At 43.4% G+C, this 132,152-nt stretch overlaps 1 protein-coding gene across 3 annotated transcripts; it reads left to right on the forward strand.

Annotated features, from left to right (window-relative positions):
• The first annotated feature begins 1,513 nt into the window (after positions 1 to 1,513).
• On the forward strand, positions 1,514 to 111,110 carry CHCHD6 (coiled-coil-helix-coiled-coil-helix domain containing 6). Of its 3 annotated transcripts, XM_039379393.1 has the most exons (10): positions 1,520 to 1,679; positions 3,287 to 3,416; positions 4,362 to 4,416; positions 5,285 to 5,411; positions 32,517 to 32,537; positions 37,899 to 37,982; positions 58,180 to 58,250; positions 73,517 to 73,652; positions 106,351 to 106,413; positions 110,563 to 111,110. In XM_039379393.1, the coding sequence occupies exons 1-9, from the start codon at positions 1,590 to 1,592 to the stop codon at positions 106,393 to 106,395; spliced, it is 759 nt and encodes a 252-aa protein (XP_039235327.1). In that variant the 5' UTR covers positions 1,520 to 1,589; the 3' UTR covers positions 106,396 to 106,413; positions 110,563 to 111,110. The 3 variants fall into 3 exon arrangements, with proteins under 3 accessions (XP_039235328.1, XP_039235327.1, XP_039235329.1); XM_039379394.1 differs by lacking the exon at positions 106,351 to 106,413 and having other exon boundaries at positions 1,514 to 1,679; XM_039379395.1 differs by lacking the exon at positions 32,517 to 32,537.
• Positions 111,111 to 132,152: the final 21,042 nt, after the last annotated feature.

The raw sequence follows: 132,152 nt of genomic DNA on the forward strand, positions 1-132,152 counted from the left end.
TGGAGGAGTAATTACTGGTTAAAAACTCACCAGCCTGGAAGAGCAGTGGTGCAGGTCTGTGAAACCCTGAGAGGACAGAGGAGGTGAATAAGGAATGACTGCTTTTCCGGTACAAAAGCTGAGTGCCATCAAGTGGAGTGAGCAGGTGGCAGACAAGAAATGAACAGGAGGCAGGTGAGTGTGTTCTGGGAGGGAGCTTTAGCCAGACCTTTGCTCTTCACTGGCTGTGTGTGGTGCTTCTGTTGTGCAAACAGCTGACACAGTGCCCTTGAATCAAGAACTCGAGCAATGGGCCGAGTCCTCAGCACACAAGGTACTGCACAAATAACACAAACATCCCCTGCTTCCAGGAACGTGCTCTAGAAGAGGCCTGGATATCTTGGGGGGGTAGAGTCCCAACTACTCCCTTAATGCTGGCCAGAGTCCTGTGCTGAGGCAAAGCTGTGGTTGCTACATCAACTGCAGTGAAGAATAACCATTAAACAGTTAAAACTGCTGCCATGCACTACTAGGGAGTAGATAAGTAGTGTGCTGAGTAGATAAGTAGTGTGTTGATACCAAGGCTGCTTTGACTGGTCTGTATTTCTGGGAATGCAGAAAGCTTGTCTGAAAAAGGTGCTCCAAAGCTGTTATTTCTTGTTCCAGCTGCTTGTGTTTTACATTATCTCCTCGTTCTTTTGGTTTAGGCTGGGGATTGGCCATGCCTGGCCACAGGGACTATTGGCAATGGCCTGACCTTTGCAGGACCCACACATGAGCCTGTCACAGCAGGTAGCAGCACAGTCGGTAGGTCTTGCTGGAACAGGGTGGCTGAAAGGAGCGGAGGTGAATTCTGCCCCCAGAGCAGCCTCTGTAAAACTGATGAGAGGTTCTAGACTGTAATTCTGGTTTTTCACCAGAGAAACCTGAGGTAAGATGTGGTGGTGAGCTCCCTTAAGGGCTTTGGAGAGAAACAGCATGTGTGGAGGTGAATGAGGGATTCCTGGTGTGGTGAGGGGGGATACCCTCCCCTGGCTGTGTTGGGGGATGCTTTGTTCCAGTGCCGCCGAGGGGGAATTGCCTTGAACACCTACGGGGGCTCATCAGCCCGTGACCCCTCCCCGATGGGTGACATCTGCGTGGGTCCTCAGTCATGGAGCTAGGAGATAACCCAGGAAGGGATGAAGCTTATCTTCCATGTGGCTACACGTGGTCTGGTTCCCATCCTCCCATAATTTGGACCCAGTAAAGAAACCCCGCGTGTTGGCCGTGTGGTAGTAGAAGTTTTACGGGACGGTTTGATGCCGTGTTCACTCCAAGGGCGGTGCACAGGGCGGGCACAGCGGGATGGGAACTGGAATTCCCCGCGATCCCGGGAGCGCGCGGCTTCCCTGCGCTTCCCCCTGCGCCGGGCGGGCCGCCCGTCCCCGGCACGGACTACGGCTCCCAGCGTGCACCGCGCGTGGCCGCCAGCACCGCGGCGCGCCATTGGCCGCCCCGCGGCCGCCGCCAATGGGGCGCCGGGATGTTGGCAGGCGGCGCCGGGGCAGAAGCGCTCCTGGCAGCCGGTGCGAGCAGGGGTGCGACGGGGAGAAGAGACCCCGGGCGGGATGGGCGGCAGCGAGAGCAGCCACGGCGGCAGGAGGGTCACCTTCGGTCTGGACGAGCGGGACCAAGTCCGGGTGCTGCAGGGCATCAGGGTGAGGCGACCCGGGCCGGGTGATGGAGGGCAGGGAGGTGGGATGGGGAGGGTCTGTCCGCGGGGTCAGGGGAGCAGGTGCAGGGCTGGGAGGGACGAGTGGGGGAAACCAGCAAGGAGGAGGCGAGGAAAACCTTGGAAGGCTGGATGAGTAGAGAGTTGGAGAGGTGATGGGCCGACTGGAGAGTGGTGGGGTAGAGGGCTGGGGGCCTGGGCATGGCTGTTGTTGACCGGGGACACTCTCGCCCTTCACCTCCCCTTCCCAACTCTGCTCTCAGCCCTCTTTCCCTTCTCACAGTTCAGTGACCCCGTTTTACCCCTGCCTTGTGCTTTGCAAGCAGTTTGATGCTAAAGATGCTGCCCGGCTCTGAGGGCATCCGAGAGGACACAGCTCTACCCTTGTAATGGTACCAAGAGCCTTGGCAGAGCAGCGCTGGCTGAACAGGCAGGAAGATGGGAGACTGTGGGAATAGGGAGGTGTTTCTAGGAGGGACAGCGGGAAGCTGCTTCTTGAACTTTGATCGGAAATTGACGTGTGTGTTGTAGAAACAAACCCGGGAGAGCGGTGGTGATGTCATTGAGGAATGTTTTCTTTCCCCATTAAGACTTTGGTTGCTTGGGTTTGTTTTTTTTTTTAATACTACCATGATTTTCATTGCTGTTGTTCTTGATGCTTTTATGTGTTTTTCCCCTAAGGTCTGCCTGAAATGAGCTTGCAGAATGTGTTTTGCTGTGGCTACTTATTTTTTTTCTCTCATTTTGACAAATCACTTGACTAAAGTTAGCTAAGAGTGTGCTTACCTCCTTGTTAAAGTGTTTGATGGAGGTAAAGTTGTCTTTACCTGATTTTTCTTTATAGGATATAGGCAGGGATTTGTGCCTTTAAAATCAGGCATTGGGCATGATAACAATGTAGAATGAAGATATTAAAAATGCTGTTAAGGTGGATAGCAGTAGCATAGCTGAAAATATGTCTTCTACTGTGACCAGCCTAGTGAGGGAGGCAGCCCCATTTCATTGTGTTCTGGAGCCAGAACCTTTGCACTTGGGAGGAGGAAGGGGTCAATCACAACAGTGCTGTGAGAAGCCCTTTGGATTGACATAAAACGTCCAAGTCAACTTTTCTTTCTTTTTCATGCGTTTGAACCCAAGTCAGTGAATGAGAATGAAGTTGAGATTGCAAAAATGTTTGCAGCCTTATGTGAGTGGGAGGGCTGTGCAGCTCTTCTCTACCATATGGTTTGCACTTCTTCTGCCATGCTTAGCTGGGTTAGCAAGCATGAGGGAGGAGGAAGAAAGATGGATGGACTTAGAACCTATTTAGTTCTTTTCCTTCCATTTCTGGGAAATTTGTCCCCGTGCACAGGGTTGACTTGTTTAGTGGTTCTTTCCACCTTTGATAGTATTTGTGGAAGATTGTCATTGTCTAGTCAAGTCTTTAGGGTCAGGCAGTAGATTGGAGGTTTTATCACTTACTGATAGGGTATATTCTTTAAAAATGCAATACTTTTGTAGTAGCCTGGAAACTAACAAAGAGGAAGTGTTCACAGTAAAATGTACACCAACAGCTGACCCGGTTAACATCTTACCCACCTACATATGTTTCAGCTCACTGAAGATGTAGTGAACCGAATGAAAGAATCTTCTCAAAGTAAAAGGGACAGCCAGAGATCTCCCCGTGCATCCAATGGCACAGCTCCATCTTCACTGGCTGCAGAAGGGAAACCCAAATCTGCAGGTACTGTTGGGTCAGTTGGCTGTTTGGACACACCTCTCAGTAGTGCTGCCACTGTGTACAGAGTATGCCTGTGTTTTTCAGTACTATCTCATTATGAGAGGAGCTTTTTGATTGGCCTGTATCACGCTGTAAACTCTTCTAGGATTTCAGATGAACATGCAATAAGCAAGGCAGAAGTTTATCTTTCATTCCTGGTAAGCTGCCTTGTCTTCTTTGGATGTGCTGCATGCACCAGGAGTGTATTGTGGATGGGTGGGGGAAATGCTGCTTTTTATTCTTTGGAGAGAAACTGATAGGGAAGGGTAGTCTGTCATAAGTATAGCTGGCTAAGTGGATGATGAGAACTTGGTTTCTGAATTTGTCTTTCTTTACAGGTCAGAAAACTATTTGATTTCTATTGGTTCTCAAATATGCTTTGTTGATATATATTAGCAGGGTGGATTTGTTTAAGGCATCCAGAGTAACATGCAGTTAGAGAACCTGGCCTTTGCTGTTAGGGATTTGTTTGCTGTAAGCCTACATCTTTCCTGAATGTAGATTAGCCTTATGGATGGCCTGAACTCCATCAGATAATTTCATCTCCACTTGTGGGATCCCTTGTAATTACATGGAAAGCAGGAGGTCAAGGGGAAGACTTAATGGAACTAGAGGAAGGAAATGGAAAGTAGGACTAAAACCATGCTTGTGTTTCAGTATATATCAGGGTTTGAGGAGTTAACATCCTTACCTAAAAGTTTCTGTAGTGCATCTTGTTCAGTGGGCCTGGTTGAAGATGATGCTGTTGGTGTCTCTGTTTCATAAATTCAAACTCTTATCCATCAAACTTAATTTTTCTTGACTTTTTTTCTATTGATGGACAACATTAAATTCTCTTAAAATAATTTATGATGTGATGAAAGATTGTTTTGTACTGTAGTAGTCACAGATTTCTGGTCTTCTTTATAGGAATCCATCCACCAATGTCAAGTGACTCTGCTGCAGAGCAGGAACTGTACAGGAGGTGAGGTGAAGTTTTGAAAAAGACAATAGTTTAGCTCCTTTTGGAATATCTATGTGTATACATATGTGGTTTATTCAGTCTGAGCACGATGAGTGTATGTTTGACAGCAGCTGAACATGAGCCAGTGGGTGCCCAGGTGGCCAAGAAGGCCAATGGCATCCTGGCTTGTACCAGAAATAGTGTGACCAGCAGGACCAGGGCAGTGATTGTCCCCTGCACTCAGCACTGGTGAGGCCACACCTTAAATTGTGGATTCAGTTTTGGGCCCTACATGACAAGACACACATTGAGGTGCTGGAGTATGTCCAGAGAAGGGCAACAGAGCTGGAGAAGGGGCTGGAGCACAAGTCTGATGAGGATGAGCTGTGGGGGCTCAGCCTGGAGAAAAGGAGGGTTGGGGAGACCTTATTGCTCTCTACACCTTCCTGAAAGGAGATTGTAGCCAGGTGGGGTTCATTCTCTCCTCCCAGGTAACAAGTGACAGGATGAGAGGAAATGTCCATTGTTGTATGTCCCTTGATCTTTTCCAATGCAGCATGTATTTGTCTAGCCAGCTACTTCCTATTCTCGCTGTTTTCAGGTCATGATAAAGTACTTAATAGATCTAAATGTAACTGAAGTATAAGTTCACATGGTGCTATGTCTGCTGTTGGTGCCAAAGTTTAACGTCACTGGAGTTGCAGGTCATGTTTAAAGTTTGTTAGGCTTTTGAATTCCTGCTGATAATAGAGGGATTGTGAGCAGACTTTGTGCCAAATAGATTATGGATTTGTGTTTTGGCTCTGGGCAGGGGCAGTCCATGTTAAGCCATGACCTTGTTGCCAGAAGTCCTTTGATCACCTTCTCTCTGCCTTTGGTGCTCACACAGGTATGAGCAAGAACAGGCTCTGGTCCAAGAGGAGTTGCTCCGTCTGGCCAAAAGGGAAAGGGAAGCAGCCAGTGAGGCCAGGGAAAGGAACAGCGTTAATGAGGAGAAGCAGAGAACAGCCCAGCTGGTGAGTAACAAAGCCCCCGCTATGTTTCCGTGCAGGACAGGCTAAAATACCTCTGCTTGGGGGGATTCATTTAATATCACTTGTGTGATGAGCTTAGAAACTTTGATTTAGGCTGAAACACTCCTCACCCCCACTCATCACTTAATGTTTGGCTCACAGTGTAGCTGCAGGCTCCATTTGCAGTGTGTCATGCAGTGCTGCTAAGGCCAGACTTGCAGGGGAAGGCACAAGCAATGGCTGTGCTGGGGACAGCTTGACCTGTGGCAGGGAGTGTGGTGTGTGGATATGGCCTCTAGCTAGTGAGAACTCTTGAACTCTCAAGTATGAAGTTAATGTTTCGATATATACAGCATCACATTCTGCTGACCTGATGTATCCTGAGACTTTGGTCTGTTTTTTCTAGAATATGATTGAGCATATACACAAATTAATAAAAAGTAATAATGTCTTCTTTTGTCCGAGTCTTTTATGGGGCTGGTAACAGAAGAACTGTTATAAAACTGTCAAGTATTGTAACATTTTGAAGAAGGTCTAAGATTGATTTTTAGAGACCAGGAAGCATAAACCCTTTTTGTGCTCACCACTTACTCTCAAACAATTTGTTCTTGCCCAGCAGGCAGACTTACTTTTGGAGACTTCTTGCTGCAGCCTTTACTACTAGTTAGGCACCTTGATGTTGCTGAGATGACCCATTGGCTTGTTGTCATAGCAGTGCTGGAGGCAGAAGTACAGTGAAGTACATTTGGATTGTCATTGGTGCTTAATATTGACATCATACTATTTCATATTGTTTTCCTCTAAATGCTAGCATTACTATGGCAATGGTGTACTGCCTGTAAAGTCTCAGTGGAACTGCACAGAGTCTTAGTGGAACTGCCCCTTTTTCCTACCCTGCAGTGGTATGAGGAGTTGAGTGTGAGGTCAAACTGCCTGTTCATTTAGAATGTGATGTTGAGAACTAGACTAAGAGTAATTCACCTTGCCTGGTACATACTGAAAGGATGGTTTAGGAGAGGACAGAGTGGAGTGCTGATGGTCTTTGTTGTTCTTCCGTGCTACTGATCTGTAGCTTTATCAGTCCGTGCTTGATTTAAATGAAGAATGCTTCTATGAGCATGTTTTTTCTATATGTTGAATGCTAATAGGCATGGCTTACCCAGGCATGTGGCTTGGCTGTGAAGCATTTTGAAGCTATAATATAAGGGTAGTTTGAGGACTGAATAAATAAAATTTATATAAAAATGGTCACAGTAGTTCAAAGAAAAGATCTTTCTAGCTATAGCCCATCTCTGATAGTGATCCCTAGAAGCTGCATTTGGAGAGCATGAGAATAGAGCAAGTGTGTAGCTGTATTGCTGTAGGAATAAAACTTGTGAATAGCTGTGTCATAGGAAATTTCCTCTTGTATCCTGACCTTGTATCCAGATTGTATCCTCACCATGGGATGTTGCATCATTGCTGAGCTTTGGAGGAGTGATGTCTGAGGCAGGTGACTGCAGACCATTAGAAGGAGAATATTCTCTTTATGAATGTAATTAACTGGCTTCTGTAAGAGCAAGGGGAAGAAGCTGGTGGATTTATTGTCCAATCTGAAGATGTGGCCAGGCTCAAAGTAGAGCCCTGCCTTCCACCAGTGAGAGGTAGAGTAATCCTGGAGAAATGTGACTAACAGAGTCAAGTGATATTTGTGAAGTGTAAAGATGGCACCTCTAAAGTGAGTTGGGACCTAACTGCTTACATACAAAAGCTGTTGTATTATCTGAATTAGCTTTTAATTCTGCAGTGTTGCATACCCAGATATTGCATACTTGATGCTCTGCAAAAATCTGATCACTCTCCCCTTGTGATAAACAGTTACCATGGTGTGTGTTAGCCCAGAACATGGTGCAAGAATGAGAAACTGTTAAATTTCATTGCTCTTTAACTATCTCTTGATCAGTCATAAATTTAAGATCCTTAAAAAAGGGAGTTGTCTGGTCTATCCTTGCAAAGATGAGGTCAAAGCTATTGTCTGTCAGCTTCTAAGTGGGAACTGTTTTGGCCAGACCTTTAAATTATTGAGATACCTATCAGACTTGCTTTATCTCATCTATGGTTTCCTTTTGGGCATGGTTACCTTATTGTATTGACTCAGTTGTACTCAAATCATATCTGTCCTTTGTCTTCCAGTATTGTTACCTTCCTTTATTAGGAACAGGGCTTGAGTGTTTCTTGTTCTTCTTTTTTTTAGCCCCAGCAAATGGGGCAAATACTGGCTGTGAGCTGCTTGTCATCTCTTCTGTGTCAGTCTTCTCTTTCAGGTAGAAGATAGTGTTGGTACTAAAAATACCTGATGGTAGTCCAGGTGCAGATGGCACTGGAAATTACCTGCTTACCTTTATAAGGGAAAAACTTCCAGGGTTGTTTTTATTGTTGTTGTGGCCTACTATGGAAGCCAGAGAAAAATGAGGCAATTCCCATGAAAGAAATAAGGAATAATTTGCTTCTAGCAGCACTTAATTTAGTAAAAATTGAGAATCATGCTGTGTATAATTAAAAAATTTTGTTTTATTATTTTTTTTTAATATTTTCAGTAAGATCTTGAGCTGCCCTGTGCCTTTAACATATCAATAGTTTGGTGATTAGCAGCTCTCTCTTGTACTGTTGTCTCCAGCAGTACTGGAACATTTTCTTTTAATGTTACCACTTGTAGACCATAAATCCAAGTATGATAGCTGTATTTTGAAATGATTTCATTTTGGTTGTGCTGAACGTTGCTTGTCATTTAATCTGTTCTTTATGATTTTCACTCACTGACTTTTATTATTAGCAATATTGCTATGAAGCACTTCAGTCTTTTTATATATTGCACATTGCTAAAGAGAGCGTCGATTAGAATTAACCTTTGATGGGGAACTGGCTGACAGCTTCTGGGGCCAGTTAGTTACTCTGTTGTTTATGGGGCAGGGTACAGATTAAAACTCATTGTTATTTTACTGTAGTTTGTGTGTTTTTGGTCATTTTTTCTCCTTGAAGTGGTGCACTGGTTTCAAGAGGGATTTAGGGTTAAGTACCTGGGTCCTGTTCTACATTTTTGTCTTGATCTTTCTGTTTCTTTTAATGACTTTGAACAAGGTACTTACCTTCTAGATGCCTTAGGTTTTGAGTAAAACTCCTTAAAGCTTTATTTTAAGAGGCAAACCAGCTCTTTAAGTAATAGTGCAGCATTTACTTTCCTCTTTGATTGAATATGGCTTTTTGATTAACCCTGGAGGCTGGCTCAAATGGAAATAATCTTCTAAGCTGCTGCAGAAGAACTCTTCCCCAATTTGTATTAGAGATAAAATGTTTTGTTTGTTTGTACAGCACTGCAGGATCATGGTGCTGACTGGACTCTGAATAATTTAATGCTGTGGGTACTTACTACACAACAAGGATTATATGTACGGTACTTCAGAGCAAGGCCCAGGGTGTTCAACTAATGCTGGTGGCGTGCCTTAAGTCTCATGTGAAATACCCAAGAATTAATACAGCTATCTTTAAATCCTTTTCTATTTCTAGCATGAGGAACTTGCAAAGTTGTCAGAGTCAAGTTATTTAACTGCTTCACTATATTGTGAATAATTTCACCGTTCCCCTATACCAGAAGTCTTTCCTTTTTCCATTCCAATTAATCAAAATGTCTTCTCTTAACTTCACAGTTCTTTTGCGTTTCTATTTTTTTTTATTCCTTCTTACTGACAAAGGAAACTTTGCAAGCAAAGCTGCTCTTTTTCCTCCTCTCTGCTTTTGTAATCTCCGAAGGCTGTGCAGCATATGCATCAGGAGCCTCTTGGAGCCAGTGACTCCCTGCCTGATGGTTTTCACTGAAACCTTTGAGACAAATCAATGTGGAATGGGACTGGATAAAAGCAGAAGCTGGGGGGGGGAAATAAACGCGATTAAGCGAAGACATCTCATTACTACTCTAGAAAGGGAGGATTATAAGTTATAAAATAGGAGTATCTCATTTAGGGGCCATGTGCACTTGTGTTATCAGGACAGAGGGAGAGCAAATAGAATAAATGAAATTAATACTTTGAAAAGAAGCATTACCCGGATTTGAGAATTGAACTAATATGATTTGTGCAAAGCCCTGAAGTTCTTATCTCCCCATTTAATACCCCTAGGATAATGGCTTTGTCAGAGTTATTGACCAAAAGTCGTCATCTTCCTTCTCACTTTGAAAGAATGAATTCAGAAATGGGGTGACAGTAGGACAAACTTTGCGCCATGAGACCAGACTGACGGGCACTGGTTGCTGCATGGCTGGGCACAGAATTCCTAAATTGCTGGGAAAGTTTCTCCAACTGTCCATGATGGACATCTTACTATTCCCAATGTTTCTGATCATGCCCTGCTCACTGGCTTGCTGGATGGCAACCTTTGCTTTCTTGTGGTTCCAGCATTGCACTGTTGTGACTGTGCTGGCTCAGAATATAGGCATGGAGGAAATACAAGGATTTGGGTTTGTTTCTGGTTGCTCCAGTAGCTGATTGTAATTGGTCATTTTGGTAATTTTGGTATTAGTTGGGGAGTGATCAGGTGTGTTTTCTTTTTCATTCTGTAGGGGTGGAAGAATAATCCAATTGGCCCATTTGTGGAAAATTTCCTTTATATTTCCTTTAAGCCAGTCTTGAGGGTTTTTTTTCTGTGAATTTGCTACTTTTGATCAGTATCAGCTGCAGATGCAGCTGAGCTGGTACTGAAGATGGTTTTAGAAATGGTGCTGAACGCGATTTAGTTTGTTAAGGCTTTCATTTACTTTGTGATAAGCTGGGGATCAGCTTCATCCTGGCTGATTAGCCATAGGTAAGCATCTCTAGATTACCTGGGGTTTTGTTGTGTGTAATCTCCTATCATTGTGACAAGCTGGAGTGGTCGGATGAGGTCCAGCAGTAGCACAGTGTTTGTTGGAACTGTGATAGTGTGAGGCCGTCAGTGAAGTGACACTGCTGCTTTTGAGGTCAGGCCACTGTTGTCAAAACTTGCCATTTTTAGCTCCCTGTTTATTTGAGTTGATGTAGTGAAAGGTATTGTCTCTGTGAGCTTTGCATTATGGTTTGCAAACTGCTCACATCAGGGACAGTTTATTTGGTCCCATGGGCTCTGCAGCTGAAATGCAGCACACGTTGAGCTGAACCCTTCTCTTTGTGAAGTTACAGAATCACAGAATTTGTAAAGCTATGTATAGGAAATAGGTTGGTTCTGGGAGGAGACGTTGCTAACACAAATCTCGGGGTTTACTGTTTGCTGACTCTTTAATTTCTGTAAATATTTCTTGATTAAAGTTTTTTATGGGTGAGACAGAAAACACTGATTTAAATTGAAAAGTATTGGAGGCCTGTTTTAAATAATAGTGCAAAATGAGGTAAAAGCCCATTAAGTTATCCTTCTCCCAAGTTCAATTTTCATTGATATTACAGTGATTAGCAACAAGTATCTACATCTGTTTGCCAAAGAAAATGTACCTTTTTTTTTTTTTTCAGATTAATTTTTGTTTTCTTAGAAAATGAGCGGAGCGTTTAGTTATTAGAGCCTTCATTCCTGCCTGCAGTTTTGGGGGCAGGACCTCTGGTTCCCTGCAGTTTGGCTCTTTGCAGAGCATTGGTGTGCTGTGTGTCCAACACCCAGACCTGCCCTCAGTGCTTGCAGAACCAGGTGGGGTCCTGACTGGGTTAGCAGGAGGTGCAGGATCTTTGCCTGGAAGTTGTCTTTGATTGCTCTCTCTGACTGAGTAAGGCTGCCTTTTAAATATGTTGATACAAATGGAAACATGTATTTTTAGGTTTGATCCATAATGAAATGTTGCAAGCTATTGACAAGGGGATTTAAATAGCTTCAGTCTTTGTTCTTTGTATCCCTCTCATTCTTGCCTTGAGAGCTTGAGATATTTTTCTAGACTTTCTCCTGAAACAAGTGTGTTGTGTGGAGACTTGTTAGTGGTCTGTTATTATCTAGTTTGGACCAGAACATCCCCCTTTTCCCCACAATTGGGTTCATCTTTGTCTACTGCCCTCTACTATAAAAGGGAGTATATTTTTGCAGTGAAAGAATTACGTTTTTTTTTTTCAATTAAACCATTAAACATTTAAGGGATCCCCATGGAAAATAATCTTTGAGTATTAAATAGTGGACTTTGGAAAGGTTTGCATTAAATTTAAGCTTGGTGTAGTGAGGATCTACATGTCTCCTACCTCCAGCAAGCTAATAACTTCTGATCTCTGGAGCATCAGTGAGGTCTAAATTTAACTAAAGCAATTTTGGAGAATGTGCACTACAATAAAGGCAGAAAGTGAAAACACAGCCAACCCAAAAGAAAACCTCCTCTTCTCTTGAGGGAAGGCGAAGGTGTTATCTGACTGCGGGTAAGATGCTGTGTATGTACTGCATATTTTCCTGCTGCTGCTGCTATGATTTGTCAGACATTTATAGCATTTTTTTAACAACTTCCAATTTCTACAGCTAGTCTTTTATCTCCTGACTGAAGGTTAATTTGTGTTTGGAGAGTTTTTGCAGATTTCAGCAGCTGATGGTCGTCTGAGCTTCTCGTTTTTGTAGTCTCTTGGGCTAAGGGACCTTATCACAAGCTTGGCCTCTTTTTAAATCCCACAGCTGCAACAAATTGAAGTTGTCTGTGGTGCTACCTACTTCCCCTGTCTTGTCTTCGACTCTCCTGTGCCTGTATTTCACACTTTTTTTTTTTTGTCTACCGAGTTCATATACCCCACAGAAACTTGTTCAAGATTCCTTTGTTCTGACTTAGGGTTACTATAAAGCTATTTTATTGTTTAAGAAGTAAAAGATAAGGTTACCTTTCCTTTTCCTCTGTCTATAACTACAAAATATTCAATTAATAAAGAAATAAGAAATAATATGTTGATATTTTTCCGTGAATGGTTCAGTAAAGCTCGTACTGCATCTTTTTGTTTCACTGCCAAACTATTGTGGAGTAGTAGAATTCTGCTCTAATTTGTAGCTAATTTGTGGGGTATAAGCAACAGAGATTTGGTAATGCACCAGGATGTTTCAGTAGGCTTTCCTTTCCTATGAGACAGTACTAGTCAAATGGGATATGGTTTGTGGTATGAGATTGTCATAGGTATAAAGATTTGAGAGTTTTGGAAGAACATAGTTCCTACCAGCTTGGTTAAATTGGATTTTTGGATTATGAATGTGCTTGTCTGTGTTTTGAGTATTTGGAATAATATATATATTTAATTTAGTATTTTTTGCTAGCTTTACAGTAGTCATTGTATTCTATCTAAAAAATGACATTGTTTGAATCTTGAGTCAGTGATCACTGAAAATTCCCTTGATGTTTCTGACTAGAAAGAGTTGTTTGTTTTTTTTTTGTTGTTTTTTTTTTTTTTTTGAAAGAGAGCAAGATTGTGAATTTAAAAGGCCAGTATAATAGCTAGGAAATAAGTTTGCCCTCAGTGAAACACTTCGATTGCTCTTGCACTGTCAGCTGATGGGGATGTGAGGTAGGTGACCTGCCACTGGTTATCATTTCTGTCATATTCCCTAAATACCATGAAAACTGGCTTTGGTGCTTCTGCCACATTTTCTTGGAACTCGAACATGTGTCTTGATGTGATCCTTGCTTATGGCCAAAGGGTGGTAAAGAAGCTACATGAGATGGACAGAGGCATCTGCACTCGTGGCAGTGTGACAGAGAAACAGTGCAGGGCGCTTCTTGGGTCTCAACAAGAAAGGCTGTCAGGTGGATTAATAAAATAGCTGTTTTAACACATGGGCTTCTGAATGCTCGAGAACCAGGCCCAACAGAGTGGGTGTGTCCTAATCAAAATCATGTTTCCTCAAATACAGTGTCTTCCAAAGTCCCAAGCTTTGTTGGATTGTACTAGTAGATGAAACAGAGTCATCAAAATAAGCACTGATGTTATTTCCTTATTTCTCACCTTAAAGAGCAGTTAAAGCAAGTTGATGCTAAGATTAAATTTCTCTGAGGCTTTTTCCAATTTGTTTATACCTTCTGTTACAGTTGGGCATCCTCAAACCTGCTTCTATTTGCTGATGATGTTTATTCTAATTCTTGCTTGCTTCCCTCTTTCTCTCTCCATCTTTTCACTTTCCCAAAGCTGCAGGACGGTTTGCTCCTGCCTCCTCTCCTCGTTGGTGGTGTTATCAGGCACGTGTGCAGCGGGTGAGATTGCAAACGCTGCTGTTCTCCGGGATTCTAAGCATCAGACAATGTTTTACACGGCGTCCCATTCTCTAGCTGGCTGGTTGGACATGATGTTGGTACCTTATCTTCACGCTGACACACACTGGACATTAATAGAAATACATTGCTGAGGCACATGTGTGGAATTTCAAGCAGCCTTTCTAGCTGTGCTTTAGATAGTCTATTGTGTGCTTAACCTCTTGGAAGAGGTTTTGATGAGAAGTGCATGTTAACTCTTGGGGAGCTGGATGGACTCTTAGTTTCTTATTATAGTCAGCACAATATCCTCCTAATTGCATGCTGCTTATATGTTTTGGAGTTTCAGCAGTTTTAAATCTATCTTGCTATGACCAGTATTCCTCCTTCCCAATGCAAATTTTTAGCAAAGAAATAGCTGTACATTGCACATGGGGAGGATGTAGGAAATGTGTTGCTGCAGAGGGAACTGAGCTGCCAGCACCCTTGTTTAGCTTTGTCTACAGTCTGTCCCTGTATTATTTCTGGCTCTGTGATTGCCTTACATTGACTAAAAAAATGACCTGGATGCAGCTGCTTCTATTTGCCAGGAATTCCTTCTGCTTTTATAGCACACCAGAATTTTTATTGTTTCCTTTGTGCTATATCTGTATACTTTCTCTGCTTGTTTGTTATGACCATCTCCAATTATCTATATTATTTATGAGTGCTGAGTAAAGCATGATGGAAAGTAGCTTCTTAAAAGGGACTGTGCTAAGGGAAAGGAAATGAGCTGATGACTTTGATTTTTAGTTATGAAAATAGAACACCTGCAAGCTTATGAGGGAGGGAAGGAATTAGAGTTAGTTGGATTTCTTTTTCCTGTCTACGTGTTACATTGGGGGTTTAGAGCCTTATTAGCCTGGAAGACTTTGTGATAATGGGCAAACTTGAAGGATGATGCAGTAGGAGTCAAGACTAAAAATTGATCAAACAGACAGATAGAGCAGGGCTATGTATAATTACAGTCCAAAAGAAAAAAGCTCCATAGTTTAATACTTTCTCGAATAGAACATTAGACTAAAGATACATTTGTTAAATAACCAGTGCTCTTCCAATTAGGACTGAGAGCTTGCTCTGTACATTCTCTGCATCTTCAGCCTAATACTTTTGCTATGGAAAAAGTGGTTCCCTGTCTAGCAGATGATTTCAAGCCCCTTTCTTTTCCCAAATACATGGGTTCATGTCTCTTCTTTTCCCTTCTCTCCATCCTCTGAGCAGAATGGATTTGTTCCTTGGTTCATCTTGCTGCAGCTGTAATTGGCACTGTCAGGCTGAAACTCTTGACTCCCCCCCAGCTTCCGAACTTCCAATACACAAAAGGTTCCTTACAAAAGGTGTTCTCTTTCCAGCTGAGGACCTGAGCAGTCATTTTTATATTTTCATATGATATGCTCTCCTAGTTTAGCAGCTAAATGTGGAAAAAGGGGGTTTGGGAATAAAGGTATGTTAAAAAAAAACCTGAACCAAAACAACCAAACCCTCAAAATCAATAAACCACACAAAATAGAGTAGCACCCTGAAAAAAACCCAAACAAACAAAAAACCCTCCCCCAAAGCAACAACAATAACAACAATAGCTTATGTCAACTCAAAATAAGCTTCCATGTCTCTTAAACCCTTTTCCCTAATTTTTCAGGGTAAAAGAATTTTGTTCCAAGTACAAAACTTGAAAAAGTATGAGAGCTTTAAACTGCAGAGCCAACTACAATTTTAAAGATAATGAATGTCGGTCCAGCCTATGGTTTTCTGTCATTTTAAAAGTTGTCCCCCCAGCTGCTGTGCTGTTTCCTGTTCAAGACTCAGCATTTTGCAGTGTAATTTTTCTAAGCTTTGTGCTACTGAAGGTTATCATAGAGTTCTGTTAAAAGCCTGCTTGCCTGTGATTTCCTGTTAAACAGCAATCTGCAAAAAGAGATGATTCTCTGGTCAAATAAGAATTTGACACTGTTCTTTTGCTGGGAACAGCAGTGGGATACATCAATGCCCTTTCCCATCTGATGGTTGTTCAGAAGCCACTCCTTGGGTCACTCTGCCCTTGTTCCAGTAGTACTGAACATCTAAATGCAATCTTGAAGCTGTTGCCAACCACTTGCATTTTCTTTTCTTTAGAATAGTTTAGAAGTAGTTGATTAAATTTCATGTATCTGGGGTAAAAATAAGAGTTTTCATTATATTTAATCTGGATGGAGTATCAGTTTATGCCCAAATTAAGTGGGGACCATTAGCTGTGCTCCTACTCCAATAATGTCATCCTGCCATAGCAGGCTTATTTTCTGAGGTTAATGGGGAATGTGGTGAGGCACCTGGAGGGAAAGGAACTCTAATGGTCTTAGCTGCCATTCTCCTCTGTGTAGATGGGACTAATGTGATTGATAAATACTTTACTGCCTCAGGCCTTGCAAATGCAAGGCTGTTCCCTTAGGAAAGGAAGTAGCTCAAGGAGTACCATGGGTGTTCTTCAGATGGGATTGAAACAGTTAGACAGAAGAAATTTGCTCCAGCATATAAGGAATTTTAATCCCCCTTAATTTCAGTGTTTTACTGTGAAGTATCTTGGTGAGCAGGTAATGGTAGATGACAGATTTTTCTGACAATGTTTGTGTGCAAGCGCAGGCAAAATTTTGCCTTGTTTGCACACGTGTTTAGAAGTTACATCTGCTTTCTGCACAAGAAATATGTCTTACTGGGCATTCTGAAACTGCAGTAAAAAAATCACATCTTTGTAAGAAGGAGTAATAAGCTATCATATAATCGAACTAATTTCCTATAGCTGCTCATTGCCCAGCAGATGTTGCTGTTGAGCTTGGTTAGGCTTCACTGTGCAGTTCAGCGAGTCATCTGCCTATTTTAAGAACTATGATGCAGACTGATTTGGAGCTAAGTTTCCTCCTTGATAATTCATGTCATCCCCTGGTAAGTCAATATACTGTCCAGAGGTTTAAGGTACATCTTGTGCGGGCGTGTGTGTAAATAAATAAATTATATTAGAATGTCTTTTTTGACCCATGCAATATGTTTTTCACTTAATTACTGACTCTGAATTCTTATGAAACTTTCCTCTTTCATTAGCAAAGCAGTTTTCATAGCCTATTTTTTTTTTAATAATTTTTGAGGGAAGGAGTTTGCTGGCATTTCAAGTGAGCCTTTAAAAGGCGATGGTGCGAATGGAGTCTGATAAACAATCCATAAACAGTATATCCTCATTAATATCCCTTTGAATTTAGGATCTGGGAAAAATCTATCACCTGCCTTATGCAGAATCCGGGAGATGAATTATGTATCTTATTTGGGGTCAAAACCACTGCTCATTGCAGCAGCTGCTCTGTGTGTTGATCTTGCAGACTCTGTGTTCTACTCCACGGTTCTTTGGGACATGATTCTCATTGTCATACTTTTATTTTGGAGCTAAAGGTTTTTTCTGTGCATCTCAGTTGCATGCCAGTGATGATGCCTTCTCTGACTTCATGCTTTTTTCCTGCAGTATCGAGAGCTCTTGAAAAGCATCCGTGTTTCCTGAAGGTGGCACTGACGGGACACCCGTGAAGGCTCCTTTCCAGGGGTGGACCGGGAAGTGCTGAGCCCTCAAATTGCTTGCATACCAATGAAATGTCTCGAAGTTTTTGTTTATTTGTTTTCATTCTGACTCCGGGTTCTCCAGGAGTTACCATAATATTTTCCAGGATTAGTTTATCCTAAGTTTTTGAAGTTCTTTGATTTCTATAGAAATTGTAGAATCACAGAATGGTTTGGGTTGGAAGGGACCTTAAAGATCATCTAGTTCCAACCCCTCTGCCACAGGCAGGAATGCCATTCAGGAGATCTGGTTGCTCAGGGCTCCAGCCAACCTGAATTTGAACACTTTCAGGGATGGGGCAGCCACAGCTTCTCTGGGCAACTTGAGCCAGTGTGTCACCACCCTCTGAGTAACGAATTTCCTCCTGATATCTTATCTGAACTTACCATCTTTCAGTTTAAAACCATTGCCCTTGTCCTGTCATCGTTTGGAGTTGTGAGACCGCTATGTGTTGACATAGTTTACAAACTGGAGGTGTAAGTTGGATCATTTTCTGTCTTTCATTTCTGACCATGCTTCTGAGGGCATTTTCATGCTTAATACAGGGGTCTGGCAAGTTGTGATGTTGCTGCATGTTCAGGCTGCAGAGGGGGGGACAAGGTTGTGAAGACAGTGCAGGTTTCTCCACAAATGATGTATTGTGTTCTCAGCCACCTCAAATTTCTCTTTGGTCTTCAACTCTGTAGTTGGTTTCTAGTAGTGCTTCTGGGAGGGTTAGATAACTGCAGCTGAGAGCAAGTTTGGTTTTGGAAATGGTGGGAGAGGATGGCATATGCTGACCTGGTGACATCTCGTGCTTGCTATCAAAACAGAGGCCACTACCTTCATTCCTCAGATCCTCTTTAGGATTCACTGATTTGACTTACACCTCAGCCTTCCAATTAGACTGCCTATGAAACCTGCTCTGTAAAAATTGACTATAATATCTGTGTTACTTTGACTGTCTGCAATCAGACTACGTAGACTAAGAAGGCCTGTACTGAAAAAAAAAAGAGTTTCTCTCAGCAGAAGTTTGAAATTTATCTGCAGTGCTTTTGTAAAGGCAGTATTTCAGGTCAGTCTTTGCTGATATTTTAAGTTTCTGGCTGATTTGAGTAATTTGGAGTTTAAAACATAAAGATGATCTAGCTGGCCTTGGATGAAATGAATCATTACTTTGAGGGCAGAATCTTCTCTTGAGAGCGAAGTTGGTGGTTGACTGGAATTCCTGCAGATTTTTAGGCAGGAGATTTGTATCTTTTCATCTGTTTTCAAGAAGGAGAAACAAGAGTTATAAAAACCACTTAAAGGTTCAGTTAAGATTTATTCTGGCTGCATAACTGCCTCCCATAATAACTTTAATATGCATCATCCTGAAACTCCTAATTGGCCCTGGTGTTGGCAGGGCTTTCAGACCCAGCAGAATCTCCACTGTTCAGCATCTTTTAGGAAGGAATGTAGCCAGAGAAGCACAAAAGATGAAATGGCTGCCTTATAAATTCTGACTGACCTTGAGAGTCCTTGTTTTAACAAGCAGGATGATGCTGTTGAAGCCATGTAGACGAGAGCAGTGGTGGGAGTGTGTGTAGGTGAGCAATTGGTGAGGCAAGAGGAGAGGATAGGGAAAGACCTCGTTGGCTTGGTGGGAGGAGGTGGTTTCATTGTGCACCATGTACCTACTTATCCTGTTGTTTCTCTTGGTGGCTGGAGTGTTGTCTGTGCTGACACAGGTTAATTTTTTTTCTGGTGGCTGCTTGTGGGGATGGGCTATGGAAGACCTGTGGGTTGAACTAATCCATTTTGTCAGAGCTGGTATCTTTATGTAGGAAATTATCTCAGCCAGTTGTTCCTCTCTGCGTAGTGACTGCCTGGTCCCTGTGTGGGTGCTGATCAGATGGATCAGAGCCTGACTGACCAGAGGGGCTGGAGTTTTGGTTAGCTTCTCCTTTGCTTCCCTTTTCCAGGGTGGAGATGAAAGCCTGCCAGGCTGCTGTGGGGTAATGTGGCTTTCATGAATGATGAGGACTGTCGTTCTCGCTCCCCTGGGCTGTCAGTTGGACACCTTTTGCAGACCCTAAATTTGCTTTAAAACAAAGCATTTGGCTTAGTTTATTTCATTCCATTAAGTAATTTCACTGCTAATGCATAATTATCTACAGCAGTGACACTTGTCTATGCTTTAATTATCGCAAAGCTGCACAACTCCCCCTCCCCCCTGCCTGGAAGTTGTCACTTGTGCAGTGTGGTTTTGCAGAGATAAGTGTGTAATACACGGCAGTGCTTTGGGTCTCACAATACTCAGACAGTTGCTGATTGCTGAATGCAGGCAATAGAAGAGGCAAGGATTTTGGTCTCTGTCTTCTATTAGTGGCTTTTATCCGTATGGAGTGAGAGACGTTGGGAAGGAAAAAGCTTATCAAAACTTCATAGTATGGGCTTGAAGATAAAGATGTGAGCAAGTGCTGATTGGAGGCATTAAGCATAGAGATGCTAGGAAAATCTGAAAGCACAAGTATTTCTTTTTCTTTTGAAGAAATGCAAGAAATGAAGCATCAGTGATCGTGGGCAAGAGCCCAGGAGCCCTTTTTGTGTATGAGGAAGATTCTTTGTATTTATCTTTTCCTCCCCCTCCCTGCTTTGTTACTGACTTTTTGGTAAACACCCTCTGGGGTTGCAGAAGAGCCCAGTAAAAATTATTGATCCAGCCAGTCATTATGAGGAAATACCCTGAATCTCTGTTATATTTACTCCTGCACTGGGAGAAGATGCATACTTGACTGAAATACCTGCTATTTTTTAACACCACACACTCATTTGTTAAGGAGTGATTTTGTTAAAGGAGAGGACAAGGTCAACCCTGTCAGAATAGGGGACATGTGGGCAACATGATACCTGTGTCATTGAAAGGTAAAGGTCTGTTTGTGAATAGAATGCTTTATCAAATATTTCTAAAACCTTCCAAAATGAAGGCAGAAAAAGCTTGAGGGGGCTTTGCGCTTCTCTAGTTTCACAAAACTGAGAGAAGTAGGTTACAGACACCTCATTTAACTTGCAATGATGCGCTGAAGTTTGTGGATGAAGAACACCTGGAGCATGTGTCAAAAAGAGAGCAAATCTTAAGAGGGACCTCGCAGAAATGAGGATGGGGTGAGGAAGCAAAATCTGTGTATTATCTTATAACTAGTGGAAATGAGGCCATTTATTCATGTTGTCTGCTGGAAGAGAGGTTCTGTCAACTACCTTTGTTTGGAACTCTGACCAAGACATGCAATATGTAATTGTGCTCCAGCTTCTATCCTGGCTGAATTCTTAGGATTGAAATGGCGCTTTTTTCGCATAGAAAAGCATTGAATTCTTTTCCTGTATTGTTATGATGAAGGCAATTTTTGCTTGCTGACTAGCAGGACTGAGGAAGGGAGTACTATAAAGCTTGTGTTACAACATGTATCCTCAGTCCCTACTGCGCTTGGCTGGCAGCAGTGGCACCTGTTTGAGCAAGATTCCTTTGGCCTAGAAGTACCTTGTATATTTTCTTTGGCCCAAGGACATAGTCTTAAGTATGTCACTTGAAGACCTCACGGCTTGCTAAGCTCTAAGTCTTCCCATCAATCTCATACTTGTTTTCTATGGTATTTATCACCACAGTGGTTTATGTACTTCCCAGATAAGTAGACTGGCATAAGATGGTGGTAAGTTTGATGGCTTTCTTTCTCTCAGAAAGAACTGTTACCTCTTACAAGGGGTTATATATTCACCCTACAGTAATTTAATTCTTTCTGGGGACCTGAACACCATTGACAAATTTCCAAATTTTCTCTAAATGCTATTGGTTGAAATACCTTTCATATCTAGCAAAGGGTGCTCACATAGAAAGAATTTACAGTGGCAGAACAGATATCCAGAGAAGTTACTTGGAGTTTTGGTTTCCTTTGCAATATGTCTGAAAACTTTCCCATAGGAGCACAGAAGTAAACACTGACTTAGTGGTTTTTCGACTCATCTTATAAAACCCACTTGCCAAGTTTGATGTTTCCATCATCTACCTATGTTAGCTGATTCTCTGGAGCTGTACTCTCACCTTTGTAATTCACTTTCCATGTAAGAATGGGATGAAATGTCACTCTTAAAAAAAATAAATTAGTTCATGCAAAGTTAAAAAGAAAAATGGGAGATGAGAAGAGCTTCATGATGGAGGTGATGGAGCTCCATTGCCTCAGTTCTCTTGGCTGACACGAGTGAGATGCATGGAGAGAGCATTCCTTATCCACGTGGCAAGGAAGACTGGGCATTGTGGGGGAGCTGCTGCAGGAAAGGGTGGGTCAATCATCCCGATGGGCCACGTGTGGGAGAAAAAACAATACCAAACCCTGTAGCATATACTATAAAGTCTGGGACTGGGCGTCAGAGGGAGAACATCACTTCCTGGCTCTGTGTGTATGGGATGCTTTTGCCTCCTGTGAGTTTGTTGGCAGGTGTGGAGAGGAAGGATCCCACCCTGGCAAGTCAGCCGCCAGTGTGGCTGATGATTAATTGCCCTTTCTAAATTGCAATTATGTCAGTCACAGAGCCTGTGAATATTAATTCTGGATTTGCTGCTTGAAAGTGGGTGCTGATGAGACAGGTCCATTTTTCTGATGTCTCAGAAGTGGGATAAGTGCTGCAACCAGTAGTTACTACTGGAAGAAAGGGTTGCTGTGACTCTTTGCTTTGTGTCTTTCTTGCCTCTTCTTTTCCAGTGTTTCTGTTCCCTTCTTCAGAATCCTCTCAGTGCTTATAGTGGATTTTCCAGTCTGACAGTAGTAGGTGGCAGGCTGACACTTGGGGTGAGTTAATCACTGCAAGCAATATAAGTTACCTGGATTTGGTGGATGGCTTTCCACCATTCACTGCTGCTTCCTGAGTCCCTTAGAGACTTCAGAATGAAATAGGGATTGCTTTTTTTGCTGCTCCAGCTCTTTCTCTTCATCTCAAATGTGTGTAACCATTCATTCCATTATACTTAGATCTTTCGAGATAATTTTTTGATTGTGCCCTCTTGGAAGGATATTAACAGGCAAGCATCAGTACACTGTGACTGTTTTCCTTTCAGTAATCTGCTCAAATACATGGATGATGAAAATCTTGGTTTCTTCTGTGGTTTGGGTCTCTCTTATCAGCCCTGATCCTGTCTAGTATTTTCTGCATGAATCAGGACAAATTATTGCATCTTGCTTGTGCTTCAGTTTTCTTGGAATAGTAGTTATCTCAAAAAGTGTTGTCATGATGTGTTGATATTCACTGGGATTGTTGAAGGTGAATAGTGTGGTGCATTTTTAGCAAACAAAAATAAAATCCCTCAGAACCCTCTGGTAGTTTAGTTCTTTATCCTTTTTTCCATTTTTAAATATTTGTTTTTCTTTTAAAGCTTTTCTCAGTTTTCAGTTATAAGTGACTTTAAATAGCTATGTATTTCATTGCTTGTGGGGTTGGTATATGCGAAGCTATCAAACTGACGTATGATTTGTAAGAAACAGAATTAGATGGTGGAAGTTGCACAGAAATTGTCTGCCCTGTTTGCTCTTTTAGTTCTATGCTTTGTGTGGTTTGTACAAGTTGATTGTTTCCTGAAAATTTTTCAGAATGGAGGCATTAAAGAGCTGAAATTGTTGGGCATGTGAGTGCAAACTAATTACTTTGATTACTGTAGTTACTGTCCTACTGAATTAAAGGTGCTATGTGATAACCCCTATAAAAGCAAGGGATGTGACTTGAAGGCAACGGGAAGCCACTTGTAGTTCTGTGTCAGACTGCCAGGGAAAGGCTCGAAGAAAATTAGATGCAGCAGAGAACAGGAAAAAAAATGTTTTCAGTTTTTGCTTAGTGTGGTCTTTTCCTGGAAGAAAGGCATCTAGTCGGCACTTGGGTATGTTTTGGTAAAGGCATTTTACCAGTCTGGAGAGGCAGCGAGAGCAATCCCGGGACAGCAAGTTCACTGCTTCATTCCGGCTTTTCTATTTTCCCTATTTTCCAGCTTTTATAATTGAATGGTAAATTGCTTGTTTTCATCTGACTCTTTCATTTTGGAAAGCTCCAAGCAGTCTTGTATTGCTACTGTTGCCCTTTGAGGTGAAAATGAAGCATTTCGTTTTATAAAACAAGGGTGTTGAATAGACAGCGCTCCAACAATCAAGTTAGCTTTTTGTTGCTCATTCCTGTGGGTGTTATTTTTATCTTCCTCCTCCTGTTTCCCTGGTGCACTTTGTCTTAACTTTGGTGTAGGAACTACTTTGTCCAGTTAATGGCATTTAAGCTCTGAAGAGGTACTGGAGCTGCCTGCACCCCTGGCTTCCCAAAACACCATTTATTGATTTGGAGAATCTGCACTTAGAAACCTGCCTGTAAAATGCAAAGTTTTCAGTAGTGTCTGGCTGATACATAAGTTTGCATTGCATGGTAGGACTAGAGAAATCAAAAGCTTCAACCTCCATTTCTGTTTGGGTAGTATCTGTTTTCCTCAAAAATGCTTTGAAAACTTTGTTTTGTCATCAGCAATTGAGTTTTAGTTTCATGTCACTTTTCCTTAGGATAATATTCTCCAGCTGAATGGGTACTCCAAACATTAATTTTAATTAATTGAAGCAGTTTTGAAATATATATTTTTGTACTTAAACTGTTTCAGTAGGATTTGTTTCTGTAGGACTCTGTAGCAGCACACATTGCAAACCCTTCCTACAGGATACTGCTGAGACACTCCCTGGTTTAGGTAGCACCCGACAGACAAGTCTGGAGCCTGCTGTACAGTGGGGTAAGGTGTGTACTCTCCTGTTGGCACAAGGTGCAAATATCAACTCTTATTCAAGAAATGCCGAGGGACAGTCATGTTTAAAGACTGTGCAGGCTCAGAGATGATTTCTGTCTTTAACAACACATCTAATTATCCAGCAAGGGGGAATGGTATGATACTCCAGTGATTTATCTTGGAAAGGAGTTTAAGGATATCAGGCCAGCAAGTGGAGGTTTGCATTCTGAAAGTTAAGGTGTTTTGGAACAAAATATGCTGATCATCACCATCATGTCAGTAATTCTGATTTTTGGAGACTGAGAATGGAAACTAAAGCTTGCAATGGCTCTTTGCCTTGTTGTAAGAAGGAATTTATGGTAACTTGTAATGTGAGTTGAGAGAACAACCAGTGTTGTGGAAAGCTTGGGAGGAGAAGGGAGTCTGCTTTGGTGTGTTAGTGTCCTATTTGTTGTGTGTTTCTTCCCCAACATCGTGTTAGTAGACCTGGTCCTTTTTACTTGGCAATTCCAGTGCTTGTGAGTTCAGGGTAGGCTTTGCTTCCCTGGGGGTTGTGGTCTGAAAAGGATCCTGTGCTTACTGCTCGGGCACTGTGACCGGCGTGAGGAGGAAGGTGGGGACGGAGAACATGATCTCAGCAGCCGCCTGTCTCATTTCTGTCAATGTAAAGAGCTTTACAGAGACAAGTAATATTTTGCAATTGAGTTTCTCTTTTAAAGACACTCTGATGCTAATGTTGATTTAATAAGGTTCTCTCATTCTCTCTCCTTGCTTAATTTGAAACGTCTAATTTTGTGCTTCACAGTTCTGAACACAGAATTAGTGAGGGAAGAAGAGCCGGAGGCAGGGGGAGCAGAGTGCCACACCAGAAGTTGCCAGGGGAGATTGATTCAATAGAGTGAAAAGGTGCAAAAGGTTATATGACCACAGATCAGAACAACGTGATGGTGGTACTAATGAGAAGGAGAGCTTCATCCTTTAAAATGTTTTAAGATCTCTGTGCATGTATAACCAACCTTAAATGGAAAAGGGAGCATTGGAGTGTCGGTTTCTTTGAGTGGATTTTTCTTTTGATTTTTATATGGATGCAATATATAATATATGACAGGCAGCAAGGATAATGTTATGAGATAAATAAGCATTTAAAGGTGTTTATTTTAAAGGTTGTTTTGCTAAGTGCGGCATTTATTTTCAGAAATGTTGAGAGGTTGTGAGAGATTGTGAGTTTGATCTGGCTAATTTATTTTGTCTGAGCCTGAACTTGTGTTTTTCCTGCTGTAATTTTATTCTTGTGGAAGATGCTATTGACATCCACGGACATTTAATTCTTTTGTTTTGGGGATAAACGTAAATTTTCCAAAACCACAGTGCCAAAAGATTATCTAAAATATTGTACAAATGATAATAGTAATACAAGCTTTTCCTTTGCCTCCTGATTTGTTAGTGCACCTGTCCTCTACCTCTTAGGAAACCACACCTATGCAACAGAGTTGAAGCCTAATTTGCCACTTGCTTGAATTGGATGACAGTTCTTCACACAACTAAATGGACAGTGTAAAAGGAGTACAAGTTATGTTCAGCTTAGTTTTATGATAAGCTGCCAACATGTTTCATTGGAAGCCTCATTAAATTGCAATTAAATCCACAGGAAAAAAAAATAGGCCATCTCAGTGAATACTTGATAGATGAGTTTATGGTTTTCAGTGCTGGCCAGGGGCATAATCTGCTTCTTGCGGTTGGAGCTTGGTGAAAGCTTTGGTGAAGTCTCACCACAGGAGCACCAGAAAACAGCCCCAAGCACTGGAAGCTGCCTGTGGATGATGACCCTCCTCATGCATTTCTTCCATCTCATGCCCTTGATCAGATGGAAGTATTTGCTTCCTGACTCAAACCACGTATAACACCCTGCACTCTCCCTTTCTTGCCACATTGTTTCTGGTAATAGGAGCTGAACTTTAGCCAATTGCTTCTATTGAATTTGATAGCTAACACTGGATTCTACAGAGTTATCTCAAACACTTGGTTGGGGAGTGCGCTTGACCAAGCCAGTCTGCAGAAGGAATGAAACTTTAGGACCAACTGTTAATATAGATTCTAAAAAAAGCCTGGACCTGCCTTCAGGGGTTTCTTTTCTGCTGACTTGCAGTGCCTATAGTAACTAGTCTCCAGGAATATTTATCAGATCACTTGCCTGTCTGGTTATTTCCAGTCTATTGCACTGGTAAACTTATTTGATCAATAAATCAATCAACAGGTTCTTAAAATTACTTTGATTGACTTTGGAGGTGTGGCACACCAAAGGAGTTTACAGAAATTAAATGATTGTATATGCCCCAACTATAATTACAGAGCAAACAGAGTGGAGATGTGTTTGTAAATAGTATCTACTACTATAAATATAGCAATCTGTCTTTGGGGTTCTGTGATACTCTGTGCTGGATTGACTCTTTCAATTTGCAGACTCATGACGCATGAGTCTTAGCAGTCAGATGACCTGAGAGAGCTATATTTAGAGCATACACTATTTTAAAGCTAAATTTCAAGCTTCTTGCTTGTGATTAAAAAGTCCAGCAGTAAATACTTCTCTGGTTCCTTAGCATGTAGCATCATTTTTTTGAGCTTCAGAAGCTTCACTGAGAGCAAAATGTTGTTTTCTTTTCCTAAGGAAAGTTCCTCAAACTGCTTGACTCTTCCTGTTGCACCCAGTCTATGCCTTCCTCTTCTTGACAGCAGCAAGACCTGGTTTGTGGTCCTTGTTGATAAGACTACCAGGTACTGCTCCGTCATAGAAAGAGAGAATGATCTCCACCCACCCCTGATTTTTTTCCATGCCATCTGCCTTGAGTGAGAGTGTGTTGCATTGCCCAGTAAATGGTCATTGAGTCAACTTTGAGTTCTTGTAGTTCTTACAAGCGTTAAGCATTTCCACAATATAAAAACTGCTCTTTGCAAATTGTCCTATCAAATGGAAATCAACATTTTGCTGGCAGTGACATAGATTTGCAAGTTGCTCTTGATACGATCATTCCCCGGAGATTGCAATGTAAAAATGAAGAATGCAGTTTTACAATAGCCTGAAATCCTTGTTGTTGCTGCATCTACACTCCTCCTTTTGCAGATGATTTCATTATGATATACTCGAACTTCATTAAAAGATGCAACCTTGCAGCGTTTCCTCTGATCATAGCCTTGAAAGGAGCTGAGGCTTGCATGTATTTGAGAGCCAGTATGTTCTCTCCCTAAAACACACAGTGGTTTGCAAGTGCTTTGGAAGCAAGAATCAGAGTCTCTAGTGGACATTTTGTCTGTAGCTCAAAACCACAACTTAATTGGCAGCCTTTTCATAACCTAGGACATGCTGCAGGCAAAGACTGAGGTACATTTTCAGGATTGGTTGTAGGGAAATTTGGTGTTGACTGCCTGTGTGTCTTAAGTGATCACAGAAATGAGGGAGGTAGTAGTCAAGTTCCTCATTTCTATGTTTTTTAATTCCTTGGGAAGTCTCTGATTATTCTTTCCATGTGTTTTCACTCCATAGGTAACACCTTACTGCAAGCATGATTGTGTATGTGTACTAGCACAGACCATGTATTTTACCTTGAGTCCCCTGTGCTTTTTGTGGTCCTTTCAGTATGGCTTTGGAATCCATGTGATTTATACTAAATGTTGATTCCTGTATGTCTTTCCCACATACATCTTGGCCAACTGGTAGCTTGGATTCTGCCCTCGGAACGATACCAACCCTGTAAGGCTGTGTGAAGTGTGTTTTGTGTATGTCTAGGATGAAAGAACAGGGAGAACAGGAAAATTTACAAGGTTATCAAAGGGAGTAAAAACATAAAATATGATATTTGAAAGTGCACCTGACTCTCCACCTGCAGAGGTATTCATAGAGACAGACAGAGGATGCATGACCATGGCTGAAGGCTTTCAAGAATTTTCTTACTCAAGTAAGAAAAGTCTTTACCTGTATTAAAAAGCAGACCCAAAGTCAGCTGCATTTCTCTTAAACTATATAGTATTTGAGGTATTTTTTTAAATAAAAAAGAATAGATTTCTAATCTCGTGGCAGGAAATTTGTATTCGCTGTACTATACTAACCTGTGTCCATTGGCTGGTGCCTATAAATATCTCTTTTGGTCAGAGGCAGGTAAAAATTGCATGTAATGTCTGGGAGCAAATGTGGAAAGGGAATTCCTTCCCGACTCACAGGATTCATCGTTTTTACTGCTTGAAGGCATGTGGGTTGATTATGCATGTCATCTTGACTTTTTTCAAAACAGTGGTTGTGTTTGAAATACTATGTTTGACTCGGAAGCTAATATATTTGGTATTTAAGAATCTGGCAAGAGAAAGCTCTGTCCCCATATGCATGCACAGCAATGGGATTGGGATGTAGGCATGCATAACTGTTATTTTCCCCCGTCTGTCCTATCCCTAGAAAGCCATATGCCACCCTTAGGCTAACGTAATGGGAGTCTGTATTAATGATTATGAGCTAGAAATAATCCAAGAAGAGTTGAGTGGCCTTTGTTTCTAGCTTTCTGAGAAATACCTCCTTGACTCAGTAGGGTCTGAAATATGTTCTGGGATAGGAAGTCATAATTAATACAGAATTTCATGATGCCCTCTCTTGAGGGTTGGTTGTTTTGGGGGGTTTTTTGTGCTAAATTGGTCAGGGACTTGGAGATTCTTAAGTCTAACAGGCAGAGTAGGAATTTAAGCAAGGAGGTAAAAATTTAGAGGGAGTCGTTGACTCACCTGCTATCAGAAATAAGCATCTTGAGCATACATCTCTAGAGAGGCTGTGCTCTACAAGATTTCTATAGACATTGAATGCCTTGTCTGTTGGCAGCGTACAAAATGAAAACTGTATGTATGCATGTATAGAAGTGGTGATGGGAAAAGGAGAATGTGGAAATGGGCTGAAGTATTAAAGCAAGCAATGAAAGCAGATGGTTTACTTTGGATTTTATAAAATAGCTTTCTCTTTATTTTGTTTTAAATGAAAACCATTAACTGTCGGCATTGCAAACCTATTTGTAGCAGTACCATAAGTATTAGGAGTGCAGTTGTCCCTGAATCATAAAAGGGCAAAGGGTTTTTCGGCTGCTTCCCGTCTTCATGTTTATAGAATTGTGTATGCTCTGTACACATTAGAGTTGAGCAATTTCATCACAGCCTTTCCTCAAAATTGATTGCTGTTCAGTGTCTCTTCCTGCTTTTCTCCCTTGTCAGTTGGTTACATCTCAGACTCTCATTACATTTAATATTGATACTGCTTCACTTTTTCACTAAACTAGAAGAGTTTAAGGGTCTGGCGTGGATACTGAAGGTCCAGATATTCTTTAAATGCTTTAATTCCTATAATTGTGGACAAGTTTAGTAGTGGATTATTGCTTTAAGAAGAAATGACTCTTTGCTCATTCAGTGATGAAGTCTGGTCATCAAGATGCTAGAATATGTGCTGCAGAGCTCTTCGATACTGACATGAGTGCTAAAGTTGTCGCCAGCAGCTGTCTTGGGTTTTGGGCACCTGCTGCCTTTCATTTCTTGCATCTCCCACTCTATCTTCCACTCCCAAAGTTGGCAGTGCCCCTAAAAATACTCTGTTTTGAGTTCTTAAGTAGAAGATCTCCACCAAGCTGGTAGTCTGGATTCCCGAGTCATCGGTCCTGCTGCAATGAAATGAGTTATATGACAGAGTTACTGACTTTGGCAAGGCAATGGACATAAGGGGGAAGCTGGTTCCAGTCAGGTTACAAAGGCATTGCCCTTGCTAAGGCTTCTATTTTATCCTACTGATCCCTCCCTCCATCCCCACCAATCCCAGAACTGTTTTGATTTCTCACTGCCATTCTTACATTTGCCCAGACTATGACAGACCTGAGTGCTGTACCTGATGTGTAGGGGTGATGTTGTGTATAGGTTTGGGAAAAGATGCTGGGAATTGTCCATACGAGTGAAATACTAATTTAGCGCTGTATTCTTGATTCCACTGGAGGTTGGACTGTTGATATCTATATGGGAAAACATCCCCTGCCTGAGTAATTAATGCTCAAATGTGAAATTTTTGGAAGCACAGATGCATTACTTGCGTAGTTCCCATATTCAGTCAGAGTCTTCTCTGGGTGGACTCTGTCATCTTTCCCCCCTGTATGAATACTTAGGGCATGGGGTTGCTGGTTTGGCCTGAGATCCTCTTTCAGTAACCTTTTGCCTCTGATACAGTTAAGAGGAATATCTTGATCCGATTTTGACCTCAAGTGATTAAGTCCTGTATTTATTCATCTTCCTGTGCTACCCAGTGAGTTACCTGGAAGACTTCTCTTTTTCAGGAGAAGAGTTCGAAAGTATTGACCGAGGGTGCTGAAAGATGACTTGTGTCCCTTGTAAAACTCACAAGCTGCCATCTGTGAACTAGAAGTGAAGCTCACTTGGTCAGGAAGCAAGGAAACCAGATATTGCTCATTTCTTAAACAGATTGCTTAAACTTCAAAAATATTAGTGGGCAAACTGTGTCTTTTGTTGTCAGTCAAAGCTGGTAATTCAGGTCTGCAAAGAGATCTTGGCACATGCTTAGAAGGTAGCAAAACTTAAACCAGGAGCCCTCTAGAGTTTTCATTTTTGTATTATTTTATTACTGTATTTTATTTAGTCTGTGCTTCTCTCCAAATGTAGTTATTTTTTTCCCAATGCAGCAATGTGTCCTACTGCATGTACACATTTTAATTTTCTTATTTTCATTCAGTGGAGTGTATCTGTCTATTCTTGGAGTAATAATTTTCCCCCTCCTGAAAGCTGACAAAATTAAAACCATTGGCAGTACCTGCAGAAGAGATGCCCTGTGGTTATTAACACTGTTGTATTCCTCTAAAACCCCAAATCTGCAGCTGTGCATTGTATCTCATGGGGCACCTGATTCCTTCTCCTTGCTCTCTTCTCAGCAAGTATCCAGTATCACTTAGTACCTTGGGTTCATTTTGTCATGCAAGTGTTTGTCCACCAGGAATGTCAGTTTGTGGCTTGGGCACCCAGGGATGACAGATGTACATCCAGTAAAGAGTTAATGGTGTGCATGACCTACCTGCTGAAATAATAACAGGCACCATAAAGAGTACTGTGTTCCTCCTGTCCATCTGCTGAGGATGGACAGGCTTGCAATTGCTAAAATGTAAAAACAAAGCTAAGTACATCTGTCCTGACTGTAAAAATCATCAGGAAGAAAAATATTATTCAAATCAGGCTTTTGTCAAGATTGTTCAGTGATTACCAGTGAACACCTGTTGTGTACTGGTTTGTTTGGCCATAGACTTGATGCTGCTATATCAAACCTGTCTGCAGAAAGGGGGGAATTGGCTTCCCCCAGCTGAACTGTAGATGGTGAGTTCCAGCCCTCTGAACTGTTGCAAAGGTTGAGGATGGATGACACCCATAGCTGATGACACATCACCCCTCAGTTTCCTGAAGTAGTTGCTCTGTGCCATTAAAATGATGGCAGATTCCATAAACATATTACCCTCCACCGTCTGCTCCCTCTGGCACTGAACTATGACCAAGAGGAAAGTTCCTCGTGCCCTGTCAACTCCCCTCAAATAAATAATCATAATAAAGAAGACCAGTATTTCTGAAGTTCCTGCTTAGCAAATGGGCTCTGATTGAATGCAATCCTGAGAGGCAGAGAAGGCTTGCAGCCCTTGACAGCAAATGAGAGCTGTACCTGCCTCATAAATGCCTTGGCTTCAAAAGGAGGTGGTTATGGGCATGAAATGTTTATCATCTTGTACTTGCTTTGCTGCTGCTGGGTTACTGTGCAAGTAAAAAGTAGTAGTAAGTAAAGAAGAGGCAATACTGCAACCTGCTTTTTCTGCTTGTTTCTACACTTAAGTAGACTTGTGGACAAAGTAGGAGCAGGTGGAGGTAGCTCGGATTTGACAGAGGTTTGGACTGTGCACTAAAGATGTGTTCAGTTACCTATGAAGGGGGATTTGACTGGAAATCTGATCAGCAGCTGGCTTTCTGTTAGGAAGCAGTCTTTGAAATTGTCCATGGAAGAAGATGACTTGCTATGTAGGTCAGCTTGTGCATTTAAAAATGCACTTGCGAAAGGATACTTGTTTTTTTGCACATAATTGGAAGCAGCACAGTTGGTGACAACCTCCTTTTGAGTCTGCTGAGCACTGCCATGTTACATGTTGTGTATATCGACATCTCTGTCGTTGTGCAGCACCTTGTATGGCTCCTTGGAACTGGCTATTTTCCAACTGCCTTTGCTTAGCTCCCACCCTACATGGGGATCCTGCGGTAGGGTGTGGGGACTTTGCTTTGGTTTTGGGGGCACATGTGCTTTTGTTTTGTTTTAACAGCACGGTTCCCAACAGGGGACAGCACTGCATTGCCTAAGATGCTTGTCATTTTTAAGGAACTTTTCTAAACTTGTCATCCTAAAAGCTATATTGCACAGCAGCAGGCGGCCTCCATAAATCACTGATTTCTCTTTTTCTTCTCTTTCCCTTCCTTTCTCTGTTGCGCCCTCTTTATTCCAAGCCTGCGGATTTGGACGCCTGGGTAAGCTCTCTTTTTTTTGTCTGGATCTTGCTTATTCCAAGTGTCATGTTGTTACTGCGCGCGTACAGATTGTTATTGCTGAGCACAGATGCAGGATTTTATTTTCTGTCATTACATTTTAAAAGGTGTTCAGCTAGAAAATTGCATATTATTTCCTCCATAAAGATTTTCACTGGCTCCTTTTGTGTAGCTTACAGCTGCTGAAACCGAACTTGATCTGGTGATGTGTGTTGTTGGCTAAGGGAGCAGCAGAAACAGGAGGAAATGAGGGTTACACCACTACTGCTTTTTAAGGCACTGGGTTGCATCTGCATTCTAAAACAAAACCCAGTCACCTGCCTTCAAGAGAATGAGAGGTAGGACAAAAAGCCAGTGATTTTGTAGGCCTCGTGTGTCTGGAGTAACAATTGCAGACAGCTCCACAGTAGTGGTGATATTTCTGCTGGTGCCAGTGGAGGTTGAGTCAACCCTCCTCTATGGTTACTTGCCCGCTACAAGCCTCACTGTAAAGTTCTGCTTTAGTCTCAGGCACGAAGTGCACAAACTGCCTCTTACTATTTCAGTGTTGCCCTTTCAACTCTGTCATTCCCTTTAGACTTGGTCAGGAACATGCCAGCTAGCTAATTTTGGAGTTAGCTCTGTTCTTCAGTGAATTGCTGTAAATTTCATTCTTCTCATCTTGAGATCTTTAATAGCATTTGTTTTTTTCCCCTGCCACCTGGGCTGTTACCAGGACTGGAAGAGACTTGGGAAAGCATGACGTATTAGAAGCTGCAGTTGTGAAGTGGGGCAAGGTGAGGTGCCCAGCCGAAACATCTCTGCTGTGCTGCTGCAGGGATGCTACTGGGTACCTTTGGGGGAAGCTGATAACTCCTCTCAGCAAAAAGAGGATGATGTAGAAGCTAGGCATTTGATAGATTTAAGGACCTTTCCTTTATCCTTGTAGCTTATTTCTCTGCTTCTGACTGATTATCTAGGCATCCTCTCACTAGCTTGTCTGTGAGTGGTGGAAGCATTTTGCCAGGAAGATAAATATTTTTGCAGTAATCTTGTCAAATTCTGTGACTTGCCTTTGAGGAAGTTCTTTATAGGTTGAGGTTTGGATCTTTCCTTCTAACTTGAGTTGCCCTTTGCAGAGAGGGTTGGGTTGTTTTGGTTTTTTTTGTCCTCCAGTAGAGTCTTCTCCATGCCCTCTCCTGAAATCCCAGAATCCCAAGTGTTGTGGAGAGAGACAACCTGATGGTAGCAGTCAGCTGTGGGCTGTGCTATTGCTGCACTTTATTTCTGGGTGCCACATTCCCTACTGTCATCTGACCCTGCCAAGAAGCCCTTTTTTTCCAACAGATTTCCTTCCTAGTTTTCATGTTTAACAGGATGATGAGGTGGGATGGTGATTAAAAATAATAAAAATCTGGTGATACTTTGTGGAGGGCAAAGCCAAAGCTAATTTAGGAATGGCTGTAGCTAGAGTGAAGCCCAGGTCTAGAAGATTGGTTGCACAGTCTCATTTGTGGCATGTTGGTGTCAGTTCAGGACAAGGCTAAGAGTGTCTGGCTTTGTTCATAGAGAGTGAACCAATATTCTTTCATTACCTCAATTAGGAGGCTTGTAAATATTTCTTTTGACCTGTTTGTCAGCGAACAGGCCAGTGCTTGAATTCTTCGGTTGAGTCAGTATTTAATGCATAGCTTTAGAATATGCTTGCACAGGGAAAGAAGGAGGCAGAGAATTGCGTGTGACTCTGCCCTGGCTCTTTGTCTCTGTTCAAAGCAGCACTGAGATAACCTGCATAACTTTGGACTGTGGAAAAAGTGTAAAGATAAAGCAGAGGAAGAATCTGAAAGAGCCCCCAACCAGTCCATGGATCCATGCCCATGGAAGCTCTAGTAGCGTGTCAGTAGTATGCCTTCACTGTCCTTTTGTAAGAATGCTTTGTAAGAGTGCTTGTAACTTCTGACACCATCACAGGGGATTTTTGAGCATTTCTTGAATATATCTTGTACCTTGCTTTTGTACAGAGAACAGTGGCCAATTGCAAATATGTCCCAGGGTACATTTTTAAGTTTTGGCTGCGTTTCTGTGTTTTATAGCTGAGTACATTCTTCTTTCCCTCTCTCTCCTTTGTTTCTGTGTTCATACTTCTTGGACATCACACTCTGCTGTTCACATTCTACACAGCTTAGATGTTGTTTCTGGGCTTTGGTCAGCTCTTGCATAATATGTTCAAGCTCTGATGGTGTTTCTGCAGTGTGGAAGTTGAAATGCAGCTTTCTGATATCTGATTTTCAAACCAGTGTGTTATCATGCATATCTTCCCTTCTCCTTCCTTCTTTAGTTCTAAAGGCCTCTTTGTGAAAAGTGTATCTAATGCTTTGTTAGGCACCTGCAATCTCAATCCCCTGTGGAATTGTAATCATCTCCATAGCAGCCAATTCTGGCTGGGACATCACAGGCTTCTGACTTCAGGTAGGGAATAAGCAGCAGGACTAGGGGAACTCTTAATAAATATCCTATATTCATTCAAAATGTCCCTGGTTGCCTAACCCAGTTTGGAACAGTGAATATTTCAAATGACACATGCTCTGACTGTACCGTTCATACTTCAAACGCCATCGTAAAGTGTACTAAAGTTTCTAGTAATAACAGCTGGGGCTAGAGGGAAACAAAAAGCAACTTTGAAGCAGATCTGTCACAAATGGAATATTGCTCAGTGTACTTCAATGCACTGAAACAGCAGCTCTTGAAAACAAGCAAGGCATTGAAAATATGTTTGTGTTGCAAGTACAAGTTTTCTCTGCAACCTCTGGTTCATCACACATTATGGGCGACAAGTGGAACATAATGGAGGATAATATGGGAGATATTACTTAGGGGGAAGAATGGGCAGAATTCTAACATTGTAGTCTGCAGTTGGGAGATCCGGATTTGGTTCTTTGACATCAATTTTGCGAGACCCAAGGGAAGTGGCACACAGAATGTCTGTCTGCTGCAGGGTGCATTGGTGTGGAGAAATTATTCACTGTGGGCATGCCAGCTCCAGTGAGGTTTGCTTGAGAGTCCATGGGTCGTCATCATGTAGTTCAGCACCTTACTCGAGAGATTAGGTATTTGACTGGTGTTCCCTTCCAGAGTTGTCATATGGATAAATATCCTGAATTTCTTGGTGAACAAGGTCAGGCAAGCTCACGAGTTGAAAACATGAGTGAGCGTGTGGGTACAGAGTGAAGCCTCTTGCCCACCTGTATTGTTACAACATCAGTTTTGAGCTTCCAGAATAGTCTGCTATCCCAAGGTGACTAGCACTACCACATAATGAAGTTATTTAGATTAAAAGGAAGCTTTCTTGAGTTTTTAGGAATTCATCATTTGACTCTTTTTTTTTTTTTTCTTTCTTCCTTTCTTCCTTCACATGAAAAGCACCTTCCATCTGAATCATGCAGAGGGGTCGGTACTGTCTTATTCTTTTTTCTTTTCCTTATTTATTTTATCCTTAAGGAAATAGAAGTCACTGGTTTAGTAATCTGATTTTATGGGTGTTATGCAGAAAATCCACTGGAGAATCGGGGTCCTTTGGTCACCCACCAGACCGCCCCACCTTCTTACATCTGTTTCATTTTATTTTAAGTTACTTAGTCCTTTTCTGTGGAGAAGATGGATATTGGTTGAGAGGGACAGTTATGGTTCTCTTACTGGAAAATGGTCATAATTTTGGCACTTACAAACTACCCATCACTGCCCCTATTGTTGCTGTGATATCTCTTTTTCAGGCTACATGTATGGGGCACCTCATTCTCATCCCTCTCCCCATCCTGTTCCAGCTGGTTTGCAGGTTAGAAGTTGTGTAGCAGCTCTGGTTAAAGCAAAGCTAGAGATTTTGCTTTTAATCAAATGTCTTCGAGAGCAAGAGGAAATAGATATGAATCTGTACTGCTTGTGTGTTACCCTTGTCTGGGGTGGCAAACATGGAACCCAAAATATTTATTTTTTTAAAAACAAACAGAAACACACACCACACCACTACAACCCTCCTATTTCATGTGCTCCTTTTCTTGCTTACTTATCAACCACCCTCATTGCCTAAATTAAAATCTCTTCTAAACCCTATTATAGCACTGTATTTCCATCAGCAGGGAAGCAGACAGAAGGACATGCACAGTAACTTGCTTTCAGATGTAATTTTTCTCGTTAGCAATGGCTTTTGGCCATAAAATGACAGGTCTGAGCCCACAGGGATGTTTTTGTCCCAGCTGCTTAATCATATTGGACCAGCATTTTCTGTGGTTGTACCATCATCATTAGAAGTTAAGAGCAATGCTGCTGGGGTGTTATGGATTGGCAGGGTTTGTGTCCATGTTAAACAGGCTATTCATTCTGTTTTTGAAAGGTCTTCTGCCTGCTGATGACTTATGTGGCCCCAGAGATTTTGGGGTGTGATGGGCAGTGAAGAACAAGTGCTATTTGTCTTGCTATTGCTGCTTGTTATTTTTAAACTTTAAAAGTTTGATTCAGTTCCATCAATGCCATGTTTCCTTAATGCTAGTGCAGTTTTGTGTTGGGAATGCAATGAAGTGGTGCTGGGTGTAAAGAACCAGAGGGCTACAGTTCATTGCTGTACCCACACAGATTTTTTTAATTGAGCACTGTTTAGTTGGTGACCAGGTTATTCTGAAGCAAGAGCTTATATGCCAGCTTTGTTGGTATATAAAGTCACCTTTGTACTTTGAAGATGGAGGAGAAGTTGTCTGACACCTCTCTCCCCTCTGAGTCTGCAGCACCCAGCCAGAGGAACTCTGAGGGTGCTGATGGGGAATGCACAGAGGGTGTGTGAAGGGAGTCCTTAATTACCAGGGTAGTCCTATGTATGTCTGCTGTGGGGAAGTATTAAATCTACAGAAGCTTTCTGACACTCCAAGGGACAAGAGTTTATAAAGTGGAGGATTTGAGTGTATTTTTTTAAGGTAAGGTAAGGTGAAGAACATTGGAGTAATGACTGTCATGACTCAGAAAAACAAAGACATGGGTAAGATGGAGTTCTGAAAAAGGCAATAGGAAGGTGTCACCTTGTTACAATCATATGTTTCCAATTAATAAGAAGTAGTAAAATCAAGGTTATGAGTTTGAGTATGATACTAATAAGAGCATTTCAAACTTCTGGGGATAACCCAAAATGAGCTGCAAATACTCAAGGTTTGTAGTTCCACCATGAGGGATCCCTTGCACCAGTCCTGAGCAGTGATTTTTTTTTTTTTTTTTTCCGTTTTTAAAGTTCTTTCCAGTCTGTGTGCCATGTGCTTTCCTTGCACTCATATTGTTTATTTTTAATTTCTTCTTCTGCTGATGCTTTTTTGTTGTTCTTCCCAGGCTGTGGAGCTGAGAGGCAGGGAGGCAGAGTTGAAGCGACAAGAGGCCTTCTATAAGGAGCAGCTGGCCCGCATTGAGAGGAAGGTAGGGTTAAATTGTCTTTATTTGTGCCCTCTGCACACTGCTGGGGTCGGACATGGAACTGTGTGGATCCAAAGAGCAGAGAACCAAGAAGGGTTGTGCTGAAACCTGGAAATCTCAACTCCCACTGTCTTGTCTGCCCCCCACCCCTTATGTATGTGCTAGAAAAGCTGTATGAATCTTTTGAGCAACTTGCATTTGAAAGATAAAGGTTTTTTTTAACTGGATGATTTTTTTTAAAAAGATTTCTGGTAGTTCAAACTCTATTTTCTTTTTCACCATGGGGTTTAGGTGAAAGCTAAATTGAAGCAAAACAAGTGCCCTGTTTTTTATTCCTTTTGTTAAAAATCCTTTCCTAAATTAAAAAAAAAAAAAACCAAAACCAAAAAAAAACATAACACCACAATATAAATCTTGCTATAAATGCAAATTAAAGTTGTAATATTAATTTTTCTCTGGGGAGCCCCACAGTTCAAAGAATGGTGCTGCAGTGCACTGCCTGCTTCTTGCTGGATAAGCCTTCGAAATGAACGTGATTTAAAGAGACACTGTCAAGCATCTTTTAAGCCTGAAATGACCTTTGAAAATCCATTTAGGGATTTGAATCTCTCCCCTAAACGTGGGATTTGCTTCTCTGTTTAATTGTTTACCATGATGAGTTTTTAAAAATTGATGCCATAAAAATAGGAGCAGCCATGCTGTTCCTTATGAACTAATGTGTTCTTCACTTCCTGGCAAAATGAAATAATGTTATAAGTAGTCTTTATTTTTTAATAAATGTGGAGAATAATCTTCTCCAATTTGAAGCAATTAGACCTCCTGACAGGGAGTTGCATACATTCGACTTGTAGTTGTGTTGTGTGACTAAAAAGAAATGCAAACAATTCTGAAAAAGGGAGGTTGTAAAAAGACAGAGAAATCAATCAGCTTTACTACCAACATGTAGCATGATGGTGAGTATGGAACATGGGAAAATTGCAGATTATAGAGACGGTAGGAAACTGTTGGCATATCTATTCCTGTTCTCATTCCCTGCTAGTCCATGATTGTCCATGCAGCACTTTTCTTAAACCATCGATGGTAAAACATGCCCACGAGCAATTTCACATGATACAGTTTAGCAACACTTTTAATCCACGCAGTTCATTAAAAATAAACTATTAAAACTACCACTCAGTGTTGCATTCGGATTTTAAATTCTATTTCTAGATAATGGGGATTGTTCAGTGAAATTGCAAACAATCTAGCAGCTATCGTTCTAATTATCACAGTTGTCCATATGTTCATACGCAAAGGGGATTTTTGCAATTTCTTGGTCCCATGCTGTGTGCTCCTATTATGTTCTTCTCTCCGGATCTGGTTTCACGAAGCGGAAATTGCAGGGAAAACCTGTGTGTGCGTCTGTCCTTTATGGACAGTGGAGTGGGGAGAAGTTTGTGTCTGGGCTTCATTGTCCCCTTTTTGAAATCTTTTGTTGTGGTTTATGTTTTCAAGTCCATGCCCCTTGCTACAGGGACACCCTTTTAAACAATGAGAGGGATATTCTAGTGCAGGATCTTCTCGGGGGGAGTAAGGTGGCTTGCCTGCAGTCCTATTCAAACTGCAGAGCTGCAGAGGAGCTATCTTCTAGTTGTTAGGTGTACAAAAGCAAGTAGATAAAAAGAACAGGTTTTTTTCTTTCCTCTCTTGAAACATTAGATAGTTTCTGACCCTTAAACACTAGTGTTTTGCTGGTAATGAAACAGAAGAATGCCTCCAACCGTTAGTCTGGATTGGAGTGGGAGGTGGTGGGGGCTAGAAGGGAGAGGAGAGAAATGTACTTGAAACAGTGTAATAAAGCTTAATTGTATTAGTTTTGAAAAAGGTTTTTGATCTTCTCTGTGGATAATTTTATTCCTATAATGGCTGGAAAGATGGAAAATGCAGTGCAGAACAATCTTTTTTATTAGCTGTTGCTTTTATATAATTCTGCTTTTATTTGTTGAATACACGCAGACCTTGACACTTATTTATTTATTTTTCCTTCCACTGTGCTAAAGCTTTCCAACTCAGGCTTAAATATATTTTTATATATCTGTGTATATGTGTGTCTATATTAGAAAAAAGCTGTCAATAAGGGGATGAGGTGGGGAAGAGCTCTGAAATAGAAGTTTGCTTTCTCTGCTGTTTTAAGAGGGGATGGTCACTTGGAATGTGGTTGCTGGTAGTTTGAAGCTATTGGCTGTGGGTGAATAGATGTGATGGCTCAGCATGGAATTAGCATGCTGAAATTTCTGCTTCTGAGGATCAGGCTGTCAGGAATTCCCCTCTCTCATCCCCTGCTGTGTCCATGTTGGCTTTGTCCCCACTTCTGCATGATAACAAAATTCAGCAGTAAGAGACTTAGAGATTTGTTTTTGAAGAATGTTTTGAGCTATTGATGTTAAAAACCAAGTACCTTCCTGGTAGGATTCTAAGAGCAATTGTGTTACATACTCCTTACAACATAAGAGCTGCTGCAGTGAATCAAACACGAAGACTGTCCTGTTTCTTCTGACAGTGGTCAGTTTGCAAAGCCTTTGAAGGAAGAAGCAAAAAAACCCCTCACCAAAACAAAACCACAAAGAAAACTGCGAGAGTAGCTTTGAGAATAGTCTTCCTAACTGTTGTCAGTTGGAGGCTGACACATGCCCTGCTCAAGAGTTTTATTTTCATTCAGTATTTTTATTCTCTGGAACTTGGATTAGTGCCATCCATTCTTCTGTGCGACTCAGGCATTGTTCCTGAAGCCCTGTTCAGCTCTGTGCCTCCAACATCATGTGGCAGCGTGGGCCACAGGTTAACTTATATACTTCATAAATTCTCTGTTACCAGTTGCAAATACTTTTTTTTCTCATTTAATATCCTTTATTTGAAAGAGATAAAAGGAATTCTAATTACTCGCTATTTGTAGACTTCTCTTCCCTCTTTTACCTTCCCATTAAGCTGAGCAGTCCTTACCTTTTCAGCCTCTGCTGTGTGAATGATTTTTTCCAGGTTTCTCATTCTACTTGTTGTCTTTTGGCACTTTCCCCCTTGCAGCTCTGTCTTTGAGATGTATTGACCAGAACTGAACTCAGTAGTTCCCTTGAATGCAGCAGATTGTGTGAATACATTATCCTTTTATTTTGTAATCTCTGAAGGAGTACTGTAATCTACTGGACAGAGCACACAATTGGAAGGAAAAACCTGCTCATTTTCTAATAGCCATTTCTCTTTTGGGAGTTTGAAACAATTATTTAGTCCATCTATCTCAGTTATTCCATCTATATGATGGAATAGCTTATAATGGGAGGGCAAAGTGTTGTGAAACAGTAAAGCTATAAAAATGCTAAAAAGGCTTTGCCTTTAGTTTTGCATGAGATGAACTGTGGGTCTACCTTATTTCAAATAGATCTTGAGAAACTCAGTTTCTCCAGACAGTCTTATTAAAATTTTCGGAGGAAAAGGCATGTATGAAAAATAATTTCAGTGTTTCAGCTTTTGGGGTTTTCCCTACATCTTCTACTAAAGCACTGGAAGAAGTGAGACAGTGAGTGCTGTCACGCTGAAGATCCATCGAGTTCATTATGCTGGTCCTGACTGTGCCCAAATGTGAATGTCCAAGGACAACTGTAAGATCACTGGATTGCCCAGAGAGGTTGTGGAGTCTCCCTAACTGGAGATATTCCAGAGTAGTCTGGATGTAATCCTGTGCAATATGCTCTGGGATGACCCTGCTTGAGCAGGGAGGTGGGACCAGATCACCTGTTGTGGTCCTTTCCAACCTGATTCTTTCTGTGATTCTGTGATCAGAGCAAGGTTATGGGGTACTTGCCCCACATACTTTGATCATCCTGGCTGGTCATCTTTGGAACTTTTCCACACCTATTTAATCCTCTCTTGAGAGCTGTGAACCAGGACTGGGTGCACAGTGCTCGGGATGCGGGTGGTCCCTGAGCGTAATATGGCAGTTGTGTCAGAAACACTGTTTGGTTCTCTGTTTCTTTGTAGTGCCTGACACTTGATTTGCACTTCTGACTTGTGTTGAGCGAATGCCATGCACTGCTGCTACTGGCAGCGTTCAACTGTTTTGAGTGCAGACTTGAATGCATGACATAGCTGTACTGGGATGAGACCAATGCTGGGATTCGTTTTTGGGAGTGTTCTTCCCACTACACCCTTCAGTTTGTTTGGGACTGTGTGTGGGAAGGGATGGTAGGCTTTGTTCTGCCTGCAATGCAGTGCATGCTTTTTGACTTTTTTAAAAATCAAATTTTATTGAACAAATTCCTTGCAGAGGATCATTACACTGGTAATGCCCCTGGTCTTCCTCCCTTTAACTCTGATAGCTTGTTGTAGTTGTGTGTTTCAGTCCCTTGGGTCGCTTGTGTGTTTTTGTTTTGGAGTGCCTGAAATATTTTGGTAATCAGAAAAATTAGAGGGAATAGCTCCTTTGAACTGCCTGCTTATGTGACTGTGTGTAATTGCAGGGTTTGGAGCTGGTGGTACACATTCCATTCCACACCTGCGTTTCCAATGTGACTGTCTAATCTCCAATAAGTAATCCAGTAATGAGACCTGGGTAATTTGTTATAAATGGTTAATCTTCTAACTCTGGCTTCTTACAGTAATTTTACATCTCATCCATGTAATTTAAATTGTTTCACAAAATGTGGGTCTTCTCTCAACTGTTTTGAAGGAAGTTTTGTACTGTAGTGTTTCTCTGGGTAGAAAGGATGAGAGTTAGACCTGATAATCTGTAAGGAAAACCTTAGAAACACTCAATTTGAGAAGATTAAGCTGATGTTCTTTCATGCATTTATTTGTTACTGAGAAGCAGGGAGGGAGATGGAGGGAGCTTGTTGTAAATAGTTAATATATGTACTGCTCTGAGCTGGGATTTTTATTAAGGATTCTGTGTGTGCTTTGTCCTGCTTTTTCCAAGTGGTAGAAACAACCTTTGAAAAGTATGATAAGAGAGAAATGGAGTCTCTCCTGGAACCCTTCAGATGCCAGGAGATTTCACTTAGCATATTAGTTGTATACTTTCTCCCAAGTAAATATTTATTTGACTCTTTGTGCTATTTGGCTTCTTGCTGGGTTTAACCTAACAAAAGCTAAGGGCAGCGCTACAGTACAGCAAAAACACGGGCAGCTCTTTGGAGTAGTGTAAAACAGCAGAGAAAGGCTGAAGGTAATCTCAGAAGATGAAGTGAAACTCCTTGCTATAGATGATGCCTCTTCTTTGTTTGGATTTTCCTAAGCTCTGGCTCCCACGTTATCTTTTATTAGGTGGCTGTGGACTACTGTGAGCAGTGGGTGCATTAATATGCAACGTTTTTCTGCTTGTACTTTTTCAGAGCAGTAAGCAGCACAAGAGGTATTCATAAGCTGTAGAGCATTTGTGCAAGTGGGAAAGGAATGTATTGAATACATACCTTTTTTTTTTATTAATAAGGTTGACTGTACCTTTTTCTCTGCTTAGCTTCACAAATCTTGTAGTTTCGTGTGTGGTATTCACCGAGTTTGGTTTGTTTGAATTAATCTCTTTTTGCCCTTGTACTTATCGTTTAACTCATGTTTGTAAAGCATTTAGAATGTGTAAAGAATGGGAGGAAAACTTTTGTTTGTTATTCTTCTTGGCCTTGATCCTCCTTCTTGGAGCTGTCTCCCACTTCTGGTGCATCAAGGTCACCCCTACATGCAAGTCCACTGTCATTTCTGTATTTTTTTGGCTAGTAACTTGTCTCAATAAAAAATTCTGCAGAAAAAAGTGATAGAAGCCTGGAGGGGAAAAAAAAAAAGACCTTCCATAGCAATATGTTCATGTTGGGTCTTCATCACCAGTTTAAAGCAGGCTCTGGGGGGTTGCATAAACCGATGTCACCTGGAAAAGGTGGCAGGGGATTTCTGTTGAAGGGGATGAGGAATGCATTCCTTGAGTTGGGATCCCAGGCTTGTCTGTACCCATGAGACCTGGGAAGCATCCACCTACCTTTGAAAAAGCAAGTTATGTTGAGGTGTTGTCTTCAATTGAACCCTCTGCCCTCTCAGTGGGAGTTAAAGATTCAGTGCCCTTTTCTAAATGAGTTGATGTGTCCTGGCAGGTGTCACTGACACCATTTACTTCCTCAATAAAATGACCTGTAATGTCTTGGGGCTGCATGTGAGCTATTGCTGTGTGTGTAAGGGCTACTTTGTTTGCCTCCAGTCACTGTCTTGCCAACCACCAGCTTATTGCTCTAGCCAGTGCTCTGTGTACTTGGAGGAACTAGTGTGAAATGAAGTTCTGGTCTAAAAAATTGTGTTTCTGTTTCAGAAGAATTTCTTGTACCCATCACCATAATTGAACCTTACAATATTCTTTAAAATTTCAATTTTTTTTCTTATCTATTTTGTTCAGTTCTCGTCTCCTGCCCCTTCTGCAAACCCTTCCTCTCACAAACCCACCAGTGCTTTCTGTGAACCTACAGCTATGATCCAAAAAATCAGTTTACCTTTCAGGCCAGTGGAGCAGTACAGCAAAGCACTCAGTTCATCAAACTGTTGATTTAATCTTGTGAACACAAGAAGAATAATTCCCAGTGTAGTTTTCTGAAATAGGCCGATAAGATCCATCCTAATCAACCAGATCACTTCCCAGTCTCTCAGGCTGTGTGGACACTGCCTTTCAGGTGGCAGTGGCTCTGTCAGTCTCTCAGGGCACAGCCTTTGATATTTAGAGAATGGAAGATCCTGTCCTGTGTGCGTGTTAAATTTGTGAACGGGAACAAAATGAGAAGGGAACAAACCTGAAATTGTCATCTGAACTGGTTCCAACCCCCCATCTTCTTCCTCTTTTCAGTTATTCTCAGACATTAAATGTCATGCTGGGGGTGGAGGAGGGAGGACAGCATCCCTGATTTCTGCTTTCCGCGGGTATCCGTTGCGGCTGAACAGTATCTAGAGGAGGCTGATGCTCCTCTGCCGTCTCACCGTCTGCAGGGAGAGGTTCATTCCTTGTTGCTGTTGGCCAACACACAAACTCACTTCCAGTACCCTGTACTCAATTCAACCATTTAATGCCTTTTTTTGCTGAAAGCGTGTGAAGTTTAGTAGTTAATACACCTCAGTACAGCAGCTTTTAGAGATCAGATAAATTGATTGTTAATTTGATGAACTCCAAGAACATCCATAATAGGGTAACTAAAATGTGTTCGATGTCGGCACTGCCTCTCTGCCTTCTCTGCAATGTGTATGTTCTCTCTTCAGTATGTGTTGACTGATGTACAGTACATTACATCAAATTACAAGCAGCCTCTATGCAAACAGCAGTTAAGTGTTTGCTGCCTCTTCAGCCTGCACGATTAGTGCAGAGATGCGTTTGCAGTCTGTGTGCTGAAGGGTGAACTGTCAGAGCCGTACGGTGATTTTGTTTCCCTGGCATTTAGAGTACCTTTGCAGAGGGAGAGAATAATGCTTATGGGCTGCTTCATCTTGGAGGAATCCATCCTCAGGCTCGACTTGTGAAATAAATGTGGCAATGTGTGGTTTGAACTTAGTGTCTTAACACTGAATTTAGCAGCTGAATTTAGATAACAATCTGGTATCTGGTCTCATCAGTGTATCACTATGAAGACTTGTTAAAGGCAGAACAAAAAGACCTAGAATGTGATCTTGTCTCTTTGTTAGAACTGAACACCGGAGTATTTGTCAAGTCTAGTCCAAAAAGAGCAAAACAAGAGGTGCTTTTGTCTCACTTCTGAGAGCTTTCCTCGTTATCTAATATCTGATACCTTCCCTTGCCATTTTTTATTCAACCCAATTTTCCCTTCATTTCATTCACTTTCTTATTGCCTAACAGTTTAAATTTCTGTTTCCTCCCTCTTTGTGCTGTTTACACGCTTGTTTATAAGCAGAATTGGTATTTATAAATGTGTGTGTATATAGATAGCACTGTCACCAGTAAAACCAGTGCTACTTTTCTGATGAAAGCAGCACTCACACACACATACACACAGAAGTACTCACGTGTGCACACACATGCACTGTCTGTCTCTCACCTGTTTTTACTATAGTGCAGTTGCACCTCAACAGCAACTACATCACCCTGTGCTGCCTGTTATTTCCGTGTAATTCACCAACCAGTGTACAATTAATTTCTGGCCCTGTTATTGCAGTATTGGCTATTTTATGAAACTGTAGAGAGTTAGCAGAGTGAATTGATTAAATATGTTCCAGACCTTAGGCTGGAGTCTGTATGTCTGCTGGGATTTGGATGATTGAAACTTGTGCTTCTCTTGGGATATTCCGGATTTAGACTTACTCTTGGAAATTGTTTCAGGTAGACCAAACTTTCCTGTGTGTGTGGAATCCACTTGTGTAAGACCCTGACTTTGGGGAATCTGAGATTTCTATTTCAGCCCACAGTGGTTCTTCCACATGTGGCAGGAAAAAGGCATTACTATTGTGACTTAAAAGTAAAGCCAGTGTTTTGAAAATGTCCTTAAAATTATGGCTTGCCCTTATAGAATATACTGTCATCATGTTAATGGAAAATATAGCTAATAATTACTCTTTAAATTGAGCAGACTCCACAGAACATCTCGAATTTGTGCTGAATTAAGTAGTCCAGAGATCAGACTTTAAAAAGGAACTACTCCATATTTACAGAGGCTGTACCTTCTGAAGTGTGTTTAGTAGTTTACTGTGGGTGTGTTAAATACATGTTTCATGACAGCCTGGGGCCACTTCTCTGAAGGTTTTTCCCCATCTGCCAGTCATTTTAAAGAAACATAAATAAAAGAGCTACTCCAATTTCTTGAACATATAATGCACATTCCCAAGAGACCAGGGTGACTCAGAAGAAGCTTGTAAATAACATGTTTAATATTTTTAAATGTGTACCATCAGGCTCGCCATGAGGTCTTCAGCCACTGCAAATGGTATTTGCTTTGCCTGCTGCAGAATCTCCTGATTCTGGGATGACGAGGGGTGGGTTTTTGGTTGGTTGGTTTTGGGTTTAGCTGGTGGTTTGCCCATACATTGAAATGATCCCAGTTGCAGTTTACCATTAAACACCTTGACTCAAATGAAGATTTCCTAGCTCATCCATTTGCATTCCAGCCCCATTGTAAAAATTTAGTATTATTTCATATTTTTTGTTTTGTTGTTAATAAAAATAGGAAAGATACATCTCATATGCACTAGAACTGTCTGGGAGCTGAACCCTGATAAATGCGGAGAGCAGGTTGCCCTGGTGGGTGTTGACCAGTGGAATGGCCATCAGATAAAAGATGCTGCCCTGCACAGAGGGCAGCAACAGTGAGGAACAGCCACAGAGGCAGGAAATGCCAGGAGAGTCCACTGAATCTGTGCAGGTCCCCAAGAGGCCATAGAGGAGCAAGAGATGGGAGAAGAAAACGTGGGAGCTGAGATAAAAGTGTAAGCCTCTGGTCTGAGAAGACTTGTAATAACTAGGTTATTTTACGAGAAGAGCTAGCTTTTCTCCTCCTTCCCAATTATTGCATTTCAAGTCTTCTAATAAGGAAAAAGGCTTAATTCCTTCTCCTTCCTTCTCCCTCCCCATTGTTCTGAACAGAAGCCAAATTTTTTCTTTTATAATTTCAAGCTGCAAGGTTGCTGTGAGCTTGCCCGCCTGGGTCAACTGAGGAGTGCCTGGGTTGTGGAATTTTTTCTTCCCTTAGAGATGTCTCATGATGTACTGGACACTCTACACAAATCATCTAATTTGCCCTGACATGCAACAAGCTTTGAGCTGACCGGACTGAGAAGACGACTTGGATGGGTGTGTAAAAATGCTGTATTGTGTGCCTGCCCAGGCAGGCATATATGCATTTTTTAACTTAGTTTTTCTTAATAGTTATGTATACCACAACATTTCCTTTGGCTCTTCAGGGAATTGAATGTAGTATATGAGACCTTTCACCTTTAGGTAATTTTTTTGAGATGCAGCTTCCGTTCGCAGCAGCAAAAAGCCATTACTGCCTGATGGCTAATCCCTCATTCATGTGGCACTGAGATAACTCTTCTTCCAGTTAGATACAAGCGTTTGTCGCAGGAAGAACAATAAAAATCCCCCATAACAGTGTCCTAGCTGTTGATTTCTGTGATAGGCACAGGATGTCCTGGTGAAGAACACAATGTTTGTCCTTGCTGGCTGAAAACAGGACAGTGCTGGGTTTTAAGTTTGTTTGTTCATTTGTTTTGTGGAGAGAGGAATTGGCTCCAGGTCTGTGGTGTTTGTAGTGCTTGGTTTTATTCTCTCCTCTGGTTCCCCAGCAAAAGCATAGTTCTGTCTCTTCTTTGTGTTCCTGTTGTCTAAGCTCAAGCTGTCCCCGGTTGAAGGGCTTGGATTTTTTGTTTGGTCTTGTCCAGTGGATATAGGTGAAATACTGATAATGTTTCCATAAGCCGGAGAAAATCCACTGTAACACTGTTTTCCAAGAATTTTCTTGTTACAGAGTTTATCAGCTATAGTAACAAACTCCAGATTAATTAGGATGCTCATGCCAAAGTGTTTCTTTAAGCCTAGTTTTATTTCTTTCTCATTTAGTGCTAAGGTCAGTGTCTCTTGTTGCTTGCATGTAATATTCCTTACTGTCAGAGACTGTGCTTAGAATTTAAATTTTGAGAGTAGATTTAGCTTGTATCTAAGAGTGTATGGTACACCATGCATGTGACATTCTTCCATTTATGTTCCTTCGCAGCAAGGCATTATGAGATTTTTCAGAGTTAATCTTAATAAGTAATTATTCCTATTATTCTTTAACGGGTTAAAAGTGAGACATGCCTTGTTCTTTTTCCTCTGCCTGGAGTCTGTAAAGAAAGTACGATACTGAGCTGGTGGTGACCAAAAGCTGTTGAAGGCCATGGGTGACAGGGTTGTGACCAAAGCAGTGGTCTTTGCCAGAGTATGGGAATGAAGCAATCGTGTGGCTACCCCTGCTCTCTTGGGGTGTTTGATTTTCATGTTAATATTTACAGCTCAAGAACTCTGCTGCAAAAATGCCTCTCCACCTGATTATTCCTCTGCGGCCTTTCTGGGCTTCTCTCTAGAGTTCACAAGCTCTTTGCCAGCTACAGAGATGTCTCTTCAATGCATTGTTCTCTTCGGAGGAGGCAAAATAGCTCCATTTAAAAACATGTGAAAAAGAAGATCACTAAAAGCAGAGAGAATGAGACTGTCAAATGATGGAAAGGAAATTGTTTGCAAATATTTTCTGATTTCTTTCTTATCCCTTTTACCATCCTTTCTCCTTTGTCCTCCTTGGTTTTTTTATCTTAGGATAAGCATTGTATTTATTTTCTGTTTACTGTGGGGAGAATTTCAATCTTTTAAATAGCAAAATAAATATAAAAAGATACGAGTGTTCCTTTCTGGGGAATAACTGATGCCTTGCAGGGAGAACTGGAGGTTATGTGATGTTGGTATTGTAAAGGCAGGCCAAAGGAATCTGTATTAATTCACTTTCTTTTTCTTGTTATCAGTGTTTCATTTTGCATTTTATTTTCCTTTTTAAGTAATAATCAATACTTCTTGGTAGAAATAGCCTAATAACTTTTTTTTTTTGCCACCTGTAAAATAAATATACCATTGCTTTATAATGTTTGTCCAAGTATTACTAATAAAGAGGAATGATATAAAGTTATCCTTTGTAATACTATTTTTCATCTGTGGAGCTAGGAACTTTTTCCAGGTATTCATTAACTAAGGTTTCTAGCTCACTGGAAGATAAGTGAACAATGTCCCCATTTTAAAAGTGAGACCTTAATGCTTAAGGTTAGTATTTTCTGTAATAGCTTTTGTTTCTTCACTTTTTGGTTGTCCGGGTATGGTGTATTTCTTCAGATGTGCTGATTACCCATAACTTGAGCTTGAAGTTTTGAATAATGAGCTCCTGAGCATCTCCAGACAGAGCCCTGAGCCAGCAGGCACTTCTGAAAGTACGGATTTGTCTGTGTCATTAACTGTGTACGGTGACCTGTGAAGTCCTAGCGGTCTTTTTGGCTGTAATCATTAAACCAGCCTCTCCTACAGGAGAAAATGAGAAGAGAGCCTGCAAGCATAGTGAGAGAACCTTGACTGAAAATACAAATATCTTCAGAAAATGCTCTGGGAGTAATAATAATAAAGAAAAAGTATAGTGGCAAAATAAATTGCTGCCGGTACAATTTTTCTTCCTCTTCCAAGTTTGCCTCTAGTATGGCAGTTTTTCTCCCTTCGATAAATAAATGCAAAGATGGGAATCGCTGCCAAAAACTGTCACATTTCTGGAACTTTCAGCCCCTGATTATTCACATTAAGCCTCCCCCCCCAGCAGTACAGTATTCTGAATATGTACACCCACCATTCTGTCAGATCTGTGCAGTCTGCGTCTGGTTCATCTTCTGTGTCTTTGATGTGCTCCATAACGTAGGCAAAGAAAGGTCTGATAGTCTCTCTAAAAACCTGACAGTTTGTGTGACAATCTGTCCACGAATCCACAGGCTCCTTGTCAACCAAATGAGCCTTTGAATATCAGAGGTTTCAGAACAGTGCTTGCAGCATTGCATATGCACCAAGGGGAGAGTACAACAGGCTTCCTTGTAACCTGAGAGATGTCTGCGTTTTCCTTAATCATTCCAGGGACATCTCATCATTGCTTGTTGGCTGGTTCTCAGCCCTGCACATGTCGGGGTTATTTCACAAAGCTTGATTTACTGGAAACTGCACATGGAGAATAATTTGTAGTAGGGGGTAGAGGAAAAACCCTGGGAGGGGGTGGAACTTCCAGGCTTTGGCTTACTTCTGTTTTTCAGCAGTTTTTTGTTTGTTTCTTACAGCGACTCTCTTCCTTGCAGTTCCTTTACCCATGCAAGTGTATGGATGTGATGCATTTTCTTCAGTGCTCTCCAGTCCTCTTACACATGCTGCTGCCTTGGCTCCTTCCTATTCTGTCTTCCTCTGGGAATCCAGTGTATTGCATTCCTTAGCTACCTGTTATGTGAAAGGATGGGATCATTAATTTAACTACTTTTTTTTTTTTTTTTAATTGAGACAGGAACTGTTAACTGGGCCAGCTGCTGCAGTTTATAAATGGGACTTAGGGATATTCTCAGCAGAGAAAGCCGGGTTTTAGCTGCAACATGCCTGTCCGAGGTGGTGGGAGTTTTGTTGGAGGCTCTGTCAAATACCAGCTTTGGCATGACGGCATCAAACCTTAGCTATAATGTTCCTCCCTTCCCAAAATAAGCTGCTGTGACAGGCCTGACAGGGGAATGTACTTAGTATCTTTTTTAATGTATGACAAGTACTTGATGGCTGCCAATTTTATTTGGTGGTTTTTTCCCCTTGGAAGTGCTGGTCATCCTTTGAGTGAAACTTTCAGCTGCATTCCTTAGCACTCATGATATTCTGGCAATTTCCTTCTTTCTCTGTTCCCCCCCTTCCCTTAGCATTGATTCTCTGCACTCCCGTTGCTCTCTCTTGGACAGTGGCCAGTTGTTAGAAGCAGTGTCCTGTGATCTCAGAGTTCGTCCTGGTTGTGTGGTGGATCCCCTGGTAGGGCCCAGGTATCACTGCAGGACTGGTTGTGCAGCTGCCCAGCATGGGCACAGGGGTTTAGCAGATGGTGCCATGCCCTTAATGCCACGGGCACCACGTAATCCGTGCAGGTCAACCAGGTCTGGGGCTTCTCTGAAGCAGATGCTGAAAACTCTTGATGTTTAATCAATGCCTAGGAAGCCTGTTTACCTGCACTTGTCAGGTATAATTGATTTGGGCATTTACTGTGAATTCCTCACCTTAGATTTCTCTCTCCTATCTTAAACTTCCAGCTAGGAGCAGAGCGGGGTGATACTCTCCTACAACAGTTTTGGCATTAATCTGGGCCTTTCACGATGCTGTTGCTGTCCTTGTCAGAAAGCCCAAATTGCCTGCTGGCATTTTATGGCCTTTCTCTTTGAAGGTGCTTTTACTTTCTAGAGTTTGTGTTTAAAGAATTACTAATGCTTTATTTGTAGTCTTTCAGAACGCTGTGCTTTAAAGCAACCTCCTATAAATGTTTTTTCTTTTTTCTCTTTCTTCCCCTTTTAAATGCCTCTGTAGAAATAATTTCTTTTTTTGCTGGCTGTTTTCTGACTTGCAGAAAAGCCTTGTGTTATCTTCATGTTTCCAGTGAGGCACACGAAGCTTTTGGGAAAAGTCCCAAATACCATCTTGCTGTGGGGTACCTGTTTTAATTGGGCTCTTCCCAGGGTACCTTCATTAAGACAGTCTGACTCTGGTGTGGGATATCAGTGTGGGTCTGTAAACCCCTTTTTCATCTAGTTGGAGCATCTTGGTGTGGGACCTGGTTCTGGGAAGTCCTGGGATGCGTAGCTTTGTTTGAGTCACTGTGTGCTTTAGAGGCTTTAGCTTAACCTTTTTGTGCCTAGTTTGTTACCTGCAGGATAAACTCAACCATGGTCCTTCTCCCTGGCTCTGCCTTCCTCAAGCTTTGTGAAGAGTGGTATTCAATGGGATTTTATCTTTGAGGAGCTTTCTAGATATGCTACAGAATTAATATTTTACTTTCAACTCAGGATAATGTTGCAGTCATGAGAAGATCTGTTTAAAGAAGAATGTACTTCTGCCCATGACTAGTTTAACTTGCCTGTGTTGTTACTGTGGACACTGTTCTCTTTATGCTTTTTCTGAATCTTAATCCAAAATTTATGATCTCACAGCTTATTGCCGAAGGAAATAATAGAATGACACAAATTCAATGCTCTCATTTCATTATTGGTCTCTGCGGGAGGAGTAGATGAACCCACACATGAACAGCAAACAACAGAGCTGTGTTTAGAAGTTGGCTTTGGCTGAAAAAAAATCTTATTTTTTTTCTGTATCAGCAAGCTGTTTGTAGTTGCTTGCATCTTTTCCTCTGTTATCTTTTGAGAAAAAAGGCATATGAAATTTCAAACAGCAGTTTAACCCTTAACTTCTATGCTCTCGTGGTATGCTTTATGTGCATGTTTCTCTTCCTTGTTAATTGGCTTCTATGTGTATGTGCACTTGATAGGAGGGAGGGAATGTGAACCATCTCTTTGAGCTAAATGCTGGCTGATACCAACAAATGGGCTGAGCAGGAACTCCAGAGGAGTGAGCTGAGGAGGTGAAGAGATTGTTTCTTGCAGTGTGTTGTGAAATTCCCAAACTCCCTGTTTTGGACCAAAGTTGATAGCAGTGATTGATTGTGTGGGTTGATTTTAACAGATCCAAAGGGTCGTCCAGTGAACAGATCGGTTCAGCTCATCTGCCTCTGTACCTGCGGGAGGGATGCAGGTGGATGGGGTAATTTTTCAAACGTGTTAGGAGCCATTTGCATGAGACTTCTGAGTGATGAGAACGAACAGCCTGATTTATAGTGTGTGCAAACCAGCGACCCAGTGAGGTGTGGGGAAACCCGGTGGACCTCTGCTTCCCTTGGGCACTGCTGGGGACAAAGGCAGTTCCCGAGGCTGTCACTGACCAATGTTTCTCTGTAGCTTCCCCCTGTTCCTCGTGGCAGCAGCTGCATCCAGGGCACGTGCACGTTCCCCGTCCCCAGGCTCATGTACGTTCCCCGTCCCCAGGCTCGTGTGGGCAGGCAACAGTTGTGCTGCTTTATCAGGATGGCATGAGGTCTTATTTCTGGCTTCAGAAGCAGCTGGAAGCAGGAATTTGAATGTCTCCTAGCTGACATTTGATACACGAGAAGTATGCTCTGCTTTTCTTACCTCTTTCCCAAACTTGTAGTGTTTCCTCCTCGTGGGGCACACCGTGGATTCTCCCACTCACAGCACTGCCTCTCGTGCTGCTTTTGGCTCCAGTGGGGCTTGCAGAGGGAGGTTTGCTGGAAGCTGGCGAGCGTGGATGTCAGAGAGGGGATCGAAGCAACACGTCTGTCAGGTGTGAGGCAGATTGTACCATCTAATCCCCCGGCTGTCGTCTGCAGCATTTGTCAAGGCCTCTGCTCCGATTCATCAGAGCTATCACTGGCATTCATCTAGGCTGGCAGCATTTCAACAGCTGTTAATCCTCTTTGTATCTTTAAACACTGTGACCACTGACAAGCTTCTATACTCTGAGGTGTCAAAATATCTCAAGATAGCTGTGGTGATGGTGGTTGAGTTTTGTTGTTTTTTAATCCAGACACCTTCTGATCTATTGACACAGACTGAACCTGATGGAGAAATCTTTGTCCCAGTATCAGGTTTTTAATGCTGCTGCTTGATGTTCACAAAGAATTTCACCTAAGACCTGATTAATTTCTAGTTCCTCATGCATGAGTTTCTTGGTTTTCTGCTTTACATGTTACTGCAAGTAGCGTGTGTTTCACTGAAGTTGTAAGGAATGTGGTTTAATGTCAATGTGAGAATGAGCTGGCAGGGTTTTTTCTTTATGCTTCAATTACTTTCCCTCCTGAAATAACCCTGAGAACTCAGTCTTCTGCTATATTGTTTTCTTAGTTTCTTTGCTATATGTTCTGGAAAGGGCCTGGGCAGTGTAGCGAGGGTGTAGTAGTGAGTGTTGAGGTTTCTCTGCCTGTTTGCAGCCAAGGAGGAATGCTGAATTAAGATTACTCCAAATTTAGTTCTGAGTTTTAAAATTGATTCCCTTTGGAAGGGGAATTTTTAGCGCATGGGTGTTTTGGGAAGAGCGGGGAGCAAGGGTATAGCAGCAAATCTGTTGTAGAAAAGCAGTAGGGTAAAGATAAATGGTTCTGTTGCACTTTAGGCTCTAGTTATGTATTTTTATAACTTCTTGGTGTTTTTATTATTTGCTACGAACCATCATTTAATAGCAGGGAAAAATCTTTCCAACTAACATTTCTTTGTTTAGTTTGTTTGTCCTCTCTGGAGAACTCTCTCCCCATATGACAAAGCTGCGATGTTCTGAAGTTGACTCCCCTAAGGCTCAGCTTTATTGAGAGAAGTGAAACATTTTAGGTGGTTCATTCATTCTTTCTGTGTCTTTTGTTATTTGAGCCCTTATGGTGTCCTTTGGTCATGTTTTTAAACTTATTTCTGCAACTAAGACTGCCAGGAGCTTTATTTAATAATAGTTGAGGTCTCATGTTCAACTTTTTCTTTGTGAGTTCCCATTTTATCTCAAGCATCAAATATTGTGAAAGTAAATTAAAAGCAGCATTGATGTCTTGTAATTTTGTGTGGAATGTTCTCTCTTTTACTGTGCCACTGAATATCGTTTTATGAAGATAAAGGACTTCACTAAGATTACGGGCAGCTCAGACTTTGTTTCAAGTGCAAATACCACACCTTGATCCTGCTGAATAGCCCTTGTATGGGGGCAGCTCTGCTGAAGTTCCGGGGAACTGCTCAGGTGATTCCTGGCTTGGTTTCTCGTTTGCAACCTTATTATAAAGGCCTAGATTGTTGTAGGCCACTGGAACCTTATCTCCTGCCATAGTGTTTTAGGTAAAATCGTGAAAATGAAGCAGATCTTGCCTCCGAAGTCGTATAGATGAGGATACTTGGAAAATTATCCTCTGTAAGTAGAAACCCCAAATCACAGAACCTGCTGTGACTGTGCCCATGCTGAAAGTCCCTTCTCTTGCCCAGTTAGCCCATTTTTTGCTCATTTAGTGTTTAGGACAAAAGGGAATTGGCTTTCCTAAGGTAGGAAAGGGCCTAAAGATCAAGGAAAACCTCTTTAATTAAAGTTTGCTTGTTGAACAAACTCAGATTTAAATGGTAAGCCCCTGTTTTTATTACTTGGGGAAGAATTTAAAGATGCTGATTCATAGCTTTGGAAATACTATTTCATTAGTTTTTAGGTTTTTGACGAGGGGGAGGGGAAAGAAGGTGGCAGAGAGGTCTAATCCAAAGGCAAGAGGCCCAGTTGAACCACATGCAAAGATGTTTCCTTTTCATTTTTTAAACGCAGCAGCTTTAGCTGCAGGTTGAAAGTTTTCTATGCCCCTCCTCAGTCTTTGCACGGTGCTATGTGCCTTGTGATTGCTTTGATGCCAAACTTTTCCTCCTTTCCCTCACTGAGGTTCTTGCCCCTCCATTCAGACTCTCACTTTCCTGCTTTTAGCAGCTTTAGGATCCAGAACTAAACCACGGGTTTCTTTCCTGGCTATTTTTGTGTGTTTGTAGTTGATGTTGTTGAAGATGAGCCTGACTGCAGTGCTGGGCAGTTGAACTCTCTCTAATAAACTAGGCAAGGTTGTGCCACAACCACTTTAATTGACAGTGCAACCAGCAAATGATTCTGTTGGCTATTTTTCCTTTCTTTAGGTGGGTTAAACACAACCTCATGCTGGGTCTCACATACAACATATTTGTTCCTGTTTCCTCTCCTGCTGCTGTTTCACTGCAGAGTGCTGCGGGCTATTAGTATCTGACGGGGCTACTTCCTATTGCTGAAAAATGTTTAATTTTGCTACCTTGCTTTCTCTTTTTCCTAGTTTCTCTCATTTTGATCTTTCAGATCCAGTCCCTTTGAGAAATCAGATAGTATGAAATATGAAAATTGCTTGGGTAGTAATTGGAGAAACGGTGAGACCTATGAAGCCCAGTGGAGATAACGCTTACATCTACTTATTCACATTATTTAATTTTTAATGGCAAATTTAATTAATGAAGCACAGGTCTTGTGGTTTCATGTGTGAATAAGTAACAGCAGGGAGCTGAAAGTCATGAGGTCTGTTTACAGGCCAGAGGAAAAGGCATCACTAAAAGCTGAACTTTTCAATATAGGAAAGAGAAAAATGAATTTAATAGCGTAGAAATTTAACCATTATGTAACAAGTAAACAAAAACATTAATGATAATTTACTGGCAAAATGCATTTTGAAGTGGTTAGTCGTCCATTATTTCTCAGTTTAAATTTGTTTCCTAGGTCAAAGTTTGGAAAAGCAAAATCTGTTCTGTGGTTTTTTTTGGTATGTGACATAAATTCAGGCTCCAGAGATAAAGAGCTTAAATATAGCACCTTGAAGCCCAAGCTCTGAAAACCTGTATAAACCTTCCAATTAGCTGAGCTTCACACAACTTCAGAGATACAGGCAGCTGTTATCCCTCACTTGCAGATGGAAAGTGGTGACTTGCCCAAGATTGCACAAGTGGCAGAACCACTAATAGAACTTGAGTTATATCTGTCCTTTCCTTTTTCCAGCCACTGAACAGTATGTGTCGTCTCATCATGCGCAGGACCACAGCTGCATTTATGGGAAAATAAATGAAGGAGGGCAAGAATAGTATTCTATATAAAATGACCAAATCTGGGGAGAGACGAGGTAGCAGCTAGAACTGGCCCTAAATGAATAGCTGTCCTCGCTTTCAATACCATTTTGTCAGGTTTTTTGATTGATTATTGCATATTTTCTGCTCTGCCTTTTCAGACCGAGAGCCTTGCAGATGAGCTTTGAGTGAGGCAATTGCCTATGGAGTCCAGAGGCTTTGCTTAAAGCAGCTTTGCCAGTCGTTTAGTGACACAAGACCTTGTAGTGCAGTCAGTGGAGGTGTGCAGCCATTCCCTCCTGCTGTTCATGCTTGGGAGGCTCCTAAGTGCAGCCAAGGGGAGGAATTCATCCTCTGACTGAGGAGTTGTGAGCTAAAACTCTTTCTGTGCAAGTTCAGGAGAATTTAATGCAAACCTCTTAAGCCCTGCAGCAAGACACTCAAGACTCTGTTTGGCAGCGCCTTAACTGATATCTGATACGCCTCCCTGTGTTGTTAAAAGGGAAACAGGCTGCATAATTTTCTTTTAAAGAATAAGTAATGTAAGTAGAAGCACTGAAATGTAAAATGGATTTTCCAGTGCTAGCAGCCAATTTTGATACTTGCATGTCAGTAACTTACAAGATCCTTCACAGCAATTAATGAAAGAAGAGAACAAAACACTACCGAGCACAGAATAACTCGGTGCTGGAAACACCTTGTTTTTGTGGTTGCGTGGAGTAACCAAAGCTGCCAGTTGTTTGTTTGCGACCTTTTCCCTCTCTTTCCTTTCACGAAGTTGAAGCTTGGAATGGATGTGTTGTGGCTGTGATGCATTTTGCTGAAAATAAAATCGACTCTTAAGCATTTTTTTTTTTTTGTGTTCTTTGAACTGAATATGCTGTTTGTTGTTGGAAATCATTATTAATTATAGAAGATACCTTTGTGATGGGATAAGATCTGAGATGCCTTTAATTTTTAGAGCTGAACGTTCTATTCTTTGTTTCAGAATGCGGAGATCTACAAGCTGACATCTGAGCAGTACCAGGAGGCAGCCGCCAAGGCAGAGGAGTGGATAAAGTGAGGAGCCATTTTTGTTCTTTTCAGCAGTTCCAGTTGCATTTCATAATGCTTTGTGTGTAGCCTCTGGATATTCCCATAAACAAAGTGTGAAGTTACCTCCTGTCATGTATTTAGAGGGCTGAGGAAGTATAAGCTACCATCTTCTCTTTCTGTGCCAAGCTCGACAGAGTTTAGTATGAAGTTATTAGATCTTGCAAGGAAGAATTAGGGGGAAGAAATGGACTTTGAAAATTAATATTAAATAGGAATATTCAATAGGGTTTTCAGAATGGCAATGGAACATGTCTAATCTGTTTAAACTTTGACCCAGGGGATTTAACCTACACGTTACAGCATTGGGCAGGTGTGTGGGAGTAGGAAGAATGGCACCATTTCTAAAGCTTTCACTGTCCAGGGAAGAAAAATGTAAACAGTCTAAATCAGCCCTGGAAGTTTCAATCAAACTAGAGTTGTAATTATCATTAGTGCTTTCTTAGAATGTGTGCAGTGATTTTTCTGGCCTTTTCTATTGGCCTTGGCACAATTAGTGGACCTTTAATGTTGTCTTTTTGCCATGAGCATATTTAGTGTTAAATTCCGTTTTTGTATTTGCCAGTACTGTCAGTGCATGTGGAACAATAAGCTATATAACAGCTGTCCAAGAAAAAATGTTTTCTATAATTCTTTAATATTAATGAGACTAAAGCAATTACACTGTGAAGAGCAGCACTCAGATCTCAGTTGGGTAAACAGTTGGCCAACATGCAGTAAACTGGAGCAGCAGCATATGTAGTCCGGTTGGGTCCAATCCAGACTTTACAATACTTAATTGCATAAATAGATAATATAGTAGTGATGAATATGTTAGTGAGATGTGCACTATATTGTGCTGTCTTTATTTAAAATTATGTTTGGCAGCCAAAGCATCACATAACCTGTTGTAATTTCACATTTTTGTTTGGACAGTCAAGCAATAAGTTGCTAAAGAAACCAAAACAAGGCAGCTAACACATTGCCTGCATTTCCATGCTGTTTTCCGTAGTAGAATTCTAAATTCTCTTTTTAAATAAAATTTAGAAAATTCATAGCACAGAAAATTCTGACAGTCTTTGATCAGTTCAATCTTTTCTTGGACTTGCTTCTGCAGATATGTGGTCAGTTGTTGGAAGTATGCGTAGCGGGGATTTATCTTTGTGACTTGGTAAAGGAAGCAACTGAGACCTAGGATTATGTTCTTTACTTACTGTTACAGACTGTAACTAACCTATTTTTTATAGTAGTCTTAAGTTGGGTTCGTGATGTTTTGGTTTCATTTGGTCTTTTCTGCTTCTTGTGGAGATGAAGATTGGTAATGTAGGAAACTCAGGAATGCAGTCATTTCTCATCAGGGTTAGTAGCTAAGACCAGCACAAATGCTAATGAATTCTTTTAAGATTCAGAGAATGTGTTTATGGTCTCTTAGGGGTTTCTTCCCCTTTTCTTTGAGCCTTTATCATTTGACAGTCCCTGGCTTCTGGCCTTACTGTACAATGCTCTTCTATTTGATGGCAATATGAACTTGATTCATCAGAAAAGGGACAGATTCCTTGGGCTTCTTCTTTGAGCAAAAAGAGACACCTGCCCTAATGTGAATTTTTTGTGAGAAGAAAATGTGGCTGGGGTGTCTTGAAGGGACAAACCGTGTGGCAGCAGTGAAAGTGAGGGTGAAGGTGAACATCATACATTCTATTTCTTTACAGCAGAAGTTGCCAGCAGTAGCCAGGATTGCGCTGAGCTGGGCATTGGAGTGCACGATCTGGGATTGATAATGCCCTTTGATAACTGTACATGCAGGAAGAATCATTGCTTTACCCCATCAGCCTGCAGCGTGTGTGTCTCTTAGAGCAGCATGCAGTGACCCTTTTCAGGATGTGTGCCTCACATGGGGGTCATGATAAGGGGCAGGGTCAGGGAAGCTTCCTTCCTACATTGCCATCCATGCTCATTTGGTAGGACTTGCAGTCTGTGTGTTGTGAGGGTCTCTTGTTTGGCACCTTACATTCAAGTCTTTCTGCAGGCTGTTTATGGTAATAAATGACAAGATCCTGTGATTTCAGTGGAAGTTTTGCTCATCCTGTTTTGTGCTTTTGTAGTAGACATACAAGCACAGTAGGTGTTAAGATAGGTTAGACTGATTTATGCAGATCTAGTAGTTTGGTTGGCGGGAATAAACTGACACTCCAGCAAAATTACATGAAGAGGAATATAGCCAAAGTATGAATGAAGTACAGGTCTGCCTGTTTCTAGTGCTGGACTATGACAGCTTCTTAAAGAAAGGAAACCAGGAGTGGCACTTTCTCCATCTGCAGAGGAGAGTCCATCTCCTTCGCTCAGTGTCTCTTCCCTGGCTTGTATTATCCCTGTTCCACTGTGAAGACCTGGCATTTGTGCCTTGTGAGACCAATCTACCCTGTATTTGTTCTCTTCTGCTGTTGTGTGTCAGCGGAGCTGATGAAGGAGGGAAATAGGGCTGGGGCTGTTTCCATAGAGTGCCCTGTTTTTCAGAGTCCATGTTGAAGCAAAGAGAAGAAACATCTGAAACAAACCCCCGGTGTTTTCTTGGCATTTAGTGACTTTTGTAATTCTTTTATCAACACTTACAACTCTGCACAAGTGGTCACGTGTTCCAAGGACCGTGTCCTCTCCTTAGTGATTGTCAAGCATTGCAGGATTTAGGAATATTGTACAAGCTTTCTACCAGTGACCCTTCCCAGCATACCTATGAGGTAGGTGAGTAAACCTTCCTATCTCCCTTTCTATAGAAACAGAAGTGAAGTACTTAGTGCTGAGCTTCATATTAAATCACTGACACAGTCATTAGCTCTTGGTTTCCACTTCAAGACTTGATGCCTGCATGGCCTGACTTGTGCAATGGACCTTGTTCCTCATCTCTTCACCTGAACCCAGGCTACTCCCATCTCCACATTTCTCCTACCGCAGTGTCTCCTTCTCCTTTGTTCTGGGCTCTGCCCAACCTGTTTTTTTCTCCCAGGAAGAAGATCCTAGCAACAAGATACCACTGAGCACAGCTTTCAGCACCTTAAGCAACTTGCCCTTGTTGCTTACATGCTGTGATGAATTGGACAGTTGCCACGGACATGTTGTCTCAATGATGTTGTTATAATTGGTGCATTATTATTTTTCTCTTTTGTTAACCAACAGAATTAAAGTCAGGGGACCTAGAACTTTTTTCTCCCTTCTTTCCCTGTTTAGCAAACTGTGCACATCAGTAACCACCCACAAAGGAAGCAGCGTGTAAATAAAAAGCCAGTGCTCCCTGCCCTTCCCTTCGTTCCACATCCTTTTCTCAGTGTTCATAGAGCCATGACTCAGACTGGGTTTAGAGAAGACAACTTGCTAATCCCCTCCCTGCTACAGAGAATAAAATGGCATTTCATTCCAAGCTCTATTAATGCGCTCGCTCCAGGGATAAAGCAGCACTCCCAAAAGGCAGTGGCCAAATTTTTTTTCTGTTGCGTTGTCTTTGTCTTCTTTTGAGTGTTACATTTAGATTAGCTTCTGAGGATTAAATGTTATTACAGTCCCTGAATCTGTTAAGGGGAAGGAAAAAAACATCAGTAAAGAGGTTATGGCTTAGTGCAGCACTCCAGATTTATCCCCAGAATGCTGTTTTCTTTTTTAAAAAAATATTTCTTTTCCTTTGTGAAGGTTGTCTTATCACTTTTTTTTTTTTATTATTTTTGTAGTTGTTAATTTTGGATGCAAGAATTGGCCTGGGTGGGGGTGTGTCTCTGAAAGGTAAAGCTGCAGGAATGGGGTGAGGGGATTAGGAAGCTGTTAAAAGATAAAATTGTTCTGAAGCTGAGTTTCCCCTCTGAGATCTCCTTATAGTTTGCAGAAGTGTTTCTGAAGCTGCTTGCTGATGACTGTGTTGCTTTGCATGTTGTGCTGAGAGGACTGCATAAAGAATGTTGGTATCTTATCCTGATGGAGATCAGCCTTGAATCCAAGGCAGCTTTCCAATGGAGAAACTACCAAAGAGATTTACTCCATATGGGACTTACTATCTAAGAGTTTCATTTGATGGTCCTAAGATCTTTAAACTTAATGGACATGAGTATTTAAGGTGATTATGTTAGAGAAACCAGTAAGTAGTAAGTATCCTCCTGGGCTGAACTGTGGAGTAGAAAACCACACAGACTCAGTGAGGGTAGGGGAAGAAAGTTCATAGATGGATCATCTGCTGGGAGCAGGGAATTTATGGCTTGCTTTCAGTACTCATGGAAATGAAGGTTTTATTGAATTGCACAAGATTTTGAGGTTGATGGCCTCTTAGAATGGCAACACTAACTGGGACCTAGAGAAACTAACTTTTTGTTTATGTAGATCTGGAAAGTTTATAAAATAATTATGTGGTGATACTTGAGTTTGTTAATCTTGAAATCTACCGTGAGGCCTTGGGTATTTCAACAAAAGACTGTGCCCAGGAGTTATATGGACAGTTGTAAAGCCCAAGGAGAAGGGTAAAGACATCATAGTTTTCAAACAAAATTGCTCTGGGATTTCTCCTACCATTAGATTAGATAAATGATTAATTTAGTATTGAAATTCAGAGCCTTTGCAATAGGGATTTAAGAGTTTTAGGAAATGAGAGACTGATTATTGCTGGAAGCTCATCCACAGCCTTATCTCAAGATAGTGCTTTTGTGCCTTGCAATGATGTTACCTTCACCAAAATTATTTGGCTCCATCCCAGTCCTGTTCTTCCCTTAGTACTTGGTTTGTCTTGTTCCTTCTTCTGTCTGCACTGAGTCTGTTCCATAATCTTTAAACAAAGAGATGAGTTATTAGTAAAAGCTTTTCTGTTTCTCACTTTTATAAAGTTGCTCTTAGTAGGAAATTGGAAAATTGCTGCAAGAGATTATAATGCATGAGTTTCCTCAAAGGTATTTCAAAAGAGGGTAAAAGTATATGGGTGAATTTAAACTTTGTCTCATTTTACATGGTGTGCGTTTTACTGGAAGGAAAAGTTTCTGATCGTTTTCAATTCTGCTTCACAAAGTTTTTCACTCGTTACCTTAGCATGTAAATATTTTCTTTGTGAATTCTCGAAGGCCTATTGTTAAGCATCTGATTACATGAGTGCATTGATTTCCTAGCAAGGTATATTCTCCTATTGGTTTAGGAATATGATATGTGGTAATAGAAGTTGAATGTGTGCAATGGATTTGGGTGAATGTTCCAGTTGGACCAGATTATTCTTTTTTGAGCCAAATTTTAAATCTTGAGAATTTATTAGATTGTATACTTTATTCAAGCTGTTAAATCTTTTTTTCTGAAGTTCAGTTACTGAGCTTCTGCTTCTAAATAAGATTTTCATTTTGCCCAGTTAGTAAAATGATGTTCTAATCTAGTGTTCACAGTATTGTCTTTCTTCTCATGCATGATGAGACATGACTAATAAATGAGTCCAATGAACTGAAATTGCAATTCTGTTAGCGCTGAAAAACTGGTGTCTCTTCAAAACTGCAGGAGCATTTTTTCAACGGTGTGTTGGTAGAACTTGGGCATTTATAGAATAAGACCTGAATAGTAAAGACTGGAATAGCAAAGGAAGAGGTGCCAAAGACTCCATGTAGTCTGTTAAGGATGTTTCTCTTGCTATCGATTTTTACATGGAAAGCACTTGTTTTCTGTAGTAATGTTGCTTTTTTAAAGCCCTTAGATCAGGGTTTGTTGGCAGGCCAAATTCAGATTGTTTTCAAAAGCATGGATATTTGTGCAGCTGTTAAAACAAACCTCAGACATACTTCGTGCATCAGAGGACATGAAATATTTCGACTCAGAGTTCTTTATCGTGGAGAATGCAGTGAAAATAAAAGCAGATCTCTGCCCTCAGATTGGGAATTGCATATTCCAATGTGTACCATGGTGGAAGCAAGGTTTCTCCAGGTTTCATGGTATTTTATTGTGTGTTTACATGTAATGGGAGACCCACACCAAAATCCAGAACTTCTTGTGCCTTTGGACTCCCTTCCACTTGGCTTTAGGTGGGCAAGGTATCATGAATATTAATTAATGACCCAACTTACCCTATTTTTGTTGTGTTTTTCTCCCTCTGTCTTCAGTGTGTGTGTTGTATAGTGTGCTGGTGGTAATGGCATGGGGTTGACTTGAAAAGAACTGAGGATAAAGTTGTCTGGGGAAGCTTTCCAAGAAGAGTGGTGAATTAAAGATGTCAGAAGCAATAATGCCTGAGAAACCACTTGTTACCAGTGAATTAATGACTTGTTTGCTAATTAGCAGCCTAAGGCAAAGTTGAGGTAACACTCTAACAATCTGGTCATTAATTCAGTAGCAACTGATTTCAAGGGCAATGTTGCTATTTTGAACAGTAATTGTATTCCTGATTCTGGATTATACACGCTGTGTCCTTACTGTTGAGTCAGAGTCTCCTCCTGAAGAGATGGAAGGATGATAGAAGACACCAAAGGCAAGTACCAGTGGGGAAAATTTGGGGAAATAGTTTGTTATGTAGGTCAGAGATTCTGAATTTCTGTCTTCTGAGAAATAAGGACTTTGGCAGAACAGCTGTGGCACCTTCCATCATGGTGATCCATCTGCACAGAGGAAGTTGGTGGTGTTTGATGTTGAGCTGATGAGAGACTGAAGTCCTTTTCTCTCTTATAAAGGGAGAGAAAAAAAACCATTTCTGCCATTGTATCAGGCTTTGATGACTTGATTTTATTATTTCTTTGGTGTGATTTTGATAGTTCATGAAGTTACTCTGATAAAATAGGTTATGGAGTACTCAACCTATTGTGAAAGAACCTTGCTGGGTTTGGTTCTTTCTGTACTTTTATTTTTTTTGTTAGTCCTGGAAGTGTCTCTTGCTTGCACATCTGGGACATACACATACCATACCAACTACAACTGTAACTAATTTGACCCAAAAACCTGGCATTTGGAAGGCAGGAGCTCCTTGTTCAGGGATGAACATTATTTCTTTGGAGAGAATGAGTCAGTGTTGTGCTGCCTGTGAGTGCCACCAACAGCACGATGAGGCAGCCTCTGAAGGCATGGGCTCACTTCACCTGAGACGTTTCATGTGCTCATCTCCAAACTTAAAACCATGTCATCTGAATTATTTTCTATAAGGATGCTGTCGATTTTCTGAGGACTTCTTGAAATTACAGTTAAAACAAACTAAAACAAACTAAAAACAAACAAACAAAAAAAATTCCAACCTCCCCCTGCAAATAAAGACTGTGTGTGTGCTCTTTGAAAGCACCATTATTGATGTTCTCTGAGGGATGAGTAGCTTCTTAATGGGGATCTTTGCTGAGTCAGTGCTCAGCAAATTGCTCAGCACGGTAAAAAGGGGCACTGTGGTTTTGAAGATTAGAGCATGTGGGTAGAAGCAAGGGGATTTTTTTTAATAAGGTGAATGCTTAGCTTCAGATCCCACCTGAACTTTAACACTGGCAGCTTTATTCTCCTCTCAAAATTTGTTTTGATGTCTTTAGCAGGATATGCCACTCTGTCAGTGCAGAATATACTAATGGACTCATATTTCTGTCCATCACTGGTAGCCCTTTGTGTAGCGTGGAGTAAACTGTGGGAACCTAATGCAGTGTTTAGTGGCATTTTGAAAAAAGTAACTGCAGTTCAAATGAGTGGTCAGGGTTTTCTTTTAAAAAGAACATTTCATTAGCAGTCTGACATCATTACGAGATCATCTCACATAGGAGAAATTTACTGAACCTGCTGTCCCTTATGTCTTGTGGTTATATGAAATCAGCATATCACATCTTCAGTTACTTTCTTTAGAATACTTTTTGGGAAGGAGTTTAATAGACCAGCAGTTCCCCAGCTAACTCCCAGACCTTATAGCCCTGCCACAACCCATATATTCCTAGGGCCTGTGCTACATACCTTCTGTAGGCTGCAGGCCTTCCCTTCCTAACCTGAGATCTTAACCAGTTTTTAGATGATGTTTTTTATCTGAAGAAAGAAAATCCCTATTCGGGTCACTTGTTGGGCTGTGTGTTGTTTTCAGATTCAGTTATTGCTTGCTATATTGCTTTTCTGCCTTGTGGGAGCTGAGCCAGCTTCCTTTCTGAATCAGAGAACTCCTTCCAGCAAGAAGATTCTGACTCATTCCTGCTTGGCTTCCAGAGACCGTTTTGCTGCTAACTTTAGGTTCTTCATCTTTGCTAGTCAACTTTTAGTAGCTTGGCATCTTCAGAAAAAAATGGTGCATGGCTTTGTGGGCAGGAGATCCAGTTCTGTTAACTTCTGTATCTCTTGGCAAGTGAAGGAAGAGGCAGTAGTTTTCCTTACATCTTCCAAACTGGCAGTTTCTCATAACTCAGTATTCTACCATCATAATCAGTAAAGAGTTTACATCCAAATGTACATTGGAATTACCCACTTGTGGGGAAAAGTCTCTCATTATTCCAAACCACTTGCCATCTGCCATGTAGAATGCTAATAGGGTTGATTAGTTATTGCATTTGCAGGTTCAGTAGGATAAGGACCATTTAATTTTATGTGGTGCATTTGGTACAGTTTTTTTGCATGTTGCTACCCTTCTGCTCCCCTGGAGACCCCACAGCCCACCACCTCACCCCCAGTGCCTGCAGTGTATGGGGTGCTAAGGAAACCAGTTAAATTTGTTTGAAACTGCACTTGGCAAAACACAAGAAGTATAAGTCAAATTCTTGTAGCATGACCCATTGGTCAAATGGGAAATGACCACTTGTGTGTGAGGAGAGGAGAGTTTGTTATGCGTTGGCGTAAGATGGAGAGCTGAAACCAGCACTGGATGGGTCACACGATCTCTTTGCATCAATTTCATCACCGAAATGGAGAAGTTGTCGTTGATTTCCAAAATTGGAGGTTGTTACAGAAAACTGCTGGATTTTAGTCATTTTTCATGACAATCTGTATGTTTTAGACTTTGGATTTTCTGGGGTTTTTTTGTTTGTGGTTAGGGCAGGCTGTTTTTGCTGAATGCAGTGACACAGCAAGTGGCTGACACTTGAGATTTGGACATTTGTGTTAACTTTTGTTCTCAGTGATGGAATCTAATTACTTACACAGAAGAAGATTTCAGAACAGCATCTGTGTATCTGTGTTTGGAAGGAAAGGAGGAAGTATCTGTCCTGGGAAGGACAAGGGTGCAGTGAGTGTGTGAACTGCAGTGGGGAATTGGGTGGCAGCTTCAAACAAGCTGTCAAAACAGGAATGGAGATTGGGAAGTACTTGAGTGACAAATTTTGTAGGATCACAGAGTCACCCTGCAACTCACAGTACTTTAAAATATGCATTCATTAGGCACTTCCATGAACAAGGGACAGAAGAAAAGATTCGGGTGACCTGTTTTTGAAATGCAGCTGTCAAGAGGGAGAAAGAGAGAGGGGAAATACTGCAGGTGTGCAGGACTGTGATGCTGACAGTGTGACAAGGCATATGGGAAGGATTTAGAAAGACAGGAATACAATGGCTTCAGTTGAAATTTGGAGGTAGTGGTCCTATTCTTGTGAAAATTGTTATGAGGTTTCACCTTTTCTTTTGGTCTGCCTCCTCTTGCTCTAGACAGTATGTTACTTCTATGAGCCTTTTATTCCACTCAGATCAGTGGCAAAGCTTGATGAGCAGTGTTATGAATACTTGAGGCTGATCAGAAATATTTTCTTTCTGATCACATTAGTTTAGCCTCATGAGACATGCAGTTTGTTTACACTGTGCTAGGTTATGTAGCTTAAACATTACTGATTTTTTTTGTAGACGTTTGAATAATCTATTAAGCTTCTTCCATCCTTATTTCTCTTGCCAAACGGTTGCAACATGACTCTTCCCTCTTCCATTCAAGCCACGTTATCAAGCTGACATGCAGGATCAGGGAATCCCGTAGGTTGTAGTGAGGCCACAGTGTTTGCTTTGTGATAGTGCAGCATCCTGCAACCTATGCTGAAAGTTAGCTTGCCTGGCTGTTTGTTCTGTACTGATGAGTTTGTTATATCTGAATGAAATGCTTCAATTGTGTTTAATTTTCTGCTGTAAATGTCAAGGATGCAATAATGAGAGAGAATAAAACCTTTCTGTGTGCTGTGTATTGTGACTGTCTGGAGTTATTTTTCTGACATGTTAGAGAAACCATCAGAGCCAACTGTTACCCAAGGGAGGATGCAGTTTTACAGGTCAGTTAACCACTTATTGGGTTTTATATATGTACAGTGCAGCATGGCAGCACACCACATTTATGTGACCAAAGCATCACTGAGCTTAGTCTGAAGTGTGTGTAATGGACCCTGGATGTATAAACGTACCCACCAACTATATGACCCGTCTCTGATTCCTTCCCAACATGCAGAAAGTGCTGCTGTGTGCCCTGGGTTTTGCTCACAGTGCTACCCATGTACCTCATTGCTGATCTCTGAGCCTGTCTGCACTGTAGTAACAGTGGTGACTAATGTGGTTTGCTCAAGTTAGCTCTGACACTGGTCTTAGTGAAATAATGCAGCAGAAAGCTAATCCAGTCTTTGGATTTGATAGCCCACAGGAAATTCCAGGTTTCTACCCCATTTAGGTTGCTGCTTGAGCTGTGTACTGGAGCCAGCTAATAAGTTGGCTTATATGAGGGACCCTGCATGTCTTTGTTTTTCAGTTTCTGAGCAGAGGTATCAAACTGTCTAGTTTTAGATACCATCAGTCTCTATCTCAGGTTTTTTCTCAGCTTAAATGGTTTCCCAGAGTAAAATGTAAAAAAGAAGATCCTGCTCTTAACTCCATCTGGAATTGCTGTTCTCCCCGTAAAGCCAAGTGACGGTGTGTTACTGTGGAGTTACTGATTTTGCACTAGTCTAAAAAGCTGCCAAGTCCTAAAGCCATTAGGGTTGTATCTCTGCTTGGCTAGTCTGATTTTTCAGCTGGGTGAAAGGACCAGCAAATATATAGACATCTTCCACCTTTCTCTTGCTTTCCAATACTGAGTCCATAATTCTTCCCAAAAGAGGACCTGTCAGCAGCAACTAACTAGTAACCATTGTGCCGTGTTTGAAACCTTCTGTCTGTGGGTCTGTATCCTGGTGATACGCCCTTAATCGCTTTTTGCAATGAGTTTGGGTGTTTGTCTTTGGAAGCTGTGTTGCTTCTTGATTAATGGATGGACATTTAGACCAGCACTTTTCCTACTAGCGCACAGTGCTTATGATGGAAATTGTCAAAGAACCTTGCTTTAACCTCCCAGATGCTTAGGACTTCTTCATGGGGTTTATATCCGTGTAGGAATGAATTTGCCAAGACAAATGAATGCAGTTATTGACTGAAGCAGCCGTTACCTGCCGCTATTGAACAGTTAGGAGAGGGTTAAGAAGAAAACCTCTTCTGAGCCACTAGATTGGCCCTGACTAAGATGAATGTCTAATTCACTCCCAGCGTCCTTACTGCTGCCAGTAATAAAAAGCTTGCTTCACATATTCACCCCACTGCAGACGTTTCTCTTAAATTAAATATCAAGAGGACATATAATAGCACGATTCCACGCCAAGCCAATATTATCAGATTGATGTCAGCAGTGATAATAGAAGAAGGATAAGTTGATGAGATTTCATTTATTAAATAAAGTAAAGGGAATACGCAGTGATAGAGAGGATTTGGTAACTCTCGGTGTCAAAATGCAGCAAGATCGTGCTCGTTCTGTCTTACCTCGAGGGATAGCGGAGAGAAGGATGCCCTTTGTTTAATTTTAAGGAAACCTCTCTCTTCTTTTCCAGACAAAGACCTGATTTAAATCCCTCCATGGGAGGGGGAGAGGAAGTTCTGAATTTCATAGATTTCATGTGTATGTAGCATTGAACAGTGGCGAGGCAAAGGTTTCTTTCTTCTCTGTGATAGGGGAGGCACTACTAATGAGTTTAATTTCTAGAGTCATCTTTTTCTTTTTCTGACCTGTCATCCTTTCCTCCTCCTTTAAACAGATGAGAGTGTGTCTTTTTGGTTTAATCTTTCATATTCTGTATGTCCTGCATTTATTTATTTCCATGGTATTGTCAGAGCTCTTCTCCCAGACTTCCCTGTCTGCAGATATTGCCCCTCCTAGCCCAGCCTTTCTCTCTTGCCTTTTTTCTAGCTGGTGTCAACGAGCCTCTTGGACCTGTTGTAGTGGCAGCAGTCAAACCTGTTTTATTCTAGACAGAAGCTAATTGTCTACCTCATTTGGTGGTGGCATATTATGCTTAAAACTGTGACCCACTTTAGATGATAGGTCAAAGCATACAAGTCTTCTGCTCTTCTTGTGTACAAACCTTATCTCTTCCTCGCTATTTTCCTTCAAAAATAATAAAACCTCTCAAACAATGACATATCAACAGCAGTGTGGTGGAATGTCCAGAAGATGAATTTAGAATTTTTAAGGATTGGTTAGTGCCAACAGCCTTGAGCTGGGCTGAGGGTGAAGGGAGATAGTTGACTAAGGTCCAAATCCAACCAATATGTTGTTGCACTCAGCAGAGATATTGCTGGTTGGACACTGCTGGTTTAATTCTTTTTTCTTTCAGGTATGTTCAAGTAAAGCCAGACAGAGACCTGTAAGGTACAGCTGGGGTGTGTGTACAGGGCTGCACTTTCCCCTGTGTGGAAATGTCGCAACCTGAAGTTAAGAGACTTGAAGTGAGCAGGAGGGTGGCATCCCCTGAGTCAGACAGGGCAGGAGTTGTGACTGTTGTGCCAGGAGGAAAGCACCTCGAGCAACTGTTTACCAGAGCAGTTCAGATACCCCTTTCCAGTCCAGACGGGTACCAGAACTAGTCTGCTGGACATGGGTAACTTGTGTACTCCCAGACTCTGCAGTAACTTGCACTGATAATTACCTTAACCAACTTCGCAATTGGTTGGTTACTTTCTCTACGCCTGTTTTGAGAAACTGGTGCAATTGATGCATAACCACAGTTTGAGGTCTTATTTTTAAGAAATAAAGGAGAATATTCTTGCTATGATTTTGGGTACGTGGTAGCAAGCAAATCCTCCCTGCATTGTGGGAAGTGACATGTATGAATGCTGATTTAGGTTCTCTCTGGGCAATGCCTGTCCATGCTGATTGATCCCTTGCCTCTGGCAGCTTTAGGCAACACTCTGTGGCTTCTTACTCACCAGTGTGGCTTGTAAATAGCCCTGTGGGCTGAGCACCAAGGAGTCTCCTAAAGAAGAGGGCCATGGACTTTGCAGTACTGTCCTAACTTCATGTTTACTCTAGGCAGTGAAGACTGATGCCATAGGAGGGACAGTGAAGGAACAGATCAAAAGCAAGGCACAATTCCTAAATCTCTCCCTGCTGACAAGGGCAACCCCAAGCATATTTCTAGATATTTCTCAGATGTTTGTACCATGTTGTTCAGTTCAAATGAATACAGGCTGGTTTGTGGTGTGCTGTACCTTTTTTGCTCCTCCAGGTCTCTGTATGAAAATTGCAAAATGCCCTTCAGTTTAACATCGCCGAGTTTAGAAAACCTAATTTTAAAAGTCTTAACTTTTTCAATGAATTGAGGGATTTGGTGGTATTTCCTGACCTGGTATTGTTTGGTATCGTTTCCACAGTCTCACTGATTTGATTAGAGTGATATTAAAGTTAGTGACAAAGCAAAATGCCAACATTATGAGTTTCTGAAGCTCTCTCTGGGTTCTTTTCTATCCTAAAATTTGAAGATTTTTTTTTTTAGAATATGGATTTCAGAGGCTTTAAAGGTGATTTGCTATATAACATAGAAATTAGAAATGCACACTAGCCTCTAGGGACCATGCATGGAATAAGTTTCTTTTAAAACTGTAAGATTGCTGAAGAGGTGGAAGTCTGTACAGTACCTTTGGTGGTTTCTGATCCAAATCTCAGTGTTGTAGAGTGTGGCTGTCATAATGTTACTGATAAATTCCTAGTCTGTCCATCTATGTTGGCAGTAAGACTGAGGACTGAAGAAGCATCAATTAGAGTATGTCTCAGCCAAACTGTTTTTAGAGGGCAACCAGGTTGCTGATACAGAAAAGACAGAGTTGTTTTTCTTCTTTTTCTCCTTCTACTTGCTTTCCTGAGCACCTTACACAGATGTGCATGATTTGGAAACTCATATCTGAACTCTCTAAAAGCTTTTAGGAGATTTTGGTTTAACATTTCCCGTTTCTTAGAAATCTGTTCCACCTGAGAGAATGTGACATGCCCAGGAACAGGTCATGTTTTCTCTCTGCCTCGCTGTGAATGAGTGCCTGTGGTTACTGTGGAAATGAATACATCATAGCATGGCATTAATGCCTGCCTGTAGCATCAAATGCTTTGGAAGGAAGAGGCGCATTTGATATTTGGGCACAGGCCTCTAAGCACATTGGGGCAGAAAATGCAAGGAGTTAAACAGATTTATGGTTTAGGAGATGACATCTGAGGATTGCTACACCTAAGCATATGTTCTCTTATTCTCTGGTAAAACATACCATGGCAATTGTGCTGCAAATTCCTGCAATTTGTGTCTGCCTGTCTGTGCAACTGATGTCACTGTTGTTTCTGTGTTTGTGCCATTGTTGCTCGTATTGTTTTACAACGACCTTCCCCTTTATTGGTGCTGTTGCTGATGATGTGCCATATGTACACATGCACATTAGAGTATAAGAACATCATCCTTAATTGTGCTTGGGTAGCTGTCAATGCCATTTACAGAGTAAATGTACTAATTGCTGCAGAAATACAAAGAAACAGATATCTGGTCTTGCTGTTATTCCTTTTTTTTTTCTTCTAGTCGCTAGGAGGATTGCTCTGCTTCCAACTATGCTGGATTTTTTGAAGTGTTTAAATAGATGAGAATTCAATAAACTGAAGCACCTTATTCAACAAGTCTGTTCAGTTCCTTGTCAGACCGTTACAGATCTGGTACAGGCCCAGCCAGGATTCCTGAGCTTTGCCAGAAATTTCCAGTGTGAGTTGGGAAAATCATTGAAACTCTTGGATTTGATTTTTTTTTCCTCCTGACTGCAGAGGAGAGATATGTTTTATCTAAGGGTAAAGTGGCCTTCTACATCAACTTAAAGATCATGTTCCTTCTTTCTGCTAAGTACCTTGGATTTTTCAGCTGGAAAACTGTTGGTCATTTGACCCACTTTGGTGATAGCTGCTCCCACTGGTTTCTCTATTAGGACTACATGACTCCAGCACAAGATTAGTATGTGTGTTACTGGTAAAGTGGTAGTAAGTGACTGAAAACTCCTCTTCACACATTTTTCTGTGCTTGTTTTCCCTGCAGGAGGAAGAACACTGATCCTGTCTGTGCAAACCTGCAGTCTGAAATTCTGAAGTGCTACCAAGAAAATAAACGTGAAGTGCTCAAATGCTCAGAGCTGGCTAAGGAATATCAGCGCTGTGTTAGCGCAGCTCAGAAGGTAACAAAAGCTGCTCTGTTGTACTGGCTGGCTTTGCTGGCTTGTTTTGCATGGTGTTTTCTTCTGGGAAGCGCTTTTGAGAGCTGTGGTATCTGTTAGTCAAATAGCAGTCTTCATAGGAGACAAATTTTCCTTGGGATCCATTTTCCCACATTCATTCCACATTTCCCAGTCACACTGTGGTATGTCCCAACTTCACTCCCATCAGTGAGTCCTGTTGTACTGAGCTGTCACCAAAACAGTAGCACTGATGCTCTCAGATTTCAAAGTCAGTCACAAGGATTTTTCAAAGTTTTGCCTTCTTGGACACTGGAAAATCCGTTTTGCCAATGTCTGGAACATTTTGAATAGGCTCTAAACATCCTCCCGTTACTGGACTTTGCAGTTGAAGGTCTTGCTTCCTTTTGTTGCTGCATGAGGAAAGGTTCTGTACTGGGCAAAGCTACTGTGTGTTAGGAAAGCTGCACAATCCTAAAAACTGTTCATCTTGTGCAGAAGGCCAGGACGCCTTATGACTCTTCCTTCTGAGATGCAGAGTCCTAGTAGGTTCTGTTGATGCCTTAGGACAGTGGCTGCTCAGTACCTTGGAAAAATTTCTGGCTATTAAAACAAGTGAAGGGGAAAAGAAAGTGAAGTATTTGGACATTGCAACTAGGGCATGGTCCTGGGAAAAGTGAAGTGTGAAGGATGCTGTTTCCCGCGTGAGAATTCAGTGGGTCAGGTGTCCCTCAAGGGCAGGCTTTTCTGTTTTGGTTTTGTTACTGAAGGGTAGAAAATTCTCCAAAAGGTGCTGAGACTATAGTAAGGTGGATTTGGGGAAAAGGATGGTAATAGAAAATTGAATAGAAAATAGAAATTCTCTCATGGGATTACTAAAGCAAAGGGTGGGAGAGAGGTGGATATTTCATGGAAGCAGTCTTTCTCTGTCGCATTAGCATTGTGAGGGGAAGCTGTATGCCTGATTTAAGTATAACATGAAACAAGCTGCCAGCCGGCTCCCAGAAGAAGCCCGACAGAAGGAGATGGGAAAATTGTCAGGATATATTAGACCAAATGTTGTTGCTAGTCCTAGTGGAATTTTTTTCCTTCCTGTTTACAAAGAAGGTCTTTGTATGTCTGCAAATCAGCAAGGTTAAAGCTGCCAGGGAAAGGGCTTTTCTCTGATATCTTTAAAGTCCCCAGCTCCCAAAACATGTGGTTTCTTTTTCTTCCTCAGCTTTAAAGTAAAGTGGTGCCTGTGCTGCCGCTGCACAATCCGTGCCCCGCTTGCTGCGAGCGGAGCCTTGGTGCATCTATTGCCAGCCTCTCTTATCCTCCTTGCCTCCTCTAAATCAGGCTTGTAGCCTTTTCAGTGGAGTATATCTTTAGCAAATGCATTTACCAATACATCTTTATTGCATGCAGTGCGGGTGGAATGTGATTACCAAAGAAGACAGATTGCATTAAACTTCAGCATATTTGCAAGCTGCGGCTCCAACTCGCCTGAGAGAGGGGCTGGGATGCTGCCAGCCCTGAGCCCCAGCCCGACATTATTAAAGAGTAAATTGGAAGCTAAATGACTGGTAACAGCAGAGGGCAGTGAAAGATCCTATTAACTTGGATCTTTTTTGGATTTGTGTGGTGGTGGAGTTTCTGGTAGGCTTGCTTTATAAACCAAAAACTGGGGGTTGTCTGGTTGTCTTCGTTCCCAGAGTCTTCAGTGAACTTCAGGAATTTTTTCCCCACTGTTATTAGAAACTACCTGGAAGGAGCAGGTAGTCCTGTGTAGGACATTAATTTGTTGTGGATGATGACAACATGGCAGAAAATCTTGCTATGTTTTAAGAAGGGGTGGGAGAGACTAACGGTAACTAAACCTTTCAGCTAGATATAGGCACCAGAGGGTCCTGCAAGTACAAATTCAAATAAAACTTGTGTAAGCCAGTATGTATTCTGTGGTTTCCTTTTGTCCCAGGACAGCTCAAGCCCTGACAATTTTCCTCGCTGCTCTTACTGACTTCTGAGATATATGTAGCAATCACAAGCTGTTGTGTTTTATCATATAGCATTAAAACTCCCTCCTCCCTTCCCCTTTTTAAGCTGTTATTTTTCCTTAAGTTTAAATTAGCATCTTCTACCAAATGGCTTTGTCTCACGCATTCCTCATTCAGGAAATTCAGGTTGGAGGAATGTGGGAAAGAAAGGCCAGAATCTCTTAATTTCTTGGGTATTTTTTTACACTTTAAAAAAAAAACCAAAACCACAATTTGTTTTCCAGTAGAGGAGGTTGTAATCAAAGCTGGATATGTGACTTCAGCTCACTTGCATGCTGGTGATTTGTTCTGCTGCTTTTTACTAAAGATTTTATAAGGCTTGGTGAATATTCTCTAATGAAGCATCTGGTGCTCTGCAAGTTGCTTTTGATGACTGGTAAAAATGTCTCCAGGGCATGGTATACATTAGACTCAGAGAAAGCAAGCTCTAGATTTCTAGACTGAAAATTACAGGTTACAGTGGATGAGAATAATTCTTTGCATCTTCCCCCTTACTGTTTTGGTTTGAGAGTGTTCCTTTGGGCACCCATTTCCCTTTGCCTGTTGCTGTGCACATCTCTGAGCGAGGAGCTGAGATCCAACCTCAGTTATTTTCTCCCCCATGAACAAATATATCAGGTAATCATTTAATGAGTTTTAAAATTTATTTTATACTCATTTCCTGTACGGCCCCTCTTCCTGGAACAGGTTACTTTATTGTAGTGTATGGTAGGGTTATAGCTAATGTTACCTGTTTTGGATTTTTTCTGGCCATTGGACCATCTTCTGTAGTCAGAGGGCAATAGGCACCTTTAGAGCATGGTGCATCTGGCTCTAAAACAGTCATCTGAAATGGGCCAGCTGAACTGCCAGCCACGGGTATTTCTCTCTGCCGCTTGGGAGGCACATCCAGAGCACGAACTATGAAGTTGGTGCCTGTACTGGGATGTTCATAGTTATGGGAGCAGGATCCTGCTCTGGTTGTCCGCCTTTGTAGCTAGTATGCTTTCAACTTGCCCTGCCTAACCTGCTCTCTGGCTTTTCCATTTGTTCCATCCTGAATGTGGAGTTTTGGTCCCGTTGCTGTAGGCTCACCGCAGCAGCATCAGCTCCCTTAGGCACTGGGTTCCTTGCTGTATCCTGTGCTTTGCTTATGTGGAAGCTCTCTGACTTCAGAGTGTGTTACTGTGATATCTCCTGTTTAATTTAGGAGTGTTTTATCTTTTCTGGTGGTCTGTTTCCATGGCTCTGCAGAACTTCAGCTACAGCATAAAAATCGCTGGCTTTAAATCTAATAAAAGCTGGGATAATGGGACAGCTGTAGGAGGGGCAGTTCCCATTGTGTCTTTTAAAATTGCCTGTAGTTTATTGACCGCAAGTTTCACCAAGAGCTACTGCTGCCGTTAGATAATGAGAATTGAAAATTGCTGCTGCAGTTTCCCCAAGGCTTTATCTTGTGCCAGTGAGAAGAGGGTGTGGAAGGAAAAGGGGAGTGGGCAGTGGAAATCTGCGTAATTTCTTAGTTTGAGTTCAGATGGAAGGGGAAAACAAGTGATTTTGTTTTAAGAAGTCTGAGTCCTATTAGTGAATTGCTTCCCTCCCCCATGCAAATATGCACTCACATGCAAGCTTTTCAGAGTATTTGTGACCCATTCTGCTTCCCTTGTGTTCTGTTCACACCAACAGGCTAATCTGAATTTACGCAGAATTTTAGTTGGTTAGTTTGTTATGTAATTGGTGCTTATACCAGAGAATCTCCAACCAGCTATCACTTGGAAAATGAGTCCTCCAGTGACCATATATTAACATGATTTGAGATTTCAAACAGAACCTGCTTCCTTCAACTGTGTGCAGAAAAAAGTCTGTTAGGGAAGAGCATGTATCCCTTTTCAGGTGTTTCCTTACTGTCTCCAGGTGCCTGTCTTTCACAGAAGGACCAAGGTGAAATTTTTCGTGCTCTAGCTCCTGGCCAAACCAAGCTATCAAGAACTGTGTACTCAGACATGTGTATTCCCTTGTCAATAGAAGCTATATACATTGAGCTAGGAGCCATTCATAATTCTGCACCCTTTCTCTCTGTTCTGTGTCCAGCTTCTCAGAAATCTGCTATTCGTAATAGACAAAGGTAAACCTACTTCTGTCAAGGCTTTAGGGCTTGTCTACATAAGGAAATTACAATGCAATAAACTAGTGAGTGAGTTTATGGTACAGCGACTTCTCTGTATGTGAACATTCTGAATTTGTAATGGAAGTGCAGGGAAAATTCACACACGTTTGCTCTGAGTCACTCTGCTAAGTGCAAACAAGCCCTTGCAAAACACTGATTGACTGGATTCCAGCAGAGGGCCACTTTTAACATAACCTTGAGTTATCTGCATTCCGCTTCGCCCTTGACTATAATAAAAAGGAATGTGGTCAATTTATTGCGCTTACATTTCCAAGTGATCCTTGTAAGAGGCCAGTTCCCTTTTGGCACACACAGCAAAGCATTGCAACTCTGCTGGAAGTTTGTCTCTAATCGGGACAGGGACCTTGATTGCTGAGAAGATGCCGTAGGTAGTCCTGCAGTGTCCCATCCTGAGCAGTTTTGCTCAAGCACTTTGGATCCTGCTGAAGTATGGCCTGCTGGGAGCTTTCATTCTGCAACCTGGATCTCTCTCTGCTTAAGAAAAACAGCTTTGGGATGTATTGGATGCCACGGGCTGCATTGCAGGTATCAGGTCATTCTGGATCATCAGGCTTTTGTTACAGTGTTGTGTCCATTCTGATGGATCACAAGGTACTTTATAGATAGGTTGTGTACTTATTGGGGTAGAGAGGAGCAGTCAGTGTGTGTGGCTGGGGAAAGAAAATTTGGACCAGGTGTGGCAAGGCCTGTATCTGTACTTGAGAAATGGCAGAATTTCTCCTCCCCTTGGGACTCTGCAGAGGTAGATCTTAGCTGTTGAGGTCTCATTGAGATCTATCACACAGTGCTACTTGAAATGCCAGTATACCTGACTTGGAAAGCTTTAGGGTTGTTTGAGCTTTCTGGATTTCAGCTTTGTAGTTTCAGATAAATCTTTGTATTCCCTATCTAGAGGATGCTGTACCCAGCCATCCTCAGCTGGGTATGAGCCTGCCCTGCCTGCCTTTTGTCAGTTGGTCCTTGCTCAAAGCAAACATATCTCTAAAAGTGGGGGTTTTTTTTGCCTTCTCTTTAAAGGCAATTCTCTCTCTTTTTTTTTTTTTTTAAATCTTTCTCTTTCAACCTTTGTTTGTGCAAATGCTGTGGTGATAGCACTGTTAGAGGGGTTTATGACTCAGTAAATGGTCCCCACAAGGGAGTCGGGGGAAGAGGCCGCAAGCTGCAGGCAGCTGCTGTTGTTTAGTCGTTAACACAGAGGAGAGCAGCAGTGGATTAACTGCACCCAGGCATACCCTGACCTGGTATTTGCGGAGGTGAAAAGGATGCATATTTTGCTTCTAATTATGAAGGATGGGAACAGTTATTGTTTTGATTTTTCAAGGCAACAGCTCTAGGTTCTGGTGGGTCTTGGGTCTGTACACAACACGTCATATCCTCAAGAGTTCGCTGGTGGATAAACTAAAAATATAGAGCTGCCTGAAAGGACATAAACCACCATCTTAGTATATGAGGCATGTTCCAGAGTAAAATGCTGGCCTACTTAAAATGGAAATGTCTGCTGCTTGTACCTGGTATTTATGAAACTGGAGGCATAAGTTCTTTATTTGCTCTGTATCTCAGCACTTCACAAAGCTCTGATGTTCCCCACAGCCTAGTGTGTTGTCAGCACTTATTAACCCACATGAACAAATTCCTCTCTCTGTCTGCTGTTTGCAGTCCACATAAAGCCCAAACCTCCTGAAGTTTGTAATTTTCAAAGAAAATGAGCAAAAATAAGTTTAAAACTGTTCTCACTTGGCTGTGCTTCAAGGCTTCTCTTTCCTTAGTCCATACTCTGCATCATGTTTTCCTCTCAAGCTCTTATATCCGTTGCCTGATCTGGAAGGAGGACTTTTGACCACATTTCTCTTCTCATAAACAGTCTGTTGTCTAATGGTTCAACGCCCAGTCCATGTGCATTTATTTTTGGTTTTCTGGTTTTTGATTGTTTGGGTTTTTTGACATTGATACACTGAGGCAGAATTGCCTTCGGGTCTAATTTCTCACTTGATGATTCTCATCTCAGATATACTTACAGGTAAATTTAATCTAAATATACATGTTTTACAGATGGTTTTGAGGACAGCGTTGTTCAAAAAGGGAAAGAAGACAGTATGCCATTACAATTTCTGAAAATGAATTATTTGGCATTTTTTTACTTCTGAAATGTGGTCTTGCTACAGTTCTTGTTTTAAGACTTAGTTTGCCTGAAAGTGTTTTAAAACAGTTTAAAAAAATCCCTGTAATAAAAATACTATGAGAGCTAGCTGGTCAGGAATGAGACATCATAGCTGACTTGATACTCTGATGTGGTGTTTGAGTGGGTGTATCTGAAAAGTCTCATCAGAAGTTGGGTATCAAAATGTCACTTTTCTCTCTTTTCAGAAATTATTTTTTCCCTTTAGACTTAATTGGACCTACATGGATCAAACAGGTTTCTCTAGTACTGTGCTCTCTGTGTGTTCAGCAGCATTTTCCTGAGAACTGGAGCCTGTATTTGGTCGGGCTTATCTAGTATGGGAAATAGTGAGAGAGTGTTGTGATACATCATGCTGTTTTAATGCCAGATTTTTTCACAAAAGATTTGTAGCACTGTGTTGGCAAGTGGGAAGTGGAAATTCTTACTCAGATTAATTCCAGGAGACTGATGACCAAGCAGTCTTAGACACAAAGAAGTTTATTTCCAATTTTTAAACTATGTGTTTTGCTGCTGAACTTAGATTGAAACAGATCCACAAAAATTGCTGTCGATAGCAACTGCTGGTTAGAAGCACAAGGTCAGTGGTCAAGTGCTTTCAGACTCTCAGGAAGTTCCAAAGTAGCCCTGACTTCCATAACTTCCGTGCTAATGTTAGATCCATCCTCTGACAACTCGGCTATAACTTGGGAAGTTATGTCAGTGATGCCAAAGTCTTCATGACAAACTGGGGAAACCAGAGATTTGTTGTGCTCCTTGTTGGTCGTAGTCTGCACAGGGTGGTTTCCTGCTACGTGCAGTTTGCAGTCTCCACGCACCATCCATCAGGTGTTTTTGTAGCAGGTCTTCGGGCTGAATAACTTGAGAACTAGTAGGATTTAAAGCCTTCACCACTCAGCAAAATGTGTCTGTGTAGGCAACCTGTGCAGAGGTTATCCTGGTGGCAGTGGTCCCAATCCAGTGGAAGAGTTGCTCCCAGGGCAAGCAAGACTGCTCTAACTAGGCCCTTCTTTGCAGTGCCAAAGAGAACTTGGGAAGTAAGTGAATAGTGGGTGAGCCCTATTAGTGGGAAGCCAATCCTTTTCTAATCAGAGCTATGGCGTGCTGGAGGAGAATGGTGGCAGAAGTTGCCCTGATGCTGCTTGCTAGTGTTTGTTCTCTGCACAGAGCCTCCCTGTCCAAGGCTGCAGAGAATTCATCTGTCACAAAATCCAAACTTTGAGGGAAGGTTTCTTTCTGCATCCTGCCTGCAGTAATTGTTTGTGATTTTCACCCCCCCCGTGACACTGTTTGCCCAACAGGCCTCCTTGTCTGAAGATATTTCCTGGTATACTTGTGATGCTTCCAAAGCAATTTAAAGCTTTCAGTCCTAGCTAGACCTTCGCAAGCCAGTGGAAGAAACCTTTCTGGACATCAGTGCTTCAAATATAGGAACAAGATATGTTGAAGACAGTGTTACAGTGACCTGAATACAGTACTAGAGTTAGCTCTGCTGCTTATACTTTGTTCTGTTGGTAAGAAATTTTCTTTTGGTTATAACGTTTTCTGGTTAGAGACCTTTGCTGGGGGCCTTTAAGAGCTGGTGAAAGGCTCTTAAAGACCTCTGCAGTCACAGAAGCCAACACTTGTTATAATTAAAGTGTTTTACCTTTGTAATGTGAGGGAAGCAGATAGTGAAGCTTTGATTTAGGATGGTGCTGCAATGTCTGGTGTGTCTTCTTGTTTCTGAAGCTGTTTCTGCTGTACTGTGTTGAGCCTGAGTGTACACGCAGAAATGCAGACAAAATTATTTTGACAATGTGTTCGCTCTTTGTCCCTGTTGAATGCCTGTTTGTCCTGTATAAATGGATTTCGGGATCAGCCAACCTTCAGCTCTGAATTAGTCTAATAAGGCATGGTAGGTAGGGTTTAAAGGTCATTTTGCAAGCAGCTGGTTCTCTGAATATATTAGGGATGGAACGATTTTTTAAATAATGATGTTGGAAAGCTGTTGATTTAACTTCTCAAATACCTGTGTGCTATAAAATTTCAGCTCTTCTGCCTCTGTCCTTCAAGTGCTCTGCTTGCCCTCTGCCTGCTCATCTTTCTGTCATTTCCAATTACCTCTGCCCATTTGCCCCTGCATTACCTCCCATTCAGTTTATCAGTCCATGTTTACTGCCCACAAGGACTGGGTTTATTTTTCTGAGGAGCTCATCTGTTGGGTTATTTCTCCAAGCTGTGGAACAGAAAGCTAAGGGTTCCTTGGTTTGGGCCGTTAGTAAAGCATTATTACACTGTTCTTTTATTGGGGAACTGGGAGCTCTGAACAATCACTGCTACATTGGCAGCATTTTTGTGTCTTTTCAGGTACCTAGTTCTCTTCTCAGGATGGATTTAACATTAGTGAAAGAAGATCATGAGATTTTTTTTTTTCTTTAGGTCCTGAACAGGTTGAAGCATGCACAGTGATTATTCCAGTTTCCTCTCTATAGAGTGTGTACTTCAATTCTGACCCGATCTAAGTGTTTAATATGAAAATGGAAAATGTTTTTCTTCATTTGCTTGTTCCCTGGTTTCTTCTTTGAGTTTGCCAGTAAGGATGATTTCAAATATTCTGGCGACTTATGTGTTGTGGACACTGAAAGGAGGTCATGGAAGCCTTTGGCGGAGGCAGTGTCCTTCTGCCAGGTTTGAGATGGTGCCTTGCCATTATAGCTACTTGCAACTGTACAGTCTCCTGATCTTCAAATCTTCTTTCTGCTTGTTTGAAGCTTCATTCACAATATATATCCTCAGGAAATCAGATAACTGGACAAAAAGCAAGCTTAAAATTTAGGGAGTTTATAACAGCTGCAACATTTGTTTTTCTTGCACTTAGACCAAGCTGCTGTGAAACTTTGACATTTTGTCTTATTTTCTGAAGGATGTTTCCTACTCATGACTTACAGTTGTTCTGAGTTTATTCTCTTCTTTAGTACTGTGCAGTGCCCTGACCAGCCACTTAAGCACTTCAGTTTCTGTCTAGGACACATTTCTTTTTTAGATGTTGTATTAACAGCATATTTTTTCTGTCGTTGAGGTTTTTCTGTGCAGTGCTCTCCTGCCTATCATGGAAATAGATAAGTGATACAGGACTGAACTGATTTGTGGGTTCTGTATGGCTGCCTGTAGGGGCTCAGAAAGCAGTGCCCAGCTATATGATGGGTCCCTGCTCAGCTGCAGTTTAAAAAACACTCTTACACAGGACTCTCTTTGCTGATAGGACTGTAAACCTTGGGATTAAGGGTTGAAACTATAGTTGACAAAATGATTATCGACATTCTTCAGGATCAGAGAGAGGTTCAGAAGAAAGATATAAATAAACACATCTTTGCAGTATAAACTTCAGGAAAACCTGTGCAATTTAGAGGACAATATTGGCATAAGATTTAAAAAAATCCAAAAGTTTCTAAATATGAAAGAATTGAGGTTTTTATCTTCTGGGTGAGGCAGCAGGGCAAGTTCGGTTATGTACTTGATAACTTTATGAAAGAAGTTCTTTGACAGAATAGGAGAGTTTCTGGTTATAGACACGATACGGAGACTGGTTGATCTCTCCAAAGGAGCTGGAAAGGAGACTGAATTACTGTTTATCCATCTCAGTACCATCTTAGTTCCATGTTTGAGCACTTCTGCTATTTTCTTCTTCATGGGTGGAAGACGGGAGAAAATGTATCCTTCTTTCGAGGCACTGGGTGCAGCTAAATAGGGTGTGGTAGGAAGTTATATGGATACTTTCAATGACCCTCCAGGCTCTCTGACACTGTCTTCTCATGGATTCAGGTGTACACCAGTTGGTGACTCTGAACACAAGAGTTTCCCTCTGGCCATATCAGCAGGAGCTGTTCAAAGCTTTTGTCTTCAGTAGTTCTGAAGGTAGCCTACATAGGATTATCATCGTTTAACAAGCTCTACAGTATTTCTGGTCCCTAGGATGTTGTCAGTACTATTGAACTTCTGTGGCACATCAAGGTTGTATTTTGTCTCTTAGTATGAAGCCTAAATGTGTTCATGAGTATTCTGACGCTCAGGAAATCTCAAATCTTGTAAAAGTAGGCAGCCACTGAAAAATGTTTTGAATGCTGTGATCCAGGTAGGATTCTTCCCAGCTGTGTGTACCTCGAGCTGACATAACAAAGGCTCTGTGATAGAGCTGGAAGACACTGGAGAAATTTTTGTGGAGAGCTTGTGGGGCACCAGTGATCACCTTAATGTTCTGCAAAAACCAACCTTAAAGCTTGTGTGCAGACTCCAGATTGACCTCTCTGGAGCAGAAGCAGGTTCATTGCTGAGGATAGACCAGGTATAATGTTCTAATGAATTCCCCTCTTTCCAGCTTTAGCAAATAGCTTGAGATACATGGGCTGCCACTTTGTTGAACCTATTAAATGTGAAAGTCGTACTTTGTTCTTGCTGGGACTGATGAGGGGGCTTATGTGCACACAAAGCTATGATGTGGACTTGAAACAACAGAATGCTCTCAAGTTCCTTGTTTAATCCAGTATCAAATGTATGCCCTCTGGGAGATGAGCAGGAGAGAGCCCAGGCTGTGTGAGACAGTTCCTGGTGCTTCCTTGTTTTGCTGAGCCTTGACATTTGCTGCAGTAGAGCCCCATAAAATGCAGGAAAGTCTCCTCAATCAGGTAGGTGTATTAGAAGGTTTCTTGCACTGATGGATTAGAGCCAGGCTGTGTTCAGTAAATGCGGATAAATAATAAAAGGTGAGATTGTGTGCAGTGATCCCAGGTCTCCTTTCTTCAGCTGCCGCCTCCTGTCTGTTTGCTGGGAACCTTTGCACAGGCAAACGGCTTTGCTTGAGAGAACAGGCTATGCACTATTTTCTGACACTGCCAAAGGTGGCTGACACAAAGCTGAAGAAGAGCTTCTCTCCCAGGAACTGAAATGTCAACAAAGATGTTGTGCTGCTTTACAGGGCCCTGACTTGCTTTGTAAAAACTGAACAGATGTTGGTAGGTTGGGAGCTTTGCCATATACAGAGCAGACCCTGGAGAGCAGGGCAGAGCCTGCCCAGGTGTCACGAGTAACACTGTTCTGGGTTCATGCCAGCACTTCCCCTGAATCAGGCTCCCTCCGATCCGTGTCTGGAGTTTTACCCTGATTAAGGAGATGGGACTCACATAACCATGTTGTGCATCCATGAGCTTGGTTTCTGTCCCACTCTCTGCTCCCTCTGAACCCGCTGGTGAGTTGCAGTGATGTTCCTCAGAAGGCACAAAGGCTCTGAAGTAATAAGTTCCTGTATACCTTGTGAAAGCAGGCAATTAGGTGGAGGGAAGGAACCCCAGCGGTGCTCGTGCAGGGGGGAATGATATTGACTCACTCTTTATTAGACGTGAGCTTGGGCACAGAGGAACTTGGAGACATGAATCTGGAGGAATCCAAGTGACTTCATTTCTGCTGCTCATGAAATGGCCTGTTTCCACATGAAGCCTCTGGCTTGCCTGAACGTTTGAGAGGCTGACTTCTGCTTACCACTGTGATCAGCTTCCTTGGAGAGATTCAACAAGGGCGGCACTGCAGCAACTGAGAAGAAGCAGCCTGGTTTTTAGGGATAGTCCTTTGGAATGTGCCTTCTCTGTCCAAGTATTGATTTCTTTCTTTGCTTTTGAGAAAGGGAAACAAACCCCTTGTTGCAAGAGAGGGCTACAGAAAGCTTTCAGAAGTTTATAGTTTGATCCTTTAATGACTGTTCTCTTATTTTAGGATGAGATAAAAGGTACACTATTAGGTGTGAGCAACCTGGAAAAAGAAAAGAGCTCATGGATTTAAGGTAGCCTGTGGTCTTGCTTCCTGTACCTCTTTTTGTGTTGTTCAGACAAATGTTTCATGCTTGGAAAACTTGAACTCTGGGGACCAGGGCAACTGCTGATCCTCGCTGCCCTCAGGACGTTCTCCTGCTCATCAGCAGGTGGTTGTCAGCTCCTTGGTAGCTTGTTTTTGCTGCTGCGTGTTGAGGCAGGACAGTATTTGAGATGGGGGAAGAGGAAACTTTGCTCCTATGTCCATGGACTCGTGTGACAGACAACTGTGTGTGAATGAAACAGCCTGAGGTCTGTCAGCTCAGTGTGGTTGCTGTCTGTGATGTGGCTGTGATGTCCAGCGGTCCTTGTTCGGACATTGGTTGTGCAGAATCAATGACTACTGACCATTTTTCTCAGTCCCCACTCGTCATCCTTGCCCATCTGTTATTGAGCCCACTTTGGTATGACTGGCAGAAACTTATTCCAAAGCCTGATGGAAGCGAGGTGTAGTGGTTGTGGAGTGTGGCCATTGAGGAACTGGTTGTGTCAGCAGGTGTGCAGGCGGGCTCTGGACAGTATAGCAGGGGTTCGTATTTGGGAAGTTTTCACAGGTCCCGTGAGTGCAATGACAGGCTTTGAAGCGTGGTTTCCTCTGAGCTCTGCTTTCCCACAAAATCTTCAGGCATGATCCATCAAGGAGTGTGAAATATATTCAAAATCCCACTGCTGTCTTTTTCTCACAGTCAGCAGGGTTGGGCTTTCTTCTCCAGTCTGGAGTTGTTTGCTGTTGAGAATAAGCAGTCTCTTTTCTTGTGATTCCTTACCTCTCTTTGGGACATGATGCCATCAAGAAAACCAGCTGTTCCAATCTGAGAGCTGCCTCTGCCTTCATGCTCTCTTGTCGATTGTGTTGAATCAATGAAGTGCTGCAATACTATAGAGAAAAGGGGGTTGTGAAGGAATATATGGAAGGAATATTTAGAAGGAATCATATCTTGCCACATGGTTCACAATGGATGTGTCTGGAACTAGATCTGTTATAGTGACAGAAATCCCTTCAGGAAAACTTGAACCCCAGGTCCAAATCCTTGCTTCACTAAGTTGTGGGATCTGTGAGTTTGCACATGGAGAAGAGAGCTAGCTAATCTGAGCATCTGGGGAGACCTGACAACAAGTCCTGGCTGCTCCTGCTGAGAAGATGGTGGCTTTGATAGGTGTTATGGAAAAAAATATTAAAAGAAGAGAAGTAAGGGAGATAATCCCTGGAGGCTAGCTGTATCAGAAGGATAAGGTTCAAAATACTCTTCTTGTAAATCCTGCAAATTGCAATTCTGACTCCCTTAATCTCTTGAACCACTGTCTCAAATCTTTGTCAATACAGACTTGTTTCCTGTGATACTCAGCTTCAATGGCATCTCTGTTCAGCCAAGAAAACTGCCAGGTTGTGCTTTGACTTTGGTTCCAGCTGTTCAGTGCAAAAAGCTTTCATTGCTGCTATGAAAAGCTTTTCTTAAGGGACAACATAAAGCAGGAGTGTTGTGGTGCTTGAAGGCTGAAGTAGGCATCTACCCTTCAGAAGAGTGTTCTAACACAGACGTCTGGTACATTGTCATGTGGATAAAAGGTTATAAGGATTGTGTGTTAATCTGTAGCTGTCTGCAGTTAATCTCCCCAGCAGGCTTGGATCCAGCTGATGTTTGGACTCACCAGCCAGGTATGCAAGGAAATTTCTTCAGTGGCTCTGAACTGCTCCACAAGCCTCTAGGTTGTAATTGTTCATCTGGGTCCTGCCTGCTCTTCCTTGTGATCCTTGGTTCTTGCTCCATCTTTGTTCTTGCTTTGCTTTCTCTGTTGGTATTTTCCTTGGCTTCATCAGTTTTGGTTTGTACTTGCTGTGGTTCCTGGTCCATCCTGACAGCAGGATGGTATGTTCACACCATACTGCGTGTTTTACCCCAGGCAAGCTTATGTTCTTCCTGATAATTGCCTCAGAATCAACAGTTGGAAGTGTTTCTTGATCTTGGCGCAGATTTCTCAAGTACCACTGAAGTTGTGATGAGCTTCTGGAATTGCGTGTTGTAGAGTTGTAAGAACCTGCCCTCCTGATTCCCGACTTGGCATTTCTTATTTGCAAGTTTATGTCTAGGTATGCACTTGATTATATCTTTTTTTTTTTTTTTTTTTAAACCTGTTTCCCTGAGGTTTACTCTCTGGAATCCTTCTCTTAAGCTTAAAAACACTAGAAATTTGCCAACTCTCTTGTGCGGGATCTAGAAATGTGAAGGTTGTGGAATCCCTATTTTGTCCCACTGGCACCAGAATTGAGTGCTGTATAGCACTGCCAAGTTTTCCCCACTGTATTTTGTTTTTTTTTGTTTTTGTTGTGGTGTGCTGAATTCCAGATCATTGCAAGTGCCATGCTAGCACTGAGGTGAGTCCCCATTAAATCAGGACAGTGAATAGCAAATATTTGAGCTGTAGGGAAGGGTAAATTGTTCGAGAACTTTTCTGTGATATTCTGTGATTAAAACTCAAGCTGTGGGTATTTCACACGTATTTTTAAACTGTGTGTGGCTCAGTGTTATCACTGTGAGTGCATGATATCCTCCTCACCACCTAGCATGAGCAGTTCTGGCCATGTGTAGGATTTTTCTTGCAGTCTGAACAAGCGAGCTAGAGATATGCTATTGCCCAGGTTTGCTACCCTCTCGTGCTCCTCCTCTTTCTCTTTTACTCACCTCTTTCTAATCTGGGCTCAGATTTTTCTTTTCCCCTCTGTCTTCATTTTTTTCACCTGCTTCCTTCCAGTGTCTCTGCAGCCTCTCCCTCCCTCCTCTCCTCTCTTCTGTCCCTTTGGTTTGCATTCCTCTCATTTTACAACCTATATTGGAGCTGACACCAGGCTGCCTATTCCCTGCAGCACTGAACTGGCGGTTTGGAAAGAGGAGGCTGCAGTTCCCTCAAGGGGCAAGGCAGAGTTCAGTGTCTGTCTTATTTTTAAATATGCATCTGAACACGGCTGATCAGAGGAGCAAAAGAAATCTTTGGGTTCTGAACACTGGAAGCTCATAAGGACATAGTGCAATCCTCTGCATCCCCTTGCACTCACTGAACATGAAAGTTGCTTAGCACAGGGTTGTTTGACTGCAGAAAAGATGGCTAAGATTCAGAGACTCCATGGAAGGAAGGTAGAAAGGTGTGGGTGCTTTGTAAGCCTCACACCTTGTTTTTCTGCTTCAGGTTCTTTTTCATCCTGTCAGATTTATGCACTTTTTTTAGCCCTGAAGGATCCAGCATACATTACTCAGCTGTATGTCAGCCTTGCAGGATCTGTTTGCCTTGGGCAAGTATAAGACTGACGACTGATCATCGAGTTGGTATGGTGAGGGGATAAGGTGGGATATCCCAGTTCCACGTTCTTACCACAACTAGTGCCATGAAAGGTACCAGAGATGGATCTGCAGGTTTCTCAGTATGAGTAGCAGCTCTGCTAAGGCAGGTTATGTACCCAGCCGGTGAATTTCCTAAATGGTTTTGCTGTGCAGCTCTGGCTGCTGGCATCTGTTCAGGCAGCACAGTGATGTAGTCACCTAAAGGGCAAAAAAAAAAAGGCAGGTGCTTACTGGTCCAACAGCTCCTGCCAGCAGATAAGAATCGGAAGTGAAGGAGAGCATATTGAATTAAAGCTGCAGTCATAATTTTAGTTTTGACAAAATGTATGTAGTTTGGCAGAATACCAGGGTCCTGACTCTTGTAAAAATGTGTCACAGGGTCCTTTGGGATCTTGGGAAGGTCAAGATCTCTATTGAAAACCTTCTGTTAACTGTGTTACTTTCTGTGGCACAGGCTGCTTTGGTTTGGTGTGGGCACAAGGTAAGAACTATTCCTTTCTGCAATATGTTGGACATCTCTGATCCTTTAAGTGGTCAAACCTGGTCTAATTAGCTAAGAGTACAAAATGGTTGCAGCAAGTAGTATGGGGGAGGCTGCAGACTCATCTTCTTCATGTTTTCTTTTAGTATCATTGACTAGTGAACAGCCTAACCCGTCACAGCATCAGGACCCAATACCAGTACATTGATGGTGTCTAGAGTAGGTTGAAGTAGGCTCTACTCTGAACAGAGAAGAAACATTAAGGTGGCTACATCTTAGTTCTTCAGGAATGCTCTAATCATCCCAGAAAACCAAATTCTTTTTGATTGGAGAAAAGTCCTCCTGTTAGGAGGATCTCAGTGTTTATGCTGTCTAATTTCTTTCTTTGACTTAAAGAAAAAAGGAGTAGTTTAGACTTTCTAGTTGCAGACTGGTGAAATATGTGCGAATGATAGAAGAATTGACTGCTGGGGTGGATGGATTTGGCCTTCTGTTCTGATTCTGCCTTTTTTTGCCAAAGGATCCATGTTTTTGGACTCTGATGAGGTATGTTCAGTTGCTGTCCTTGTAACAGTTTGTGCAGTATTTGTGTGGAAGAGGTTGTGCATTTGAAGTGGGTGAGGAATGGAAACAAGAGCTGGCACTCTACAGCTGATTTCTTCTCTGCAGTGCTGCATATTCAGTTGTCAATTTTTCTCTACTTTTTGAAAATTTTTTACTTCTTGTTTTAAAATAGCTAGTAGAGAAAGAGGATCCATTGCCTACAAGGATTGCTGGAGCCAAGTGGCAGATAAATCTTCCCTGGCTGTGCTCTTTCATCTCCTCCCTGTCCTGGAGATGACTCTGCTGGAGTTGTGGGTCCCCTGGATATGTCTGTGTACCCAGTCCTGATAAGCAGCATTGTGTGCACCATGGCTTACTCACTGCAGTCCTGACTGGCTTTATTATTCCAGTTAGACCTTTCCTGAATAATAAAGCTACTCATTACAGACTCTTTTTTTTCCTCCGGAAAATTACATATCACCACATTGTCACCAGAGCAAGGTTGTGTGTATGAGGGAGCCCTGGATAACAGAGTAGTAAAACCACCTGGACTGGCTGCTCTGATTGCACCAGTTCCTGCAGCCTTTGAGGCTGTGGTGTCAGTGCTGGGAGAATCCTTGGGAAAGCAAACAAACTGCTACAACAATTCTGGCATGATCCTATGTGACCTTGCTTTTGCTATGGTAGGGAACAGTTTGCAGAAGGGCAGTAGAAAGGATATGCCCAAAGTTGCTTTCATGTGTAACTTAGAGTATTCAGGATTTGACCCTCAGTCCCTCGAGGTAAAAGGCTGCTGTGTTAACCCCACCTCTTCATCTCTTGCCAAGTCTGAAAATCCAGGTTCTTAAGAGGAGCTGTTACTTGTATGACCTTCATGCGTGAAACAGTTTCTCTTTTAAAATGTGTTTTCCCCTTTATCAGTTATTCATTGAAGAGTCTCTTTGCATCTGTAGAATTTTGAAGGGTAGCTATTATTTTACCATTTTAATTTTCCCAGCTGTTCAAATAATTGTTTTAACCTCTCAGTGCCTGGATGTGCTTTTCACATTCTGGTTGCTCTGCACTGTATTTCTTCAGTTTCATGTTTTAAATTACAAACAGTTTTTTCCCCTATTCCAAATGGTTACTCTGTGACTTTTTTCTCTATAGCTTTAAGTCTGCATTGGTCTGAACAACACTGACAGCAAGACTGAACTTTCACTTTGTGATATTGGGTTCTCACATCCTATTTTGGGTGGTTTTTTTGTAGTTGCTGCTCTCCCCGCACCCCCAAGAGGACTTAAAGATCCCATTAAAACCAGAAGAAACTGGTTATTCTGAAAAGGTCTTGCCAGTGGCTTCTCTGGGGTTGCATTTCACTGTATATAGGGAAGGGGCTCTGACAGAGACAACAAAACCAACACAGAATACATTGTCTTCCTGTAGTTTTACAGGTATTAAAGTCAAAGCATTAAATATGATAGTGGTTCCTCTAGCCTGGAGGCAAGGCTGTGGCAGCTGAGGACAAGGCAAAGCTTGCTGCTGGTCTGGCAGAGGACATGGCTATTTGAGCTGAGGCACTCACTACCAGTGGTATTCCCAGCCTAGGGTGATGCTCAAAGGAGGAGGGATGCATCTTGTGTCCTATCTGGGGCAAAACACTTCCATGTGGGAGTACCTCCAGAGCAGTGGTGTCTCATTTTCATAGCTTCAGTTTGCTTTTATATATATATATATATATACACGTATATATTTTATTTTATCTTCAAGGAACATTGCTTTTCTTGAGTATGTCTTTAATGGTCTTGCCATAGAGACAGAAGTGGAATTTGAAAATAAGTAATTATATTGTGATATTTTGGACACATTGCTGTAGTTTCTCTTGCGTGTTCTTCTCACGTGTTCCAGAAGTTGCAAAAGGTGATTTATAATTCATCAAACTAAGCGTAAAACATCTGACTGCAAAACCTATCAATCTGATCCCATCTCTTTCCAGCCCTTTAATTAGGGAAACCCAGCTGAAAAATGTACCCATCAGCTACTGAGAAATGGTGCATTCCTGGACCCTCGGTATAGATCTTGAGTTATCCAGGTGCCAAAATGCTGTCAGAACTGACAGATCGTAGAAAATACACCCACAGGCAGAACATTATCCATTATACTAGCACTGAGCAGTGGGCAGTAAGGAAAAATCAGCAGAGAATGTGTCTTTATCAACTTTAATTGGCTTTTCCCGTTGATAAAAATCAGTATATCTGGCAAGGAAGAGAACCTATCTAGCAGTTTGATTTTTCCATCCCAGAGCTGAAGGGTGCAGTCCATCTCCACTGACATGTGATGTGGACTTGTCTCAACACAGTTCCTGGCAGTGCAGTGGAATCCACAGCCCATGGAGAAGGCTGCCAGTCTGTCCTCGGTGAGTGACCATGCTTAAACAAGCGTGAAGAATGAATTACTCTGGTTAAGTTGGATTTCATCTGTGCACTAGTTGCTCAAAATTTACTTCAGAGAGAGCCAAACTTAGTTAAACATTTCTTTGGGTTCTGGCTGGTAAGCGCTCCTGGGATACAACTGGCTGGGCTGCGAAATCAAGGATCTTGGGCAATGGATATGGTGATAGGAAAAGGAGAGAGCAGCCAAAGGAAGCAGAAACTTTGCTGGAGCTACAGGAAATAGCGCATGCAGAGGTTTGGGGAACAGAACAAGCTGCTTTTGAGTCATTTGGCACTGCAGGTTTACTTGTAGCTTTACATCAAAGGCAAAGGCGACAGCAACTGTGTGAATTTCTCTTGGGAAGGCTGTTTTGACACCTTGTTGCAGCTTCTTACATTTACTGAACTATGTAAAATGTTTCAGTGTTTCCTCGGTGCTACATGTGTCTATTGTGATTAGATTTATGACAGTTTTACTGGAGTAAATAATATAGTGAAGATGATTGCAAATCTATTATTATACTATTTTTTCCTAGTTGATTAGTGAGAATTACTGATTTCTTTATTTGTAATCAATTTGGAAACATGTATCACTTCCCTTGCTAAATTCTGCAGGGTTTCTGAGCGTGGTTTTAAGTTTCTATTCTGCCAAGTCAAGCTTCTCTATCTTATTTCTGTAAATACTGGAAAACAGAAGCACGTCCACTCAAAAAAGACAGGTTAGTAAGTGAACTTCATTACAAAAGTTTCCTTCCCACAGTCCCCGGTGGTCTTAAAAGCAGACTGCAAGACCATCACAGGATTGCGATCATAATCAGTTTAATCCTTTTGTTTAAAGCCTTTGAAAAAAGAAATGTGTAAGGGTTATTGCTACGACAAATGAAGGAGCAGTCCTTTGTCCAAACCCGACTCCATAGGGAACCTTACTGCTGTTGGCGCAGATCACTGTGATTGTTTGGAAGGTACCTTCTGAGCTGTGGCAGAACAAGTCTGCATTCTGGAAACTCTTATCACCTCATCAAGTGGGCAGCATTGAGAAGTGAGAGTGCAAGAGTGGGGCAGGGTATGTACCAGGGCTCTTTGCTGGCGAAGCTCCAGTTTGCCTCCATGCACGCTCCGACTGCAGCGTGGGCTTCCCAGTCACGAGCAGGCTCTGCCTTTGCCGGGGTTGGTGCAGTGCCCAGCACAGTAGGTTCCCTGTCAGCATAAAACTCTGGAGCCTGCGCTGTACAAGCTGTAAGAATATGATGGACCTTATGGGGAAAAAAAGTGTTGATTGTGTGATTTTAATTATTTATTTCTGCTTATCATATGGCTGGGAGAGACATAGTAACTTCTTGTGTTCAGAAGGTTTCTTTAGAAACTTGAAGCAAGTGGGAAGGGGGATAACAAAGTCTATTCTGTTCCTCTAATTCAATCTGCCTCTAATTCAATTAAGCCCAACTTGTCAAGTATGTTGTCACTGTTCTTTGCAGCAAGAGGAAGACTGAAGCTTTAAAATACTTCTGGAGAATATATAAATCCACACGAATAGCCTAAAACATAATTCATGTGGTTTCCATGGATGCTGACCATACTGCAGTCAGGAAGGTTTTGGTATGTTGCTCCAAATGCCACAGCGATTTTACCAGGAGGCAATATTCTTGCTTGCTGGCCCTAAACTCTGGTGGTGTTGCTGTCTGCTGTTAAATAGCTGTCTCATGCCTGTGTGAAAGAAGGGATTCCTGCGTGTGCGGCTTGAAGAGGTGGGAAAGAGTTGTAAGATTTATTATGTACTATAAAATAATAATTCCTGCGTAAAGAGATCAGGATTTTGACATCTTGTTTTGACACGGCAAAGTGCTTCTTTGGTGGCCTAGAGTTACTATAGGTAACTATCCTGGCTTCTCAGTTTGCCAAGTGCACAGTGTAAATGCAGACAGGCAATGCTTTGCTCTGGCTCCATGTCAATCATTCCCTAAATGCCTGATGGCACCTGAGTTGACCAGCTCCTCCTGTTTAAAAGCAAGGCTGCACGAATTTTCTATTTTTCTAAACCATTTACTCTCTTTAATTGAGCACTGGGAGCCATTGTGTGCGTAGTGCTGCAGGATCCTTGTTGTGTAAGGGCCTTGATAAATATGTATTGTGTTGTCAAGTGTTTGTAGCTACTCTGCAGGTAGTGGTGGAGGAGCGAGCTGCATACAGTTAAGAGTCCTTGTGTCTCCAGGGTCAATAAAAACAAGATGGCACAGGGGATTGTGGGAAATGGAGCCAGGATAGCTGCCTTCAGCATCACCTGCTAATAAACCAGCTATTTATAGATCAGCCGAGGCTTTGTCAACTAGATTGTTAAATTAATATTTACATACTGTCTTCATTGTCTTTCACTGAAAAATCTCATTTGCATTAGTTCTTGGACAGAAGTGGGGCTTCCTGTGCTCCAGATACACGGGTGTGTTTGATCTCAGTCCGTGGCTTGCTGTGTGTGTGAAGCCACTCCTGATAGATTCTTGCCTTGCAAATCCTCTTCTCCCTGTAGCAGCATTTTCCCATCTTTCTGTGCCTCTCATTTATTGCAGGAAAGCTCACCTTTGTTCCCAAATGTCCGCAACTCATCATGAGGCTGATCTCGCTAGAGAGAGAGACGAGCAGCATTTCTGCATAGCAATTCCTAGTTAATCTCTGCCTCTCAGAGAGAGACTTGAATTGTTGATGGCTTGTGGGTAATTTAATAACTAGCAAACAAATAAGATGTATAGATTGTAGCAACTTAGCCCAGATGCAAAATCCCCATCCCTATTTGCATCTGTTTGAATGAATTTTGTTATAAAGGTTTGCTTTTTTACATTTTAGCACCGGTGAAACAGCAGTGAGAGGAGTCACTGCTCAGTGAAGCCGTGTTGATCACAGCAGGCTCCACACCTGGCTAAGCAGTTTCAATCCCCTGTGCGTGCGTGTGTGTGTCTGTGTGCCTTTCAAAAGGGAAGAGTAATCTACTTGCTAGACGTGTGTGTCTCTCGTAGTCCTTGGGCGACCTTGAACAGTCATTTAACTTGTGTTTGTTTGCCCATCTCTACCTGGGCAGATATTACTTCTGTGGTTTGGAGTGTTGAGGTTGAATGGATGTCTCGGATTCGTTATGGATGAGAAGTGTTACTGAAATGTAAGGTATTCATACCGTCTCTTCAGACACCTGATTGGAGTTTGGATTCACCTTCCTGTCTTTCTGTTCCTTGCTTCAAAGCCATTTGGACACTTGGATTGTGCGGGAAGTCGGAAGGCAGTAATAGCAGGGCTGTGATGCAGACAGGTGTCACAGCCTTCTCTCAGCTTCACTTCTTAGCACTCGCAAAGCTGTTGATAAGGTGCTGTTATGCTGGTATTGTGTTATTCTTAATCTGTCTTTGGCCTGCAAAGGGTCTGTCAGCATCCGTTTCTCTGACACCTCGGCAGGCTCTCTGGGCACCTCATTACTCTTTGGGAAGAGAGCATTGCAATCCCGTTACTCCGTCCACAGAGAGCAGAGCTCATCTGCCAGTGCCAGCCTGGTTGCTGTAAGGTTAGAGCTCAGTGTGGGTTGCAGTTTATCTCTTCAGGTACATTAGGCACATAATATCACAACAATAATACAATATCTGCTGAAACCATTCACTTTCTTTTTGTTCCTTTTAAGATAGCAGAGCCTCAATTTCCTCCCCTTCAAAGTATCTCTTCTCTTGGCTCACAGGAGAGGGAGTGGGACAGGCCAGCTGTGGACATGGGACTGGGAAACCTGGAAGTCGGTTTCTTGGCACACTAATTCCAGTGACTTGGCTGGGCTCATTTCTCCACTGCCTCTTCCGTTTTAACTTTAATTCTTGCTGAAGGCAGCACCTGATTCTTACATTTTCAGATCTACCAGGTTTTTCTGCCTTCTGCTGCTATTCAGGGGAGACGGGGGGGCTTGTGGTTTTCTGCAAAATGTCAAGGTCTCTTTCTGGAATGCTGACAGCATAGGTGTTTTATATGTACACGGGCTATCGGGATGAGACATTCTTACTCGGAAACATTGGCTTAGACAGACAGACATTCCTCCTGCCACAGAGAGACAGGCAGGCTCACTGTTGCCAAGCCTTGAAATATCTGGCATGTTTTCTATTGCCCTAGTTTTGTGGAGTTGTACCTGAAGTTTTACAAGTACATGAGAATCTTAGTTCTGTGTTTTTACTGAAAAAATAAAAATGGAAGGAATAAAGTAAAATAATCTAACCCTCCTGCCTAGACAGCAGTTGTATGAGAACGTGACTCAGTTGCTTAAAACCAGAAGACAAATGAAATAACCCCCATGCATTTTTAAACAGTTTTACAAGTCAACCTTGTGGTTTTGGGGGAGTTTCTGACTTTTCTCTTGGGTTTTCAATATGTGAAGAGTGTGCAGCAGGGCTTGTTTTCTTGAGTGAAGGGATATTTGCAGCTCTGTAAGAGTTCACACATCTGCAGTATCCCCTGCAAGCAATAATGAACTGACCAAAACAATCAGTCTCCCCAAATTAGAAGAGCCCTGCATTTTTCAAATTTTGTTTGCATTTGCATTTGTGCTTTTCCGGTTGTTCCGCTTTTCAAGCCTTTCTTTAAAACAGGGCAATCTCAGGCTCTTTAGTTTCAAGTGGAAGCCAAGATTTTCTGTAAGTACGTGATTCAGGGTAGTGTTGCTTTGGCATTTTCACAATTATGTCATATATCATCCCACTTCCCTCGGAGCCGGCAACACCGTTTACGCAGAGATGAACGTAATTATTCACAGAGGGGCCCTGTTGGAGCTTCAGACTCCTTGGCTGATGTATAGAGGAGGCCAACTGGCTCTGCAGGTCTCTATCTCTGTCTTTCATAGGCTCACAGCAACATGCAGCTGCCTGCACGCTTTCATGTTGGTTCTAAAGGCAGTAGCCGGGGCACGTGCTCCTGAAATCACCGATGAATTTGTAGGCACCCGCTCGCACCTCTGCGTCGCCTGAGCGGAGGGACACATGCAGTCAGACTCCCACAACAGAAAGGTTTCCAATAAAGCTGAAACACAGAGGTATTGTTTGTCCAACCACTGGCAAATGCACAGAGCCATTGTGTGGGTCCTGAAAGCCTGGGCGCTTTATTCTCTGCAGACTGAATGGCAGCCGCGGGTAATAATAACACAAGATTTAAAAAGCCAACATTATAGGGGCATTTACAACCCGCTGAGAGAGTGAAATCTCAGCAATCTGAGCTGTGTCTCTAGTGATCCTACATTTTTACTGCCTGATAAGGAAATGATGGGCAGCTCTGGAGAAATGGCCACCACAGAGCAGATGAAAGGGGAGCAGGTTGGCTGCTCAAACGCTGCAGTAAGTAAAGAGTCACAAATGGAAAAGCTGCCTGCAAATCAAGTGACCAGCCTGCCCCTCCCCATGCTGGGTGAGCTGGGAGGTATGTATGTGTGCTTGCACACCTGTTTTCTTCCCAGGCTGGCATCAGTGGGGGCAGGCTTGGTTTGCATAATTCTGAGCTTGGAGGCCTTTGGTCAGCATCATCTGGGTTGGTGCTTTGGTAGCTGTCAGCAGATCGACTTGGGACCATTTACACATGAGAAGGTAGCTGGGAACTCACTGTGGAAAAGAGAGGGTGGGATTAGCCTTCTGCCTTCCGGAAGCAGCCAGTCTTTCTGTGAAATTAAATTTTGGGAGGCAATAAGTATTGAGCTTCCTGAATGCAAGTCTCAGTTTTAAGTCACAGTAATGACAACTACCTTACACAATTTAAGCTCTACTGACACCATCTTACATGTGGAATTTTATTATTTTCAAAACAAAGAAAACCCCACCCCACAAAAAAAGGAGATTTTTTAATGAGCAGTTCCTTATCTTAAAAATCAAGTCTTCAATTCAGTGCTGGTTCTAACGATTCTTTAACATAAATGTCTTATAAAGTTCTCTTGTACATCTAACTACCTAAACAGCTTTATAAGACCCAGGTTTTCCCTGCACACTGATGGAAGTTGTATTTGATAAGCTGGAGGCAGAGTACCAGCTTGTAGCAAGATCCTCTCAGGATATGCCCAGGCTGCAGAATAATGATGACATATCAAACCAGCCCTAACCTTGCTAGCCTTGAGTACTACCATCAGGCTAACCCTGGCAGTGCTGAGCCACAGGAATATGTACCCACCTGTTCAGACAGGTTGTGCAGCTCTCTGCTACTCAGCAGGTTTCTGAGGCAGCATCTTACAGATGTGACCTTGGTCTTTTGCATTAAAGATGCAATGAGTGAAATGGTGGGAAATATTTTGAAGTAGTAAAACATGTTTTTTGCTACATGGCTAGGGCAGGTACTTTTCCTTTCTGAAAACATTCTCATCTGCTCAGGTCTCTTGCTTTGCTTCTGCCAGGCAGCATGGCATGGAAATTGCTGGGCCCTGGGTGCTGTTTCTTGTGTGGGACATTATGGGGATTCAGAAATCTAGACTGCTTCACAGATTCATTTACTTGGATTAATGAATCTGTCTCTGCCTCTGTTTCCCCAAGAGTAATGTGAAGTTACTTACGTCAGAGGGATTTATGAGCTTCTTTCTATATTGGCCATTTTGTAGAGTGAAATTCAGCTCAGAGGGCTTTGCAGAAGGACGAAGTATTTAAGTTTGTTCTGTTCTAATCCTGGTTACAGAAAATTAGCAAGTTCCTGCTTAAAATCGCCTTAAACACAAAATATAAATACCCTTTGATTTTTTTTTTTTGTCCTTCTCTTTCTCCCTTCCCTTCTCTCTCTCTTTTTCCTTCCTTTATGTGTTTTGTTTTTATTTTAAATGTTACCTGTCTTAAACTGCACATTGTTCAGGTTGGGACCTGAAGGCTCCTCTGTGCTGGCACAGATTTGTAGAAGGCAGCTGTGGGCTTGCTTTGTTTCCACAGGTTGCAAATGTGAAATGAAATGTGTGTTAGTGGTAAGGTCTTTGTGGGAAGAGAGTGTAAAGAGCTGTTGAGTGACAGTAGAAAAGAATGGTCGAGGAGGGAGGAAGAGAGGATGTAGCTGAAACTAAATATGATGCTTGCTTTTTACTAGAACCTTTGTAGGAGAAGCATGAATGTGTTCCCAGTCCAGAGCTCCCTCATCTCTTCCCCCTCCCTTTTTTTCTCTCTCACCCTCTGGGGCTGCTGTTTTAGGATGAGTTGGTTCCAAATAGACAATACTTTTCAAGCAGATAAACGAACACCTAAGCAGCTGCACTGGTATCTATCATGAACAGACATGCTGCACAGTGAGGGAAATTACGAGATGGGACCAGCATCATTTGTCATATTATAAAAAAATATAAAAGCTCCCCCTCTACTTGAGCAGCATCCACAAGAAAAGTGAACAGCACACTTAAAAATTGTCGTTTTCTTTTCCAGTCTCTTAATATGTTTTCAAATGCTCCTATTAAACATTCCACCTTTAGGTCCTCTGCAAAGAATGTGTTTTAGACAGATGGAAGCAGGTCTCTGTCCTGACACAGATGCAGAACTATAAATTTGCGGAGGAGGCGATAGAAGATAATTATTTAGAAGGCTTTTGTGTCTTATTCCAGCATCTGGTATTCTACCAGTGCGTCCTCTGAGGATGGAAAGGGACAGGACCGAGCTAGGGAAATGCTGAGCTTGGTTTTCACTTGGTAAAGGTTTTTAATCTTGAAAGAAGGATTTGGAATTTATGAAGGAGGAGACACTGAGAAATCAAGATGTGTCTCCTAGTGCTCACCATTCTCCCTTTGTTTGCTCAGATCCACATTTCAGGTTGTAGGGCATCTTATCTGCTGTTCCCTTAATTGCACTGGTTGTGTTGGGCACTGATGGGCAGCTGCTCAGAACAGATCCCTCTTGCTGAGGGACTGACTTCGATGATGCCTGAGCTTGCAGCTTCACAGAGGTGCTGCTGGGTGTGCCCGTGGTTGGGCAGCCCCATCTAATCACATAACCCAATGTCTCCGTGGCCTCCCAATCTGTCCACAGCCTCTCCGTTCCGGTCCGTGTGTCGTGCCCGGCGGGCACCCAACATTCTCCAACCCAGACTGCAGATTCCCTACCCAGTGCTTCCCATTCTCCTTGATCTTGTAAAAGGGGAGTGGCACAGTGAAATGTTTGGGATTTCTTGGGTGACTTCAGAAACCTCTATCCAAGAGGTGTGGCTGAGTCATTTGACTGTCTCGGTTCAGGTCATTAACATTTCAAAAGGGCTGTTAGTTCTCTGTCTGGTTGCCTGAACTTGATACAGGATTGTCTAATTGGGGCTTGGTGGGGGCCAGCCAACCAGACTTCTTTTCCTTGTGATCTAATCAGATCTTGCAGCTCCTGGGACCAGATATTTCAAGATACTCAAAGATTGGAAAAGTTAGACATATAATTAATTCTTTAAAATCTGATACTCAAATACTGTAAATGCTCAGTCAGCAATAAACTTGTGGCGCAGAAGAGTTCAGTGCTGAGTCAAACGGGCTGACTCTGCTGAAATAGATTTCAGATTCTGGTTTGTTACCTGGGCAGTGGAGATAGTCTCCCAAAACTATTTTTTCTTTCTCTTTTTAGTTTCACCTGTAGGTGCCTGTAGTCTTTGGGAGGTGTTTCATGAAAACAGGTAGAAGTTATATCCCACATCTATCTGCAAACAGACCTGAGAATTCCCAGTTTTCTCTTGGCTCTATCATTGCTGATTTTTGCCTCTTCAGCCAGAAGAAAAGGAGAGCGACATCTACACCCATGCGGGCGAGATGAATACAGCTATCACACAAATAAAATTACTGGCTGCCGAGTAGCAACAGCTTAATGAAAATGTGAAGTGTTAAACAAATAAAGCCAGTCAAGCTCATAATACTTCTGCGTGGAATTTCACTGAGTAAAATTTCACTGAATCACTGAGCAAAAATAGAATTAGGCATAGAAAAAGGATATCTGGAGAAGTCTCTGCCTGCCTCTGTGCTTGATGTATAAAGCTGGACTAAACAGGGGTGAACCATACCTTAAATGTGGACATGATATGCTCACCTGAAGAAGAATTCTCTTTATCCAGAGCAGGAGCCTGGTAAAGCAAGACAGAAAGTGACAAGATAAAGCAATAGATTTCCACTGAAGCCTAAATGCAAATTGTACAGAGGAATGGATGAGAATGAATTTTTGCATTTCTTTAGCATCTTCTCCTGGTGAATAATTATCATACCTCTGTGTTTGGTAAGTAGTATTACTCTTAGGTACAGAAGGGGAAACTGAGATGAGGGTTTATCTACAGCTGCTGAGAGAATTTGGGAAGTGACTGACAATGGAGCCTAGAATTGTCTCATGCCCTCCAGGCAGTGGTGACCTTCCTGTAGCATGGGAAAACTAAGGGTTTAGTAACACCGGCAAGCAGCTGGTAAAATCTGCAGGATGAGAGTTTAACAACCACTGCTGAGGTCCCATCTCAGAGCACAGTGCCATAGCTGAGGTGTTGTGAAGCATTTTCAGCAGTTCTTTGTACTTTACCCAAGGACTGGACTTTCCTTTGTTTCTACCTTCATGAAAATTTCTGGAGTTAAAGACATGCTCTTTAAGACTGGTGCAGGTTAGTAATACATTCCAGGATGAGATCTGGAAAGGCAAAATGCAGTATGTAAAGCTGGAATCAGCTTGTGAAGAAGCCCTGCAGCCAAGGAGCTGCTGTATTTGCTTCCAAACAAAATTACATCCTCTCTCCCTGGCTTCTGCCATCTGTCTATGTGTGGCTGTGAACAGTCAATGGATGCGATGATCCCTTGGAGTTGGGAGGACAACTGGAGTTGCTCCTTCTATCTCCTGTCTCTTGTTTCCTCCACCCCCACCTTGATGGCATTTCTTCACAACAAGCCATGTCTCAGCTAGGCTTGGTCTCAGGCTGTGTGGAGTCACTGGTGTATTGGAGGTGTTTTGTGTCTGGGTCACGCGAAGCTTTAATGTGCTGTGGAATAGAAATGTTCTAGGAGTTTATACTCTAAGCACCTTTATTTTTCTGGATGACCTTGTGAAATTCCCTTGCACTGGGCCTGTATCTTGCCATCCTGCTGCCTCTATCTAATTTGTTTTCTTGTGTATGTTACTGACATCCAGTGAAGTGTAATTTGTTTGAGAAGTGGCGCTTATAACAAGGATCCCGCTAGTAATCCCTGCATTGAATCCCTATATACACAATGTTCCAGGAATAATTAAAGTCACAAACTTCAATCTTGAGGGATGCACAGGGGAAACCTATCCTGAAATGAGGCTTGGCATTTTCTACTTCCAGTGCTTTTTAGCACTATAGGATTTGCTATTTTTATTCCAGGACTGAAGTAGATTTAAGAGGAAGTCTGACATCTTGAATTTATATGTCCTAACAACAGTGTTCATCAGTCAGTCTTCTTACTATGTCCTTTCTCTACCCCTTCTCTCTATTAATTTTCCTCAATAGTCTGCAGGGATCATTTGCCAGCCTGATTCAAATTCTTGCACTTCCCTGGCATCTTGTTTTATAACATCTTGCATCATGTACTTTCCATTTCTGTAATCCATTTAATCCAAGATACTGAAATGGCTTTGCAGGTATTTATTGCATTTCTTTCTTCCTCGTGTAAGGAGGTAACAGGTCATTTATACAACTTAATCCAAAGTCTCTTGGCTTCTGGGGTTATTTTTTTCCTTTTATTTTCCCACTGATTATCCTGGAGGCTGGTAGCAAGAGCAGGAATGACAGTATGGAGAAGTTGCATGTATTTGTGTCTGGCATTTCATTATGTTGTGCCCAGAGCATGGCTTGGCAGTGTAGCAGTTAAACTCCTGCAGCCACCGTCCCCCAGCAATAATACTACTGTTGCCTGTCCTTAATTTTTGGAAGCGTTGGGCTTAGGGTTGGAAATAATGAAATGCTGTTGCATCAGTAAGTGGTTTTCCATTCCTTTTGGCTCTGGAAACGGATATTCACAGTTGGGTGAAGTTCATTTTAATCCTCACAAGACCAGAGCTGGATTTGTACAAGTTGTCATTGTTCTGCTTTAGAAACACTCTGTGCCTTCTGGATCCCTTTATCCCTCCCAGGGGCTAATTCACGAGCTTGCAAAACACTCAGGGTGACTCCAGTTGCAGGATGGAGGGGCATTCAGTGTTACCCCTTTCTCCTCCTGCATTGCCTTCTCTCTCTTGTTCCAGAAAGGCATGGTAGTGTTTGTAGCATACACTTCCTGATGTGTATAGATAGTGGGATGTAATTATCTTCCCCTGAGGTAGAGTCATTATGGTGGCTGTAAAGAGAGAGGGTCACAGTCCTAATGGGAAATGATTTTAAAGCAATCTTGACCAAGTCTAGTGGAGCCATTTCAGAGCACTTAAAACTCAGCCAGTCCTTCATGGCACTTGTGATATGTCCATTTTATGTGGTGAGAGGCAATGGGACTAACGCTTATCGAGGGATAAGGAAAATCTATGATAAACTGCAGCACTGGCTTTGGGCAAGTGTTGTGTGTTGCCACAGGGGAAAGGCACCGACAGAGCCTGGTCTTGATTATTATTGTTCTTGATACTGATTTGGAAAAACGCAATGCACTTGCAGAAGCAATAAGCCAGAAGTTGTGAAGTCTGCCACCTTGGGCTTCCAGTGCTACAAGAGCTGCCCCTCTGCCCCCAGGCTTGATTCCTGCAGAAGCAAGAGAATTGTTCCCATTTCCCAAGCAGGTGGCTGGGCAGATAGTGGCACATTCCCCAGATCACTGGTGGATGTACTAGTGGTCCTGGGAAGTTCAGGCTTCAAAAACATACTGTCTTACAAGGCAGATTTGGTCAGAGGTTGTTTAATAGCAAATGCTACTCTGTGTTATAAGATGTCAGAGAAAGACAGACCAGCATGCTTTGATGTGTGCTGGGGTTGTGCTCAGTAGTGAGGTGAGGAGAAAGGCTTCGTCAGAGCTGATGGAAGGTGGCAGTCAGCAGTTGTAGGTCATATTGAGGGGCACTGGCAGGTCTGTTGGGATGAGCCCAGGACTAAAAAGCAAACACCACTTCACATAAGTGATTTTCTGTATTTCAGTTATATATACAGAAGCACAATAGCCCAGACTGTGCAGGTTAGCAAAGCTGCAAGCTGGTACCCAGGAGAGCAAGAATAACTAGTAGTGAAATGCTCCATGTCTGATTTTCATCCTTTGAGCTCCTCTGTAATGTATTGGAAAACAAAAATTGTTTAAATAATGGAACAGACCCGATGAAATTGTGCAGTGATGCAGAAGGGATGAGGAAGGGTTATTTCCTTTCTTTCCATTACTTTCCTTCTCCTGCCTTGCCTCCCAAACGTGGGTGGAATCTACATGTCAAGCAGTAGCAACATCAGCCTGGCCTGGTGGCTTTTCTTAATGGCAAGCAGGAGATTAAATGCAATTAACATTGATTGAACAAAAACGGCCGCCCTCACTTTGTATGTGGATTAATTAACAGCCATCCTTTCAGCAGTGGCCCTTTGTAGAGCCGTGTTTGTTCCTCCTGGCCCTGGTATTTTTTAGTGCATGTCCAAAATCAAAAGCACTGAGCCCACTGTGACGTCTGGGGCTACCGACTCAGCAGGGAGATGCAGCCCCCCAGCCGGGATGATTTTTTGTGCAGTCTTGTAACTGCAGAGCTGCTCAGTCAGTGGCAAAATATTTCCTGTTAAGCAAGGCTAATGACAGGAGCTCTCTGCGAGTTAGAACAATGATCAGAACAATTGTCTGGAGGAAATCAATGTTATAATGCATGAACAAACAGGTGAGTCTCAGAACAGCTGGAGATTAGTTGTGCTGGTAAATAACTTCGTATTCGGGTGATGCAGAGCTATGGGGAGGTGTCAAGGCAGAGCAAAGCAAACAGTGTCGGCTCTTGTGAGTGGAAGAAAAGGGAGGAGGAAACCAGAAAGACTGTTTCTGTTCCTTACACTCTGTTGTTGGAGTATGTAGACCAGAGGACTTCCACGTGAAAGCACTTTCCGGGGTGTTCTGACAATGTGTCTGGTGAGTTTTTTGAAAGGCGTCTTTTCTGTTGTCAAGACAGCTTTGAAGACACCATCTGGGGAAGTAGCCAAGAAGTCATTGGGTGAACTTCTCTGCTTTGCAAATCTATTAACACCAGTACAGGGAAGAGGGAAAACAAAACTCTCTTCATAGCTTTTTGAATTCATGCTTTTTGTTGCTGCCAGGCATGCTCCTGCCCCTCCTTATTCCAGTCCCAAGGACAGTAACCGTTGGACTCCTGAAGGATGAGAGAGACAGAGAGGCTTTTCTGTGCAATAACTATATGGCACAGAAGTGCTGTGATCCATTAGTCAGCTCAGCTGCTCCACAAAATAGCCAATACCCTGAGTGTAACAGAACAAATTGCACATAACCAAAAAATACCTACAGCATACATCAAACCAAAGTGACTCAAATGTCCCTTGCAGCAGTTTGGGGAGCTAATAGCCCCACAACAAATGCCTCATCCAGTGCAAAGGCCTTGAACACCCATCTTAGGACAGGTCAGGATTTTTGTGTTTCATTAGTGCCTCTTTCCACACTAACTGAGATGAAAAAGTTGTGCAGTCACATTGCTGAGATCTGCTGTGCGCCAACAGGTATTCTGGTGTTGAGAGCTGCCTGCACACAGCAGAGAACTAGGAACTATGGAGATTAATTTCTACTTTGTCACTGACACTTCAAATGCACCGAGTCATTTATCATGGGGATCTGCTTTCTGATTTCTTCATAGGTATACAGTACCCATATGCGTGAGCGCCGTGGTGCAACTGCTTAAAGGGATGTTAGAACAAAGGTAAGGCACATACTGGAGGAAACTTGCAGGATTTGCCCTGTGAGACTAAAGGCTGGTTAAATAAATATGTCTTAACACAGCTGAGGCTTGGCAAACAGCATCTCTGGCAAACACTGAGGGAGGAAGTTCTTCAGGGTCTGGCCTTTCAAGAGGGAGATTCCTCCACTGGCTGTGAGCCTCCAGCGAGACCAAGAGCTGAGGCACAGAGCTGGCCAGTGACTGGGGGGAGACAGAAAGGATACTGTGGACTCTCCAGGCAGCCCTGAGCTTCTGCACTGGGATGCAGACTGGAAAAAAAGGAACAGGAGAAAGACGAGAGAACTGTGCCTTAGAAAATCTTGCTGAAACTTCTCTTTGTTAGAGGACAAGGGCCGTGTTGGGCATTGACTGGACTCCCTTCTCGGCAGGGGTGAGATTTGTGGAGCAAATCTATTTGCAGAGCTCAGCCCTTTCTCCTCACTCAACTGGAACCAGAACTGGAAAGCTACTGGCTTCCCCACGGGGACTGTGAAGTGGCAGGCTCTGTCAGCTGAGCAGCCAGCGATTTTGGCCACTGTTAGTTCCCAAGCAGAGTCTCACAGTGGTGGAAGAGCATGAGTTAGTGGCTCAAGGTCCCGTTTGCCGGTAGAGGCATGGAGGAAAACAAGTACTGCGTGCCCTCCAGCTGGACTTGCTGTCAGGACTGAACAGATTCCCATTCCTATTTCTGCTACCGAGGAATTTGCCTTGATATGGACACTGCATTCACATGTAGAGGTGCTGGTCTGGAGCCCATCAAGACTGGAACCTGGTGTCTGTCTGCGTTGCATTGGTAGTGGCATTAAAAATAACCTACCCTCCTCATGCAAGAAGGACACTGTCCCCTCTTGTTAGAGTGAGTGTGCAGTGCAGTCTCCAAGGCTGATATCTCCTGACTTGTTCTGCTAAGACTGCAGCAGAGACCAGCTAATGCCAGCTGTGGGGCAGTTATTTTGTGAGGAGTCACCAGACTTTTTTAGGCTGAGCCTCAACTCCATTTGTTGGCAGTATCTTGCCATGTGAGAAGAGCTTGTGATTGCAAACTGCCTGAATATGTTGCATATACGACTTGACTGGTGCATATGCAATGATAAGGGCATGGAGGAGAGGTAAGGTTTCTCCTTCCCTTTCCTGGCTCCTTCTGCTCAAGGTAAGTGTTGTACTAACCTGGTAGCATCTTGCAGGGAGGGTTCCACGTTGGAAGAAAATGAAGAAGTGCCAAATCTATATTGGCATGGTTGCACTGCTCGGTGGAATTAAAATGTGAGGGCAAATAGTTAGCTTAGCAAGGAGAGTGTTTAGTGTTAGAGATACAGTGTCCTTCCATGCTGCTGCACAGCGTGTGAGGCACAGAACTGTGTGCTGTAAAGTAGTTAGCCATAGGTTTATAAACTGATGGCCTAGGAACAATTCTGTGTGTATTCTGACTAGCATAGACATGATGGGCTAACAGACCACAGGGCCTGCAGAGCTTCCACTGTGCAGCATGCAGTGGGTGTGTGACAGTGCAGGAGCTGTCAGGAGACCTCCAGAACTGTTCACTGTTAATGGGGTCTGTACTGCATGGCACGTGCTGCAGGGGATCCAGAGGAGAACAGATTCACAGCGACCAACTCTGGTCTCACTTTCATGGTAAGTTCAACCTTAGCCATGTCAGAGGGTTCGGGATGGTAGAGGCCTGCACTGGTGTGGCAGGTGATGCCAGATCTGGATTGGCATCTGAGCAGGAATGTCTGAAACGACTGGGGAAGTTGTTTCTCTGCACAGGCTGTTGTGTACTGGGAGTGCTTCAATTCCCAAAAAATGCCAACTCTATAACCATCACAAGCAGTTCGTGTCCCTGATGAGGGAGAGGACATTAATTAGTTGCTCCATCCAGCACAGGCTGCTCTTAGATGTAATTGTCTTAGGCCTCTGCTGGGAGCAGTGTGAGCTGATTGACGGTGTCATTACCTGCATCCTCTGTTCACGGAAGCTTCCCTTGGTGAGAGCTGCACTGCAGGAAATTGGTGTCTGGCCTGCCTGGCAGCCCATCAGTTCTGGGTCCAGTGCTCACTGTGCAAAAGATTTTGAGGAAGTTAAGTCATCCAGAGCAAGATGGAACCTGATGTTTTGCACAAGGAATGTTTGTGAGCCTCCAGCTCAGTGCATCCCTGGTATGTGGGTAGGTTAGGCTGGAAGGAATTGATTGAGGTTAAAAGCTGGCTGTTTGCATTTTCTTCTGAAATTCAAAATATCAAAGGATCATAAAATGGCTTGGATTGGAAGGGACACTAAAGATCGTCCCCCCGCCACGGGCAGGGACACCTTCCACTAGACCAGGTTGAAATATGTAGTTATGATTTTGAACACGAAATTGCCTAACTATGATATTCTTTAAAATTACTTTTAAAAAAATGTTTTGCTGTCTTCCACAAGGGGTAACCACAGAGTGGCCACAGGAGTGGGGATTTTTTTCACAAAATGTAGCATTCCTGGATACTTCACTGAAGTGTTACAGTGTGAATATAACAAATTACTTTATTGCAAAATTGATCGGGGAGTTGTTACTGCTTCACTCGTTACAATTTCTGTGAGTGCTACTGGAGTTTTTAAAATGTATTGCTCTGTGCATGACTTTTAAGCCACTGATGATGAGAAAAATTACCTGGGAAATTAGAGTCAGTGGAGTAATATTGATGGTTCATTTGTCAGATTTCTGAATAACCTTTGTCTAAATAATGTGGCAAACAGTTTTGTCTTTATTCTTGAGTCCTTTGAAGCTTTTCCGGTTCACTGTTGTCAGAGATGGAGCTGTCTTTGGAGATGCAAGACCCGCATATTCAGTCTACATTGGCCATGTATCAGTCAATACCAGCCTACTATGCAGAAGTAGCCCATAGGACATGCTCACCCTCTGACAGACAGTGCCAAGTGTGCCAGCACCATTATTTTATGATGTTCTCCATTCTGATTTGCATTGAAGAAAGCACAGCTTTTCTCCTCAGAAAGGCAAATATCTGGAGAGTAGAACTGAGCTCAAATACAGCCCTAGTGAAAATGGGTGGTGAGACCATATGCAGTGAACCGATCAGTTGCCTTTCTCTAGTTGGCATTAGCTGGGTCCTGTAAGCATGGATCTGTACTGTCTGCTCTGCAAATAGAACTGCACATGTCCAGAGCATCAGAAAAAAAGCATCATGTTGCTGGGCTCCCCCTCTGTGTTTCTGTGTAGCAGGACTTTGCTGACAGAGCGATGCCATTGCTGGTGCGGGAGAGCTGATTACCCAGGTTTTGAAGTAGGATCCAACTGAGGATATCTCAGATCCTTGGAGGTGTTGTAGCTGGTGTCGGGTGTGTTCTCATCCACTGCTGATGGCATTGTTACTTTTACTTCTTTGACTTTATGGAAGTGATAAGATAAAAACAGGAAGAGCCCACAGCAGGCTTTGCAATCTCCATCCTAAAAATACTGAAAGCCTCCTCTTTTTTCTACCCCTCAGAAGTTCACAGCTTATATGCAGATACCTCATGCAGGATCTGAAGAGGTATCACTTAGGAGGTTTCTGTGGGGACAAAGCAGACATGATTTTGCTTTGAATTTTGGGAGGTCTTGGGTCTTAATAGGATAAAGACTGTCAGACATGTCATGAGTTAGGTCAGTCTCTGAGTCCCCATCTTTCTTCTTCTCCCCTCTCTAGTCCTCACTCTTATGTTGATCCCATTCCAGAATGAGTGAGTGCTGTGTGCATGTTTGATGGCAGCTAATCAAAGTGTTCCTGTGTCCTGCTGGGCAGGACTGAGTGTGGAGCTACACTTACTCCTGCAACCTAGCTGCTCCAAGGCTTACCTGGAACCGTGGCTGTTCTCTCCTGCTGTTGGCCACTGGTTTTACAATCCTAATCATTGCAACTGACCATATATTCTTGTTTATAGAATCAGTCTCACCTTTGATATCATGAGCTGCTTTCTTGCTTCTACAGTCCTCTCCCCTTGAGTGTCTCGCATTTTACAGCAGGTGAAAACTGATGATTTTTCTGTGGGATTTTCACCCTGCCAACACTATTCTTTCATTTCTGAGGGGAACATTCCAATGTCAACAGCTGCATAACTAGCTTGCTGCCTCTTTCTTTTGTCTCCTTTTTTCTCCAGGAGCTGCTAGTTAATTCTGGATAAACATCAGCCGCCAAAGAGCAGAGGACAGGGACCACAGATGCCCTTGGAAGCCCCAGCATCCTTCTGGACAGACACTGACCAAAACCGGTGCCTTCTGCCCTTCATGATCCAAGACAGTGACATGATTCCTCTTCTAATTGCCTGCATGTATCAGTCTCACTGGACATTCCTGGAGTTGGGAGAAGAGTCCCAGGAGAGGGGGATGCTATAATTTCTTTTTATTGTTTTGCAATGTAAAGAATCGTGTTGACCCCAGGGGCTTCCAGTACAGTTTGTAGCTTGGAGTCTTGCCTGCCATGAGCCTGGTTCACCCTGTTCTAGTTTTGGTTTCACCAACCTACATCTGAGTTTCAAGAGCTGTTACCTGTCTGTTTGCTCTGGGGAAAAGGGTCCAAAGTATTTGGAAATAACCCTGACTAGCTTGTTAGGATTGACTGTTCCTAGCATGCTCCCATTGGTCACACCAGCAGGCGTGTTCCTTCCCTTCCAGGGTTCCCTCCTAAACAATAAAGTGTTTAATGGTCGCTGTGTGCTGTGAGATACTTTTAGTCCCATGAGTTTGTAAATTGCTGTTTTCTGCCTACTGCCCATGCCAACAAAAACTTCAAACAAGTGTGAGGAATAGAAATATTTCAAGTCACAGTTTATAAATCACAAAACTTGTTCATTTTGGTCCCGGGCTAAATGACTTTGGCTTATTTGAAAGTATTTGGAAGAGTGCAAAGTCCTGGCTGAAGGGAACTGGTGTTGGGGAATCATGCTGAAAAAACCTTTGCCTGCTGGATGCAGAGCCCAAGTTATCTTTCTGTTCACCAGCTCTTGTTTGCAGTTCTTGCTTTGTTTGCCATAAACCACTGTCCCTTTCAGGCTTGTGCTCTGTGTTGAACCCTCTCCTTGCTGAGTGAGGGATGGAGGAAGCTGGGTACATCTGGAATCTGATTCTCCTAGAGGTAGGTGTGGCAAGGTTTGCAAAAGGCCTGTCAGCAAACCAGGGGAGCAAGTCTAGCTTGGTAACTTGATTCCTCTTCTCTGGCAGCATTAGCTGCCTCTGTCCTTTCTGACTGTGTCTGACAGTTTCTGAAGAATGTGAACATGGATTTTTGGAGGTCATGTCAGTGTTTATGAAAATGGATGAAGGGGGCTGAGAATTGTTTTCTGTGTTATATTGTGCTTTGTCTCTTTTTTTCTTTAGACAGCAACTTAGTGCTTTACATCTTCATTAAGGCAACAAAATGCTTTTCCTTGTGGAAAGCTGATGCCACAATCCTCTTCCTCCTCAGAAGTGATGTTTGCTTACCCGTGGCTCATCTCTGTTAGTCTCACATCTTGCAAAAATTCCAGGTTTTCATCATTGTGTAGGTCAAACTTGCCATCCCCAAGGAAGGAAGGGCAAGTTTTTCCTAACCAAAGTAGGATACTCAGTGCCCTCAAATTTGTTTTAGCAGGACTGGGTGGGCTTTTGCTGCTGCTGCCATGCCAGCTTTTGGATCTGCTTTGGATAACCAGGTCCTACAGAGCCATAGAACTTGTGATTCTGCATGCAGAGATTTAGAGCAGCAAGGTCTGTCCCTGGCTAGGTTTGAAATTATTGTTGGTCTGAAGAGAAAAATACCTATTTTGTCTCTTCCTCATTTTCCTCTTGCCCCTATCCAGCATTGCCTTGGCATGAGTAATTTGCATGTCATTATTTCAGCTGCCCTAAACTGGGGGGGACTATGATGCCAGGGCTGATTATTTGGCGGCACTGGGCAATTTTCTCTGTTAGGCAACTGTAATACATTTTCATGTTCTTTTATAATGAGCTTTATTTACCAAATTGGCAATTCCTCTGTTGAGAAATAACTGATTACAGCATTCAGGGAGTTGCTGTCATCTCAAGATATGCAGGTGTCTGTGGAACATAAACAGATGTGATCATTCAGACAGTGAGCTCAATAGAGGGTAGTGGGGGGAAAAATCAGCCTTAAAATCATAAATGTAACAGCTACAGCTAATGTTGGCCAGGTGCACTGCGGTTGTTTGCAGCCCAACAAGGACAAAATGGCACTCTAAGGCTATCCAGTACCTCCAGATGAGGGACTGCTTGATTATTAGCTGAAAATATACCTCTTGCCTGTCACTGCACTTCAATACTGACTTGCCTAACTCTGTCTCTGGTAGCCTCTGAGGACAGACAGTTGTTCATTGCACAGCCTTGAAATGAGAAATTCCTCTGTCCTGCCAGGTTGAGTTTGGCTTTAGTTTACCCTGTGCTGAATGTCTACAAACACCTTGGTGATCATGTCCATGGGGACTGTGATCCCATCTGCCTTTCAGGCAGTCCCTTTCCTTTGGTGTTTCCTAGTGCCCAGGAGAAGTTTTGTTGCTGCTGTTGCCCTAATGACCAGCACAGATATCTGAGCCTGGGGAAAAATACGATGAGTGGAGAAGTCAGTAGGAAACTGCTGAAGATGAAGTTCAGTTTGCAGAGTCCCAGCTGCTATCCAAGTAAAAAAATATGCAGGTAACACAGCTTCTTGAGTGTTTTCTCTTCCCCTTCATCTTTGCTGTTCCTATAGTACTGAGACTCTTGCAAAGAGGGAAGAAACCCTGTACCTCCTCCTAGGCTCCCTCTCCTTATGTTTCTCCTTGACTGATTGTTGGATACTGGGAGCAATTTTTTTTTTCCATGCAAGATTGTGACAGCAGGTGTCAGTTATGCTCCAGTGTGGCAGAGATGACTATTCCTGGAGCTTGGGTAGGATGTTGAATAGATGTCCTTACCACACCGCTACCGTCGCAGTCGGCATTAATGGGCAACTAGGACAGCAGGATAAACAAGGTCCGAGTCTATTGTGGAAGCTGAAATTAGAGGCAGTTTCCTCCAGAGGCAAGTTTGAGGTGGGGTAGAGGCAGCCAGCAATGCTGCTGTCTGTGCTGCATGTGCTGGATAAAAAGGAGCTCTTTTGTGTCCAGGAATATCTGTTTCACCAACTAAACCTGCCCAAGACCAGGTGCAGTTCAGGTGCAGTGCTCCATTCAGCTGAGCAGTGCATGTCCATTTTGCCTGCCCGGTTATTGCAGTTCTCTCTGCAAATTGGGTAATTTTGTGTACAAATGCATCCAGTGATTTGGATGCAATGTGCACAGTTGTGGTAATTTCATGTGAAAATACAGCTTGCAGAGTGCTTGCTTTAAGAGTATGAATTGTTTTAAAACTTGCCAGATGAATGGAAGGAACAACCTTTTTATTCATGCATAATTTCTTAGTGTTGCAGGAAGGGAAAAGAACAAAAACAGCAAAGTTAGAGAAGATACAGGAAATAACTGATACAAATTTTCCAGTAGGCCTCAATAGCTTTTTTAATGAAACATTCAACAAGCAGCACTTTGAGATTCCAGTGTGCAGGAACATCACTGGCACTCTAAGCACCAAATTTGTGATCTTGCATAAAAACACAACCCATTGCCTCCTGCTGTTAATATTTCACACTTGACTTTGCAAGATGCTTTATCTAATATCCTCTCTGCATTCAGGCTTCTACCTGCTCTGCCTTGTCCATAACAGGAGAGGCGGGAGGAGAAAAGCAATTGCCAAGTGTGTCTGTAATCTGTGTAGGAGGGTTTTGTGTAGCTGTAGGGGTAGAAGAGTAAGTCTCATTTCCTATTTTATAGTCTGCTGAATCCTGTGATCTCATGCTGTGTGCTCCTTTTCCAAGCAGAATTTTTCAATTTGTTTTTCAAGTTGTTATTATTTTTTATTTTCAAACTGGTTAAAACTGTTTGTCTGTAACTTGTCGATAAATTGTTTATGCCTAGCTCCCTAAAATGCTTCATTGCCAGTCTTGTACATGTCTCAGGACCACCTTTTTCTTCCCTTGTCTTATGCCCTCCCAGTGGGCTGTTGCACCCAGTACTCTTTTGGAGCCTGAAGGGCCATTCAGAGTCCTGCAGTGTGTAATCCTACACCTGCTCCCATTCACGTTTTTTTTGTTCTTGTAGAAGATGGATATTCCTGAACTGATTCACCTGCCTTGTCAGCCCTATCACTCTGCTCTTGGTATGTGTTGAATCCTCCTCAATTCCCTGGTTCTCCTGGGCTGATGCCTTGGGAAAATGAAGGGTGATGTGGACTGAAGTGATTAGCCTGGATCACCTTTGTGCTGAGGCTGCTCAGGCCAGTAATGCCGCCCCTCCATCTCCAACTCTGCTGTGTAATTGTGCTGGCAGAGTGGTAGTTGTGCAGCCTGGGGCAAAGCCAGAGGGAGCAAATGGAGCAGCCACTGGTCTCTCAGGAGGGCTCTCTGTCAAAAGTGTATCTTGGGTTTAGTGACATGTGCTCTTTCAGACTTTTTATAGAGGTCGGTGCATGGCAGGAAACTTTTCTTTGTTGTCTTCCTAGGGAGAGCAGCACACAAACTTTTGTTTCCAAGTTGAAATCAACTGCTCCCTCAGGGCTATGTAACAAACTGCTCCTGAAACTAGTTTCCCCTTGTGAATGGCCTAAATTAGACGCTCTCCCTGCTTGCCCTCAGTGAAATAGCTTGTGCTTTATCCAGCCATTTCATTTGTGCAGTGTGCTATGAGATGTTGGTGACACTTGTGTCTGGTTCCTGCTGCTCTGTATTATTCTCTGTGGGAGCTATTGCATGGAAGGCCTGCTATCCCAGGGTGTATAGGACAAGGGGCAATAAGGACCTTGACTCTCATTTTGATTCCTACTTTGCTTCCTCCTTTGTTTTCAGAAAGTTTGTTCAGAAATAATCTCTTATATCTTTGGAGCAGGTTTGCTAATTGGCAGGAGTCCAAACAAAGCCCTTAGGCTCACTTGGCTCTTTTTGAAGAGTTAGGATCTGCTCACCTCTTTATGGACCCCTTAAAGCTTTAGCTTCAAAATCCTTTTTGAATACAGATTTGATATTGGGGTGACAACTGTGGGGCAAGTTGTTTTTGTACCCATCTACTGCTAACATTTTTGGCAAACTGGTGCATGCAGGTCAGTGCTATACACTTCCTGCTGCCTTCTCTAAAGAATTAATTAAAAATATATATTTTCACTGTTTAGGATCAGGAAAGAGTTTTAAGTCATCCAGACACTCCAACCATGCCCTCTGTATGAGTGTCTGTGCATGAGCAGCTCTGCTGGAGTCTCTGGGTGGGCATCTCATTCTGACCTAGTTGCATCATTAACCTGGGTATGTAGTCTGAAATGTGTGAATGGGTAATTTAGACCTTACAGGCAAGGAGGATATCACCAGCTTTCAGCCTCTGACTGCTGAGCCATCCTAAGAGCTGATTTCTCACGGGGTCAGGACAGGAGATACTCTCCGTGTTTCAGTGCCTTGTGCTGAGGTGCTAGTGGAGTTGGAATGGGTCTCTCTGGCAATTTTTTTTCCCTTATGGCTTTGGATCAGTTTTGTGTTATCTAGTCCTTGAACTGCCTGATTTATTCTCTCAAATGGACATCAGCAGAGGACATGAGTGACACTCCCTCAGGAGGAGTGAGAAGGGTGTTATTTTTTCCCCTCCCGTGACCTCTTGAACATCCCTCTATATACATTTTCTTGGTGATGGAGTCCATCATCATAGAGTTTGATTTTTATTTTCTATGAATGGGGAGTACCACTGTAAGTCAGGATTAGCTAAACATAACATTAAAAATAAAGCACGCCTATTAATTTAATGGGTTTCTCGTTACAACCATCATAAAACAAGTAAACAGGAACTCTGCCAGAGCTGCCTACATTCCTCCTTTGAGCGGCTGAACCAAGGGAGAGATTTGAATTTTTGCCATTTGATAAAGCCGTGTGTGAGGATGGCTTTTTAAAAATTAATTCTTTACTTTTCCTTCAGTAGCCTTTCAGCTGCTGAAAAAGCCTGGCCGGTGACTGCAGCGAAGCTTCACAGCTCTTAATGAGATGGAGGGGAAATGCCAGTTCAGGATTTAGCTTAAATCATATCAGCCAAAATAAAAGCTTACAAAAGGCAGAGAAATTGTTCTTTATGGGCTTCCTCACTGAAACAGCCTTCATAGTCTCTTTAATCCTTACTTACTTATTTTTCTTTTGCAAAGATAAATAAGTAGGTTTTGTGTTGGGACTTTTCCCTTCTACTCCCTGCCTTCTGAAGTGTTCTTGCCAACTTCCTTGGATTGGAATTTACTGGATTAAGCGGATCACATGCATCTGTGGTGACCACATAGACTGAGCCTGGCATCCACGTGCATTGCAGGTGTCCAAAAGCACCTTTTGCCATGAGGTTTGTGCCTGCTCTCAAGCAGGGCTCTACCACTGCATCTCAGGGCTCTGCAGTGGGAATGCACACAGGAGTGTCCAAACAGTGTCCAAACAGAATGTAAGCTGAGAACAGTGGAATTATCTGTGTACTATGCTTGTTCCAAACTTAGATCAGGTGCTTGTGCAGTGCTGTGGGGTCTTTAAGTTAAAGAGGTTACAAAAAGAGAAAATATCCATCCATTTATTTTAAAACTACATTCTGGTTGTTTTTGTGTAGTGCCTTCCCTGGAGTATACATTCCCAAACTGGAGGGCGGTTTACAAAATGGAATATCCACAGTAATATATTTAATATACTTCATGGCTGCTTTCCCTAACATCCTAATGAAATCCAGCTGTGAAACCTCAGTGCCAGCTGTCGGTTCCACCCAGCCGCTGGTTGGCCTGACCTCCCCCGTGCCAGGAAAAATGAACTCCACTGTCTGAAGGGAAGGGTTGCCATTTAGTCTGTGGCCAAACAGACAAAGAAGAGAATTCATGCTTCAGAGTCTAAGCTGATTATCTTCTTGGAAGTACCCTCAGACAGCAGGGTCTGGCTCTTCAGCTCTCCAAAAAACAAAACAGATGTCCTCTTTGGAGGCTGCAGGTGGTCCTGTATTGCTCATTGCTGATATGAAACTCAAATAATTTTTGAGGCTATTTTCAGTCAATGAGTGTGGTTAGATCTCCTATAGGTTATAGGAATCTTGTGTCAAGGTGACAATATCCAAGTGTGGCATCAGGACAAAGAGGTACATTTGCTTTTCCTTTGTGACTGATGGGCAGATGTTTCGAAGTGTGGTTCTTCTGCTGGGTGAAAAACTTCATTCAGCACTGCAAGGAATTGCATAGAAAAATGTGCAGGTCATAACTTTAAGGTGATCTGTATCATTCTTCTGACTGTGAACTTGGTCACTGCCAACCGTTGCTTCCTCATGGGATTGCTTGAGAGGTCCAAACTCAGGTCTCTGGAAAAACCAAGCACACCCATTACAGGGAAGTTTTAATAAGTTGTACTCAAGAGAATTGTGCTCCAGGTTGCTTTGCAATCACCCCTGAGACTGGGAGCTCTAACACTGCTACAGACCTTGCAGCACTCTCAAGCAAGCAGATGACAACATAATTACAGCTGTTCCCAGGAGGGCAGAATTCTGCCATTCTCAACTGGAAAGAAAATTGGATTTTAATGAGGAGTACAAGGTGAAAAGTTCTGAAACTCGGAAGCATGTGGACAGTGGAGCAAAAAGCATGAAATGTGGCTCAGCCCTGCTCCTGCCCATTGTACCCACAGGGCCATCCTGTGAGTGAGGCTCCCTGGGGAGAGCTCCTCGCTCTCCTTGCTCCATCTGTTTCAGAGTAATTAGATCACTTTCATCCAGCCATAGATTTTAGATTAAGTGATTTATAAATTTAAGTAATATTTCCTCTTGTTGATCCATATTCCCACATATTCTTCCAAAAGCCCTTTCCAGGTTTCCAAGTTTTATCAAATCTGCGGACTGGGAGAAGCACCTTCCCTCTCATGGTGTCTGTATGTCCAAGAAGGCTGTGCCTGGCCCAGGGTTGCCCCCTCCATGTTTAACCTGGGGACTGAGTAGTTTATGGGAGTGGAGGAGAAGTGGTCATGGAAAAGGAGTGGTTGAAAATGTACCTTTGAATGTTAACTTGGGGAAAACTAATAGCCTTGGTTCTGGTTTTCTAAGGGTCCTTCAAGTCCTGAAAAGGCAGGTGAGTCTCAGAGCTGTACAATAAATCCATGGACTTTTCTGTGGCCCTGGGCACAGTGAATTAAGTAGTGCAATGGTGCCTGTAGTCTAAACTTCTTAATTTAAAGTCATAAGTGATTTTATAGCCCCTTACTGTTAAGGGAGATATTCCTTACCCCAGGAGTGAGACATGGACTTTTGGAAAAGGTTTAGATACTTTCTACCCTCCCTAAAGCACTCTGCAGGGCGCTGACTGTGGGGACAACTGTGCAAACTGAAAAGCAAACTGATCCTACTGGCTCTGCCTCATTTTACTTCCCCTGACAAGTAATTGAGTGATTGCACTTTATTAATGCTAATAACTTTCTAGTTTGAGCTGTTAGTATACAGTTTGATATTTATATTTATTTATTTGTAACATCCAGACTTTGTACTGTCTGGATTAATCCTCGAGCTAATCTGATGCTGAGCCATTATTGTGACAATTGAGTATACAATTTGACATTCATGCTGTACCTGGTGTAGCTAATTTATGTAACTCAATTTATAAATTACATAAATTGGTTACATAATTTACCACATACCTTGTACACTTCACAGTAATATTCCCAGCTTGCAATTTAAACAATCTTTATACTGAGAATAATTTACACTGAAGACTCTTGAATAATTTTGCAATCTATTCCTGGACAGATAAGGAGTCATGTTTGTTAAATAAATGCTTGCTTGTGTTGATTTTAACTTGTTAATCACCCTGTCCCACTTCCTAGATAATCCGTAGCCTGCGTGTGCGTCCTCCTGGGTGATGCTGTGCTGGCAGGGTCAGACCTGTGCAGAGGTCCATGTCTTCAGCTTCAGCCTTTCAGGAGCTGCTTGCCTGGGAATGATGAATTTCACCCTCTGTAATCCAGTGGAAACCTGGCTTCAATGCAGCTGGTCCTGCCTGGAAAGCCAGCTCTGCTTCCTCCAGCCTCATCCAGGAGTGCAGACCTGGCTTCTCTATCGCCCACCCGAGCACATATGTGATGGGTGGTGGTGTGATCATGGTGAGGAGGGGGCTTTGCATGGATCTGGGAGAGCTTGTGGTGCAGGGGTAGAGGACACCTCCATGGGTGGTGGCCCAACGAAGTTATGTGTGACAAGTCCTTGGGAAGTCTCTGCTTCACCCAGCTGGTGTTAGAAGAAGACAGGTCCTGCTCCAAACCTCGTGGCACCAAGGTCTCAAAAGGATGTAGGGAAAGGCATCGCTCACCCTGTTTGTGACAGCACCTCCAGGCATCTTGCAGGCATCACCTCGGCCCTGAAGCTCCTTGCTTGCCTTTAGGAGCAGCTCCCAGCAAGCAACCCCAGCACTGGGACCCACAGGAGGAGGACGGTGCTGTTCATCGCTCCTTGCTCGAGTGGCCCGTGGGGCATTGACTGGCCCATTTCCATCACTCCTGGTCACTGGTGTCATGTGAGTTGCCATAAATGTTATTGTGGGGCTTGTAGGTGTGAGCCTGGGTGTCTGGCACTTCCTGTAGCCCAAAGGCAACGCTGCTCCTTACAGCTGGGCACAATGTTGACCTGCTTGTAAAAGCTGCCAGAGCTCCTGCTCTCCAGGTCTGGCTTTTCCAGGTCCCTTCCCCTCTTTTGGAGTCTGGGCTGTGACCAAGCAGCTCCCACTTGGGCAGCAAATCAGAGAGGCACCAGGGCACGGACCTGGCAGGCAGGCACTCCTGTTAGCATCAGCATCACTTTTCCTTTCCTTGTCATGTCACTTTTCATCCTGCTACCACTGGCTCCCCCGCGTTCCCCAGGAGGGGCCAGTGGTGACAGAAAACATTAATTTTGCATCCAGCTGCTCCAAAATGCCATTCAATCCCCAAGCTGTTGCTCTGTGACTGATGCCTTTAAACACCACAGATACTAGACCTGGAAACAAGATATTTGGGAGAGTGGGCATGGAGGTCATCTCACAGACCTGCCAGCCAACTCCCACTGATGCTCAGTGTTCTTCCCCTCCCCATGGTCCTACCAGGAGGGGACATCCCCTCCTCGAGCCCCCTGGTATCTGGGGAACTATGGCTCTCCCCAGCTCTGCCTTTGCTCCTCCCAGTCTACCTCCCAATTAGAGCCAATAAATGAGCTATTATGTGCACACAATCCCAGCACATGCGTGAGCCAGACCCATGCACCCCAAACCCGCGTGGGCAGACCTTGACCCGGCCAGCTCCCATAATTATCTCCTGCAAGGCAAAACAATTAGGAGTCTTTGCTCTCCTTTCCCTCCCTTACGCCTTCCTCTTCATTGTTCTTGGCAAAAAAAGGTTAATTAAACTCAGAAAATATCGCTTTTCTCCCCCCTCCTAAGCATGAGACTTAATTTTCTCTTTATATTTGTATTTAATTAATTCCTGCAAAAGCTCTGACTATATTTTTTTGGTATAATTTCTTCCTTTGTCTCTCTCTCATTGTTAATCCTTGCATATTCAGTTTTTCCCCTCCCTTTTCCCCTAGATTTGAAATTCTATTACCATTTCAGAAGGCAGGCGTTTGAAGAGAAAATTGAATACCCATCCAGTCTTGATAAGAAGGGACATTTGGTACTAATGGTAATTTGTGAAGCAGATTTCCCCGCACCCTGTGGTCAGTCCCCACCTTGCTCTCCATGCTTGTGGACAATGTGTGTGTGCCACGGGGGTGTGGCAATGTCACAGCATTTTGCAGCTGGATCGCTGCGTCAGGGCCACAATGCCCTGTAATCTGTGCATGGAAAAGGGGTGACATGGCAACATGCTGTGCCTGGCACCTCCCTTGCGCCTTCACACCCTTCAGGAGCTGACTCTTCACCTCCTCTTTGCTTTTTTGCATAGGGGTGATGCCCTATCGTGTTGTCCCCGTGGTTTTAGGGGAAGGTGGCTTGTGCTGACTTGGTACCTGCTGTTTTCAGGAGAGCTCCGGTCCCCAGTTCCACCAGCATTCCTGGTCCCAACAGGACTGGGAGCAGCTGCCCTCAGCCTCCCTGTGTGGAACACAAAGAATTATTTTCGGGTTGTGGCTGTGGGAAGGTGTGTGGCTCGTGTCTGTCTGGGTAATGCATCTTCAGCGGAGTGTCTGGGCTTTGGACACAGGGTCCTGCAGCTCCCCCGCACAGCCTCCCCTCGTGCCCCTTCCTGCCTTGTTCTCACACTTGGTGTAGGTGCAGGATGCTGGAGTGCTGGAGTGTGGTGCTGGGGTTCAGACACCTGCTGACGGTGGGAAAACAGGTCTAGGGATTTATGCGGACTTTCGCCCCCACTCCGGGCTCGCTGTCACCTCCTGTCACCTCCCTCACACGGGGCATCCCGCGCCGGACCCCATCGTCCCACGCTGCCGAGGGTGCGGAGCGCCCAGTGCCTGCCCATGGGGCCGGGCCCGCATCGTGGGCAGCGGTCCGTCCATCCCTCCATCCCTCCGTCCGTCCGTCCGTCCCTCCCGGCAGCGGCAGCAGCAGCAGGTGGCACTGTCGGTCCGCGCTGCCGCCGCTCGGCTCGGCTCCGCTCGGCTCGGCCGGGATCGCCCGGGGATGCTCGGGGTGCAGATCTGCGCTGACCGAGGGGCATCTCCGTGAGGGTCCCGGCCGAGCCCCCGTGCGGGACAGGTAACAGCCCGGCTGTGCCGGCTGCGGGACCTGGGCTGAGGCCGGTCCAAACTCGTGGCACTTGTGACTCACTGCGGACAAGAATCCTGGTTATGGCTCCGCGATCCTGAGCATTAACCGAGTGTGCCGAGGGGCAGGAAGCAGCCCCCGCCACTGGCTAGGTGATGCCCAAGTGTTCAAGAGAACGTCCCTTGCCCCGGGATAGGGTGGGGCTGTGACCCTCCCAACAGCGGCAGGAGCCTCCCTGGCAGGACAGGGCCACGGTCATAGAATCATTAAGGCTGGAAAAGACCTGTAAGATCATCGAGTACAACTGTTAACTCCCCACTGCCAAGCTCACCACTGAACTATGTTGCTATGCACATTTATGTGGGTTTTGAACAGATCGGGGGATGACAACTCCGTCACTTCCCTGGGCAGCCTGTTCCAATGCTTGACAGCCCTTTCAGTGAAGATATTTTCCCTAATATTCAATCTAAACCTCCCCTGATGCAACTTGAGGCTATTTCCTCTTGTCCTGTCACTTGTTGCTTGGGAGAAGAGACTGACCCCCACCTGGCTATGCCCTCCTTTCAGGTAGGTGTAGAGGGATGAGATCATGGCATTGCTGCCCCGTGCAAGTGCCCAGCCTGAGCTGGATGGTCACCCCAGAGACCCCCTGTGCAGGGCTGGGTTTTGGATCCTGCTTGGTGCCCTGCTGGGGCTAGAAGGTCCTGGGTCCCAGCAGGACAGGACTGTGGTGCCCATGGGTGCTGGAGGATCCAACAGGAGCCCCAGGGAGAGCCCCTTCACCCTGGCACAGCTGTGGCCCTGAAGTGGAGCTGGTGGGATGTGATGGGCAGCTGATATGGGACATGAGAGTCTGGAGAAACTTAGGTCCAGGAGCAGCAGCCTGAGAGTGGTGGGCAGGGCGGTGACTGCTGGAGCTGCAGAGCCCCCGGGGAGCGGCTCTCCCCACCTCCCTCGCTGCTGGGTAAATCATGACGGCTTGGACTGAGCTGAAGTGAAATATTCCCTGTTTCCTTGCCCAAATCTGTAGTTTCCTTCTGGCTCTGAGGCTCTGGGCCATATTGCACATTTGAATTTAAAAGCAGACTTGTGCTTGGGCTTGTTATTTATTTATTTATTCTAGAATTATTATTTTCTTTAAAATAAGGGTCCTTTTTGGCTGCAGCTCTGTGTTTCCTCCTGGAGCACTGACTGATGGACCTGAGTGCAGAGGGCTGGGGGCAGGAGTCAGAGATTGGTCCCTGGTCCTGGAGGGTATCTATGGGGATGTCTAGAACTGGGGAGAAGATGGTGGTGGAGGGGAGAGCCTGGGAGCCTGGTGCTGGCTCCCAGCCCTGAAAAGGGAGATGCAGAGTTAAGGCGATAGCTGGGGGTGCTAATGGGCACCCCTCTTCCCCTCCCTGCTGTAGGATTTGCCATCTGCTGTGTGAGAAGCAGCATTTGCTCGCTTCAGGGATGTCACACTGGGGATGACACGTCCCTGCTCAGCATTGCTGGGCTGTCCTGGCTGGGCTGTGCTCTGCCTGTGCCCAGCAAGCCTCATGTCCCTGAGGGCTTGGGTGCAGTAGTATGGGTTTGGGCTCTGGGGATGGCCTTGTGGTTTGGCACATCTGGGTTCTATCTTATTCCCTGGAAAGCCAGGAGGTTGGTCATGAAATGCCCAAGTCCTAGCGGCTCATTCTTGGGGCTCTCAGTCACCTGCTGGGAGCTGAGCGGGGCAGGCAGGGACCAGCCTCACCCTCGCTTTGGGAATGGGAGCAGCACCACAGAGCACCTTTGGAGTGCAATGCTGGCAGGACAGGTGGGAAGAAATGGTGGAGAGAGGCAGAAGGAAACAAGGATAACAAAGGAGATGAAGGAGAGGGAGCAGGGGAGGGATAGGCAAAGGAGGAGTTGCGCAGAGTAGAGGGCACTGGGGAAGGAGGGGTACAAACGCAAGAGAGCCTCTCTGCAGGAACAGCAGCCCCGTGCCGCATGCCCAGCAAGCCCATCTCCCCGTCAGGCTGCTAACGAGGATTAATTGCCTGTGCTGGGCTCCCGTGCGGGGCTGCACGGCGCTGCCGCCTGCCCTCCGGTGCGGGTCCCCGATGGCTCCGTGGGTAATTTATGGCCACATCGGTGCAGGCAGCTGTTCGCAGGTTGGCAGCATTGCCGCCAGGAACCTGTGCCTGTTTTGAGGTACTAAATAACCCCACCGACTCTGCTCCCCATCCTAGCCAGGCTACCCTAGCTGAGCTGCAGGTAGGAGGGCAGCAGGATGGGAGTCCTCCTGCCCAGTCCCAGTGCTAGAAATCACCAGTCCATCCCCACAGACATCAGGGTCCCCGGGCCAGGGGAGCAGATGGCTGCAGCCAGCTCATGGCAGCCTTGTCACAATAGGATCCCTTAAATACCAATACCACAATTAATTGGGATTCACTGATCATTGTTAAATCTTACTACTTCACCACACATGGGGCAGGCGAGTGCAGGCAGCCGGTGTGTTGCCCAGCAGAGGCTGGCAGCACTGCTGGCACCTCGCTTCGTGCCCTGGGAAATGCAGGGAGACATATGCTTCCCCAATCTGCTCGAGCCTTGGTGCATTTTGGCCATTCCCTGCAAAGTGGTCTCAGAGGGTTTTAGCTGAAGGAGGAGGTGCCAGGGACACTGAGACAGTGAGATAGTGGCTGCCCCGCAGCCCCTGTCATGTCTGAATGGAAAAGGCTGAAAGGGGCAGGGAGAAGGTGGGGTTGTAAGAAAAGTCTCATGTGCTGGGTATTTTTGGGAATGTGGGCTCTGCTACGGTTGGATCTCTGTTCTAGGGTGAACCAAGTCATCCTGAACAGAGGCCAGCCCAGACAGAGGTATAACTCAACCTATCATTCTTTGCCTTTAGGGATTTAGTGTCTCTTAAACCTTGTTCTTCCTCACAACAATTGGAAAAGTGGGACAGAGCTTCCAACAGCCTCCCCATGGTCCCCTAGCTGTGGTGAGCACTTCCAGCATCATTTCAGCAGTTTGCATCTCCAGAGGATGTGACCTGACCTGGTGCCTGCAGCCAGCATCACGCCCCTACATGAGGAGGTCTCAGGGAAGGGTGGGTGACCATGTGGCACAGTGGAGCATTAGGGTTCCCACTGCTGCAAGCCAGGGGGCCGTGCTGGCTGCTGGCCTTGGCCATTGGCATTTTGGGGTCCCTGGGGGAGCATCTTACCTGCCTAGGACTTGCTGCCATGACTCTGTGCTCCAGCACCTTTGCCAGAGCAGAAAGGTGATGTGTTTCTAGTGTGCTGCTTCCCACAAGCAGTGATTTGCTTTCTGAGTGGTTGGCTCTGTGTTCCTGAATGTGCTTCGCTGTTTGCTACATGTGGAAATGTGTGCTCTTTGCTGCTCAGTTCCTCAGGGGCTTCTGCCATCAGACAAATTCTAGTCCCTCAGCGTATGGGTTGAGGTTCATGGGGAAAGCAGGGGCCTGAAAGATGGGGAAGAGGCACGTGGGGGTCCTGCCAGGGTTGAGGGAGAACGGAGAGCTCCCCTGTGTGCAGGTGTCTTGGGAGGTCACAGCCAAGCCCCTGCCTGGGGCCAGGGAGGTGCTGGGACACTGGAGGTGGTGCACACCTGCAGGATGGGGGTTTTCTTGCTAGTAAAGTGGAGTTCCATAGCCCAGAGCCTGGTGGGATTGCATCAGGCACAGTGTTGTGCTAGAGTTTATTAGGAGCCAGTTAATAACTCCGTACTGGATAGTTTGTTAAAGGAGTTAATTTACCCTAGGCTGTTCTCTAATGTGGGCTACAAGGCTCAGCTGTGGCCACATTGGGCTGAGCCTCTGCTGTCTCTCCGCCCCAACAGAATTTGCCCTGTGGCCTCACTCCTCATACCTGGCAGCAGGGCTGGAGGGGTGAGGAAGAGCCCAACAAGGATGGGCTGGGGTCCCCATGGGATGCCCGCTGGCATCACCCTCTTTGTGACCCCCAAGCTCTGGCTACTCCAGGGATCCCCATTCCTGCAATGGGGCACCAGCAGAGCCCTGTGGATTGGCTCAGACACCTGCCCTCCTCAGTCACCCCCCAGGTAGCTGAGCTTCCTTGTGGCCCCACGTCAGGAACTGTCTTTAGGAATATGTATTGACATTAAAAAAGGCCCCTTTGTACCTATTAATTGAAGTCATTAAATTTAATGGGATGGTTATTACATGTTAAATAAATACTGGCTAATTATGAAAAACATATTTGCCAAGGTTTAACTATAGAAAAGATGCCTCAATTACATGGTTATTAAACCTCAAAAAATATACACTTTTAATAATGAAGTGACATTTAAATAACATACATTAGCTGTCTTATTAAATGTTGATTCTTTTCATATTTGAGGACTTCAATTTAGAGCGTTTTCCTTGGCATGAACCATACGATGCATCATTAGCTGTCTTTCACTCATCATTTTGTAAACTTTTTTAATAAATAGGCTGAAGTGTTTGTATTAGCCTTTGTTTTCCTAGCTCCTAGCTCTCTCTTTGGGCAGCAGGGATGTGCCAGGGGAGTGTGCAAGGAGAGCAGGAACTTCCAGGCAGATTCTCCAAATCACTAAACCTTTCCTAAAGATGGTAAGCCCCTTCCTAAATCTGTCATCCTAGAATAGGCAGGCAGCCAAGCTCTTTGGGATTTCTGGCACATCCTTATGCAAAGGACCACTCTGCCTCACTCTTGGTTTTCCAGATCAAATCGGTTTGTTAGAAGTACCCAGGAGATGGGGAGTGGCAGGGTAAGAGGAGCTGCTCAAGGCTGCAGTGGAAGCACCATTCCACTGTGGCACAGGGAGGCTTATTGCTGTCTCTGATGCCAAACTGTGGGACCAATCCTTGAAGAAGTCAGTATTTCAGGATGCCTGCATCCTTCCCAGGTGAGGGGAACCTGCTTGGAGAGGGATGCTCCATGGGGCTCATCCCCAGCTGCTGCAGCTCCCAGCCCTACTGCTCACAGGGATTCCTCTGCAGGGCACTGAGCTGGGAACAGGCTGTGGGGATGGTGTGGAGCAGCTCAACCCAGGCTCCTTTCTTTAATGCATTTATTGATTGCAGTGTACACATCAGGATATAATTTAGAAATCACTCTCTCAGAATCAATTAAAGACTTTGCTGGCAATATAGGCACCTCTTCTTGTTAAAGCCTTCACCCTTCCCTCAAATGCACACCCCACCATCCCTGCTCAGCTTTTGGGGAGTTCCCGTCTCCCTCCCAGCCATCTGGGAGCGTGGTTGCCGGGATCACCCGCTGGCAGACCTGCTGCTTTTCTGAGAACTGGCATTGCTTCAGCTGCCTCCCAAACCAGCCATCAGTTATGGGCTGTCAGGGAGCCAAGACCTCTTGTCTTCCGGACCCGCTTGTAATGTTCCCTGCGTCCGCAGTGAGGTGAGTAATCTGTGCTCGGGAAGTGCTGGTGGGCAGCGCGACGCACGGAGGCACTTAAATTAATTATGAAGAAGTTAAGTCCCAGGGGAGCTCCCGCGGGAATGGGGCTCAGGCTGAGCTCAGAGGCAGTCGGCTGTGCTGACTGCTTTGGGCAGGGGCACAGCTAAGGGGGTGGAGGGTCCTCCAGCCTGCCCTGCGGCTGCTCCATTGGTGTGATGAGTTGTCCCAGCGTTAGATCACAGGTGGAGGGGGCTCCTTAAAGGCAGCAAGTGGGGGTGGCATTGTGGGCAAAAGGATGTGGCACATCCTCTGGCAATCAAATGGGTGTGGCCACCATGGGACGGCAATGTGCTGGCTGGTCCATTCTGGCTCTTGAGGGGTGGATGTGATGGACCTTCAGCTGCTTGCACCCCATGGTGGCTTTTTCTGGGGCACAGGCAGGGCTGCCCGGTACATGGGTATGGTGTTGGAGGTAAATGGCTCCCCAAGACCAACAGCCGATCCTTTTCCCTTTCCCCCTCTTGTGCCATTTGGTGTTGGCAGTGAGAGTAGGGCGCAGCTCTCAGGCGAAGGGGGCTCGGCCCAGCGGACGGTGGCTCCAGGTCTCCTAATGCGGTGGGGCATCAAGGCTGGGATGGCTGAACCAGCACCAGCCCAGCAGCGTTACAGTGACGGTCCAGCAAAGTGTAGTCTGGACTTTTTTGCTTGGGTGGAGAAATGGAGATTCCAAAATGTATCTCGGGTACTGGGGTGATACAAAATTCCTGTGCTGCAGGATATGGAGCAGTCAGAATCGGCTGCTGTGGTAAGCATCAGGCTTTGTATTCTGATTTTGGCTTTGTTAATGTTATGGAGTTTATTCACAAAATGGAACTGAAAAATCCTTTCACAATGGTTATATCTCTTCCAAGACATAGAGCTTTGACTATGTCTAAACAATTTCCCTCTCCCTTTTTTTCTTTCCTTTTCTTACTGTAGTGATGAACTTTCATCAAAACAATTGCAGGTCGGGTTTCGATTCTGTAAAACCACAATAGTCAATAATAATTTTCCCATGGAAGACTGGGATTTGGGTCCTTTATTTGCCCCCCCTCTCTCCTACAGACTGTTACAGGTGTACAGACTGAAGTCAGAGCTGGAGTGAAACGTCCTCGCTCCATCCCACCAGCGTTACGCACATAGTGGTGATGCCAGGACTCCTCTGGCAGTGTGAGGAATAAACCCAGCTCAGCTCTTCCTGTGGCTGCCTGGTGAGTTCCAGGCTCTCCAGTTCCTCCTGTCTCGATGAAACACCATGATGTACAGAACCACTTCAGGAGAGCTTGTGGCTGGGAAGCTCAAACCAAGAGGCCACTGGTGCCTTCAAGCTGCAGTGCCCTGCTGCCCTGGGGCAAGGCTTGCGGAGCTTGGTATTTCTCAGGGTCGGACATTTCTTCCTCACCGAGGTTTGTGATGCTCCTCAAGGGATCTCTGTGCTGCAATATAACATCCCTATATAGGGAAATTGCCTTAAGTAATGGTTTCTGCAGATTTTCTTAAGGTATATTTATCCTATCTTTTATTGGAATAGAATTAAAGTGAAATTAGAAACTTAAAATAACTTTAATTGCGAACTTCATGATTCAGTATGTTGTAAATCTTTCAGCATAATATTGTGCCATAAAAATGCTATTTTGTGATAATTATTATTATTATAATTAATGTTCCTTAATTGCTAATGTCGCAGGCATGTTATCTCCCAGGTTTTCCTGCGGTGCTTCTGGAGGAGCTGCTCCACAGGGAGGGATGCAAAGGATCCAGGAGGGTGCCAGGGCAGGCACAGGCTGTGTGTGCATGCGGGTGGGTGTCCACGTGTCTGAGTGATGCTGCCAGCTTATCCCACCCTGGGGTTTGCCTCCAGTGCTTCCCAGACAGGAGGCAGTGAGCAGCAAACAGGGATGGATGTTATAAGCTGTGGATAATGCCTCTGCCCCAGGTTTTCCTGTGGTCACACATGTGCTTGTGGTCACCCACGAGCTCCCTCTGACAGGCAGAGATGGGCTGAGCACGGTTTGTGGCTTTGCCTTTGGTTGGGCGGGAGCACTCTGGGGTGCCCCTCTGTCCTTGTAAGAGTGGGTTCAGATGCTTTAGTCGTGGCCCAGCAAAGGCTGAGGTATTTGAAGCACTGGCCCATTAATGAGGTGTTTGGACTTGTGGCCACCTGGTTGTTGAATGGCACGTGGTGATTATCAGCCAGACATTGGGAAACTTCACCTTCTTCTTACTCCCAGCTTTGGGTCTAGCCTCTCCTCCTCACCCCCAGCCGCCTTTTCCAGAGCACCAAGGGTAAATTAAATTCCCTCTGGTCCCTGCCTGGAGCTATGCAAGATGCCAACTTTGGGTACTGCATCCCTGGAATGAAAACGAAAAGCAAACACGGTGCTGCAACCTGTGGATGGTTAACGGGCTGACTCCTCGGTGTCATCTCCCGCAAGGCAGGAGGATGCTGTGCGGGAAAGTGCCTCACTGTGGGCTTGGCTCCCACAAACTGTTAGCACCCAGCCAAGAGCTGGTGAACCCCACCAGCAAGTCGGGCTGTGGGTGAGAGGAGATGCAGGGTGCAAGCAAGGGGAACATGGTGGAAAATGAAGACTGGCCAAAGGGAGGTGAGGAGAAGGCAGTGGGGTGGAAAAGTGGTGGGATTGATGCTGTGTTCAGACTGGGACTTAGCAGTTCTTGTTAGAGTCCTTTATTAGCTCAGAGGATGCTGCTGGGGTCTGGGAGGCAGTGGCAGAGAGAGGGTCTTTGGGCCCAGGTGTGAGGGAGGAGCAGGGAGCACGGGGATGGAAAACGCCTGATGCCAAGCGCGTGAATTTTTCATATGACCTGAAGGCCTCACTCATAACAGCATGGGGCTGCCCAGGACCAGCTGAGAGAGGGAAGGCATGAAAACAGCCACCGAGCCACCTGCTTCACAGTGGTGAGTGTATATGGGATGAAGCTGAAACCAGGATACATTTTTAATGACTCAGGCAGGGCTGGGTTTCTTTAAATAAGACTAGACAATGAATATGTGCTCCCGAAGCCGTGTAGTGCAGCATGAATGCATTATTTACAGCAGCTTCTTCCTTGTCCATTTTAATTTTACATGGGTACTGGAGAAAGGGAAGGGACTCCTTGGTGTCTCATGGCCACCCACTCATTCCATGTGATGGAGATGAATTTCTGAGCCACCAAAGGATTTGGTGTTAATCTTTCCACTGACTTGAGTCATGGGGAGACCACCCATCCTGGGGATGGAGCTTGGCACCAAGAAGTAGGGGCAACTGTGGCCTGGAGTTTAGTCTGGCTGATGCCTCACCCAATCTTAATTGTGCCATTTTATGTCTTCTCCCTATGGAAAACCACTGCAGTCCCCCCTTGCCCTTATACATGCTGAGCACAGCATCTCTGCTTCTGGCACTAGTGGAGGACCAGAAAGCCTTTGGGAAGTGGACAGTGACACATGTCATCCTAATAGCGAGGCAAGAGATGAGTCTGCTCCATGACAGTGGTCCTCAGCTGGTCCTGGCGAGGGAGGGTATCGGGCAGCTGTGAATAAGCAGAAGGACAGGGGGCTACAGCAGAGGGGGTGTGGAGGAGTGCTCTGAAGGACACAAAGTTTCCCCAGAAGGGATGCTCTGCCTGGTTCCAGCTGGTGACAGGCTGGCCGTGGTGGTGACCACTGACCTCAGGTTCTTATTTAGACCTCAACCATTAGGTTTCAGAGTTAACACCTTTTGCAATTAACAGGAAATCTCTTTATACCTCCATTAGAACTGTTTGGTCAATCTGTCCTGCCTTTTACTGTCTCTGCAAGACTGGCCATGAACCTCAGCACACCCAAGTAGGGACCCAGCGCTGCATCACAAAATGCCTCTGGCCCTAAACCTGCTGGGATGGCACTGTGCCCTTCTGCCAGCTGCAATAAATCAAAGCAGTCATGTCTCTTCCACTGGCTATTGCCATGGCTCCTGATGGGATGGGTGTCCCCACACCATGGCTGGGGTGGTGATGCCACATCCACAGTGATGGAGGGCTGCATCTTGGAGACTTTGTGGACCTAGAGAGTCAGGCGGTGACTTTTTTCCTGTCTTCAAAATTGCCGTGACTCAAAGTCTGTGCTTGATGAACTCTGTGCAGGGACACTGGGCTGCTGGGAGAAGCACAAAGTGGTTCCAGCATTCCTGAGTGGCTGCAAAGGTAGGATCAGAGTCCAGGAGCTGACGGACATGAGGCTGCTTTCCCCAGCATCCTGGGAGGGTAGAGATGGCAGCTTGACGGCTTGGAAAATAGGCTGAGATGAAGGAATATCAATACGGAGAGCGAGCTGTTCCTGCCGAACAGCCCCGGGGCAGCTAACGTGAAATGCTGGTTGTCTCCGAGGAGTTGACAGGTGTCTGCATCAGGCATCCTGCTAATTAAGCACCATTGTGAGTCACAGAGCTGAGGGATGAAGGAGCTGGGAAGGAGCTCAGCCGGAGCAGGTATGGCCAGAGGGGATCTCTGCAGGACCTCCCTGCCCGCCGGGGAAGGACTGGTGCGTGCATGATTTGTCGGCTGGTGGATAC

Source organism: Pipra filicauda, unplaced genomic scaffold (assembly GCF_003945595.2).
Source record: "Pipra filicauda isolate LSUMZ 115617 unplaced genomic scaffold, ASM394559v2 scaffold165_size2600900_pilon, whole genome shotgun sequence".
Taxonomy (NCBI): Eukaryota; Metazoa; Chordata; class Aves; order Passeriformes; family Pipridae; genus Pipra; species Pipra filicauda.

Coding starts and splice junctions, on each gene's coding strand:
- CHCHD6 (XM_039379393.1), top strand. CDS start 1,590: ATGGGCGGCAGCGAGAGCAGCCACGGCGGCAGGAGGGTCACCTTCGGT. Junction 32,538..37,898: donor CTGCGGATTTGGACGCCTGG/GTAAGCTCTCTT, acceptor TGTTCTTCCCAG/GCTGTGGAGCTGAGAGGCAG. Junction 37,983..58,179: donor TGGCCCGCATTGAGAGGAAG/GTAGGGTTAAAT, acceptor TCTTTGTTTCAG/AATGCGGAGATCTACAAGCT.